The sequence below is a fragment of the Ambystoma mexicanum genome, chromosome 5p (genome assembly GCF_040938575.1).
Source record: "Ambystoma mexicanum isolate Mex_15411 chromosome 5p, UKY_AmexF1_1, whole genome shotgun sequence".
Lineage (NCBI taxonomy): Eukaryota > Metazoa > Chordata > Amphibia > Caudata > Ambystomatidae > Ambystoma > Ambystoma mexicanum.
Window position 1 is genome coordinate 1,369,993,224 of NC_090930.1, and position 144,179 is coordinate 1,370,137,402.

The following is a 144,179-nucleotide window of genomic DNA, read 5'->3' on the forward strand; positions in this document are numbered from 1 at the left end:
AAGCCCTAATGCACCCTAATATTTAAATTGTGTATCTAGTTAACAGTGCCTTAACATTTGAGTCGTTGTATCTAGCCTAACGTGCATGCATCAGAGTCCACATCTAGCCTATTGTACCCTTTATTTGAGCTGTGTATCTAGCTTAATCTGCCCAACGTGAGTCTTGTACCTAGATCACTGCGCCTTCATTTTAGCTCTGCATCCAGTCCATTGTACCCTAACATCTGAGTTACGCTTTTAGCCTATTATGCCTTAACATTTGAAATACGCATTTAACCTGTTGCACTCTAATATTTGATTTTTGCTTACAACCTACTGCGCCGAATATCAGTGAGATGTATACTCAATATATGCGACCTACACTTCAGATCTATTTCTAGCCTATCATGATCTACAACCTGAGCCACAACCTGAGCTATAGCCTATGAAACAGACATTTAGCATGTACTTTTCCCACTGCGCCTCATTTTTTAATGTGCCTACCGCTAGCCACTGAACCTTAGTCTATTGACCACTGTGCCCCACTTTTGAATGTGCTTACCTGCTAGCCACTGTGCCTTAGGCTATTGACCACTGTGCCTCACCTTTGAATGTGCCTACTTGCTAGCCACTGTGCCTTAGTCTATTGACCACTGTGCCTGCCCATTGTACCTTATTCTGATTTTGACTACTTGCTTTCCCGCCTATCGCGACCCAGTCAGCTCCCGCTCCACCTCAAACTATTCTATTGCCATCTAGTCAACCTCACCCAACTACATTCAGGTCTCACTCTGACCACCCATGGCAAACCTCCACTTTGCCACTCTCACCTTAACGGCTACAATCGCCCTGCTCCACCACAACAACACCACCCGCCACAAACCCCGTCCACAATCGCACCCAACCCAACATCCCTCATACACCTCGACTGGGTTTTTTCGAGGCCCAACATATTGACCAGCCTAACGACGCCCTCATCCCCATAGAATGGATCCGCCGATTTGCTGCTCTGCCCACGCCTTGGAACCCATGCACATTGAAGGACAGAAACCTGAGACTCGGCTCTCGGTTCTTAACCCTTAAGACACTTGCCAAAAGACACTCCCCTCATCCCACACACAATCAAGCTAACACCGCTCACATTTTGAACATCACCCAAACAGCCCCCTTGAGCACCTCTGAACAGCCACTGATCAAGGGCGCCCTCATCAATGCCCGATCCCTGGTCGCCCATGAGCTAGATATCGCAGACTTCATCTCTGCCAACAACCTACACTTCCTGGCTATCACTGAAACCTGGCTGCACCAAGCAGCAGGCCCAGCTCTATCCCTCGTTATTCAATACTAAGGAAAGACCGGGACATAGGTAAAGGAGGAGGAGTAGCCTTCATTGCCAAAACATCCCTTGGCCTTAGATTAACCCCTCCGCCCAGCTTCCAGTCTGCGGAACTTCTGTCAGCCAAGCTCCAAATCTCTGCTACACAAACCGTACTATTACACCTCCTCTACAGACCCCCAGGCCCCATCACCACATTTGAGGAAGAGATATCTGACCTCTTGACCACCAACACCGAAACAGGATCTCATATTATCCTACTTGGTGACCTCAACCTCGTTCTCGGCGACCCAAACAATGCCAATGCGCTCTCCTTGGAAAGAAAACACCATCTCCCAACTAGGGTTCAAGCTCAGAATCACAGACCCTACCCACAACAAAGGCAGGACCCTGGACTGGCTAGCAGATCTCAACTGCTCTACGGCCATCACAAAAAACGAGCAAACTCCATGGTCTGACCACCACGCCATTTCCTTTTCCATCCAAGGGAAATCACAACCAAACACTCCAACCCCCATCATCCCTCAAACCCTCAACAGAAATAACCGCAACATTACCTTACAAAACCTCCACCCACTCATAGACAATATCTGTACCCCCACAAACTACGTTAACCTAGATGCGGAGAAACTTGCTGACCTCTACAACAAAACGTTAGAATCAGCAGTAGACACCATCGCTCCACTCAAACTCACCAAAGCCAAACCGGCAGCCCACATGAACAAATGGTTCACACCAGAGCTAAAAATCCTCCGGAACTCCAAACGAGCCGCAGAAGCCACCTGGAGAAAAACGCCCAACCCATCCAACAAAACTCAACTCTTGATAGCAGCCACCACCTACAAAACTGCTATCCTCAAGGCCAAAAAAGAGACATATGACAACAGAATTGAGAACGCCAAATCCAAAACAAAAGAGCTTTTCAATATCCTCAGGGAACTCGAATCCCCCCCTACACTGGCAGAAACCTGCGTGAAAGATGCAGACTGGTCTGAGAGGATTCAAAAAGCCCCAGCAGACAAAATCACCATGTTACAATCCAAAATCGAACAGAAAAAGCTTAGCCTATCCAAAAAAACAAACCATCCACTGTCCACCACCCCAAAAACACCCACTTGCCCCCCCCCTTCTCCTTCTCACCAATATCCACTAAAGAAGTAGAAAGCATCATTAAGGGCCTCAAACCCTCCAGATGCCAAGGGGAGTCATGCCCAGCTCCCATCATCCAGGAAGACGCCAACATTCTGGCCCCCTTCATAACAGCCCTCATCAACGCATCCTTCAAATCAAGCTCAGTGCCTAACAGCCTCAAGGAGGCCTGGGTCATGCCACTACTAAAAAAACCTAATCTAGACCCAAATAACCCAACCAACTACAGGCCAATCACCACCGTTCCCTGCATCCTGAAGATCTTAGACAGAGTGGCCTAACTACAAATACAGTAGCACCTGGAAGACAACAACCTCCTCGGTCTCAGACAATCCAGCTTCAGGCCAAGGCACGGAACAGAGTCAGCCCTACTGGACCTAAAAATCCAGATGGACGAGGCAAAGGACAAGGTTAATCTAGCCATTCTCTTACTGCTAGATCTTTCAGCAGCCTTCGACCTCGTTGACCATCAGATCCTCACAGAACATCTGATGATCTCAGCGGCCTTCTCTAACAAGGCGACTGCCTGGATCCAGTCCTTCCTAGCCAACCGAACCACCCAGGTCTTCTCCCCAGGGGCATCAGCACTCCCTGTCCCCATCACCTGCGACGTCCCTCAAGGCTTGTGCGTCTCGCCGACCCTATACAATATCTTCACTAAGCTATTGTTTGACCGCCTAGATAACCTGGGTGTCACATACACAAACTATGCTGACGATACCCAGGTTCTCATCACCCTATCAGGGTGCTATGATGAGGACTCCACCAGAATCAACAACCTATATTTGGAGATCCAAGTATGGATGGCAGAGCACGGTCTATGCCTCAACGACGAGAAAACTGAGCTCCTTCTTGTCGGCTCCCAACCATGGCTAAACAAACTAGACCCCCCGTTACGCGTCCATCAACATAGACGGTAACCTAATCACTGTAGCCAAAGAAATTAAATCCCTTGGGGTTTATCTAGACTCTCTCGCTCAAAAAACAGGTGAATGCCACAGCCTCATCCACAGCTTATACTAATAAGCTTATCGACGCCTGCAAACCTTTCCTATCTCCTTCCAGCTGCATTACACTAGCCAGAGTGCTAGTGCTCTCAAAAATTGACTACTGCAACACCCTCTTTCTCGGTATGTCAGAACGCAACCTGAACAAACTACAGGTGCTTCAAAATAATGCCCTCAGATCCGCCCTCAGTATCCCACGACACGCCCACATCTCCAGCATCAGGCAAGATGCTCACTGGCTCCCTGTACGAGACAGAATCACTCTCCGATCCCTTGTCACCGTCCATCAATGCCGCTCCAATGACGCACCCAAATACCTGGCAGACAAGTTCCACAATCACACATCAACTAGACAAACTAGAACGCCATACTCACATTGCCTTACCGTTCCCAAATTCTCCCTAAAAGAAGCAGGTAGCACCAGCTTCCCGGTCCTAGCTGCCAAACTATGGAACGCTATGCCACCAAACCTTAGAGCAGAACCCTCCTTTTGGACTTTTGGAGCCAAAACAAAAACATGGCTTTCCAACAAAAACTATGCTTAATGTACTTCTTCTCCGCATGTCTCTGTCGACCATCTTGTAACCCGGTCTACTACACCTATTGTTGTTATATCACAGTCTTTATTGTATATTTTTGCCATGTTGTAACTGTCTCTAAGTCTCCGGCGCCCGGTTACACCAGGGTTCGGCGCGCGGTACAAATAAAGAAACTAAAGTAAACTAAACTAATCACTCATCAGCAGTTCAACTTCACTTGCGCCTCTCTTTGGTAAAAACGCATGTGATGTTCGTTACAGCGCTTGACATACAATGTTGCTGCTTGCAACCTTGGCTTCAACACAGACCAGTCTTGTATTGGTCTCCCCAACTCAGCAGCTGTGTTGATTTCACTGACACGGCGGCTGGTGATTCTTACCATCTTGACCTGGGGGGTGGCCCCGGGTACCCCCGACAAACAATGCAGTATACTTCAGCCTGATTTCCTGGTCTTAGCTTTCTTTCCTCGAGGTTTCACTAAAGTAATGGTTCCCTGTAGAAGGTCAACCCACAAACCTCAACAAGCTACATTGAAAGTGATCAGTGGGGTTCTAGAAGGTGGGATCTGGTGAAGACCCAGTGAATAACGGTTTCATTATGAGGTGTGTGGAAATGGCGCTCACTAAGAATTTTTCAAAATTTCTAAATATTTTTTGCCATGGGGGCAGCCGTGGTGCCTAATTTGGCTAATTTATATGCAAGTCAATTTGTGCAACTTTCCATCTATAGCGATGCCAACCCTAATGAGAACAACATGGTGACATGGCTCCGTTATACTGATGACATTTTTATTATCTGGTCGGCCCTAAGGAATTAGCTTTAGAATGTGTCCATTAGCTTAACTAACAGAATAGATATTTAAAGTTCGCCTCTCAATGAGCTCCATTGAGGTTACCTTTTTGGATATCACAATTTATAGCTGAGAAGGCTGTCTTTTGGTGTGTCCTTATCACAAGACAACTGATAAGAATTTCGTTTTACAATATTGCAGCCATCACGCCTAACACGTCAAAAATAACCTACCGTTTGGGCAATTGTTTTGCCTTTGGCGCAACAGCAGTAGTAGACAGCATCTTAAGAACACATAGTTTAAACTGTCAACTACACAAAGATAAAATGACACCATAAAATAAATTGGATGGCAGTCATCTCCATTCATGAAATGTTGCCATAACATCAACACATTACAGCACTCAACTTGATTATTATAGGATTTAAAAAATGTGGTGCGTAGCACAAGAAGACTTTCACATTCTATCACAAGGTGATAAAGTGACTCAGTGACTTCACAACTACGCAATCGACATTGCCTCATGTCACGACGCAGACCTAGGCATGCACCTTTAGTTTCTAGGGCCTCTGAATTATTAAATGTCATTAAAAGATAAGAACTGGGGTAGGCCTTCACATATTTGGGTACACTCACACGATTAAGATAGTATTGACAGTAATGGCCACTGTGTGTTCGAGTTGCTACCTCAACGATGTGGATCTCTTTACTGTACACTGCTAATTTCTTTTTGAGCCAACCTTTGACCTGGGCGAAAGGTGAACTGTATGGAGGTTGCACATATCCAACCAACCATTTTTCATGCATAATTTTAATGATGCCCTGTGTACCCATCGATCAACACCTTCAATTTTCTGAAAATCATTCATGTGTGATACAACAATGGTACCATTCATTAACTTTGTCAGAGTCTCATAACCAATGAGAGATCTACTTATATACTCTGCTTTTATGCATTTCATGTTGAATTCCAAGTGCAGATATTCGACTGATTTCATTGTGGGGAGACGCATACATTTTCGGAGAATCATCACCTCAAGTTTCAACAGTCGAGATATATTTTTGTGTCCCCATATCGCAACTGCGTATAAGAGCATAGCTCTATTGTTTGCTGTGTACAGCAACAAAATAGCTTCAGCAGAACAGCCAACATCCCTGCCAATAAAGGCGCTAATCGCATTGGCTGATATGAGACATCCGTTTTTCTGATAACTACTGCCTTTCCCAGGTTAACTTATAATAATAATATTTTGGCATTTATATAGCGCTATGAACCCTCAGGTATCTGAGCGCTGCTTATTATTACCCACGGTGTCTGATGCTCATTTAACAACCTTGGAAGGATGAAAGGCTGAGTTTGGCCCCGCCGGGATTCGAACCTGCATTAGCAGGCACTGCACGGATGTCAAAGTGAGCGCTCTACTTGCTGTGCCACTTAACCGACTAGGATACAATTCCCAGGTACTTATAACTGGATACCTGTTCTAAATGTGCCCCATTCATGGACCAAACATATTGTTTCCAAATTGTCTTTAGCGGAAAAAACATTATTTTGCTTTTTTTAATGTTTATATTTAGCCCATTAGCATTTGAGTAGATAGCCAATGCGTCAAGCAACTTCTGCAGGCCAGCCGGAGTGTAATCGAGCAGTAGCAGGTCGTCCGTGTATGCTAACCATCGCACGGATGACAAGCCTACTTTTACTGGATATGTAATAAGATTTTCGAAAGCGTGTTCCATGTCTGCTAAATATCAATTGAACAGGGTTGCTACCACATAACAACCCTGTTTTACTCCACAACTTGTGGGTATGCTAGCAGATAATTTCCCATTGGCATCTAGACGTATCTCCACAAAGGTGTCAAAGTACAGCAGCATTAGCATTTTGAGGAGCCCTTTGAGTATGTTCCAAGCACTAAGCTTGCACCATAAACAATTCCTGAACACTGAATCCAAAGCAGCTGCAAAATCGATTAGTGCACAGTAAATATTCAGCTTTCTTCATTGCCATGCATATACAATGGTCGATGCAAGTACTATTAGATTGTGGGATGTGCTTGAATGCTGGTGAAAACCAATTTGATTAGCAGGCAATATATTGTGGCAATAAAACCTGAGGCGGCGGGCCACTGTTTTTGGGTTACACCAACCAAATATACAGTGTTTTCAGCACCGGGATTTGATTGTTCCTGTGACACTAACACCTATAACATCAGTCAGTGGTCACATGGCAAGGTTACACAACAAGTATACCAGTGCTTCAAGTTCTAAGAGTCCTACAGATTGTAAACAGCGTGAGCGCGAATACAAAATGCGAATACAAACAACTGCTGCAGTCCACCTACAACATGCTAGTGGTATACTGACAGGGCTGCTAATAATCCAGCACCCCAAAACTATACAATCACCAGCATAGACACAATGGTAGTGATAGTAGTAAAGCAGCTCTACAATAATACACTCGAGTGAGTCTGACAATATAACATAAGAGAATACTCCTTACCAGATTTTCCAAATGACCAATTGAACAAAGATTAAAAACAGTTTGGATGATGATACCTTAATTTTCAATAATTGCTTTTTCATGAGCTTGAGACGGCATTTCATTTAATTTCATTACGTCTTATTCGCACTTCAAGTACTAACCAATCAAAGGTACAGAAGCCACAGTCTTAACAATGACTCACTTCACACTGCTGCCGCTGCTTCCCTGCATGGACTGTGAAACCAGCACACCCACACACCACGCAGCCAAACAGCGACTTGTGAAGTGCGTGTGCAGAAGAGTGCAGGCTTTTTTAATATTGACTTCTGGGAAGGAGGGGCCGTTGCTTCACACTCGACCTTAAATATAAAGAAATGTAAGGGTTTTAGTGCTCGTTTCAACTAACAAATATGTCAGTGCTCAGCATCAAGTCCTTGTTATTGTAAAGGCCGTTCCAGGCAGTCTCTTCAAAAAAGTTTGTGAATGATCTTTAAATGCTCTAGGGTCTGCTCCAGCACAACAGCGACTTGTGAAGCGACTTTTCTCCCAGCAATCCTTGCCCTCCAGCCCTCAATTTAATATGACCCCTTTGATTGAAAGGCAAGATGTCGGGACTGTGAACATAATTGAAAAATTGTTTTGCTGTTAATTTAAAAAGGCGCTGTTTGGTAAAGGAGTTCAATGAGAAAAATCGTTCTGAGCATGTTATTTAAAAGGCAAGGTTGGGAAAAAGAACACACTTGAAAAAAAAAGGCAGAACTTGATAGTTTGAGGTCAGAGAAAAATGAAAACAAAATAACATTTTTGTTTTGCACCCCACACGCAGTTGGGATACAATACTTCGTAATTCTGGATTAAAATGAATGGGAAATTTCGTTTTACACCCTCCACACTGACTTGAAAGGTGGTGGTTTATGGATTACTTATTTTTGGGATTATGTACACGCCCCCTCCTCTCTATGTGGAAGTTAAGGATTTCAGAAACAATCAACCAGTCAACCAAGTCTTTAATGGCTATACCAGCTGTAACACACTCGGCATGAGCTATTGCTAGTTTTGAATTCTAACAACCCTCCTCCCGAGATTCTATATGTGGGAATTAATGTATTTACTTTAATCAAATGTGCTTAGAATCAACACAGTTTCCCCCCTCCTCACACTTTTATGGAAATGTTTAAGGATTGCTGCTCCCAACACAATGCAATTTCAACAAAGGGTGGATTTCTAGGGGGTGAGTGAGATTTAATAAATTGTGTGAAGGGCCTACCCAGGTTCACTGCCTCCTTGACCCACCAAGGGAAGGGATTAGGGCAGTTGACCCCGCACACAATTGATGGCTATGGGATATCTACTTACATGGGAGACTTTTGTCAGGGAAAACAACAGGGCCCCTCTGAGGACAGCACAGACAGGTCTAGTCAAGGGCTTTCAGTTAAAGATTTCCTCCTGCACCCAGACTCCTTCTGCTCCTCTGGTGGCGGGTCCCAGCTAGCTTCTTTATTACCAAGCCACTGTCTCCAATGCAAGGATTGAGGCCTCTCTGCTAGTTGTTCCTTGTAAGAGTCCAGCAGCAGCTCTCTCCCCAAATAATTCATAAAAATCCCAGTTCTGAAGCAAACCTGCCCTTTTCTAGGGCAACCTTGTCATGATTCGCGCAGTCAGGATTGGCTACCTTGTTCCCTTCACCTCCCACCAAGATGCCCACTGGCTGCTGATAGGACCAGAAATTGAGAGATATGTATGATGTAGGCTGAGGGAGAGGAGTAGATGGATCATTTCAAATTGACGATTCCTGCATTTTTTGTTCTGAAAAGTATCATACTGTAATAACTCCCTTGGTCTTTCAAATAACGCCATGATGAGAGATATATATATATATATATATATATATATATATATATATATATATATATATATATATGGGTTCTATATTTTACAGCAAATCAGGCCATACTATTTTTTCTTTGATACGCCCTTCCTGAGTGGAGTTACCATTTTTCGTGTTTTTTTGCTGTGCCAAAATAGCTAAAATTGCGACACTTTCCAATTTAGGCCTTATTTTCATGATCTACCATGTGGCCAAATTTCCCATTGTTCAGGTGTTCGAAAATGGCAAAAATCATACTTTTATTACATAACGTAAATTATGCACATCACATAAATTTCGTGTTTGCAAGGTCACAATGGTCAATGTTTGCAGGGTCACAGGGTCACAATGGGCTTTTTCACCTGTTTAATTTGAACCCAGGATGGGCTCTATATGGCATACGCTGCTCCTTTCATGAAGGAAAAGCTGTATTCAAGGTGTAATCCATGGCGGGGCATAACCTGGCCTCAGTAGCTAGGTTTCCATTTTGCTGAAACAATGTGACCAGCCATCTGGTTTATCTGTGTTTATCTGAACATGTCCTTCTGCTGTCCTTCCTTCTGTCCTTTTGCTGGGCTTCAAAGGCCTTGCTCATTGCTTAATGTACAGTTTCATGGGAAGCTTAACCTCACGGTTACTTCTGCAGGACATGTTATTAGCAATGAATTGACAACCAGACATTCTTCTTGGTAGGCCCAGCTCCAACAAGCCTGGAGTTCAGATTTCAAAGGGTCTTTGTTCAGAGTTAAATGTACTTTTTATGGGGAACCTGACCTCAAAGGTCGTGTCTGTTGGTTTTGTTATCTGCATCACCTCAGTTGAAACCTCTCCTCCATCATTTCTTTGTATTTAGTTCTCTTTAAATTGACAACCAGACATATTTCTCCTAGAGAGCCCAAACCAACAGGTCATGGATCACAGTTTCTTTTCAGTGGAAATGCTCCTCTGCATCCATTCTTTTCAAAGTGCAGCTTCGATCAACCAAAAGTTTTTACTTTTGACATTTTGCATGGCATTTTGTTTAACTATTTGCATTGTAAATTACATTTAATTCTGTTGTTCATAACATATAGTTTTTGCTTCCACAATATTAACCCCAAGGTACAGTCAGAATGTTATCAAATAGGCAAGTTAACAGAGAGAGAACACCAGTGTTCACTTCTACCACAAGTAGGCCTCTCTTTTTAAATTATGTCATTTTAATGTTGAAAAGTAATTGTTTTTATTCGTGATGCATAGAAAGTGCTTGGCTTCACATAAGATTTCTGGATCACAGTCTCTCATGTTGTATAAAGGTAATGTACACGCTGCTATCTGTCTTTTTGAGTAGAAAGTGCAGCTTTCCATGTATTTTGCCATGCATTGGGCACATCCAGCATTTTTAAGTTTCCAGGCACATTTACCTTCACTTGAGCCATGAAAATATTTGAGCCATGGACACTGCAAACCCGCAGCATTAATATGAGACGACATGACATCTGCAGCCATGTGCAGGGCGATGGAAGTGTGAGGAAGCCAATTCATTGGTACACCCACAGTAGACTGTAGCGTCATGCAAATGTTACATTAGACTCTGTCCAGGGCGCTGGTTTGCCCACTTCCCAGCTCTGTTTTATTGAAGGTGGCACATGCCGTATGAGAACCAGAGGGAGAGTCACATGGGCAAAAGACCAGAACAGGCTTTATTATGTGTAATTGAAAATATCCTTTAGAGGCGGTGGCTACACCACGTGCACAGGACAATTAAAATTGTACAGGTTTCAAATGGTGAAGTACATCCACGACCTCCAAGGCTAGAGGATGTACTGCTAGGAAATTCATTGTTAATGTAACCGAGTAAATGTATCATAATGACTTTTCCGTATAAGGCTAATTGTGTAAAACCCATGAAAACACAAGCAGGCCGATTCATGGAATTAATGTGCGCTGAAATTTTCAGCGCAAGCATGCGAAAGCGTGCGAATCGCAGTGCCAGTGCGGAAATCGCAGCGAAACCCGCGCACAGCGATTCATTGAAGTCTGTGCGCGTGTAAATCCCAGGATGTGCGCCAAAATTCTGCGTGGCGCACGCTGGCACACACGTCTCCAAACAGCGTGCGCTACGCGCACAGCGAAATCGCACATAGCGCGGTGCTCACAACAAAAGTAGGAGAAACAGGGGGCGTGACACGTGGAATGGGGAACAACACGTGAAAATGTGGGCGTCACGGGGGAAGTACAGGAGGCAAAAGCGCGGAGCGCCCACACGCACGTTCAAAACACGTATTCATGCTATCGAACGGGGCTAATACGTGCGCCAAAATAGATGCGCTAATCCGGAAACACATACGCCAGCAGGAAGCAGGGGTACGTGTACCCGCGCAGCATACAAGTGCACGCAAACAACAAACAAGCTCAGACGCCAGGATGAATATACCGTTCCTAGCAGCAGTGGTCGTGGGATACCGCAGGAGGAGGAGGAGGATAGTCAGGCCCAGAATTTTCATACCCAGAACCAGCCTTTTCGGGATGCCTGATGACCAGGTGTATGGGAGGTACAGGTTTCCACCTCAGATAATACTCAACCTGGTGAGTGAGTGGGAGGATGACCTCACATCACCCACCCTGTGCTCCCAAGCACTCAGCCCCCTGGAGAAGGCCCTCAATGTACTGCACTTCTTGGCCACTGGATCATTTCAGCGGACAAGTGCTATAGTGGGGGGGTTGTCACAGGCCACGCAGTCACGCTGCCTACACCAGGTCTTGGCCATCATGACTGCACACCCATCAGTCCGCAGGCACATATACCTGCCCAGAACACCTGCAGAAAGGCAGGCTGCCGTCCAGGATCTCTACGGGTTGGCACAATTCCCCAAAGTTCTAGGTGCCATTGATTGCACCCATGTGGCTCTACGTCCCCCCAGGGCATCAGAGCACATCTATAGAAACCGCAAGCACTGGCATCCATCAATGTGCAGGTAGTATGTGATGCCAAGGGAATCATCACCACAGTATATGCCAACTATCCAGGGTCCACCCACGACAGTTTTATTTACAGAATGTCAACCCTAAACCGGGACCTAGAAGCTGGGCGGCATGGCGATACGTGGCTGCTCAGTGAGTATAAATGCCACAGCACATGCATGCATGTCAGATACTGAGTAATGTCACAACCCCACTAATGATACCCATCACCACCTCCCCAGGGGACAGTGCCTACCCTCTGAGCACCCACATGATGACGCCAATTCGGAACCCAACCACACCACCCGAGGTAAGATACAACACTGCCCACATTGCAACGCGGGGCATAGTGGAGCGCACATTCGGAGTGCTCAAGTCACGCTTTCTCTCCCTTGACCGTTCTGGCGGGCAGCTGTTATACGCTCCCCCAGTAGTGTGCAGGATCATAGTGGCAGCATGTTTCCTGCACAACGCTGCAAAACGCCGGGGCCTGCCGGTGGACATGGTGGTGCCCCCACATCCCCAACCACATGCACGCCGCTGGGCATGGGAGGGGAAAGGGCACGGGGTGAGGCAGCCCGTTCGCAGCTGGTGGCTAATTACTTCACCTAAAATCACACCCCTGTGGAGTGCACACATCCCTGGCACATACCTGCTGACAATCAATGATGATGACATAAGGGACAGTCAACTGTCACAACCATACCAGCCTGAGATTGGTCACCTGGAAGTGTTGTAACACTTACCACACTTGCATCCCTACCTACACAAACACCACCAATGCTGTGTCATCAAAATACACACTTCTATGCTGTTAAATTCATTACCCCCTTGCAAAATACAACATGACAACAGTGCCATGTCACCCTACCCCTGCCCAGCACCGCCACCCAACACACCATGGCATGTCATGCTATCTGAGAGCAAACAAAGCAATCCCCAAACCCTGACACAAGTGTCACAAAGTACAGTGTCCCTAATGGAAACTGGCCACACACAATATGCTCCCAGTAATGTAGAACTAACAACACACATGACCAAATACTTACCAACAATACAATGCAGCTACACAACCTCAAACATAGAAAAAACATGACAGTGCTAAGTTAAAGTAGTGGTAGTCTTACAACCTGATTATGCCAGCACATCGACCCCTTCCAACTGTACAGTGTTGCTGCCACGCAAATGTGTAAGTGCACTGCTTACAACATGAACTCCATCTCCAAAGTAGACGGCCTTGTGAAGACATGAGGAATGAACCTGCAAATTAGGAGGAAGACATGAATGCACAAGCACATATCAATACACCATGCACTGTACAATACAACAACAATATCCACTAGGAATGTATACACAGTATTGACTACAGACTGCCCACACAGCTCATGGGAGTCCAACGTCACTGTGTAATTCACTGTCACTTGGGCACACTCTTTGCAAGGCCATGGAAACGGGAAGCAGGAGGGGTGTGTGTCTCACGAACCCAAGGATCTAACCCAAACTCAGGACAAGCCTGCATGTGCCCAGCCGGAATACAGTGGATGCCCACGGGAGCCACAAAAGGCAACACACTGTAAAAAAAAAAAAAAATCAAAAATCAAAAATGGCCATGTGGGGGTGAGGGGGGGAGGCCACCCATGAGGTCCGAGGACAGGGTGTGCACCAACATCCACCTGTGTGGATGTTGGGGAAAAAAAACACCTCCATGGGCTCATGGCCTGCACGGCTATGCCATTGTGGGAGAACTGCTGCTGTCGCTCTCATCACCCTCTGCTAATGCATCAGAAGGTGGTGGTGCTATGGGAGGCAGCCCACGCAAAGCCCTGGTATGGGCCTCCATGGCAGCAAGCATGCGGGTGTGGAAGGTCTCGTTCTGGAGGATTATAGTGCAGAGATCCCCATGCAGCACCTGACCTGATGCCCCGATCTCCTCCCGAGTTGCCTGCATCTCAGCTGAGAGCGAACGTGTGAGCCGCTCCAGCTGCTGTTCTGTCCTCAAGTTAGTGGAAGCCTCAAGGTCAACAAGAGTCTCCCTGAGGTGATGGAGTTCTACCCTCAAGGCTTCCCTGTGACCCTGGGACTCTATTGATATCGATTGGCGTAGAGTCTAGTGCCGCCCGTCGGTCCCTGTTGGACGCCAACATGTCTTCCCTGTGTGATTGGCAAATGGAGTCTGTTGCCTGCTGTAGTTGCTCCATCTGCCTTTCAGGGGCGACAATGAAAGTGGCCACCCTCTCCATTGCTTGAGCAATCATCTCAACTGATGCTGCCTGTTGGGTTGCCATACCGTACATGGATTGTTCCCATACGGTATTGCCTGGTGGCATACAGCCACTGCGTCGGCGGGCACCACACCTATTTGGGGCAAGGCGATCTGCGCCTTGCTGTGCCGGCACTGCCTGAGGCTGCAGGACTGCATTCCCCCTTTGATCTGCTGGCCCAGGACCAGGATCAGATGTTGTGGAGTGTGACTCTGCATCCGTAACCGCCAAAGGTGGACTTACCAACACTGACATCCCCATAAAGGATTCTACCCCTGGTGAAGGTGGGTTGGACAGAACAGAATCCCTGCCAGAAACACTTACCTGCGACGGCACATAGGTCTCATCATCTGAATCAGCACCTGAATAGAGGTCTGGGGAGGTGCACCCAGAGAAACCGCTGGACAGAATGGTCTGCAGCAAGATTCGGTTCTCACCCACCACCACACCACGTCCCCCACTGGTGCCCGGTCGTGCCTGAGATTCCTCCTGGGTCTGCACCATCTCTTCAACCTCAACAGCATCAAGTACGTCATCCCCTGCAAAAACATGAAAGACATAAAATGGAAACAGGCATTAGCACCATAGCACACAAATAGGCCTGACAAGCTACAGAACCAGTACATGATTTACACATGTCCCACATGACTATAACCCTCCCATGCATGCACTGTCACTGAGTTGGAAGGGGAGGCAAAAGGCAGACACTGATGACACCAAGATGGAAGAGCAACACATTTGCTGCATGCTGGGTAGCACTGCCATCACACATTGGCCTGTGAGTGGCATGTCCAATACACATACATGACACATGCCATCACACAGATGGCATGTACCATAGCCATGGTACATTCCACAAGTACATCCATATGTCAGTGAATGAGTACTGTCAGCCATCCATGTGAGATGGACATGATGAGATGAAAAATGCTACATAGTGTGACAAAATACGCATGTGCCACACACCGCAACACATCCAGTGTACAAAAATACAGTGATTGCAGGCTGATGTACACATCAATGGTTGTGCATTTCAACATGACAGGAAACAACTATCATGTTCCACATTCAAACAGGCCCCAAAAATGTATGTGATCAGGCCAATACTCAATCAGCCTGAATGGTCAAATCATTCACCTAACAAGGTAACACATGTGGGCCAATGTGGGGTTCATCAATGACAGAAGAATGTCACAAATGTGACAATAGGGCTGAGGAATGCGTAGCAAAAGTGGGAGAATTGAAACAATCAGCCTGAACGAACACTGAAAAATACAAACAATGTTGTTGCAAGATGCCACTTCAAGGGCAACTGCTGTAATGTTGCGCTAAATTACTACTGTGGGCAGAAGGGATACTGTCACACCCAAATCCAAGGCCACTGAATGTTTTGGATGAAGCACATGGGTGACCCATACCACTCAGGCACAAACACCCTCACCTGGCACTCAATCAGAACCCGTCACCAAAACAACATACACATGCATTACACACACATGCATGGGCACTCACCGGACAATGCATCATAATCAGGTAGTTCTCCCACACCTTGAATCTGTTCCTCTGTGACGAAGGCCCCAGCAACAGACTCATGTTCAGTGAGTTCATTGTCCTCTTGTGGAGACCCACCACCAGTCACCAGAGTAGCGGCATGATTTGAGGCTTGTTCTTTGCTCTGCGTTTCAGGCCATTCCACCGCTTGTAGCAATCATCAGCTGTGCGCCTCACAAATCCAAGGACACTTATGCAGTAAGCAATGATCTGCCAGTGTGCCTTACATTGACCAGTTGTGGTCTTGGACCCTGCAGTCACCAGCATTTCGTGGCTATGTGCCGACACATAGGACACAAGTGCATTAAGTTCCGCGTCATTAAAGCAAGGCTTCCTTGACATGCCGGAGTGTGTAGCCGTGTCTGGGGTCTCAGCCTATCGTGCCAGAGCTCCCTTCTTCCTCTTCTTTAAAGGTGGAGCGGAGCCAGAGTGGCTTATGCCGCTCTGGTCGTAGGGGCAGAATCACCGGTGGACTGGGTAGAAGGAGTGTGGGAATGCACAATGACCATAGGTCTTGATGCAGGCATTGGTTGCAGGGTAATGTTGGCAGAGGGAACGTCAGTTTGATGGACCTGGACTGACACTGTCCTGGCTGGGAGAGTCAGAGCTGGGGCGGATGGAGCTGCAGCTGCCCCTGCAGCCTCCCCACCCTGCATACTTGGGGGGGGGCATGGGTGTCCCTGATTGTTCCTCCACACATGGGGGTATAGGTGCACCCTGCAAATCCCGGCCATGTCCCCTACGTCCCCTACCGTGCCCACCAAGCCCACCTTTAGAAAGTTGGCAACCTTTGCCTCCCTTACCGCTTGGTCGCCTCCCAACCATGGCACTGATGTTGTTGTGCGTATGGGAGTCGCAGTAAACTATTGTCCTGGGCAATTGGGGGTCAAAGAGGTAGGATACTAGATGGAATTCATACCCTAGTGCTCTAACAAGGCTGTCTGTGACCCCTGGGGGAAGGTGATGTGTCACGCAACGCACAGGCAGCCCAAAATAAAAAATTAACGTGCACGCAACCCCTCGTAGACCATGTGCGTGTAAAAATGAACCCGCACTACGCTGTGGCACCCAGAAACACAAAAATAAGCGTACGCGTAATACACACAGCCTACAATGACCTCTGAAGGGGAACGCGGCACACGGAGCAAGCACAGTTGCTAAGTACGTGCAGAACTCACTGTCTGCCTGGAAAAAGAACGTGAAAAATACGCGCAACACCCCCGCCAAAAGAAGAATTGTACGCTGTCTGAGGAGACAGGACAAAAGGAGAAGTGAACTCTGTTTGAGGAAACAGGCCCAACCAAAAATCAGAAAAGAGCTGTCAGAGGTAACAGGGAGTACAAACTAGAAACGCTGTGAAGTAATCGCGTGAGAACCGACAAGAAATACAGATTTCACCCACTCGCTCTCCACGAAAAGCATGTACAAGGAAATGGCGTCCTACACATAGCTTTTAAACTGGCCCACACGTACACGTCAGGTACGCATGTACATGGGCCCTTTCCTCCAATTACACGTGATGACACTCGGACGTGCAGTTTTTCCATGTGTGCTCTGTCATCACGTGCTATGAGGGAAACGGCCACGTGCGTAATGTAACCTACGCGCTTAAGCGCTAAGGGCCTTTGGTCCAATGAAATCGCGTGCGTGTGCTGATGCGCTTACGCGCTAAGGCCCTTTCCTCGAATTACACGCTGACGTGCAATTTTTTCACATGCCAAATCACTCCGTATCAAGCTGGCCACGCGAAAACACATGGAAGACCACGCTCCTGCCCAGAAGACCGAATTACTGCCCCCCAGAGCCCCGAGCACGCTCCCACCTGCCATCTGCTGCTGCCTGACTGCCTGCTGCCCACGTGCCCTGCCATTTGCTGCCTGCACGTCAGCCAGGGGTGTAGTTGCTGTGACCACCCCTGCTGGAACCGAAGACTCCAGACTGGGATTCCATCGCACCACAGCACAGCCCCAGGACCCAGTTGCCTACCCACTCCTGCTTCTGGGGTTGCCATGTCCAGCACAACACCATCTGGCAGCACTGGCAACCCTCAGCCAGAGAGGCAGAGGGCCACCAGCTTCACTGCCACCGAAGTTGGTGTCCTGGTGGAGCAAGTCCTGGGGCAGTATGATGCCCTCTTTGGAAGTTTGTGTGCCGACAATGAAGGACGGACCAGGATCTGGATGGACATTGTGACTGCCATCAACGCGGAGGGGGTGGCAGTCCACGACTTACATCATGTCAGAAGCGCTGGGCGGACTTCAGGTCCAGGACCCTCAACAAGACCAGCTGTCGAACCATCAAATGAGGGTCCTGGAACGCATATGCCCAGCGCTCTACGTCCAGATCCTTGAGAAGCAGACCCGTCTGGAGTCGAGCGGTAAGTGTACATGCATGTTGATAGTACGCTGTGCGTGTCGTGGTGTGCCAGTAGTGTGCAGGTTGTACATGTGTTTATGTAGGGCCATGTAGGGATGTGTATGAACATGGGCGTGAGGCTGCCACATTTGAGTCCTCTCAGTTGTGAGACACATTGATGGTGTATGTGTTGGTAAGCATGCTGGGCAAATGCAGGTGTGGGAGCACACATGTTTGAATTTCTGTGTATGTACATTGGCATGGTTGTGGCATGGATGGTGGTTCATATAGCATGTATCTGCACTGTGTACATGTGCATGTATGTGTATCTGACAAGTGTGCAACTGTGATGCAACATGGATGCACATGACACTGATATGTAGAAGGATGAATGGCAGATGTGACATGTATGGCGATCTCATCACTGCAACAGTTGGAGGAGATGTAGACATGCATGTAAGTGTGGTGGCGTGTGTGCATGTCTAGTGCACTCCTTGTGTTTCATGGGATGTCAGGCTCACCTTTGGCTGTTCATGCTGTTGTATGTGTATGGATGATGCTGCCTGGTGCAATATTGCTGTTGAAATGTTCATGTGTGTGAGTTAAAATGGCATGTGTGTCGTGGAGTGTGATGCTGTGTCTGTAGTTAAACAATGCCACTCATGTGCAACTGTCATGTGTGTATCAGTCCATTGTACAGTGCCCTGATGCCTGTGTTTTATCTCTCCCTGTCTGCAGTGTCAACTGAAGAAGAGGGCGGAGAGGGTTCTGTGGAGCACAGCGGCAGGGATCATCCCGCCAACCGGAGACGCAAGGCCCGGCTCCCCTCCCAGGTTGTCATCTTGTCGGGGAGTGAGGAGTCTGGTGCCGCGTCCCAGGCCGCAGCTGCCGATGGAAGGTCCAAGAGGCGGAGGTCGGAGTTGGACTCCTCGGCAGCAGAAGGGGCAGCTGAGACCCCACAGGGTCCGACAGAGGAAGATGGCACGGAGTCATCCAGGTTGGTGGGGGGTTTGGTGGAGGAGGAGGCCATGCAAGGGACAGGCACGGGTCTGGAGGTGGGGATTCCACTGGTGCTAGTGGTGCAGTGCAGGGGCAGGGACAGGAGGCAGCACAGGCCACCGCGGAGGTGCCTGTGTGTAATCCTGTCCCTGATCTTGTGACTGCATCATCCCGTACCAGCAGGGATGCCTACGTCCAGACCCGTTTTCAGGGAGGGGATCCACTTACAACAACTGGCCTTCCTCTCCCTGCGGACGTGGCTATCTGGGACCGGGTTGAGCCTGTCCTGGGTGGGGTGGCGTTGCGTCAACGGGCCATGCGAGGTGACCTGCAGTGTTTTCATGAGGAGACTGCACGACATCTCGAATGGCTCGTTGACCACGTTGACCTACTGGGACAGCTCACCAGGGCCAGATTCCTCCGTTTGCTGGACCTTGTTCCGACCCCCTCCTCAACTGAACCCCCTATGCGCCAGTCGTACTCCATGCCATCTTCCCACCCATGTATCACCTGGGTACCCTGTGGAGCGGCCTCTGACCCTGCGGCCAGGCTGGTGGAGGACACATCCCTGCCACAGTTGGGAGTCGGACGTCAAGCAGGGGTGGCCACATCAACAACTGCACCCCAGCCGGAGGAGGATGTGCAGGCCAGGGCATAGCTGCCCCAGATCCACGTGACTTAGTGACAACAACTTGCACCGCCACACGTAGCCTAGACTTGCTGACCTGGAAGTCAGCCTGGGAGTCATCCTGTGCCAGGTCAGGTGCCACAATGGGCTGGTCCAAGAGGGGCTGAGCTGGGATGATGTCAGCCATGTTTCCCTCAACCATGGGGGGGGCATGGGTGTCCCTGATTGTTCCTCCACACATGGGGGTATAGGTGCACCCTGCAAATCCCGGCCACGTCCCCTACCGTGCCCACCAAGCCCACCTTTAGAAGGTCGGCAACCTTTGCCTCCCTTACCGCTTGGTCGCCTCCCAACCATGGCACTGATGTTGTTGTGCATATGGGAGTCGCAGTAAACTATTGTCCTGGGCAATTGGGGGTCAAAGAGGTAGGATACTAGATGGAATTCATACCCTAGTGCTCTAACAAGGCTGTCTGTGACCCCTGGGGGAAGGTGATGGGTCACGCAACGCACAGGCAGCCCAAAATAAAAAATTAATGTGCACGCAACCCCTCGTAGACCATGTGCGTGTAAAAATGAACCCGCACTACGCTGTGGCACCCAGAAACACAAAAATAAGCGTACGCGTAATACACACAGCCTACAATGACCTCTGAAGGGGAACGCGGCACACGGGGCAAGCACAGTTGCTAAATACGTGCAGAACTCACCGTCTGCCTGGAAAAAGAACGTGAAAAATACGCGCAACACCCCCGCCAAAAGAAGAATTGTACGCTGTCTGAGGAGACAGGACAAAAGGAGAAGTGAACTCTGTTTGAGGAAACAGGCCCAACCAAAAATCAGAAAAGAGCTGTCCGAGGTAACAGGGAGTACAAACTAGAAACGCTGTGAAGTAATCGCGTGAGAACCGACAAGAAATACAGATTTCACCCACTCGCTCTCCACGAAAAGCATGTACAAGGAAATGGCGTCCTACACATAGCTTTTAAACTGGCCCACACGTACACATCAGGTACGCATGTACATGGGCCCTTTCCTCCAATTACACGTGATGACACTCGGACGTGCAGTTTTTCCATGTGTGCTCTGTCATCACGTGCTATGAGGGAAACGGCCACGTGCGTAATGTAACCTACGCGCTTAAGCGCTAAGGGCCTTTGGTCCAATGAAATCGCGTGCGTGTGCTGATGCGCTTACGCGCTAAGGCCCTTTCCTCGAATTACACGCTGACGTGCAATTTTTTCACATGCCAAATCACTCCGTATCAAGCTGGCCACGCGAAAACACATGGAAGACCACGCTCCTGCCCAGAAGACCGAATTACTGCCCCCCAGAGCCCCGAGCACGCTCCCACCTGCCATCTGCTGCTGCCTGACTGCCTGCTGCCCACGTGCCCTGCCATTTGCTGCCTGCACGTCAGCCAGGGGTTTAGTTGCTGTGACCACCCCTGCTGGAACCGAAGACTCCCGACTGGGATTCCATCGCTCCACAGCCCAGCCCCAGGACCCAGTTGCCTACCCACTCCTGCTTCTGGGGTTGCCATGTCCAGCACAACACCATCTGGCAGCACTGGCAACCCTCAGCCAGAGAGGCAGAGGGCCACCAGCTTCACTGCCACCGAAGTTGGTGTCCTGGTGGAGCAAGTCCTGGGGCAGTATGATGCCCTCTTTGGAAGTTTGCGCGCCGACAATGAAGGACGGACCAGGATCTGGATGGACATTGTGACTGCCATCAACGCGGAGGGGGTGGCAGTCCACGACTTACATCATGTCAAGAAGCGCTGGGCGGACTTCAGGTCCAGGACCCTCAACAAGACCAGCTGTCGAACCATCAAATGAGGGTCCTGGAACGCATATGCCCAGCGCTCTACGTCCAGATCCTTGAGAGGCAGACCCGTCTGGAGTCGAGCGGTAAGTGTACATGCATGTTGATAGTACGCTGTGCGTGTCGTGGTGTGCCAGTAGTGTGCAGGTTGTACATGTGTTTATGTAGGGCCATGTAGGGGTGTGTATGAACATGGGCGTGAGGCTGCCACATTTGAGTCCTCTCAGTTGTGAGACACATTGATGGTGTATGTGTTGGTAAGCATGCTGGGCAAATGCAGGTGTGGGAGCACACATGTTTGAATTTCTGTGTATGTACATTGGCATGGTTGTGGCATGGATGGTGGTTCATATAGCATGTATCTGCACTGTGTACATGTGCATGTATGTGTATCTGACAAGTGTGCAACTGTGATGCAACATGGATGCACATGACACTGATATGTAGAAGGATGAATGGCAGATGTGACATGTATGGCGATCTCATCACTGCAACAGTTGGAGGAGATGTAGACATGCATGTAAGTGTGGTGGCGTGTGTGTATGTCTAGTGCACTCCTTGTGTTTCATGGGATGTCAGGCTCACCTTTGACTGTTCATGCTGTTGTATGTGTATGGATGGTGCTGCCTGGTGCAATATTGCTGTTGAAATGTTCATGTGTGTGAGTTAAAATGGCATGTGTGTCGTGGAGTGTGATGCTGTGTCTGTAGTTAAACAATGCCACTCATGTGCAACTGTCATGTGTGTATCAGTCCATTGTACAGTGCCCTGATGCCTGTGTTTCATCTCTCCCTGTCTGCAGTGTCAACTGAAGAAGAGGGCGGAGAGGGTTCTGTGGAGCACAGCGGCAGGGATCATCCCGCCAACCGGAGACGCAAGGCCCGGCTCCCCTCCCAGGTTGTCATCTTGTCGGGGAGTGGCTATCTGGGACCGGGTTGAGTGTCATGATGCCTACCTCTAAGGAGCCAGGCCGGGCCCAGCAACCCCAGAGGCAGACATCATTTTCCCCAGGGAAGTCTCAGCGGGCCCAAGTCGGGGCCCTTTGGACTCAGTCCTGGCGCCTTAGGCGCCAGGCTCATAGCGGACCCCAGTCCTGGCGCCTTAGGCGCCAGGCTCATAGAAGAGGATATGTGTTTAAGTGCTTGGGTGCACACTTACCTGATGCAGACCTTGCTGCTTCATCCAGGCCCTCTTGAGGCCTGAATGGGACTACTTAACCTGTAGGACTACTTCACCACCCGGGTGTGGTCGGGGAAGGATACATACCTGATTGGTGGAAGGATACATACCAGGAACTTCTTCCAAGGCTATTTAAACCCCACCCGAACAGCCACACATGCTTCGCGTTGTTCTGCACCTAGCAGCTGGACGCTCACCGTGTCAGCTCCAGCATCCTGACTTCAGCCACGCCTGCCAGCATCCTGGAACACCTGCAAGAGGAGAAAGGAAGAGAATAGGAGAAGAAAAGCCCTTACCTGCTAAATCTGCATCCCGGAGTCATTTCTCCAACGGCCCTGAAAAGAAAGACATCATTTTAAAGGCATTTCGTTTCGATCGCTGCAGCGCTGCATTTTACTCCCCTTTGCAAGGCGCTTCCATCTTCAGCAGCGATCTTCCGGATTCAGCTACGCCCCGGCGCCTAGAGGAAAAAAGACAAGAACAAAGGTGAGAGGGAGAAAAGGAATAAGGAAAGCTCAGTTTCCTTTTAAGTCTTACCTGCTGGATTATTCCCACTGCATTTCGGGTCCTGCCGCTTCCTGGCATCTCCGGACCCCGGCCCCTATGGGGAAAAAAGACAAAGACATTGAATGAGCGAATGCAAAGACATTACCTGAGCGCTCATCCAGAACTGTTTCACTTCGGGTCGGCGCCATATCTCCGGCACTCCGAACCCCGGCCCCTAAGGGGAAAAAGACATAAGCATTAGCGCTTGCTGCAATTAGACAACGAACATTATTATTAAGCTTGAACTTTTGAACAGACCTTTTACAGCGCCTTACCTGAACAGTCAAGCTTACCTGAACTCCCATCAATCCTCAATCCAGTGAAGTAACTGGGTTTCAACGCGCCCCTGCATCAGAAGCAGGATGGAGAGCTCATCCTTCCAAACCCTAAGGTGAGGCTTCACGGGGAATCGTGGAGGAGGTATCGTGGAGGGTTGGAAGGGAGTGGGAGGCTTGAGCATTGTTCCACAGTTGGTAATACTCCCTTTTCACGCACAGGAGGGTATCCAACGAGCCAGGGGAGCCAGAATAGAGGGGCCCTTCCTGTCCATCTTCAGAGTTCTGCGCCTTCGACGCCGCGCCTCCGTGGGAACCAGGTGAGCGTTACAGAACGCGAAGCCTTACCACAATTTCCCACCTGGGCGCTATGGAGACTTCCGAGACAGATCAGCTGGCCCATCTTTTAGGGGAATTACGGGCAGAAGTGCACTCAGCCCGCCAGGAGACTAATGCTCTCAGAAGGGAACTAATCCTATCCAAGGAAAGAACTGATGATCTGGCCAAAAGGTTATTGCAGGGCCAGGCAGAGCACACTCCTTTACCTGTTTCCGGAGATATTTCTACAACAATGGGTTCGAATAACCCGGTACAAATCAATCTACCTGGACACATGCCTTTGGCCCCGCCGGAACGTTTTGCGGGGGATCCCAAGAAATATGCCGTTTTTATGAACCAATGCCGTTTACACTTTTTATGCTGGCCCGGGGCCTTCCCCAACGACCAGACCAAAGTAGCCTTTGTACTATCTTACCTCAGTGGCTGTGCTGCCGATTGGTCTATTCCATTGGTAAATCAGGATGATCCCATTCTCCGGGATTTCCAGGGCTTCCAGGCCAGCATGGAAAGATTGTTCGCTCGACACTCGCAGGGACAGGCCCTTGACAACGAACTGCTATCCTTACGACAAGGTAATCAGGATCTTTTGTCCTATATCGCCACCTTTAATAGACTAGTTGTGGAAACCGGATGGCCTGAAAATAAAAGGATCACATTGTTTCATCGAGGCCTGCGCGGAGAGCTTAAAGATGTTATAGCTCAGATAGTAGATCCACCCCAGGCCTGCGCAGACTACATAGACTTAGTGGTTCAACTTGATCACAGACTTCAAAATAGAAAAGCAGATCGGCTCAAGTATGAAACCAGAGTACCTATCAAGACCCACGTTAACTCCAAGAGTACTGACGTTTCCGGACCTATGCAAATTGGCAGTGTTAAAGGACCATTAACGCAGAAGGAACGAGAGAGAAGGCGACAAATGCAACTTTGTCTGTATTGCGGAACTTCCGGTCACTTTCTTCAAAGTTGTCCAGTTAAACCACCCAAGAAGGTGGTTGGAGCCACTGATAACGAGTTATTGACACCTGGTTCGGGAAACGACCTAGCCCGACAAGCGTAGGGGTCCGCTTGCCGAGCTTGAAAACAAACTCTTTGACCTCGTATTTTGTCATGCCAATGGTGCTTGTGAACCCAAAACAGCCTCAGCAGTTGCATGCTATAAAAGCATACATAGACAGTGGAGCTATTGGAAATTACATAGACCGTGAATTGGCTTCCAGGATTAAGCTTCCTCTCCGCCCGAAAGTAACCCAAGATGTAATTACTACAGTTGATGGAACCGAAATAGCCTCAGGGCCTGTAACGCATTCCACAGTTGAAATCACTCTGGTGGGTCAGGACGGACATCGGGAAGCAATCGTGTTTGATGTGATCAAGGCCCCACAATTTCAAGTACTTCTTGGAATCCCTTGGTTAGAAACACATAATCCGAGAATAGACTGGCGAGCAAAGAAGATAACTTTTCCTGATTGTGACCCAATCTGTTACCCAAGGAATCCAGCTATGGGTCTAGCCTCTGTAACTTCCACCCCTGTACAGCTACCATCTGAATACCAAGAATTCCAAGATGTTTTTCAGAAAGAGCAGGCTAACACCTTACCTCCCCATCGATCTTACGATTGCCAAATCGACTTGGTACCCAATGCACAACTACCTTGTAGTAGGATTTATGCTCTTACTGAACCTGAGAACCTGCATTTGCGCCAGTATTTGGATCAATACCTGGCCAATGGTTTCATTCGCCCATCAAAGTCACCAGTCTCTTCCGCTTTGTTCTTCGTACCTAAAAAGGAAGGAGACCTTAGGGCCTGTATTGACTACCGCGCCCTAAATCAGATAACGATTAAGAATCGTTACCCTTTGCCCCTGATACCTGAGCTTATCGACCAAGTAAAAGATGCTCGTGTGTACACCAAGCTAGATCTCCGAGGAGCTTACCACCTGGTACGTATAAAAGAGGGCGACGAGTGGAAGACTGCATTCCGCACCAAATTTGGGCTCTTCGAATATCAAGTAATGCCCTTCGGTTTGTGCAACGCACCTGCCGCCTTTCAGTACTTCATGAATGATGTTCTTCGGGAACTTATCGATGTTTGTGTCATCGTTTATATTGACGACATCCTGGTGTATTCCTCCTCAGAATCTGATCACAGAAACCATGTTAGGGCAGTTCTTGAGAAATTGCGCCAGCACAAATTATTTGCCAAGCTCGAAAAATGCGTTTTTCATACCACAGAAGTGGAGTTTCTCGGATTCATCCTGACACCTCAAGGAATCCGAATGGACTCGCGGAAAGTGGACGCCATTCTCAAATGGCCATCTCCTAGCTCTGTGAAGGGAGTGCAAAGCATGCTTGGCTTTGCCAATTTCTATCGAAGGTTCATCCCGGAATTTTCTCGAACTGTTCAACCCATCACAGCTCTCCTAAAGAAAAATAAACGCTTTGAATGGACTCTTGAGGCTGAACAAGCCTTTCAGGACCTGAAAACCAAATTCACCTCTGCACCTGTATTGAAGCACCCGCGCCCAGATCTCCCTTACATCGTGGAAACCGATGCATCCAGTTCGGCCATGGGAGCTGTCCTGTCGCAAAGAGACCCAGAAACTAACCAACTACACCCTGTAGCCTTTTGGTCCAGAAAATTCTCTCCACCTGAACTCAATTACGCAATTACCGACAAAGAACTACTGGCTATTAAATCAGCTTTCAAGGCTTGGCGTCACTATCTTCTCGGTGCAAGACACACCATCACCGTAATTACGGACCACAGAAATTTGCAGTATTTAAAGACGGCCAAAGCTCAATCTTCGCGACAACTCCGATGGGCTTTATTCTTTGCGGAATTTGATTTTGTAATTACCTATCGCCCTGGCTGCAAGAATGGTAAGGCAGATGCCTTATCCCGGATATGCATGGAAGAACCCAATTCGAGTTTAGAACCTGTGCCAATCATACCGGAACAAAGAATTCTGGGCTTGACTTCATTGCAAACCATTGAGGACATCCAAGCTCAAGTAAAACAGCTTTTTGACTCTTCTGCCTTACTGGAATGGAGTCAAAAGGGTCCTCACTACACCGTTAAGGATGATTTACCCTACTTCCAAGAGCGGTTATTTCTGCCAAGTAAAGAATTGCAGGAACTTGTCATTACCCGTCATCATGAATCATTAATGGAAGGACACCCCGGTATCGCGAAAACAGAAGAAAAGATCAAACGCCACTTCTGGTGGCCTTCTTGGAGAAAAGACATAAAGTCATTTGTGTTGTCTTGCGGAATCTGTGCCCAAAATAAGAGTCAAAAGAAAAGGCCAGCCGGCCTACTTCAACCTTTGGACATTCCACCAGCACCTTGGCACACCTTGTCAATGGACTTTATAACTGACCTGCCTCCTTGTGGTGGTTACAACACGATTCTCGTAATAGTGGATCTATTCTCCAAAATGGCCCATTTTATCCCTTTAAAAGGATTGCCGTCAGCTTCCACCTTGGCCAAGGAATTTATGGAAAATATAGTGCGGTTACATGGTTTCCCTTCCATATTAGTCTCAGACCGTGGAAGTCAATTTATCTCCCACTTTTGGAAGAAATGTTGCCAACTAGCACAAATAGACGTGCGGTTATCCACCAGCCACCACCCCCAGACCGACGGACAAACCGAGAGAACCAATCAGACTCTCAAGCAATATCTGCGGTACATGTTACACCAATCCGAGTTGAATTGGAAGGACATCCTTTGGATTGCAGAATATGCATACAACAATTCAGTGCATTCTGGAACCGGACAGACTCCTTTTTATACCCTGTATGGTCACCATCCTCGGACCTCTGACCTAGATCCCTCTCTGACCCTGGAGATGCCTGCAATAAATCACCTACATTCCACAATAACCCAAGCCTTCAAAGAAGCTAGAACCCACTTACAGCAAGCCAAGAAAAAGTATAAAGAAAACGCTGATTTGCACCGAAGTAAAACTCCTCCTTACCAAGTAGGAGATCAGGTATGGCTAGCAACTAAACATCTACCCCTCAAGGGTCAGCAAACTTTTAATCCCAGATTCATTGGGCCTTACCCCATCAAAGCTATTATCAACCCAGTGGCCTTTAAACTCGATTTACCATCCAACATGCGGATTCATCCCGTTTTTCACGCATCTCTTCTAAAACCAGTACAACCTGGAACCAGACTGTCTGAGCCCCCAGGCCCTGTCCAAATTGATGGAGAATTAGAATTCGAAGTGAAAGACATTTTAGATTCCAAGATAGTTAAGTCGAAACTCTTCTATCTTGTTGATTGGAAAGGATATGGACCTCAGGAAAGATCTTGGGAACCCAGTAACTATGTTCACGCACCACGATTAATTCAAAGATTCCATCGAAGATTCCCGCACAAACCAAAACCCCCCGAGGAAAAGACCTTGGGAGGGGCCTTGAGGGGGGGTACTGTCATGATGCCTACCTCTAAGGAGCCAGGCCGGGCCCAGCAACCCCAGAGGCAGACATCATTTTCCCCAGGGAAGTCTCAGCGGGCCCAAGTCGGGGCCCTTTGGACTCAGTCCTGGCGCCTTAGGCGCCAGGCTCATAGCGGACCCCAGTCCTGGCGCCTTAGGCGCCAGGCTCATAGAAGAGGATATGTGTTTAAGTGCTTGGGTGCACACTTACCTGATGCAGACCTTGCTGCTTCATCCAGGCCCTCTTGAGGCCTGAATGGGACTACTTAACCTGTAGGACTACTTCACCACCCGGGTGTGGTCGGGGAAGGATACATACCAGGAACTTCTTCCAAGGCTATTTAAACCCCACCCGAACAGCCACACATGCTTTGCGTTGTTCTGCACCTAGCAGCTGGACGCTCACCGTGTCAGCTCCAGCATCCTGACTTCAGCCACGCCTGCCAGCATCCTGGAACACCTGCAAGAGGAGAAAGGAAGAGAATAGGAGAAGAAAAGCCCTTACCTGCTAAATCTGCATCCCGGAGTCATTTCTCCAACGGCCCTGAAAAGGAAGACATCATTTTAAAGGCATTTCGTTTCGATCGCTGCAGCGCTGCATTTTACTCCCCTTTGCAAGGCGCTTCCATCTTCAGCAGCGATCTTCCGGATTCAGCTACGCCCCGGCGCCTAGAGGAAAAAAGACAAGAACAAAGGTGAGAGGGAGAAAAGGAATAAGGAAAGCTCAGTTTCCTTTTAAGTCTTACCTGCTGGATTATTCCCACTGCATTTCGGGTCCTGCCGCTTCCTGGCATCTCCGGACCCCGGCCCCTATGGGGAAAAAAGACAAAGACATTGAATGAGCGAATGCAAAGACATTACCTGAGCGCTCATCCAGAACTGTTTCACTTCGGGTCGGCGCCATATCTCCGGCACTCCGAACCCCGGCCCCTAAGGGGAAAAAGACATAAGCATTAGCGTTTGCTGCAATTAGACAACGAACATTATTATTAAGCTTGAACTTTTGAACAGACCTTTTGCAGCGCCTTACCTGAACAGTCAAGCTTACCTGAACTCCCATCAATCCTCAATCCAGTGAAGTAACTGGGTTTCAACGCGCCCCTGCATCAGAAGCAGGATGGAGAGCTCATCCTTCCAAACCCTAAGGTGAGGCTTCACGGGGAATCGTGGAGGAGGTATCGTGGAGGGTTGGAAGGGAGTGGGAGGCTTGAGCATTGTTCCACAGTTGGTAATACTCCCTTTTCACGCACAGGAGGGTATCCAACGAGCCAGGGGAGCCAGAACAGAGGGGCCCTTCCTGTCCATCTTCAGAGTTCTGCGCCTTCGACGCCGCGCCTCCGTGGGAACCAGGTGAGCGTTACATTGAGCCTGTCCTGGGTGGGGTGGCGTTGCGTCAACGGGCCATGCGAGGTGACCTGCAGTCTTTTCATGAGGAGACTGCACGACATCTCGAATGGCTCGTTGACCACGTTGACCTACTAGGACAGCTCACCAGGGCCAGATTCCTCTGTTTGCTGGACCTTGTTCCGACCCTCTCCTCAACTGAACCCCCTATGTGCCAGTCGTACTCCATGCCATCTTCCCACCCATGTATCACCTGGGTACCCTGTGGAGCGGCCTCTGACCCTGCGGCCAGGCTGGTGGAGGACACATCCCTGCCACAGTTGGGAGTCGGACGTCCAGCAGGGGTGGCCACATCAACAACTGCACCCCAGCCGGAGGAGGATGTGCAGGCATCAAGAGCCAGGGCACAGGCAGAGGCACAGCAGCAGCAGCAACAAGGTGGGAGCCATGATGGCTCGGGGCCTTCGTCATCGGAGGGGCAGGCATCGGCCAGAGGGCAGGAGGAAACAGGACTGGAAGTGTCTTCCGTGTGGCAGCAGTTAGGCCATACTATAGATGCGGAGCGGCAGCGGGCAGAAGAGGCATGGCTCATGATGGTCAGGGCGGAGAACTCCATGCGGAGGGCCCTGAGGCGGGCCGAGTGCCTCGAGGCAATTCGCAGGGAGTTGGAGGAGAACATGTCGTCGTCCCTGCGAACCCTGTGGGCCATGGAAGAGGACCGCCTCCAGGACATTGAGCAGGAGTTCGATGATGCCCTGGCCTGGGGCATCCAAAAGTGAGCTGTCGGACTAGCCCGCTGCCATTGTAAATAGTTTTTAGAGTTAGGTTTCATTTTCGTTTTCTTTTTATTTGTGGTCAATGGACAATGCCACACACATTTGTATATAGTTATATTTTAGGTAGTTTCTTAGGTAGGTTTCATTTGTTTAGTTGGGCTCATGGACCCTTTACATCGTTGGACAATGGATTGATTTATTTTTGGGATTTTTGCACATGTATTAATGGATTTTTATTTTGGACAATGGATTGTATATAGTTACATCTTGGATTCATTTGGATTTTTTTTTTCATTATGGGCATGGAGTAATGTTTTTTTTTTCAGGACAATGTATTGTAAATAGTTGGACTATGGATTGATTTCGCATTTTTATTTATCATTATGAACATGAAACAATGGATATCTTTTTTTATCTTTTTTTGGATTTGCGTTGGTGGAGGGAGAGTTTGGACTGTTTTTCTTTCAAATTTGTTTGCATTGCTTATCATTTTCATTCACTGATCTTTTTCACATGCTTTTCATTTCATGTTTGATATTTTGGTATGCTTTCATTTCATTTATTTATTTATGTACATAATACATTTTCATATTTTAGTTCCATGTGTGGGATTTGCTCATTGGGTTGATGCATGTGAAATTGCGGGTTTACACAAGCAATGCCAACCAGTGTATGTGTGTGATGGATGTGTGTTGATGTACATAGTTGAGTTTTGGTTTGTGTCTTGAGATAGGCATGTCAGTGTGGGGTGGATTGGGAAATCATTGCGTCTCAAGAATGGGGTGGCGTGATGTGGTATTTTTTGGTGTAGAAGTGGGCCATGACTGTGCATCTTTATTTCGTGTAGGGGGGGACATGAGTGGGACATGAGTGGGACATGAGTGGGGGCCTGCTGGCAGGTGCCCCTGACTGCTGGGGGGTGGGGGTGCAAAGGGACATGAGTGGGGGCCTGATGGCAGGTGCCCCTGACTGCCCCCTGACTGCTGAGGGGTGGGGGTGCAGGGGGACATGAGTGGGGGCCTGTTGGCAGGTGCCCCTGACTGCTGGGGGGTGGGGGTGCAAAGGGACATGTGTGGGGGCCTGATGGCAGGTGTCCCTGACTGCTGGGGGGTGGGGTGCAGGGGGACATGAGTGGGGGCCTGCTGGCAGGTGCCCCTGACTGCTGGGGCGTGGGGTGCAGGGGGACATGAGTGGGTGATCAGTAGTGCAAGCTGACATGTGGCTTGGCTGGGGGGCATGCCCATGGTAGATGGGCTGCCTGCGGGACATGACCAGGGGTGCAGGGTAGTCCGCTGTGGTGTGGGCTTCCTGCAGGGGCCATGGGGGGTTCAGAGGGAACACCTGGGAGGACCCACACTGCCAATTCACGTGTAGGGCTCCCTGTGCAACCCCGTAATTCAGTACACCACTCTGACAGCAAAATTGCATGTGAAACTTCCCGCCTCCCCCTAGAAATACACGTACCCTGCTCAAATCGCGTGTGAAACTTCCCGCGCACCCCAGGAATACACGTACCCCACTCGCACAGGGCCAATCGCGTGTGAAACTTCCCGCGCACCCCCGAAATACACGTACCCTGCTCAAGTTGCGTGTGAAACTTCCCGCGCACCCCAGGAATACACGTACCCCACTCGCACAGGCCCAATCGCGTGTGAAACTTCCTGCGCACCCCTGAAATACACGTACCCTGCTCAAATCGTGTGTGAGACATCCCTCGCACCCCAGGAATACACGTACCCCACCCGCACAGGGCCAATCGCGTGTGAAACTTCCTGTGCACCCCCGAAATACACGTACCCTGCTCAAGTCGCGTGTGAAACTTCCCACGCACCCCAGGAATACACGTACCCCACTCGCACAGGCCCAATCGCGTGTGAAACTTCCCGTGCACACCCGAAATACACGTACCCCACTCGCACAGGCCCAATCGCGTGTGAAACTTCCCGCGCACCCCTGAAATACACGTACCCTGCTCAAATCGCATGTGAGACTTCCCGCCCACCCCAGTTATCCACGTACCCCACTCGCACAGGGCCAATCTTGTGTGAAACTTCCTGCGCACCCCCGAAATACACGTACCCTGCTCTAATCGCGTGTGAGACTTCCCGCGCACCCCAGTTATCCACGTACCCCACTCGCACAGGGCCAATCGCGTGTGAAACTTACCGCGCACCCCTTAAATACACGTAATTGCTCTAATCGCATGTGAGACTTCCCGTCCACCCCAGTTATCCACGTACCCCACTCGCACAGGGCCAATCGTGTGTGAAACTTCCTGCGCACCCCCGAAATACACGTACCCTGCTCTAATCGCGTGTGAGACTTCCCGCGCACCCCAGTTATCCACGTACCCCACTCGCACAGGGCCAATTGCGTGTGAAACTTCCCGCGCACCCCTTAAATACACGTAATTGCTCTAATCGCATGTGAGACTTCACGCGCACCCCAGTTATCCACGTACCCCACTCGCACAGGGCCTATCGCGTGTGAAACTTCACATGAACCCCAGTATTACCCGTTCCCCGCTTGGCGTTTGCTGTTTGGCAACCCTGTAAACTGGACCAGGGTTAGCGCAGCCCTTTGCGCTGGATTGAGGATTTTGATGGCTTTTCCTTGCGCTAGGGGCATTCTTGGGGGCGTAACTGGCGCTGCTGCAGGGTTGCTGTGCCACTCTGCGCCACGGCTGGTTTTGGAGGCTAAAATCCATGAATATGCTGTGCGTGGAAATGGATTTTAGCGCACGCGGCTGGCGCAGACATTCGCACGCGTACGCTGTGCGCCAGCCGCGTGCGACACTTGTGCGCGAAATTCTATGAATTACCCCCATGTTTTCTGTGCTCTTGGCCAGATGTTTGCAGGGGGAGACCATGCCATTTTCTCTGTACGTTTTTGCACAGCTGTACAAGATAGAACCTTGTCTCTACCTTTGCTGCCGGGATTCATATTGGATTATTTGGTGACGTGTTGTGTCATTCTAAAGGGATAAGGGGAAACAGCTACTTGTACTAACAATCACATGCAGATGGCAATACATTTCAAATGGAACACAGGTGAACACTGTGACTCAAATTAGCTGTCAAATTCACTAGACTGTGAGCTGAACCTCCTGTGCAGATGTCCACAGATGGCTCCCTGGTTTTATAGTGCATTTTACAGCCTGCACAAATCAGTAAATATTGTGCACTGCCATTGAATGGGACAGTTCAACGCGGAGGAACTGAAGATGCGATATTTTTAGTTGATACAAACAAGGCGGCTGTGAGAGATATGAATAGAGGTTCCAGCATCTGGATATCGCAGTATTTTAGTGGACCCAGAACAAATGAATGGAATAAGTACACAAATGCACTGTGTTTGATAAATAGGTATACACTATTAAAATGCACAGCTGTATTTTAGGCATGAGGAGATGGCAGAGTGTGAGCCTGTTTGGATTAGTACAGAGATGAATGTGCCAGTGATAAACAACCATATGTATTCCCTGAGTTTGATGCGTTTGACAATTACTTTTCCGTGGAATAAAAGTATCTTCCTCTTTAATCTGTACCTTTGCCCACATGAGAATGAACAGAGACAAACTACTGTGGCTAATGTTGAACAGCTAATTTTCTCAGAAAAAATGAAGTCCAACTCCGAACATAGACATTTTGTAGTATTTGGGGCAGGTGGATACATGTACAGTATGAACCCCTTAGCAAAACAGAAGCTGAAGTTGAGAACATTGTTTGAAAGGGTCGTGTTCATGGGATAATGACCCACAAACAAGTTATGGCCCGAGCCATAACTGATAATGACACCGCCAGATGTCTATAAGGCTTGTAGCACATGGTTGTAGCAGCAATTCATGTTTTTGAGTTTTGGTGGTGAAGGCAAAAGTGTTTGTTAAAGAGTGAGTAAAGTAAATAGACAAAATGAGTTAGTAAGTACAATGTGGTTTTATTTAGTAGTATTTTAATAACATGGTTTTCCTGATAAGTTAAGCATTTTAATTGCAAGTTGGTTCAACTGGAAAATATTTAACAGGAGCATGCATTAGGTGTCATAAACAAGTAAACACATGCTCTATAAGAAAGTAAATGCATTTTCCATTGTTTTAGCTTTCTCTTTCGTGTGTTTAATGGCATGCTGCAGCAAAAAATATCCTCCCAGAAAGGAAATGTCTTGTTGAAAAGAATCTTGCCTGCTTCTAAAAACAGAATGCTCACAATGCAGTCAATGCCAGTAGTTATTGATGGCACTCTGATCGACTGAGAGGAGGTCAATAACGATTGTGCTAATATGATTTATGAAGTTAGTCTTATGTCATGCAATGATCGCCTTTAAGGGGCAATATCTTCCACATTTAGTTACAGCAAAAGTATATCTTGTAGCCACATAGACTTTATTCCTTTAGATGAAGTAGAGTTGCAATGTTTGGTCAGAATGGTGGTGAACTTATGGCTAGTGTGAAGTCATAATCTGCTTTTGACCTTAAACTTGATAATGGGTGCTGTCCGAAAAGGGACTACCGAGACTGTTTTGAAATGTACCTAGCGAACTCCTGGCAAAGGTTTAAGTGGGCCCATGTCGCGGTAGGTACCTGCATCCCCACTCTGTAATCAGGAGTGGCATCATTTACAGAAACTTTCCTTAAAACTGGTTGAGGAAATTGCATTGACATAGAGGATACATATGCAACACTGATCAATATTTTCATTGCATTTGTAACACAACCAAGGATGATTAAGTCTCTCTCCAGGAACTGAAATACTTGGTTTCATAAAGAATATAGGGAGGCCCTAAAGCAGATAATACAGGTGCTATCATCTTTAAGTCAGGAGCCTTCAGGTAAAATAGCTAGGTGCAAAGCACAATATACAATTCTACTAGCCAGTGTGGGGAGACTCTGATTAGATTCATACTGCAGTTAAAGAAAACAAACAGCAGTCCTTGTCTCAAGTAAAGGCGAAAGGTGCCTTGGAATTGGCATCAGCATTACATGAAAATGCCAGGTTCGATTAGTTCACCAATCTTTATACAGCACCCTCTCGGGATCATTATGCCCATACAAGCATTATGTACCCCCTTCCTTTTTTAGTGTTTATGCAGGGAGAGGTGAATAGACCTTTGGTAGCATAGAAAGAGGGTAAGGTCCCTGGGCTAAGTGGGCTGCTGGTCGAGTTATTTAACTCAGAGCCCAGCATCTGGCTGCCCCTTTTAACATGTTTATTTTACATTTTCAATTAACACACTATGTGCTCCTCCTTCATGGCAAATGGCAAAACTAGCCCTATTTTCAAGACAGGTGATAGGCTAGACCAAGGGAACTACCGGCCCACATCTTTAATAGGTGGTCTAGCAGAGGTTTATGGGAAAATCTTGATGAAGCATCAAAGAAAACGGTAGAAGATAACTGTTTTTTTCCCCCTGATCAAGCTCACTTTAGGAGGGGCTATGGAACTAATGGGCAGAACTGTTTGTTGAGTATGATTTTTATTACGTTTTTATTAGATAATAGAAAAGTACTGTATGACCTATTTGCATTGATTGTAAAGCTGCATTCAATAGCATTTCTATGGCTTAGCTATGGGAAGTTCTGTGTGATTTTGTAGAGTCCATCCCATTGCCTACAATGATAGAGAGACAGTACTCACATAGCTCAACTACACGCTGGGGCAGAGAGCTGACATTTCAGCACCTGCACAATTGAAATAGAGACGAGGCAAGGATTTCTGCTGATTTAACTATTTATAAATGAGCTGATAGAGAGCATGTCTGCCCATCAAGCCTAGGCGAAAAAGATGTGTGTGAGGAACATTGGAATACTTCTTTTCGCTGATAATATACCGAGTATTTCAAAGTTACCGGTGGGCCTCAGACACATGCAAATCAGTGGCAATAACCTGCCATCCCACCAAGGTGCCTACAGTTAATATCATGTTAAAATGCGTTCCTACAAGCCAAGTCGAAGAATGTGATCATTTGGGCATAATATCCACCTGCTGAAACTCTTGTGGCCTATAGTTTGTCTGTTTGTTTGTTTTATTATTTATAATGCGCATCATACAAGGGTGTAACAGGGCGCAGCAGTTACTAGTATATGCAAGGCTTAGTTACCAAAAGGTATAAAATGTACATACAGGTCATTAATTACAAGAAGGTAAATACAGATGGTACAGATGCTAACTATTTACAAGCGTAGGATACAAGAGGGGAATATGCAAATGTTACAGACATTTTACAGAAGCAATATATGCATAGTTGAGGTCTTTATAGATATAACCGGGTAGGTAGAGATAAGTACATAAATGCAAGTATACAGGCGGTGAGTGGGGCATTTGTGGTTACCCCAGGGTAGGAGGTCGAGAGAAGGAGGAAGGATACACTCCATACAGGATAGAGGTACCGTAGCAGAGTCCTAGCTACTTGCTGAGCAGGGGTTATCATTTACTGGTCGTTAGATTTCAGCCACATGATGATGTTAGATCTGAAGTTTTGGTAATATTGGTCTATTCTCAGTATGGGAGGCAAGGAGTTCCAAAATGTGGCTGTTTTCACAGGGAAGCTGTTGCCTCCAATAGTGGAGCGTTTGAAGCTGGATATGGAGAGGCGATCTCCATTAGCTGATCTGGGTGGTCTCAGGGAGGTCTGTTTATGGAATCTCTCGGCCAGGTAGATGGGAGCAGCATTGTTGAGAGATTTATGGGTGAGCGACACCGTTTTTAGAAGGATATTATCATTGGTTGGGAGCCACTTGTTCTGACGGCTACTCTCGGAGATGTGACCTCTTCTGGAAATGCCTAGTGCTGCTTTAAGGGCATTGTTTTGTAATGTTTGGATTCTTCTTTTTTTTTTTAACCTTTTCTTTATTGGCATTGCGAGAGAACAGACAATCAACACAATGCACAAGGCAAGGAGAGAAAACGATACATAGCAGATACATGGGTGGTAATGCAATACTTGGGAAATACCAGCAGGGGCAGGCATACAATTTATACATGATCTTGATGTTTGGATTCTTCTGATAGTAGCTTTAGTCAATCCTAAATAGAGGGCATTGCAGTAGTCCAGGCGAGACAGGAAGAGGGTTCTGGCCAGGATGGTGCAGCTGCTGTCAGAGAGAAATGGCTTGCCGGTGCAAATAAGTTTGAATGTGTAAGCCGTGGAGGACGCTAAGGAATTGACCTGTTTGGCAAATGAGAGGTTTGAGTCAAGATAAAAGCCTAGTGTTTTTACCTTGTGTTCTACTTTAATGCTGTTGCCATCAAGGACGCATTGAAAAGTTTTGTTATGAAGGGTGATAGATCTCGGGCCGCATCTTTGATGAGCTGCGCAGGGCAGAGATTGCTCTGACAGTTGGAAGGTTTAAGGGACAGAATAATTCTTTCCACTTCAGGAATAGAAACTTTGGTGAAGTTGAATCGGGTAGATTCATCAACATTGGTATTCCTAGTTATTTTGGATGGAGGGGGGGTCAGTTAGAGAGGCTCTTTTGCAGGAGATTTTGTTTTGCAGGGTGGATATTTTATTAGCTAGAGCGTGTTGGATATCTGAACACCATTTTTTATCTTTAGTGCATGTGTCAGGTGATGCTATAGTGGTCTCTATTTCTTTAAGAATGGTGAATAGTTCCTTCATATTGGACTTGGCTTGGGATATACGTGAGTCGAAGGAGATTCGTTTAGCTAGAATTATTTATTTTTTGTAGAGGGAAGACAGTTTGGTAAGTTTAAGTTTGTTGGCTTCTGATGGAAGTTTTTTCCAGGCAGCCTCACAGTTTCTTTTTTGTTGCCTTAGGTTTTTTAGGAAAGGTGTAAACCATTTATTCAAGTGCGTTTTCAGCTTACTTGGTCTAAGTTTGAGGGGGGCGATCTGGTCCAAAGAGGTGGTCATAATTTTATTGTATTCCTCGACCAGGCTATCGGTATCGGTATTGTCTGGGAGCAGGTTGAGGATGGAAAGTAAGGCCAGGATAAGCCTGTCCACAGTAATATTCTTTTTATTTCTAGTTAGTGTGGATGGGGCTCTAAGGGCGGGTGGAGATGGGGGTCTGTTAGTAGAAAGCATGAATGACACAAGGTGGTGGTCAGTCCAAACTAGTGGTGAGATGGAGAGCTTGTTGGCATGACAGTTATGGTCTGCCACCCAGTCAAGTATTCTACCTTTGTTGTGGGTGGAAGTTGTACTTCTTTGGGTGAATCCAAGTTCTGTGAAGATGTTGGCTGTAGTTAGGGCGAGCTGGTCTGATGGGTCATTAAAACCCATATTAAGGTCTCCAAGTAGAAGTACTTGCGATGAACTTTTGAGATTGCTAGACAGGATAGTGGTGATATCATCCTCAACTGTTCTGGGAGGGCCTGGGGGCGATATATTAGGTGGATATTAAGGGTTTGGGCATTGGTAAGTGGTACTTTGACTGATAGTAGTTCACATGAGTGGACGTCGATCGGCGTGGCTAATCTCATAAAGAGGCTACATTTGTAGATGATAGCGATGCCTCCTACTCTGGATTTTAGTCTGTCTTGTCTCAAAATAGAGTAACCATCAGGGACTGCTAGCATAAGCATAGGACCTGCAGCGGGGTGTAGCCATGTCTCTGTGATGGCGAGGAAATCTAGGTCATCTCTCTTTCCGTGGCATGTTGTCCATGATGGTGCAACCCTACTGTTCAATAAACAATTCGACGGAAGGGCTTGTGGTATATAAGGGCCAAGTGTGCACTGCCATTTTACATGGTGTTGGAATGCTCCAACACTCCTCTATAGATTTGTAAGTACTTCTTTTTGAAGCAAGTGTCCCAGTTATGGAAAAGTATCCCATTTATTCCACTCCATTTAGAACTAGCATTGCCATCAGTTAAATATGATGCTAACCTAAAACCAACATTATTCTGGCTTCATATCCAACTCTAACTCTAACTCAATATACAGATTGGGATATTATTAGTACAATGGTGTCACAAAGTGGAAGTGGCCTATACATTATAAAACCTACAACGTTATCATCCCACTCATCTCTGCTAGAGCAAGAAGCGATTGTGTCAGAAGAAACTATATTACAGAATATTTTTGCAGAGAGCATACTATTAGGTATGCTTTCGGATGCTATAGGACATCCTAAGATGCGAAGCTATTTTTCTGTCAAAGTTCAAATCCCCAAAATGCTTTTTACTTTGATTGAAAATGTTTCCTCGAAAGTATTACATCCAAATATCCTCCCCCTGCAAGATTTCTTATTCAAATGGAAACAGGGAACTCGGACATGTGTGGTGCATTTTGTGACTTAGTGGGTTCTACGAAACATTGTTTTATTCTTTGGTTGATAAATAGAATTCGGCCGGGATCAAATCTCTCGATAATACACTCGTTGACTAATAGGGCACCTTTTTTTTTTTTTGCTATCGAATTATATCCCTAAAGCTAGTGCTAGGATACATACATATTTTATTCTGGCACAGTTATTCATCTTGATTATGTGTCAGGCCAAGAACAGTAGCTCTATATCGTTATTAATCCCTGCTGTGTTACTCAATTAGAATGCAGGATTACCATTTTGCCATTCTTCCTTTTTGGGGCATGCATTACAGATATGTTATTTCACAGTTAGATTGATGATAAGCATTTTTTACTCTTTTCAGTATAGTTTAAAATCTATGCATGATGCGGTTGTAGTTTCCTGCTGATTTTGTATTGAATGTTTTTTGCCCGTTTTAATGCGCTTGATCCAAATTAAAGTAATTATCATCATCATCATTATAGCAAAAGAATATCAACTGGCAAATATTTTGTTTTAACAGAGGGCAGCGAGGGCTTTTTGTGGGCATTGTTCAGAATTATTGTTTGTATGTGGAACATGGAAAAAACGAACATGACAGAGTTCTGCACGTTTCTTATTATTTCTATTTGTATTTTGTATTTGTATTTTTATTGTTTTATATAGCGCCTTAATCCAGTTAACAAGTAACACATAAAACATGGAACAGTAGAAGCAAAACAGTAAACATCAATCAAACCATAAAATCGGTATTTGGAACAATTTGCAAGTAAGAAGGGAGAGGAGAGGAGGGGGGTAGAGCAGTGGTCGAAGTGAGTGGGAGCGGGCGGGGCGGTGCTCCTCTACTTTTTAAAAATATGTTTTACAGCTCCTATCATTTTATTTTAAAAAGAAACCATTCCGGAATGGTTTTGTTTTAAAATAAAAGTGTAGGAAGATGTTGCAGCTTGCATTTTCAGTGCACTGCACTGAACGTTCCCTTAAACAGCAGGTGGAAGTGTTTGGGGTTTGTCTTTTGTGTGGGAGGGGGCATGGTGATGAGGTTTGTGGTGAGTGGGTGCAGGCCAGCAGGGAACATAGTTCCACTACTTCTTTTTGTACACTTCGACCACTGGGGTTGAGAAGGATCGAGAGGGAGAGAGTAATGAGTGAAGTGAGCAACGAAAGAGAAGAGATCATAGGAGAGACGGGGACAGATAAGGTAAGATAAGATAAGGAGAACAGAGAGAGGATAATAGAATGAGGGAGGGGATAGATAGAGGGGGAAGGTATCAGGGAGGGGAGTGAAGAAGATGATCTTTCAGTGAGGAGCGGAAAGAGGAATAGGTGGGGGAGGAACGGATAGAGAGAGGTTGGGAGTTCCAGTGTAAGGGGACAAGAAGCTGAAAGGAGCGGAAACGAGAAGAGGCACATGGTGCTGGGGGAACAGAAAGTAAGAAGAGATCAGCAGAACGAAGGGAGCGAGAGGGGGTATATAATGAGAGGAGAGAAGAGAGGTAAGGAGGAGCAAGGTCATGAAGAGATTTAAAGACACAACAAAGGAAGTGAAATTTAAGCTGGGAGTGGAAAGGAAGCCATCTTAGGTAAGAAAGTGAGTTGGAAATAGAGTCATGAGAAGAGAGTAGACAGAGAGTACGTATGGCAGAGTGATAAAGAGATTTGAGGGGGGCAAGATGGGAAGCGGGAAGACCGAGGAAGAGAGAAGAACAATAGAAAAGGTGAGAGAAGTTGAGGGAGGAAATTAAAAGTTTGGTAGCATGGAAGGTGAGAGAGGGACAGACTTTACGTATGTTGAAGAGAGGATAGTGACATGCCCAAGCAGTGAGGGAGATATGATGAGAGAAGGAGAGGGAAGAGTCAAAGTATATGCCTAGATTACAAGCATGGTTGGAGATTGGAAGATTAGAAGGGGGAAAATGGATGGATGGAGGGGGAGATGGAGAGGGTAGGGAGTTGGAAGGAAAGAACAAGACTTCAGTCTTGTCAGTGTTAAGAGAGAGATAGTGAGATGACATCCAGACTTTAATGGCAGTAAGGCATGAAGAGGTTGAGATGTAAGTCAGAGGTAAAGGTGGAAAAGGAGAGGAACAGCTGGGTGTCATTGGCGTAGAAATGGTGAGAAATCCCGAAGGAAGAGATAATAGGGGCAAGGAGAGAGGTGTAAAGAGAGAATAAGAAGGGCCAGAGGACTGAGCCTTGGGGGACGCCTTAGTTAAGAGGGAAGGTAGTAGAGGTTCGTCCTCCCCAAGAGACTGCGAAGGAGCAGTGGGAGAGGTAAGAGGAGATCCAGTTAAGAACAGATCCTTTGAATCCAAGAGAGGAAAGAGTGTTGAGAAGTAAGGGGTGATCGACAGTGTCAAAGGCAGCAGAGAGATCAAGGAGGGTGAGCATCGAGGAATGTTTAGAATAGCAAGCGTTAAAGAGGGAGTTAAGGACATAGGTAAGTGCGGACTCAATGGAGTGTTTGGGGCAGAAGCCAGATTGAGAGGGCGGAAGGAGAGAGTGGGTAGTGACGAAAGTTGAGAGCTGAGAATAAGCTAAGCGCTCGAGTAATTTAGAGAGAAAATGTAGAAGTGAGATTGGATGAACGTTGGAGGCAAGAAGAGGATTGGCAGAAGTTTATTTTTAGTATAGGGATCATAGTGACATGCTTGAAGGCAGAGGGGAAGGTGGCCGTGGATAAGCAAGTGTTGAAGACGGAGGTTAGGTAGGGAATGAGAGGGGGGTAAATCTTGGGAATAAGTAGGGTAGGAATAGGGTCAGAAGGGGCGGCAGTAGTATGGGATTTAATTAGGAGGAGAGAGACATCAGAGGGAGTGATAGGAGAACATGTAGACATGTGAGCTGAGGGGGAGTGTAAGGAGAGGGGAGGAGGGGAAAAAGAAGGAGTACAGACAATTGTTTGGTGAAGAGAAAATGTTTTTTCAGAGAAGATGTTCGCAAAGTCAGAAGGAGAAAGTAGAAGAGTTGCCTTTATTAGGAGCCAAATAGTGACAATGCATCGTATGAAGATGAAGGTACATTTCTTTTATAAAAAAAATGTGCGTTAGTTTAATTACAAAAAAACTCTAAGAACACTTGTATTTATCAAAAATATAAAACAAAATGAAAGATTATCTTACAATTCTCCATACAATCCTGCAAAGCCATCTTAAAATACATAGGCCCTCATTACGACCCAGGCGGTAAGGGGTTTACGCCGGCGTAAACATCGCCGACCCTTACCGCCTGAGTACGAGTTCCCTTAGCGCCATGGCGGATTTAACACCTGCTTTTAGCAGGTGTTAAAATCCATGGCGCTAAGGGACCTTGTTGTTAATTACGCCACCGTAATTTACGGTGGCGTAATTAACGCCTTCCCCACTCCCATTATGCCCTATGGGGCAAAAATGGGAATGGGGAAGGGTAAATGGGGATTGGGGACTTACCGCCCCGCCAAGGTCGGAATGGGGCGGTAAGTCCGCCAACCACCATGGCAGAGTTGGCAACTTAGCGCCATGGACCATGGTGCTAATAGCGCCATGGTCCTCCGCCAAGGTCCTAATGAGGGCCATAATAAAAACAAACAATCTAATTAATACTCATTGATCACATACACTAAATCCTGCAATCCATTTTAACATTCATTTCATATATAAATCTAATAAATACAAATACAAATCTTGTAAAACTATAAATTCATTGAGTCGATTCCCCGCCTAGTTTTCATTAATAACGAGCTTCCAAATATCCATTGCTGCTGTGTTAATCACGACTAATGTAGACCAAAATTGGTCCTGACTTAAGTTGTCTAAAGAACTGACAAAGCTCCCATACCCCCTCCTATAATGATTGTCCAATGCTGTACAAGAAGTTAGTACATGACGGCTAATCTCAACCTCAAGACCACAACCTTGTAGTGTGAAGGATGGTGAGGAGACGATAAGCAGGTATGTAAAAAGGAATTTATTGTATTACGATATGAGGATATATTAACTTGGGTAAAAGGATTACGAGCCCCAACGGAACTCATCTTCCTCCACGACACTCCAACCGCCGCTCAAAGCTTGCCTTCCCCACGTCACTTGAGCTCCATGGCACGGGTCTCCGGCACCAAGAGCGGAACATCCCACGCGGCAGAACAAGTCCACCACTATAAACATCTACAAAACATATCTTGTGTTGTGGAATTTTTCCAATGACTAGTAAATTCCTTAGTCTGCAGGATATTACAGCGAAGTTGCATTGTGAAACGCCTTAACTCTGGACTAATCAAGTAGCTGTGGGGGAATCCACCGTTAAAGCTTTGGTGCAAATATTCCCTGTATCTTTTATAGTTATGGAGTTTATCGATGTTAGAGGCCAGGTTCCATTGTCTGGTTTTGAGTTTAATTATTCTTTCGTAGTCTGTACGACTTTCAAAAATTTCCAGTTGGAAACCCAAGACGGACAAATGTTTCATAGTAAAGGCTTGGCGTTCCATAATGAAAGAATTTCGGCAATCTAAATGCATCCCTTGACCAAACTATTGTAGCGTGTTTCAGCTACAATCTGTTTTACCCAATTTGGCATATAGTAAAACCACAGTGAATATCGGCATTAGAGAACATATTCAAGCCTCAGAGCTTCCACTGGCACAGCTTTGAGGATGTTGATAATCGATCGCAATAATTTTGCCTCAAGTTTCTCCAACCATTTTACATATACTGATGGTAAACATTTGAAAGCATATAATATTGAGGGAGTAATGCTTGCTTTATAAATCTCAACAAATCCCTCAATATTACACCCCCACAATGTTCGATATAGTTTTTGATAGCCAACCATCGTTTCCAGATGTTCTCATGAGTAAAGGCCTCATAATAGGACAAAGATGATCTAATCGTTAAAGGAAAATCCAAATGTAGTACCTCTTGAGCATTTTCCAATACAGGACCTAATTCACTGAAGCATTTTATAATGACAAAACACCATTGGGAAACCTTCTGTGAAGCAGGCCCACAGTGTTTTCCACCTGCCATTTACATTTACCTACAGCTGTTTGGGACCCACGTAGGCACATCGTTCTGGTCTTTGTTTTATTTATAATCATTTCATTTTCCCTTGCATAATTAGACAATGCCGTCAATGATCTCTGTAGACCAATTTGGGTCCAGTCAAAAGGATAATATTGTCCGTGTATGACATGCTGACGACCATCATGCCATTTATCCTTGGTGGAAAATTACAAATGGACTTAAAAGCAGGTTCCAATCAGCTATATAAGCATTATACAAAATGGGGCCAAGTGCACAGCCCTGATTCAAGCCTTGATTTATTGGTGTCAATTCAGAATGATGACCCTCGCAGCTAAGACGAATAGCAATTGAAGTATTTGAGTATAATGATTGTATGAAGTATAGCAATTGTGGATCTATAGATCCACAAATTATTTTTTCCAATTTGGCCCATAACTTAGGTCTTGAGACCAGATCGAAGACCTTTGTGAAATCCACATAGCAACTGTATAATCTGCTTTCCTTTCCTTTAGCTCTCTTATCCGAGAGAAACTGTAGGGTGGCAATATTAGGGGTGCTGCTACATCTTTTTCTGAAACCCGTTTGGAAAATGCCCAAGATGCTCTTTTCTTCAAACCAGTGAGTGAGTTGCTCCAGAAGTTTATTTGTGAATAGTTTCTCGCTGGAGTCCATCATCGCCAGAAGGTGATCATTCAATGGCTCTAATCTATTTAGATCTCTGCCAGCTATCAGGTATAGTGCCAGTCTGAATTATATGAAAAAATAGTATCTCTAGAACCCTCACACACAATGATGGATTTTCCTTCAAAACTAGGTTGGGGATTCCATCAGGTCTTGGGGCCATTGAAGCTTTAGATTTACCAATCAGTCCTACCAAGTTTCCCTCCTTTACATCAGATTTAAACCTACCCCAGCTCTCTACCGTATTGTTCACAGACTCACTATACCTATCTGGCCATGGTTCCTTGGAATGATTAGATGGCATATAATATAATTGTCGGCTATTTGATAACCAAACCTTCTGTGATAGGGGATGCAGTTCTATCAGTGAGAATGATTTACGAAAATTGTTATAGGTTTGCCAGAATTTGCTTATATTATGCGTTTTTAACCAAAAAAATAAACTCTCTCAATGTGCTCCTCTAATGGATAACTTGGGCTTTTTTTGCCAATTTCTATATTTAGTAGACAAATTTGTTAACATTTTTTGTCTGTGCTGAAAATCTAAATTGAAATTGGTTCTAACAGTAGTACATTCCCAGCGATATAATCTTTTTCTTTCTGCAATAACATGATCAAAGGGGGTAGATTTATTTATAATGTTGTTCGTTATGGTTCTCCACTTCTCATTTAAGAGTGGTTTTATCTTGGCCAGACCCATTTTTCCCAGACCCCACTCAACTGCTATCAAGGCAGTCATCAAACCATGACCCTGTTTGTAATTGTGACATTTTTAGTGGACCATTGTAGCCAGTTTCCCACATTGTTTGTCGTCAGCAAGGAACATTTTCCTGCAGGCGAAAAGGCACTTTTTTATTTAAATTTTCAACTAAGTGCCCCATGATCACTTAGCCTATTGTGAATAATAGTAATATAACTACAACGGGCACTCAGCTCTGGGTTGGTTATCACATAATCAATAAATTATTTCACGATACCATTGGACCAAGCATATTGAAATTTGTGATCTAGAGTAGGTGGCAGATTTAAACGATGTTAGCTTATAGAAATCTGTAATTTTGAGCTAGGAATTATTACCCCTAAATGAAGACCTATCAGTCAAATGCAGGGTCATTTTATTAAAATCACCCACTAGCACGACATGACCAGTTGGTGATCTCTCAAACCAGTAAGAAATAGCGTTAGGTAAAATATTCTGTATGATACTGGTATGAGAGCCACCCGGAAGGTCGTAAATATTGATGATCAAAATGTCCTCTGATTGAGATAAGGCAAATTGCAATATTCCCATTAATATGTAAGGGGATTTCTTCACATTTGGAAAGGGGATACAATTTATGTGTGCTTTTGCAGCTATAGCTATGCCACCACTGGCACGCCCCTTCTTCGGGGGAATTTAGAAACCAACCATGAAAATATTGATATTGATATTGTATTTCTATCACGCTTGTACACAAGTGTTTCATAGCGCGACAAGCAAAGGGAGGGCAACAGGGGAGAACGAAACAGCGATCTTACTAGGCCCAGTGACATTGAGAACGCGCAAGTGCAGGGGAGAGGGGATGGGAAAAGTGCATGGAAGGGGAGAGAAGTGGAAAGTGCGAAGCAGAGCAGAAACAGATAAATAACAATAAATAAATAATAAAGGCAACAAACAGTGGTAGTGCAACCAGCAATTTGCAAGTGCTAGGTTTAAGGCAGCAGACAGGGTAGGTCTGATAAGTGCAGGAAGAAAAAGGGGGGCGCTGTATGGGTACAGATACAGACCGCAGTGCCAGGGGTGGCTCGGAGGCAGTGCAGGGGGGTGGCAGGGTGAGCAGGTACCTGGGCCCGGAGGACAGAGGGTGGCCAGGTGCACGGTGCCAAGAGAGAACAGATCAGCAGGGGAGAGGGGGAGCGAAGGCTGAAGAAAAGAGGAAGGTCTTGAGGTGCTTCTAGAACCGGAGATGGTTCTCCTCATGTTTTAGAGTGGCAGAGAGGCTGTTCCAGAGGAAGGCCCCAGCCGAGGGGTACAGTGCACCATGTTTCTTGTAACATAAATATGTCAGTGTCTTCTACCAATTGTTGTCACTCTGTTTGTAACAAAATAGAATTAAATCCCTGTGTATTTCAGGATAGCCAGCGTAAAAAAGTAGTTTGTTCAATTAGTCAGTTTGTGCCGTTTTGTGGACCCACCGGTGTCCAGTATTTGGTATCCAAGGCCTTTTCCTGTGCTTGATTACTTTTGGTTTGCAGAGCTCTTAACATTGCACACTCTGAGTTTAGCATGATACTTGGGCTAGTCAAAGCAGATACATGTGTTGCTTCAAATTGAAAAGGTCTTTTGATCTTTCTGCATGCAATCAGGGTGCAACCTGCCTGCAATAAAAGCTCTGCATTCGTTTTTAAGAGGGCCACCATTAAGGGGGGTGCAAATTCTACCAAGGTTCATTTTGTGGTACTATTCCATAGATGTAGGTAAATTTTTAATGTCTGTTGTTTGTATTACGTCGAGATATGGCAATTTGTAGAAAAATGGACGGAAGGGCCGTCCTGTTTAAAAAGGAGCTGTTGGAGTATTTTCTTCGAGGATGATCCAAGTTCCCTTATCTTTTAAAGCATTAGGATGAATAGTCAGAGGAATAATCTGTAGGTCAGCAGACTGAGGATTCATTTGTGATGTTTGTGTATTCGTCTGCTCATTCATGTCGGATCTGACAGCGCAAGGGTGCTGATCGAATGGGGAGACATCACCACCCTTTTGTGGTATTACTTTCACTGGTTACTGATTTTCGGACAGCCTTTTCCCCCCAATCTTCAGGGTGCCTTGCAGAAAGGCCTGACGCACGCTGCCATCAAGAGTGCATTTTTGAAATAATGTGCCCTTAAGGCCGCTGTGTCTCTTGGCTAAGGCAACCACATTTTGTTTTGGCTTATATGATTTGTCCACGGGCTTAGAGAAGTCGGAAAGTAAGAGTGGAATCTGTGGTTGGCGTTTATTCTTAAGGGCATTTTTTAACTCCATAGGTTGGGGGATGTGCACGTCCTCAAAATCCCATCCACAGAAGTAATTTTCTTGCTCATCTTAGAGAGTAAAGATGGATTAATTACGTTTTTGCCGTTCTTTTCGGCCAGCCCTACCGCTTGACAATGTGAAGGGCTAATGATGACCCCTTGCGTTCCCAACGTATCTTTAGTGTTTACTTGCCGTTCTATGATATCAGGCACTTTTTTCATACATGAAGTGCAGAGGTCGGGCAACTGCAACATAAGTGCTTTGCCTGCCCGTTGTTCCTCCATGATTATGGCCAATATTCAAGATTGAGCGTCAATCTTAGACTCTATTGTGTCAAGATTGGGTTTGAATCCTACTTGTCCATAAATTAAACCCATCGCTATCACTGATAGAATCTTCTGTGGTAGCAGAATCAGAATGAGAGGCGAAGACCGCCATATCCATTGTATTGGATAGGTTAATATCAATAACATCCTCCAAATTATTGGTTTCAAATAAAATCTGTTCACCGCCCATAGATTCCTGTTTCAAGTTCACAACAAGCTTCAGCAGGGAGTTGTTATTATCAATAGCCTGTGATAATGATTGGTCATGATCGTCATCCAATGTTATAGAAGGGTGACCGGGTTTTGATTAAAGTTTTGCTCAGAAAAGGCTGTGATTTCAGCTTGAGATATTGATGTGTGTGTGGTGCCAGTGGCCATTACCTGTTTAATTTGACTTTTCTTAACTTGACGTTTATTGTGAGCAGCAGCACTACGCAGGGTCGCTTTGCGGGTCATTTCTTGTCACATTAAGGTGAAAGGTAAATATTCTTACCTTGAGTTGCAGATGTATACACAGGATGTGTTGAGGGGAAGAGGGGAGGAAAAGCCCCACTCCCCTCGTCAACCAGGCCACTAGACACAGGACACTCAGCACACACTGGACACACTCGCTGACATCCTCGAGATGTGCTTTTAAAACTGAATGCGTAGAACGTTGCCACCAAGGTCAGCCTCAATGAATAGATTGCTGCAACAAGGATGGCCTCCAGGCCACAGCAGCAGAAGCAGGAGCAGTGCTTCACTCCGAATGTCACAGCCACAAATACTGTCCAAATCAGACGGGCACTCGAAAAGCAGGAAGGCCCAGTTGGACAGGACACTTAGCACACACTCGACACATGTGCTGATGTACTCGAAATGTGCTTTTAAAGTTGAATGCATAGAACGTTGTCACTAAGGCCAGCCTCAATAAGTTTGTTTGTTTGCTTTTTAATTTGTATGGCACACCAAACCCAAAGGTAACTGGGCGCAACAGAGAACAGACTACATGGATACTTAAAAACTTACAAAGTGAGTCACAGGGTACAAATAAGTCATTACAGATAGTAGTCTAAACAAATCTATAGAAATAATATACATATATACAAGCGGGCTAGGTTACATCTTCAGAGATTGGCTATTAAAAGGTTAATCTTGGTGGTCGTTGGAATGTAGTCATGTGAGAATATTCCATCTGAAGCTGAAATACGATTGGTCTATTCTGATGTCAAGCGGAAGAGCATTCCAATACTGGGCTGCCTTAACCAGGAAGCTACAGCCACCTGTTTTTTTTAGCCTAAATGTGGGTATCTGAAGGCAGTAGGAATTGGTAGTTCTGGTGGGGATGGTCGAAGTTCTTCTCACTATTCTTTTCGCGAGGTAAAGGGGAGCTGCGTTGTTAACGCATTTAAAGGTTAGTGAGGCTGTTTTAAGTGAGAGCCTGTTGCAAATTTTTAGCCACTTTTGTTCTCTTCTTATATTGGAGATGTGTTCTCTCGTGGGTAAGTTAAGGGCAGTTCTAAGGGCATTGTTTTGCAATATTTGAATTTTGTCAATGATGTATTTGTTGGCTCCCAGGTACAAGGCATTGCAATAGTCAAGTTTGGATAGTATAAGGGCGTTGGCAAGGATGATACGGCCAGCTTGTGTAAGGAAAGCTTGGCATGCCCTAATGAGCTTGCAAGTATAGGCTGTGGAGGATGCTAGGGAGTTAACTTGTTTCTTCAGCATCAAGGTAGAGTCAAGGTAAAAGCCTAATGTTTTTACTTCCTTAGCTACTGTAATTGTATTGCCATCGATGTTGAATGCGGAGTAGTTGGGGCTACGTTTTTTTAGGTTGGTGGCAGAACCGAGGAGCAGGATTTCAGTTTTGTCATCATTCAGGCATAGGACATGAGCGCCCATCCATGCCTGAATGATGAGATATATTTCATTTACCAAGGCTGTATCGGTGCCAAAATTGCCTGAAAGGGGAATGAGGATCTGATTGTCATCTGTATTGTTAGTTTAGGTTATGTTATGTTATGTTATTTTGCATTTATATAGCGCCTTATATACCATTGGTATGGTCTGAAGGTGCTGGTAGGTTGAACGCCCTTGGGAACCGAAGTTCGGGTCAGTAGAGAGAGTAGAGAGAGTCCAAAAAGTGCGTGTGCGCACCAGGTATGTGTGCAGCTGGTGCGGAATTCAAGTGGTAGCTGCTTCTTAGCGGTAGGTGTGGTGGTTGAGAGATCAGGAGTATGTGTTCGCTTTGGCCGGCTTTATCCAGATCGAGTGTGGCTGCGTTAGGCCTGAGGAGAACGCCTGGCTGGGGGGTGAGAAACCAGCAATGTTTACTTAGAGTGATGGGGAGTGAGCGGGAGATGTTGATATGAGAACAGTTATACCGAATGGTGTCATAGTATCTCTGTGTTCTAGTTGAGTGGTGGTGTAAGGGAGAGAGTAAGCGTGGGGTGTGGTATGAAGTATTCCCTGCATTCCAAAGCATATTAGGTACGTCACGCAATTCCGTCCGGACAGGTCCGTTCTATCCATTTTTGTTCATTTCAAAATCGGGTACACTTCTAAATTCAGCTTTTCTCAGAGAGGCTATTGGCCACAACTTCTAAATGCTATCGGGTGCACTTCTAAATGCAATTGGGTACACTTCTAAATGCAATTGGGTACACTTTTAAATTCAGCTTTTCTCAGAGAGGCTATTGGCCACAACTTCTAAATGCAATTGGGTACACTTCTAAATGCAATTGGGTACACTTCTAAATTCAGCTTTCTCAAAGGCATTTGGGCGTAACTTCTAAATGCAATTGGGTACAGTTCTAAATGCAATTCGGCGCAACTTCTAAATGCAATTGGGAACACATCTAAATGCAATTGGGTACACTTCTAAATTCAACTTTCTCAAATAGGTTATTGGTCACAACTTCTAAATGCAACTGGGTACACTCCTAAATTCAACTTTCTCAGAGAGGCTATTGGTCACAACTTCTAAATCGAAACGGGTACACTTCTAAATTCAACTTTCTCAGAGAGGCTATTGGGCGCAACTTCTAAATGCAATTGGGTACAGTTCTAAATGCAATTCGGCGCAACTTCTAAATGCAATTGGGTACACTTCTAAATTCAGCTTTCTCAAAGAGGCTATTGGTCACAACTTTTAAATGCAATTGGGTACACTTCTAAATTCAACTTTCACAGAGAGGCTATTAGAGATTCCATCTAAGTGTGGCATATGCTAACAATCACTGGTTAACATTAGGCTGCAGGCCATTGAAAGGTAGGTTAGAGTGGCTGGAGCTTTCTGGAGTAGAGTAATTGCTCTACCCCTCACCCAAGCCAACACTTGCGGTTTTGTCGGTGTCTGGTGGCTTCCTTGGCTTCCCCTGCGGACACCTGCTGACACTTCCTGGAGCCGCCTCTGTTGAAGCCGCCCTTGGCCTTGGGGCCCTTAGCCACTGGGGCTGCCGGGCAGGGGGCTGCCCTGGGAGGACCTGTGGTCGATGCGGCACACCGGGACACTATGCGAGAATGTGCAGGGCAACAACGCCACTTACGGTTTTGAGAGGACCAGAGAGAGTCGGCAGGGGTGTCGCTGGAAGAGTAAGGGGCGTGTCCTCTGTCGAACAAGGCATGCAAGATCTCAATATCGCGGAAGAGGAGGAGGAAGATGAAGAAATATTTTCATCTCAAGCATTGCGCAAGGCCCTGGGGACCATCGACAACCCAAATGCACCGTCAACATTAGCGAGATGCCAACTCCGGTCCTCATAGATACTGGGGCGTCCGTCTGCGTACTTGCAACAAAACATTACAATGCTCTTCCTGGCCCACCAAGGCTGATGAATTTCACAACGCGGATCTACGCATTCGGAGGGGACACACCTCTTCCCATCCAAGGAGTGTTTGTGGCCCCGGTCTCTCATGGTCAAAACAGAATAAAGGCGAGGTTTTTCATCACCAGCGTAAGCCCACACTCCCTCCTAAGCTGTGCCGCGTCAGAAGCGCTCAACATTGTACACTTCACCCTTGCTGTGTACTTCACAGATCTGGACCGCCTACTACAGCATTTGGAGAAGATATTCACTGGCATCGGAAAGCTCAAGGCAGAGCCCATACGGTTGCACATAGATGAGTCCGTGAGGCCGACTGCGCTTAAACATCGGCGTATCCCTTTTCATCTCAGGGAACAAGTGGTGAAAGAACTACAGTCACTGGTGGACAAGGACATTATCGAGAGGGTAGATGGACCCACTCCCTGGGTCTCCCCAATTGTGGTGGCCCCGAAGCCGAAACAACCAGGGGCAGTACGCATCTGCGTAGATATGAGGCTGCCCAATGTAGCGATCAAACGAGAACGCCATCTCACACCAACCCTAGATGACATCGTAGGAGAGCTCCAGGGAGCCAGGGTCTTCTCGAAGCTAGACCTGAGGTCAGGCTACCACCAGTTGGAACTCCACCCCGAGTCCAGGTATATTACGACCTTTACGACCCATGAGGGGTTGTATCAATACAAAAGACTTAGCTTCGGGATCTCGTCCGCAGCAGAGGTCTTTCAGAATGCCATCAGGGGGGCACTATCAGGACTAAAAGGGGTCATCAACATGTCAGATGACATCCTAGTGTTTGCAAAATCAGAAGCGGAACACCTGAAGCGCCTCGAGCATACCCTGGAGAGACTGTGCAGTGTCGGTTTAACCCTACATAAGGAGAAATGCGAATTTCTGAAGGACAGGCTTGAATTTTTCGGATTTATATTTCATGCTGGAGGGATCTCCCCGGATCCGGAGAAGGTGAAAGACATCAGAGATGCATCCCCACCAGCGTCCCCAGCCAAAGTAAGAAGTTTCTTAGGGATGATCAATTAATGTGGCCGCTTTATCCGAGATCTAGCCTCCCTATCGGAACCACTGAGGGCGCTCACCAGAAATTATGTGGCGTGGACATGGACAGGGAAGGAACAAAGAGCGTTCACCGCCATTAAAAATGCCCTGTCGGAGCAAGAAACAATGGCATACTTCTACCCCGGTCGCGAGTCGGAGATCGTAGTTGATGCTAGCCCGGTAGGGCTGGGAGCAGTCCTCATGCAAGCAGACCAGCAAGGGACCTGACCGACACGGAGAGGCGTTACTCCCAAATAGAGCGAGAAGCGTTGGCCCCACTGTGGGGGTGTAAACATTTCAGAATCTACATTCTAGGGAAGCCAGTTGTGGTGGTGACTGACAAACCCCTCATCCCCATACTGTCTGGAACATCGTCCAAACCACCTCCGCGCATAGAAAGGTGGATGTTGGCCCTCATGGAATATGGGGTCAAATTGCTTTATCGACCAGGGACACACAACCCGGCGGATTACCTGTCGCGCCATCCGGGCACCGGGAGGCCCAGGGACTCACTGGAGGTGGCGGACTGCGTGGAAGCCGTACATCTAGTTGTGGAGGCAGCACTGCCTGTAGCCCTGACGCGTCAGGAAATTGCAGATGCGTCCAATAACGACGAAGCATTCCGGAAAATAAAAGATGCGGTAGACACAGGGGAATGGCGGGAGGTCCTCCTTGACAACTCCCGAAGGACCGCGGAAGCTCAAAGAGATCTACAAGCACTCTGGAAGGCACGCCACGAATTGTCGGTGGCGGATGATGGAATACTGCTAAGAGGGCACCAGATCGTTATACCAGGAGTGCTGGTTGAGAAAGTCCTACAGCTAGCCCACAAGGGACATCAAGGAATGGCCAAGATGAAAGCTCGGCTCAGATTGAAAGTTTGGTTTCCAGATCTGGAAGGAAGGGTGGAGAAATTTGTGAAGGCCTGTATCCCATGTCAAGCCGCCAGCCCTGTGGAGAAGGCGCCACCCATTCAGGCCATGGAGAGGAGTGACCGCCCATGGGGGACAGTGCACGCGGACTTCGGGTCCACGGGCCGAGGCTTATACTTTCTGGTGGTGACAGACCAGTGGTCACGATACCCAGAGGTGGAATTGGTCGAATCCAATCCAGCGACCACACCATTCTGGCCATGGACAAAATATTCGCCACACATGGGTTCCCTCTCGAAATTTGTTCGGACAACGGGTCACCGTTTCAGGGCCAGCGTTTTGCTCAATACTGTGAGGACAGGGGGATAAAGCATCGCAAAATAACACCTTTATGGCCGAGAGAAAATGGCGAGGTGGAGCGATTTATGCGAACGCTCAACAAAGTGTTCCGCATATCGGTGAATGGGGGAGAAGATCTCAGGCGAAAAATTGGGTAAGTTCCTCAGAGAATATCGCACGACCCCACATCAGTCCACCGGAGTGGCCCCCGCAGAGGCCCTTTTCAAAAGAATACCAAGAGGCCTACTACCCGAAGTGGAAGGGAGGACACCAGGAGAGATCGACAACAGCAAAGTGCGCACAGCGAGGGCCACTCTGAATGAGAAAGAGACAGCACGGCGGAGACTACCCGAGAGGGCGATCGCAATAGGAGACACCGTGCTGGTGCGCAACAGAAAGCCGGAGGGGAAGCTATCACTGCCATATGAACCACAACCATTGGCCGTGACCCACGTCAAAGGGTCGATGGTCACGGCCGCCAATGCAAGAGGGATTGTGACCAGAAATGTTTCGTTCTTCAAGCGCATAGAACCTGAAACCACTGGAGCAGCCGTCAGAGATGATCCCGACCCGAGTACGGGAGTGCCGGTGGAAGAAGATGGGCCGCCAGAGGCTCCGGCGGCACCCGAGGACCCCGACGCTGGAGCACGCAGGTACCCGAGCCGGGCGGGGCGCAAGCCACCGCTTAGGTTTAAAGACTTCTCCATGGACCTTACCTCTTAATTAAGGCAGAGGTATCGTGAACGTTATGATGGGCCCCGTTGGCCCCCATGTTTGAAAATGTTTTGTTTTGGGGGGAAAAGGAGGGATGTTGCGTAGCAATTCCAATTGTATACTGTTAGGAAAGATTTCGTAATTGTAGGGAATTTTCCTTCCATGTGGCAACCCCTAAACTTTTTGCTATTGTTTTTAACCTTGTTCTTGACTTTGCCAGAGAAGTACAGCCTTCTGCCGCACTTCTCTGGGCTTTTGCTCCTTTCTTACGGGGAAACTGACATGCCCTTAAGACAGTCAGTACCGGGGAACGTGGTTTCCCGTAGTTTCTTTTATCGTGTCGCAGCTTTAGTGCAACACGACACAAGAGGGCACTGTAAGCTAAGTTACAGCTCTCTTGGGTCTCTAGCCTTCTACAGGCCCTAGATACTCTTTTAGGATGGTATTTGATCGGTGCAAGTCATTCAGGGACTGGAATGGTGGCAGCGATCGTTTTGTTTATTTTGAGCTCCTTTTGGCGTTCTGAGCACGTTTTTGCACTGAACCCAAAATGGTGGCCTGGCTCCCAAAATGGCCAGGCCGCGAGGCTCCTTTGTCCTGTCCACTGTCCGTCTTGCTCCCTTCACCTTCCCCAGGTCCGGCGACCCGGGGCCTTCCTTATTTGGGCATGTACTTTCCCGCGAAACGTGGTTGCTTTCGCGGGCTTCTACATGTCGTTTGTGTGCCTCCAGGGTGTGGGCTGGGATGTCTGGTCCCAATACACATCCTGGGTGCCAGAGAGTCTAGGGTGGTGTGAATGCCTGGGACCACCGTGGTCCGTGATTGGTCCACGTATGGTATGTGTGTTGATGTGCGGATCTCCCATTGGCTCCCCTCCGTTTTGGCGCGAAGGGAACCGTGGATAAGAGGGGGCTGGAAACACCACTACCATGTCGATCTCCTGAGTTCTCACGAACGAAGGAATACAGGAGCCAAGTATCCTGCAACTACGAGGCTGGACCGAGGAATCGCTGGTGACCCGCTGAAGGAATCCTCCTTTGCAATGCTGTCGTCCGGAGCGCCCCTGTCCTCCTTTGATCGAACCAGAAGGCCTGTACTGGTGCTTCGACCTTTGGAATAGCAGGAACAGCTATTCCCGGCATCTTCAACCATCCCCTGCCAAGTAAGCCTTCGGAAGCGTCTCTGGGCCATCCAGTTGACTGACCAGCTTACAAAGGAGTTTGGCTCTGCAACCGCCGCCAGGTTGTGTTGTATTGCGAGTCCTTGTCCCTCTCCCACGCTTCGTGCACTTGGCGTTCCCAGGTCTGAAGGGAGGAGGGTTCATTTGGCTCGAATACACACGGCCGCTCCGTTGTCCTGTGCGGCAACAAAACTGTGCCAGTTTCGTCGATTGGGACGTCTTTTTGCTCTACACGACTACAAAGCGTTCCCTGCTCTTCTGTACCTGCCAGCTGCTGAAACTATCGTGGAGAAGCCTGGGTCTGCTTGCTTCGGGGACCGGTGAGTAGTATATCTAGGATCTGGTCGCCCTCCTGCAGTATCCCATTGCTTTTCCCTGCTGTGTAAAAACAGCACCCTTTTGCCGCGCTCGCGCTCTGCTTCTGCCCGCTGTGGAGGCTGCGCTTGAGTTGCAGAACCTGTTCTTCTTCTGCTGTGCACTAACGTGAACCGCCTGACTTCCTCTGAAGAGCTTCCCCTTGTGCCCGTCGGCACCGGCGTGGCAGGTACTTTGAGCACAAGGCTCCACTCTTCGCAGGGCTCGGACTTCCATCTAGTTAGGTGCCTATGAAGGCGAACTGAGTCGAAAGCATTATCGCACTGCCTGTTTTCCTTCCCTGGCAGGTGGACTACATATTTCGTGCTTTAAACGCTTGCGACTGTGTATTTGTATATATCTTGTGTTGATATGGTATGTGTTGGTTTAATATTGTGATATTGTGATTTTCTCGCTACGGTCATTATTTTAAAGGCCTTAAAATAAATGTGTATCTATTTTTGATATAACAACTGTTTGGAGTAGTTTGTTAGCGCTCTTGCTTTGTGTGCTCATTGCGGGCCTTCAGTCACCCTCACCCCTCTTGAGACCTAGTCTTGACCGCCGCGATCGCTACCTTGATTGGTCTGGCTCGTCCAGAGGTTACCCTGTTCCAAGTAATTAGGTTGGCCTTCTGAACTTCTGCGCCACCAGGACAGAGTTCAGAAATCCGTCTTAACATATACGCATGCGCGAGCCGCAGCGAGGCTCGCGCATGCGCAGAGAATATTAAAGGCAGTGCGCCGGCAGTTTGCGCCGGCGACCGGAGCAGGCACACGTCTCCGGCGTCCACTCTCTGTATGCCTGCATGCATGCGTGTGTGTGTGTGCGAGCGAGGCCCCGGCACGCCCCAAGGCCCATAACACATATATGCTTCATGATGATATATTGGCACAATGCGAGCTAATCAATGTAGACGTGCAAATGTATTACACAGTAGCTAATTCATATCACAACATAGGTTACATGGAGATGGTGCCGCAAATGATAATAAACGAAACAGTAGAGTGTTTTAGTAGCTGAGCTTGCATAGATATGTTTAGTGAGGAAGGCTCAGTGATACTGAGTGGCAAGTGGATGAAGGCAATATAGTGCATAGGCGGGGATTGTGCGGAATAGCGGTGAGGCGAGGAGGGAATGTTAGATAGTGGACTAGTAGTTCGCTTGTGTGACAGTCGGTTGTCTCTTACCCTGTAGCAGTTGCGGGAGGCAGAGTGGATGGCTCCTCAGTAGACCCCTGCAGGCCGCGGACAGGCTGAAGACAGGCTCTGGCCGTAAGAGGCAGGCCTTTAGCGGATGCGGGCCTGCTAGCGCCTTCCGGTCGCGTCCTGCTGGATAAATCGGTAGTACAGCCCTATCAGAGCTGCGGCTCGGGAAACATGGTTGCTAGGCAGTCTAACAACAAAACAATGCCATTTTGAAAGCCATAATCATGCTTTTTTGGATTGCATTGGGCGAAGACACTCAGAATAGTAATCGGAGCGTAATATACAGCGGATCTGGTTGCACTCAAGGGGAAGCCAAGTAGAGAGGCTGTTACAGCACAGAACAGGGATTTATGGTGATGGTAGTTTACCTTGATGCTGCAGCGTCGCTCGCCGTCTGGGAGGCACAGAGGGCCTGGGGCTGCGTGGCGGTGTAGGATGGGCTCCTGCCCACCCTGTATGTCGGTTGTGGTGAACTGGATTGGCAAAAGACAGGCTCTGGCATTAAGAGGCGGGCCTTTAGCGATGCGGGCTGGCTAGCGCCTTCCGTTCACTTCCTGCTGGATAAATCGGCAGTACAGCCCAATCAGAGCTGCGGCTCGGGAAACATGGTTGCTAGGCAGTCTAACAACAAAACAATGGCAGCAGCCATTTTAAAAGCATAGCATTCGGAGCATAATATACAGCAGATCTGGTTGCACTCAAGGGGAGGCCAAGTAGAGAGGCTCTTACAGCACAGAACATAGATTGCTGCAACAAGTAATGGCCCCCAGGCCAGAGCAGTATAAATAGGAGCAGTGCTTCACTCTGAATGTCACCACCAAAAATACTGTCCAAATCACATGGGCACTTGAAAAGCAAGAAAGCCCAGTTACACAGGACACTCAGTACACACTTGACACGCCTGAAGGGAAATGCATTAATGGGGGCTGGCACAATCTAATTAAAAATATGATTTCAAGGTGGAGTCAGAAAGGAAAAAAAAAACGGACATTGTAATGGGTGGGAGGGAGGTTATTAAATTAATGTGTCTGAGTGCTTAACCACCCTATCAAGTCTAGGAAGGTGTTAAAATACCTAGAGAGACATAAAGTCAACATTGAAATCCTCCAGGAGACTCACTACAGCCCAATGGGATTCCCAAATATTCACCTGAACATAGATATTTGTAATTGTATTCGTCTCATGCTAGGGGAGTAGCAATAGTGATCCATAAATCACAGGGATTTAGATTGTTCCAGATATGGGGAGATGCCGAGCAGAGGAACTTGATAATGAGTGGACACACTGACGGACATACTGTGACAATAGTCAACAACTACACTCCGAATATCGACACTACTGAATACTTCCTTGGACTGTCTGCTAGATGTTGGCTCCTTATGCTGGGTCCCATATCACCTAGGGCGGAGACTTGAACACTGTACTGGATCCTAGTATGCATAGGTCAAGTACTACGGTCAGACCGCTCTCAGGTGCAGCTTGAGCAATTCATCTAATTATGGTACTGTATAATGTAAGGGAGTGTAGAAGAGGTGCCAAATGCCTCTACTGGAAGTCCTGGCAATATTTTGCCTACATGTTGGAAGCCGGAAATTGTGACATGCACAACGCTACTAAAGGTACCTATCCCATGAAGAATTATCGAAACAAGGTATCCATTGAGAAATCCCTATATGATGTACCCGCGGAGAAATGAAAGTCTCTTAAAGGAGGTTGCTGAAGAAGTATGAAGTGGTGAAGGCAAGAGACTGGTGACTGAAGGCTGGCTATACGTAGTGAATAGACTGCAGGCAGTGCCGCCAATGTATATATGTATATAGAATCTGGATGTTCCACGTTGCATTTTATCAAACGAGGACTTCAGTTGCAAAAACATTGAAAGTTTGGCACAGTAGAGAAAGACAGCTGATGATGAAGGAAGAATCAAGGTTGTCTGGCCCAGAGTCAAGGGTTGGGGCAGCCAAGAGACTGGTTATCTATTTGAGAAGATACAATGAACGTGAGAAGCGAGGTGAGCTCCTGTTGAGGTGCAGTGTTCAATACGAAACAAAGAGCTCAAACACTGTCTCCTGTCACATGTTCTAGATGGAAATAGACTTTGGGCAAGCTACATCGAGACAGGAGATTATAACGTGCTCACACTCCCTTCTTCTCATGTGCAGTGATACTTTGCAAGGCCGAGTTCAAAGACAATTCGAATGGCACACAGCAGGATTGATGATGGTTGATGAGCTAATTGGGTGGGGAGGCATGTCAAGTCCACCCGCAAACACCTGGGGTACCAGCTTGCATAATGCCAGTGAGTGGAATATTCCAGAAGGGTACAAGCGTGCCAACCAATTGTAGAGGGCCATGTAGCAAAGAGCCCTATAGTTTGATAGCCAATGAAATGTTGTGTATTTTATTATGCTGAAGATGACTTGCACTAGGGGTGGGCATAGTTGTTCACCTGACTTTAGAGATCCAATCACAATCCTATCTCCCATAGAAAGTAGATCTAGATGTTCCCCATAGACCAACCACAATTCAACTTAGGTTTTCTTATTGTGCCACATAGTATGACATCAATGATGACGAGTTTTTACTATATAACTGTGTTTTTTCATGTAAAACCTTGAGAGACTTGAGTGAACATCTGTTGATGTCCGTTATAGTCCTGTTTTTGATCATTGTTAATAAAAGAGCTTAAGTTTGCCTAATATCTGAGTCTGTCTTTTTATTGGTGTAAGAGTAAATTTGGCATCCTCATCCAGCCCATATAGCGCTACCTCACTTAAAAGGCCTACAGGTTGAGGAGGGAGGAGCATCAAGGGATGAGGAATTATACCTTTTTTTCCCTATGCTTATTGTTCCTCCTCGCAGATAGCTGTCATGCTGGTGTCACACAGACTTATTACTTGGGTTGAGCGATCTGTCATACCCCAGTGGACTCTGTCGGACCATTCCCCAGTGAATAGCCCAATTTGTTTCCCCAGGGCACAGAGGAGTGGTAGAGGTTGGAGGTTTAAATACAGACACTTTCTAGACGCTGCCTTTATGGCTCAGATAGAGGGTGAGGTCATAACCATTTTTAAAGAGAATGTGGGGTCAGTTGAAAACCCATCAACAATATGGGAAACATTGTTTTTATCAGGGGGATGGGTATGTCAAGGGAAGTGGGGGTCCTGAAATACCTGAGAAGATCCGTATACACAGTTGTGAACTTCATAAAGGACCTAGAATCTCAATACAACGCACACATATGCCAGATGTTCTGGTCAGGGTGAGAGAGAAAATGGATGAATTCCAGGACCTAGCCACGAGGGAAATCTGATTTTTGTCAAGGGAAATGAGAGTGAGAGTGTATGGGCAGGGGGACAGACAAAGTAGAGTTTTGGCTTGGGCAGCAAAGCATGACAGGTAAAGTAATTAATAGGTGCCAATCAGGGGGGCGACGGCCATCAAAGGCTCATTGGTGGAGTACTACATAGCACTCTATAGTACGAGGCTCAGGGAACCTGTACCTGACATCTCTCAGTACCTGGGCCAGATTGAGCCATTCTGGGTTGATGGGGCAATAAGGGATGTGCTTAGTGAGCCTATTACAGAGAAAGCCATAAAGGAAGCTCTTGGTGTCCTCCCCAGCGAGAAGGCGCCAGGGCTAGATAGAATCCAGACAAAATGTTATGAAGCCTTCCTTGGCCAGCTGTCCAACCCACCTGGTAGCAATGTACAATGAATCTTTATAGAGGGGTATACTACAGCAAACTTCTAAGGAAGCTCTGATTACTATCCTTCTAAAGCCAGGAAAATAAACTGAGCTGTGCTCATCGTACAGGTCAATTTCCCTCATCAATGTGGACAATACAATTCTGGCCATAGCACTGGCGAACAGCTTAATGCACTAACTCCCTGCCATATCCAGGGCTGACCAGGTGGTATTCATCCCAGGTAGATCTGCGACTTTTAACCTTCAGAGTATATTTGGGCTAATTGACTAACTAACTGCAGGCCATTGCAGTTAACTTGGATGCTGCGAAGGCCTTTGACGCAGTGGAATGGCTGTTTCTATTTGCGGTCCTGCGAAGACTGGTGAGCTGGGTGTTCACTGAAACAGCCCTTTAAGATGAGTAGCTATAACCTGGAGATAGATGGGGATGCAGATTTTATTCATACATCAATAATCAAGATGACTCAATAGTTTGGCAGAGTGAGTCAGTTTTATTAACAAATCTATAAAACGCGGAGCCCAACGAACATCAGCAATCGCTCGATCTTCTCACTCTCAATACTTCATGAAAAACTGGGCTCTTATACCCAAAATTAGTTATCACGGACGTTTTGACCTGCGTCATTACCAACGTCATCCTACATGGCAAACTCCAAAAACCTAATGGAGGGTGTGATTGGGTCTATTTGCATGTCTAAGTAAGAGTTCTATATCTTTATAAAACAGTGGCGGAAGGTGGTATGATAATTAACATCAGGTGGGGCAACTAAGCCCTCCCCTCAAAATGGCCACTTTGAATGTCACTAAATGCACAATGTCCCATTGGCTACACAAACTATAGGACAACTAATTATGTGGTCCTACACAATTGGTTTGTGTGGATCTGGATGTGCTCATCTTAGCACTAGCTTCCTACCAATTACTGTAGCAATCCATCTTCACCTCAATGGTTCAGTGTCAATTAGTACTTTGAAGATTGGCCTTGAGTTTGTACTGTGCTCCGAGAATTTCAGGGAGTGTGGGCACCAGCCGGCCTCCGTGCGTAGGTGTGACCACCTCGACCGTCCAACTTCCTTCTACCACATGACTGGAGACCAAGAAATCTAGCTTTTCGTTTATTTGATTTTATTCTCCAATAGTCCTCTGACGTATTTTGTTTTTGCTTGAATTTTCTGAACAGAAGCATCTGTTCTTTCACACTAATTGTATCCAATGTCAGCCCATTCCAGTTTGATAAGACCAAGGCTTTCTTGGCTCAGTCAACTCCTTAGCTGAGCTTTGATTCTGTTTAATTAATTCAATTGCTTTTCTTAACTGCGACAATGAAATGAGGCCTTCTTGCTTTGTTCAGTACTGCTTCATAACATAGTGGAATCATCCATCCTTTACTGAACCTTTTGTATCTATATATGTATATATTGGCGCTTGCCGCGATATATCTATTTTAAAGCATGTGGCTAGCTTTGTGATTATTTTGCTGCTTGCCTTCCTGTAGCATCTGTACACGTTTAAACTATATTCATCAGGTCTGTGGCATAATCTTCTTCACCTTGATCCCAAGATGTCACTTATCTTTGCTTCACCTTGATATTTTTTAGATTGTCTGCATTCTCTGGTCTGTTTATCTCTTATATGGGTGTCAATTTGGTTTTGTATGACATCACCATTTGCCTTCATCCGTCATCTTCTTTGCTTCTTCAGGGATTTCATTCAAATGGCCATCATATTGTCTTGAATGTAGGTATGGTTTTCTCAATTGGTATCTTGCTTCCCAGATTCTCTTAGGTATGGGTATTATTATGGGTACTGCACAGAGCCCACGCTCTGCTCTTTGCTGGTTCATCTGTTCTGTATACGTCACATACTTCGGTTCCCATTTGACAGGTAATGGAGGCGGGGCAGTTGGAGTGCGGGTACCTGGATCTTCCTCTACACTGGGTCTGGGAGATAGATTTATTTCATAAATAAAACTGTTTTCTGCATCTCCCACAGTGGTATGCACTAATGGTATGGTCTCCTCCAGGTGATGATGGAGAGACGGACCAGGCAGCGCTACCCCCTTTCACCTTTATTGTTTGCTCTAGCAAAAGAACACCTTGCAGAATTGAATAGAACTAAACATTTAGAGAGAGCACTTAAGCTGTACTCCCACCAAATTATAGTTTCTGTGTATACGGATGGCATCATGCTTAAAGAACCGTGAGATTATTCTGGCATGTGCAACAATTTGGGGCCTATCATTTTTATTTATTAACTTGAAGTCAGAGATGGATCCCTAAACAAAGGCCACTGAGTGATGGGCAGGGTTGACATAGTTTAACTGGCGAGAGGATAGTGTCAGATATCTTGGCATCGAGATTGCCTGAGTTGCAGATATTCTGGTGATGCTCAATTATGAACCTGTAATGTGGTTTGAGTCAAGTTGAATAGATGGCGCAGCTTACTTATCCCCTTTGAGGGAAGTTCTCGCTGCTGAAAATGATCATTCTGCCTAACTCTTTGTATCTGTTTGTAAACATCCCTAGTTCGTTGCCCATGGCGTGTCCTTATGATTACAGTCACTGTGTACTAGGTTAGTTTGGGTAGGCAAGACGACTTGGATTCGATGGGAAGGCCTTATTGCCTCGCTCTCAGAGGGTGGTATGGGTGCACCAGACTGACGCTGGTACTACAAAACTGCTCAAACACACCACTTATCGTACTTTTATGCTGGGGCACAATTTGCTCCGGCATTTAAGTGTGGAGAGGGCAATTGCAGCCCCTTGGTTCCTTTTGGCAGTGGTGGTCTCTGTTGTGTCCAACAGAGGGAGAAAAATCCATGTAGTTGCTGCAACACACAGGGCATGGGGTGACGTGATGAGAGATGCAAGACTTGGTAGACCATATTTGCCCCTGTTGCTGTTGCCAGTGAGGCATGTCCCAGGACTACCCATCACTACTGAGAGGAGATACCACAACATTATGATGAAACAGGGGATAAAGTGCTTTGGGCATCTCTTTCCTGATGGAAACTTTATCACATTACAGGACTACTAGGCACAGGGAGGGGACTCACTGCTGGAGGTGTTCACATACTCCCACCTTTCTCACAAACTAAATACCTATTTCCCCTCATTCCTGGAATCCCCACCCCCTCCCGGAGTGTCCACCACTGACAGATGTAGTACTCAGAAAAGAAGTGAGCAGACTAATCTCAGTTCTACATAAATGAGTATGCCAGGAATGGGGTCCACAGCTCTCTGGGGACAGACCGAAATGGGATCGACATTCTGAATGCAACTGACTGAATACCAGTGGATGAACATCAGAGGTCACACTAAAACGATTTCCCTTAATTATAGGCTGAAGCTGATCCACTTTCTTGCACTGAGCCTACCTGACGCCTAGAAAACGACACAACATGTTCCCTGATAGGTCTGACACATGCAAGAGGTGTGGGACACAAGCTGCAAGGTTCATCCATTTGAAATGGGAGCGCAGGTGGGTAGAGTCCTTCTGGGTGGAGGTGTTTGAAACAGCCTCTAAAATGATTGACATCGCTGCTGCTGTGTATGATAGGCCAGCAGGGAGAGGCTCAGAAGAGTCTGCAAAAAATGCTTCAGCCTTTTAATCAGTTTGGCCAAGAGGTGTGTAGCCTGGGTGTGGGTGAAGGGACATGCACCCACTTTTGCTACTTGGTTGAAGGAGATTGTGCAATATATGACACCACATACTCAAAGATGGTTCCCAGAACAAAGGAGAATTGGGGCACTTATGAGGCATAATTACTGGTACGTTGGGAGACGAGAGTGGGCAGGAGTTGTACTGTCCTCCTTAAAACGTGATAACTGCTGAACCCATATGCATGCATACCTTTTGCTGACCCGTACCCTCACCCAGAATAAATTGGCTCACACATTGTTTGTCAAGTGTTGGCAATAAAAGGCCGTAGGTTTTTATTGTACAGATATGGTTATGGAGATAACAATAATCACATATCATGATAGTAACATACTTTTGTGCACAAGGTCTTGGGGTTACCCCCCTCTAGTCCGTGCCCACCATCTCATGTCCCACGACTTGTTGACTTGTTGTGGGCACCGTACAGTGCGATGTACTTCTTTTCCTTTGTTCTTCTCCCTTATTTGTAGGGTGGGAGGGTTTTGTGGTAAAGAAGCAAAGGTTTGGAAGGCACTGAGTAAACAGTGCACCTTCTGTGTGCTTAGGTCCCCGTTCAGGGTCCACAAACTGTGTTTTCTCTGAGCATGCCACTCTGTATTTATAAAACCCAGGGGAGCCATGGGTCTTTGATATGTATAGTAGTGGGGGCTGTTATGTTCCAGCCCCCGGCCGGATAGCCGACTATCTGGCCCCCTAGTGGGGGCAGGTCTTTGAACCTGATCCCTGCCTGCCTGTTGGTTTCCTTAGGTGCTTAGCACCTTGCTGCATGAAGGAAGGGTGAGGTGATTGCTCACACCTCACCCTTCCTCAGTATTGTGTTGTGCAGACTGCGTGTCTCTCCGGCTTGGGGGGAGTAGAGGAGCAGGAAGCGGGGGAGGTTGGGCTGTCCCTTTCCAGGTCTGCTGATGGTAACAGCAGTTACCCTACCTCTCTTTGGGCGGCCCTGCAGCATTGCCCATAACTGCTGAACCCATATGCATGCATACTTTTTGCCGACCTTTACCGTCACCCAGAATAAATTGTCTCACACATTGTTTGTCAAGTGTTGGCAATAAAAGGCTGTAGGTTTTTATTGTACAGATATGGTTATGGAGATAACAATAATCACATATCATGATAGTAAAATACTTTTGGGCACATCTTGGTGTTACCACCCTCTGGCCCATGCGCCACACGTGGTCTGGTTGACAGCTGACCACGTTCCCCCGAAAGTATCTCCTATTCGCAACGCCTGGAGGCTAGAGTTGCTGTAATTTCTCAAAAAAAATGTTCCATGCCCTGGTTTGGTAGATGGGTGCCGTCTTTGTGGAAAAGATCCAGGTCACCCAGTGTAATGGCTGGGTGCTTTATGAAGCCCAGTCCTCTTGCTGTACAAAATATTTCTAGCCCCCTGTTGAGTTTTCTTCTAGAAATGTCTACAGATTTGTAGCATTTGGCCCCTTGCCATTTCTTTCTGGGTAGGATGGCCGAGAAGTATATTTCCGTTCCTTTCCAATTGTGTGAAATGCCTGCCAGGGAGGAGCACATATCCTCAAATAAATGTCTCCTTCCAATGGACACCAGGTCATTGCCCCCCAGATGTCTATCGATCCCGAGGTTTAAACTCCAAAAAGCGGGGGGTTCTAGCTTCCCTGTCTTAGCCTCCAAACTATGGAACTCCCTCCCCGCTACAATCAGAGCCGAAGTTTCATTCAACACATTCAAGGCCAAAACCAAATCCTGGCTTTTTGACCAGCATTAAGACATGTTCTTGCCTCTGGCTTACTTATCCTTGACCGCTGACATTTGGTACGATTTTTTCCTGGCATATCCACTGTTAAGCAGTAGCGGCACTGTAACTTCGGTATTATTGTAAATAGAAACTCTGTTAATATCTCTTTCAATGTAATTTCTGCTCTTTGTCTGTATATATGCTCTTTTCTCCTGTAACCTGCACAAATTGCACCCTGATGCCTCCGGGCCTGCTGGTTTGCGCGTTATAAATAAACAAATACAAATACAAATGTATGACCAGAAATTCTGGCGGGTCTCTGTATGCAACCAGCTCTGCTAATGTTTCGTGGATTTCTGCCCATCGTAGGCCTCTGTATCCCCACCATGAGGAAATGGTGTTTCTGAAAGGTGGCCTTTCTTTGGTCTACTCTGCCCATCGGCCCGTCCTGAAGATAAAAGAGTGGCCGACTATCCATTCTGATTGGAGAGTGGTCCTCCCTTCGCCTGGTGTTTCTGTATGAAGGGGGGAGAAAGAAAATTGAGGGCGGCTGGCTATATTAGCTGTGGTCTGATGTATCTTTTGTAACAATCTGACTTCCAACCCCCTTTGTTTTTTAGTTGTTGAGGGGCTAAACCTCCTTGCCATGCTGAAGTGGCGGCACCTATTCTGAAAGAGAGGGTGCCAAAACCTTTGGGGTCCCACCCTGCAATGCTGATTGCTTTCATCAGCACCCCTTTGAATTGGTAGCAGCTTAGTGCCGAGGTGTCCTTGTGGATTAAAAACCTCCCCCCAACCTTGGGCATTTGCGTGTAATCGAGGTTGGTGATACATACCGGGCAGTTTACTGCCTCATCAATGCTACAAATGTTGATAGTTCTTTTGGCCCCAGTTTTAGATTGTTGGATTTCTATGCTGACGCTCTCCTGTCTGACCCTGACCTCCATGATGCCCAGACCATTGGTGGCCTTGGTGCTGGAAGCAAATTAGCTCTCCCACATGGAAAGCCCTGAAGTATGCCAGGAAAAAAGCTGTTTTGAACAATAAGATCTCGTATAGATGCCAGCATATGGCTTCCAGCTGGTTTGCGATTTGTACCAGTTTGTTGAAATCCAGGGGGCGGCGGGTGTCCAGCTGGGGGCCCTCTATTCTACCCCAACCTTTCAATGCGTAAGAAATGAGAACGCTTTGGGTGGGGTCTGAATCACCCCGTATTTTTGAGAAATATGAGATTGCAACTAGGTGCCTTTTTGCCCAATCTCTCTTGAAGCCCTGGTCATGCGCCCATTTTAGAAATATTTCTATGGGCCTCATTAGGACCCAGGCGATAAGGGGTTTACGGCGGCGTAAACAGCGCCGACCCTTACCGCCTGATTCCGAGGTCCCTTAGCGCCATGGAGGATTTAACACCTGCTTTTAGCAGGTGTTAAAATCCATGGCGCTAAGGGACCATGTTGTTAATTACGCCACCGTAATTTACGGTGGCGTAATTAACGCCTTCCCCACTCCCATTATGCCCTATTGGGCAAAAATGGGAATGGGGAAGGGTAAATGGGTAATGGGGACTTACCGCCCCGCCAACCTCGGAATGGGGCGGTAAGTCCGCCAACCACCATGGCGTAAACGTAGTTTACGCCATGGTGGTAAAGGTACGACCCAGGCGGTAACTTACCGCCTGGGTCTTAATGAGGCCCTATGTCTTTAATCGTTATTAACTCTACATGGTTTACGCCTGTGGCTTTAAATACTGTTTGTAAGCACTTACTGTACAGCCTGCAGTGGTGCTTGCTAGTGCTTTCCCTGCCATCTCCGTGAGGAAGCCTAGGGAGTTGTTGGCACTCGTCTTTGAGGTGCCTGGTTCTTGCTGGACATCCCCGGCCTTGGCTCTCTGGCACCGGCGTTGATGCCGTTATTTTGTTGGCACCCGTTATGAGGTGCCTGTTTCTTGTTGGGCATCCCGGCCTTGGCGCTCTGGCACTGGTGTTGATGCCGTTATTTTGTTGGCACCCGTTATTGAGGTGCCTGTTTCTTGTTGGGCATCCCGGCCTGGGCTCTCTGGAGCTGGCGTTGATGCTGTTATTTTTGGTTTCCCATTATTTCCCAGCATTCCGCCGGTATTGGCCTCATTTGTTCCCGGGCGTGCGGCGCTAGCTCCCGGAATCTTGGCCACTGAAAGCGAGATAAAGCATCTGCAATGTTATTATCCGCCCCAGCGATGTGTTTTGCTTTGACCACAATGTTTTCTTGTAGTGCGACTGCTGTGATGGCTCATAGGACTTTTAGCACTAAAGAGCATTTGGTAGGCCTTTGGTTTATGGAGCCTACTACTGCCATGTTGTCGCACCAGACCAAGAGTCCCGTGTTAGCTAGCTGCCTGCCCCAGATGTGTAATGTTAGCCAGATGGGAAATATTTCTAGGAGGGTGATGTTTTTAGTCCACCCTGCCTGTTGCCATGAGTTGGGCCAGTGTCCTGTCACCCACTCTGTGTCTAGTATGGCTCCAAACCCCTTGCTCCCAGCTGCATCGGTGAAAAGGACCCTTTTTGTCCATGTGTTCAAGGGTGTTTGCCAAAGTGAGGTCCCATTGAAATCTTTGAGGAAATTCCCCCAAATTTCCAGATCTTGTTTCACTTCTGCGTCTAGTCGTATGTGTAGGTGGGGTTTGGTGTAGGATTTGATTTTTAGTTCCAGGCTTCTGGAAAATACCCTCCCTTGAGGGATTATTCTAGCAGCGAAGTTGAGACTGCCTGCTAATGATTGAATTTCTTTAACTGTGCCCTTGTCTTTTGTTGTCAGGGCTTATATTTTCTCCAATAGTTCTGCAATGTTTGTTTTCGGGATCTTGCATAGTCCCTGTACAGAGTCAATTTCAATGCCCAGGAAAATTATGTTGGTGGCTGGTTTGGTTGTTTTTTTCCCTTGCTAGAGGTATGCCCCACTGTGCGGCCATTTCTTCTAATTTCGCCAAGGCCCTGTTGCATTCCTCAGCATTTTCTGGGCCCATTACCATGAAATCATCGAGGTAGTGTACTCCTTTGGTCCCTGGTCTCTGTTTTTGGAAAACCCATTGAAAAAAGGAGCTGAATTGCTCAAATAGGGCGCAGGATACTGCGCACCCCATGGGGAGGCATCTGTCTACATAGAATTTGTTGTTAAAAGTAAAACCTAACCATTGCTGGGAATCTGGATGGACTGGCAATAATCTGAAAGCAGATTTGATGTCTAGTTTGGCCATCAGGGCGTTCCTGCCACATTCCTGTATGAGTCTTACCGCCTCCTGGAAGTGTGTGTAGGATACTGCGGATTCCGTGTGTGGAATGCCATCGTTCAGTGATTGGCCTTTGGGATGGGATAAGTGGTGAATTAGCCTCATTTTTCCAGGTTCCATTTTGGGGACCAATCCTAGTGGTGATATTAAGTAATCTTTGAGGGGCATGTGGTCCCAGGGTCCTGCAATCCTGCCTAAAAGCAGTTCCTTGATTTTGCTCTCCACTATTTGGGGGTTGTCCCTGGCCGACTTTAGGTTCAATGGGATGTTCTGTGACCTTGTGCCCTTAAATGGGATGATAAAGCCCTTGGAAAAACCCTGCCAGATTGCCCCGCTGGTTCCCCTGTCTGGGTAATTCAAGGGTGCTTCTCTAAAATTGGTTGGGTTGATGGGAGTTTTGCCTGGTGCCAGGCCTGGGGTTGAAAAGGCGTGGTTGGTGCTAATCTTTTGAATTTTTGGCTGGCAGTCTGGTGTAGTTGCTTGCTGCATGATCACCGTTGCAGTTTGTGCAAGCGTGTTTGTACCAGCATTCCTTACCCCAGGTGCACTGGTTTTTCCCAGAATTCCTGCATGGAATGTTGGCTTTTGTAGAGTGCTTCTTGTTTTGCCTGTGGGTATTAGACTTAGCCGCCCATGGCTGGTTCTTCCGAAAGGGCTGTACCCCCTTTTTATGTTTCTCATTAACGTTATTTCTGGGACTTTGTGTATTTTTGTTATTTTTGGAGGAGTTCTGTGAGGCCTCTTCCTCCGTTGGGGGCTCAGCATTTAACATGTACAAGTAATTTTGGACCTCATCCCATTCTATGGCTGGTCTCTCTGACATGCTTCTTCTAAATCTGATGTCATATGCTAGCCAGGTCTTCCCTTTCTGAGCGATTTTCACTTCTCTTATTTTATCCATGTAAGCCCATATTATTCTGCCATCATGTGGAAATTTCTCCTTGTATATTGTTGCCACGATGGCAAAAGCCTGAATCCAATTGTCCCAATTCTGTTCTACCTGGGCGTTTCTGGCTATGGATTTCTCTTCTATCTTTTTGGGATCCCTAAAAGCATCTTTCCCTTTGCGTTGGGCTTCTATTAATGAAATGATTTCTATGAACTCTTTGGCCCATATGGCTTCTTTGATTGTGGTGTCAATATTCCATACCAGGCATCTTGTATATCTATTCAGTATTTCAGTCTGAAAGGATTTCATTTTTAAATCTAATTGGGCTTCGCAGATCATTGCTATGTCTGTTGGGTTGCTGTTGCTTTGCCCAGTTTGTCTCACTGGGTCTGTACTGGGGGTTGCCCATGCTTTCAAAGCACCTGTTGAGTCTGCCGTGGTTGCGGTTGGTGCAACTGTGCTGGCAGCTGTTGGCGTTGCTGGAACATGTGGCATTGATGTAGCTGGTGCTGCTAGTGTTTGGATTGTTGTTGGTGCGGGGGGGTCACCAATATGGTAGGTTCTAGGGGTATGTTGTGGTTTGTGGACCCCTGTTCCCCTGTTTGGGATAATTGTTTCCCCCTTATTTCCTGCAATAATTGTTGCATTTCTGACATGTTCTTGCACAATTGCGCCAGACTTTTATTACCTTTTCTAGGGCCATCTGTCACTTTCTGTCTCTTTGACGGTGTTGTGATGTCATCTTGAATGGGTGGCATGGGTATCCCTTCCTTTGGTAGGCCGTAGATATTCTCCCTGACCCCAAGCCCAACCGTAGTGTTCCGCTGCCTCGATGGCTGCCAGCAGGTGGGGTGATTTGGGTTTCTGTGCTGGTATGGTGGGTTCCCGTGATTTCCGTTTGGGACCCATGTATCCTTTCAGCCTGTTTTGATTAAAAGAAAGACATTTTTAAAAAGGCTGTGTTTTGGCTCTGTAGGGGTTTGAACCTGTGTCAGCAGTCTCTGCACAGATGTTAAAATGAGCTCCCTGTTCACTGTGCAATTGCACCAGCTATCATGCACATTTATAATGATTGGTATATTATTTGTGGATTCATTGTGGGCTTAGAAATGCTGTTTCCCATGCTGGGTAACTGTCTAATGTTGTCCCAAAATATTTTGATTTAGCTCAGAAAAAATTGCCATGTAGTGGACTTTGGGAGCAGATTTATTCTTGTGCCCGGTTCGCTTTCTGCGTAGTATGTTATGCCTTTGTTAGCTGTGACTTAATTGCGTGTGCCCGTTGTTAGCATGGCCTTAAAAATGCCCCAGTTGTTGTATGAGGGACAAAATATATGCATTCTGTAAAAAGGACCTGTTTACAAAGTTCGTCGTGCCTTAAAATAATGTTTCCTAGGATGAGGTTTCCCCGCGGTCTCTGTGCTTCGAATTTTGCAAAGCTTCTATGAAAATAGACGCGCAGTGCGCGTTCCGAGTCTGCCGGGGGAGCGGCTGCCTGCGGATGTTTACTTTTGTGTAGGAAAACAGTGTTTCTATTACGTGCTCGGAGCCCGGCGTCGCAACTTACCTTGAAATTGACCGTTCACCTGAAGACTCTGCCTATGCCAGGCTGCACTGTAGGCTCTTCCTTCGTTCGGGTTGGTAAGTGGATTCCTGCTCCCTTCGATACGTCCCGGGAGACTTTCTTTGTTTGTTCAGTGTTCGCTGCTTGCTGTCGTGCAGAGGTTCATGAACAGTGCAATGTTCAAAAGGAAATAAAGACGCTGCGAATGCAACAAACTTCAGTGTTTGCTAAAGAAGCAAAGGTTTGGAAGGCACTGAGTAAACAGTGCACTTCCTGTGTGTTTAGGACCCCGTTCAGGGTCCACACACTGTTTGTGTTTTCTCTGAGCATGCCGCTCTGTATTTATAAGACCCAGGGGAGCCCTGGGTCTTTGATATGTATAGTAGTGGGTGCTGTTATGTTCCAGCCCCCGGCCGGATAGCCGACTATCTGGCCCCCTGGGAGGGCAGGTCTTTGAACATGATCCCTGCCTGCCTGTTGGTTTCCTTAGGTGCTTAGCACCTTGCTGCATGAAGGAAGGGTGAGGTGATTGCTCACACCTCACCCTTCCTCAGTATTGTGCTGTGCAGACTGCGTGTTTCTCCGGCTTGGTGGAAGGAGGGGAGCAGGAAGCGGGGAGGTTGGGCTGCCCGTCTCAGGGCTGCTGATGTTAACAGTAGTTACCCTGCCTCGCTTTTGGCGGCCCTGCAGCATTGCCCATAACGGCTGTTGTGATGAATTCCCCACGTGAAGCTCTATTGTTTGTTTTAAACCAATACAAACATATTTAAAAACTAAAGGAAAAAACTTGGATCGCTTATTCTCTGAGAGTTTATGACTGGTTAAGTACCCTGATTCCTCTCTCTGGCCTGATAGATGCTCATTGTGAGATGCTGTGTTTTGAGGGTTTTGGGAAAGATATAGTGATACAGCATTGGATGCCGTGGTGCCTTTTGAGGAACAGGACCTCTGACGGCACTGGTTTAGGACATGTACAAATTGGAGAAGTGTGTGTTGAGCGGAATGTTCAGTCAGGGCCATCTTACTCACTTTTGGGGCCCTGGGCACGGACATCTTTGCGGCCTCCCCCACCAAACCAAAGAAATGAAGTGATTAAAAATAAGAATGTTTACTCCCTTTAAGTCCCCTTAACCTCTTCATTCTTGCTCTAATCAGAATGATAAACAAGTAGCATTTGAAGGCCAACATTAGCAGTTTACAAAGAGGTTACGTCTGTTCTAGTATAGATATAGGAGACTTTTTATCAATAACATCCAGGAAGGTATGCAGACTGTAGTATTAATGCAGGACCGTATGTAACCCAGAATAGAGAACTCTTATTATCTACCTTACAGAATGCAAACGTGCTCAAGTATTGGGAGACCAATTGGAAGGTGGGAGAAAGCTACACATACCTTAGCATGGATAGTTGATGCAGATTAGAAGCTACCAGGATGGTGTCTGTATCCAGACAGACTGAGATTAGAAGTGGGACAAATAGTGTTGTCATTAGAGATCAAAGGAACATGTGCCTGTAGCGTGCAATTTATCAATACTCACTACTATAATGTAAATAACCCTGTAGCCAGTGAAACCATGAGTGCAGATTTTTTGAAGATCATATCCTGAAAAGGAAATCACTCTGCAGGGCTCACAATTTTGAAAGGTTTAGAGGTTAGGTAATACAAGATTAAATGAGATGCCCAGGATCACACATTGGTTAAGGGGTGAAGCTGTGATGTGCACAATTTTTGCATTTGAACACTTTCTTTTCCAGTACTTACCATGAACTAAAATAATCTAATTTTATAAAACTGGCTTGTAAAGTACACAAATTACATCAGCAAACATGACAATTTTTTAAAAACAAAATATTATAGAAGGGTGTTACGCAAAATGGGAATAATTCTAGCTTCATTCTCTCCATCATCAAGGGAAGTTTATAAGGACCAGCATACCAATTGATGTGATTTAACAGATTCAATCTGGGGTTTGCTCTTTGTATTTTAAAGCACTAAAATCCTTCAAAAACACTGATTTGTGAAATGTATAAAAGTGCAGTAAAATCTTTAACTTTTACAAAAAAGTAAACTGTTTTTGGTGTCAAAAGTGCAGAGCTTTAAAATATGCTTGCCGGAGGCCTGCAACATCTGGTCCGTTCTCTTCTGTCCACTACCGCTTCCACTCAAATGGCCTACATAAGAAAAAAGATCAACTAATGGCCAGTGGTCGAGCGGTTGGGAGCGCTGTTCCTCTACTTTCTTTTAAATTAAGATTTACTGTTCCTATAGTTTTATTTTAAAAAGAAACCATTCCGGAATGGAAGTGTAAGACGAAGTTGAAGCTTGCACTGCAGTGCACTGAACGTTGCCTTAAACAGCAGGTGCATTTGTTTGGGGGGTTATATTGCACGTGGGATGGAGCTTGGCGATGGGATTTGTGGGGTGTGGGGGCAGATCAGCAGGGAACATAGTTCCACTATTTCTTTTCACACATTTCAACCACTTGTAATGGGCTGGTAATGGGCTACTCGATGCCAGCAGCATGCGAGAAGGGAAACATCACAGAAGACAGCACAGTAATGTTAGAGATATTACATGATTTGTCCAGGATCACTGTATCGTCTGCTGGCAAAGCCAGGATATGAGCATGAACGCTTTGGATGAACAGACTTGAATTTGGATACTTATTCTTGCCCTGGTTCTTTTAATATGCCAAACTGCCCTTGTCATGGTGCATTAGTTTTCTAGTGTGTGCCAGTGTTTTAAAAAATTGGGCAAACTTTGCCCTAGTGCTAATAGGGTGCAACTTTGCACTTGCATTGGCGCAAAGTTTCTGTAATCTGGCCCCTGTTGTCTACACCTTATTCCTGCACTTACCAATTGCTGGCCACACTACCTGTTGTTCTATCACATGTTCAGCACTTTCCACTCCCCTCCCGCCCCTTGCACTTTCCCCCTTCCCTCTCCCCTGTACTTGCACTTTCTCAATGTTACTGGGCCTAGTAAGATTATTGTTTTTGTCCTCTCTTGTTTACCCTCCCATGCCTCGTGGTGCTCTGAAACACCTGTGTATGAGCATGATACAAATAAAATATCATATCATATCATAATGCAGAGGAGAAAGAGCACCGTGCCCCACACTTCAGAGATGAAGATGTCGAATTGATTGTCAACTTCATGGAAGAACATGAAGAGATCTTTTTCTGCAAAGGTAAGCAAAGGACCAGCCTTGCAATGGGAAATGCTCTCTGGGCAGAGCTTGCTACAAATGTCAATGCACTGGGGGTCACTGTGAGAACCATTAAGGAGATACTGGGGTTATATGAAACCCTGGACAAAATCAAAAGTGGCAGACATGCACTCCCTCTTTTCTAAAACAGTTGCCATTCCCATGGAGGATGACAAGGCATATACAGAGCAGGAGACCACCACTACAGTGGATATTCCTGTACTCACCCTTCAGGCAGGCCAAGGAAGTAGTGGAGTACAGGCCTCGAGGTCCCTGGAAAGGTGGGAAGAGCATCATCTATTTATTTATGTATTTAGTGTGGATTTGTAAGGCGCTTATACAGCAAGTAAATTGTTTCAAAGTGCCCACAGGGCAACAGGGAGGGAACATGGGAGTGAAATGCAAATATTACAATGAAAGATAGAGGCTGTCCTACTAGGTCTTGTGAGCATTCAGAACTTGCAAATGCAGAGAGAGAGAAGGGAGGGGGGGTAAGTGCTGGGAGTACTATGGGGGAAGTGCTGGGGGTGCAAGCAGCTGTTAAGTGAACTTATGAGAGTGGTAAACTGCCAATATATAAGTAAGTACATGCCTGCGGTAGCACAGGCAAGTGGGTGCCAAGGCAAGTGCTATGGAGTGGGCAGAGACTGAACGCAATTGGGTGTGTGAGGGCAGGACCGGGTGGACACAGAAGGGCCCTGGTCACCAATCTCAGCAACTGTGGGATTTACCAGAGGAAGGAGGAAGGGAAGGAGGAGGTGAAAAGGAAGGTCTTGAGGAGCTTCCAGAATTTGAGGAGATCCGGCTCAAGACGAAGTGGAAGGGGGTGCCTATTCCATAGGAGGGAGCCAGCCGAGGAAAGAGGTCGGCCACCAGCTCACTATTTAGATTCCTTTGAGGAGATGGAGTTGAAAGTGGGTCTTCTTGGCAAGGTTCTGAATGTGAGGGAGGAAGGAAAGAGAGGAGTTGAATATGACTCCACGGTTTCTGGCTTCTGATGAAGGAGAGGGGGAGAGCCCATAGAAGGTGGCAAGAATAAGGGGAGAAAGAGGGAGCAGGAGTCCCAATGGGCATGATCTCAGCCTTGTTGGCATTGAGGCATTGAGGCAGAGATTATTGGATCATTGGAGGCACACCAGTACTGGATGGTAGATAGGCAGTCAGGAATGATGGAGGAAGTAAGGAGAGGATCAGAGGGAAGTTTGAAGAAGAGTTGTGTGTCAAGAGTACCAACAGCAACCCCATTCACGTGTTGGGGTTGCTGTTGGTACTCTTGTTCAGAAGGGAATTGCCAAAGCATTTTGGTGCTGGACTGCTCATGTGGGTGGGACAAAGACTGATATACAAATGGATATTTCCCATCTGTGAAAGGTACAGTGAGCTAAAGTGTGGCTGCAGACTCTTGAGTGGGTACCTTCCCAAAGAACAGGTCAATGGGCTGTGTTTGTTCTTGCAGAAGGGCGCCTATGGACTATTTTCTGTTTATCCCTAGAGGTACAGAATATGAAAACAGAAAATGCTGAGTTACACCAAGCCCTGGCACAGGGGAATCCACCTGTGGACCAGTCACAGTATCGGGGTCCGGCCATTGAAAAATACAGCGGATAACCAAAGAATTTCAGGGAGTTTATGGATACTTGTACAGTGACTTTCACCTTTAAAAAGGCTGCTTACCCCACTGAACGTTCCCGTGTGGGGTTTGTGATCACCCACTTCATTGGGAGTGCCTTGTCCTGGGCTACCTCTCTTGTGGTTTCTGGTAACCCACTTCTGGATGATTTCAAAGGGTTTATCGAAGCCTTTTCGGGTGTCTTTGATTGCCTGGAACTCACCTATACTATCCAAGATTCCCTCCTGGACTTCACTCAAGGTATCTTGGATGTATTAATTTATGTGACTCGATTTAAACAACTTGCCCAGCAGACTGCTTGGCCAGAAGAGGCCTGTGTGACTTTGTTTAGGAGAGATATCTCTGATGAACTAAAGGATGAACTAGCCCGGATACCACGTCATGCTTCATTTGAGGATCTTGTCAAGCTGGTTCTCCAGATTGACTATCGACTACAGGAACGAAAACTAGAAAGACGGCAGGCAAGGAGCTTACCTCCTCATGTCCTTACAGCATCATCTCCCCCGGTACCTAAGACCAAAGAAGAACCCATGCAGATAGGAACTGCACGAAGATCCCTTGTGCAACGAAGAGAGACAGAAATGAAGAGACCACCATTTGTGCATGTACTGTGCATCTAGTGAACACCTGGTCAGAGTTTGCCTGCTGGCTCTCCCTCACAGGTCGAGAAACGACAGCTCCCGCTCGTAGTTGGGACCTAAGTTCAGGAGTCTTTGTCCAGTCCCAGAAGCTCCAATACTGAACGGACTCCAGGAATTGAACTCTTGGTTCTTTGTAGCTACTTGTCCTAACCTGGGCAGGATGAGATATCCACGTTGGCCATCGTGGACTCAGGAGCAGCTGGTCTTTTTATGGGTCAGGATTGGACATATTAAATGAAGATCCCTGCTGAAAGTAAAGAGACCATGGTACCTGTTGAGGGTGTAGGCGGTGCCCACTGTCCAGTGATTGTCCAAACACAACCCCTACATAAACTGGACAGCCAAAACACTCTTTTTGGGTTTGGAGCAATGTATGCAATCTTGTGTATTTACGGTTCAAGTTAACCCTAAAGATGTGCCTCGTAACTCAACCGCATCTGTGTCTTCCATAGCCACTGTGTTACCTGCTAAGTATGAACAGCACCAGGAGTGGTTTGTTTGGAAGAACAGAAGATCTTGCAACCCCACAGAAAATATAATTGCGCCATAGACATCCTCCCGGTCTCCAGTGTTCCTTTTAGCAGGATGTTTCTGCTCTCTCCTGTGGAGAAACAAGCTCTAAGGCAATACCTTGATGAACATTTACAGAACGGACTCATCACGGCATCTAAATTTTCTGGAGAGGCATCCCTATTTTTTGTTCTTAAGAAGAATTCGACTGAATTGAGACAATGCGTCTACTACCGTGGTCTAAATAAGATCATGAAGAAAGACAAATGCCCCTACCACTCATCCCAGATATCCTGGAGGCAGTCCGCAATGCAAAAATCTTTACCAAACTGGATCTCTGCGATGCCTATCATCTGATTCGGATACAAAGAGGGGATGAGTAGAAGACCACCTTTCGAATGCTTTTTGGTCATTTCCAATATAGGGTGATTCCTTTTGGCCTGTCCAACGCCCCTGCTGCCTTTAAGAGATACATGGACCACATACTGGCATATTTACTGATGCATTCAGTCGTGGTTTATTTAAATGATATCCTTGTGTTTACCGAGACCCCAGAACAACATGAATAACATGTTCGTCAGGTTTTGGAGAGACTTCAAACTCAATGGTTAAAGGTGAAGCTTGAGAAGTGCCAGTTTGACATGCCTTCAGTGTCCTACTTTGGGTACATCCTCTCTGGGGATGGTGTATCCATGGATAATAGGAAGGTTACGGCTGTACTGCATATGCCCCCTCCTTGTTCCATCAAGGAGCTTCAGAGGTTTCTTGGCATGTCCAACTTCTATCAGAAATTCATTCAACATTTCTCGAGTACTGTCCTCCCTTTTATTTTCCTGCTAAAGAAGACTACCAAGTTCATCTGATCAACCACTGCCCAAAGGGCCTTTGAGGACTTGAAACTCCTGTTCACATCAGCACCCTTGTTAAAACAACCAGAATCACCAGCGTGCCTTCATACTCGAGTCAGATGCTTCCGACTCAACTGTTGGCATTGTCCTTAAACAAGAATTTGAGGATCACGAAGAACACCCGATAGCCTTTTTCTCCAAAATTCTTTCTGTGGCAGAACACAATTATTCAGTCCTGTAGAAGGAGCTACTCGCCATAAAGCTGGCTTGTTCTGAATGGAGACACCTTCTCCTCTGTGCCCAAGCACCTACCGAGGTGTGGAATGATCACAGAAACCTGATGGCGTTACAGAATTACGAATGCCAGAACAGCAGGCAAGCCGGTGGGCAAATTGTTTCCTGCATTACCCCCTGATGATGACATATATCCCTGGAACCAAAAACCTCATTGCAGACCTGCTATCCCGGAACGGTTGCAACAGTATAGAAAAGGAGCCACACGGAAAGATGTTTCCTACCACTACCTTTGTGTGCTCGGTAGAGACCTGGTTGCAGCAACTTCAAAGAGATACCATCAGTGTACCACCATTGGACGAACTCAAGAAGGTACACACTCTCCGAGACGGCCTGTTCTACCATAATTATGCAATTTACGTGCCGGGATCTACCTTTCGTCACAGGATCCTAGAACTGGGCCACAATTCACAGATAGCATGTCACCAAGGCCACAAGGCAACCTTGGAATTGATACAACGCTTCTTCTGGTGGCCTGCTCTGTCCAAAGATGTTAAGGAATTTGTTAGAACCTGTGTCATCTGTGCTCAGAACAAGACGCCACATCAGTTACCTATTGGACAACTTTGTTCTCCTTCATTACCTGATCGTCCTTGGCAAAAGATATCGACTGATTTCATTGTCGATCTCCTGGAATTCCATTTTTGTACATTAATTATGGTCTCTATAGACATGTACACCAAGCTGGCACATTTTTCTGGATTACAAAAGATTCCTACGGCAGAAGGTATGAGTGCTGAGTTTCTAAGGGATATTTTTCAGTTGCACGGACTCCTGGAATCGGTAATATCTGATTGCGGTGTTCAATACACCTCAAGGTTCTGGGCTGCCATGTGCAAGAAACTTGGAATTTCTATAGCAATGTCATCTCGTTACCATCCAGAAAGTAAAAGCTAAACAGAACAATTAAATCAGACTCTGGAGCAATACCTAAGGTGCTTTACCAACCTTTTCCAGGATAACTGGTTTTTGTTGGTACCCGTAGTAGAGTTTTCTTACAACAATGTGATTCACACCGCCCTTGGCAAGTCGCTTTTTTTTGCTCCATGGCTACCATCCCACCTGGTTCCCGAGGATCACTCTGGTGGTCACCCCAGTTCCTTCCATGGAGCAACATTTGGAACACCTCCGTATGGTACAAGAGACCCTTCAAGCCTTAAAAAATGCATAAAGCAGTTATAAAAGTTTTGCTGACTATAAGAGAAAAGACACAAGCGGGTACCAAGAAGGGGACCTGGTGTGGCTTTCTTCTAAATATCTCCCCAGAATGTTTAAACCCAGGAGGTTTTCTCCAAGATACTGCTCTCCCTTTAAGGTCATCAAAAGTATCCATCTTGTGGCATACAGGTTGAAGCTACCCCCTATGTGGAGTCGAATACATCCTGTGTTCCACATTTCTTTACTAAAGAAATTGGAGGGGAAACTCCAGAAAGACATTGTTCCACCTTGTGAAGACAACGCTGTGGAATATGAATTGAGCATGATTTGTGATTCCAGGTATCATCATGGAACCTTGCAGTATCTGATAAACTGGAAAGGATATTCCAGCTCTGAATGGTCATGGGAACCTTCGGGCAATGTACAAGCCCCACACCTGGTTTACAAGTTCCATCAGCAGAACCCTTGAAAACCGTGAGGAACCAGGTACAGAAGGGGGCATGATATTATGAAACCCCTTTCCTGGTGCTTGTCGGATCAGGATTCCTTCCTGCAGCGGGTTTGTTTCATACCCCGATTCAAGATGACACCCAGACGTTCCCTCCACGCACTGAGTTAATCGCGCATGTGTGCTCCGGAACACTAGTCATCCGGAAATAAATAGAGAACAGTCCGAATGCCCTCCACGTTTCAATTGTATGTGATTGTGGTATGCTAGTGTCTTGCCCTTAACCAGCTTTCTACTTGCCTTGTTTGCCCTATTTCTGGTGCGCTTTCTTGGGTTCCCGGTACTGTCAGGGGTTTTGACCCATGTTCGAGTTATTATGCTGCAACATTTAGGGCTGGGTGCTCAGAAAATCCAAGATGGCCGAAAAAGACCACATTTGCGCCAGAATCCAGGAAAACCGCGCAGTTTTGCGCACACCAAAATGGTTGCCGAACCTGCCACTCACCAGTGCAAGCGTGATGGGCCAGGAGTGCCATGAGTGGAAGGTGTGCCAAAGGAAAAACAGCAGTGCCTGTTAGCTCAAAAACACTTTGAAATCACCTTTGTTTCTCTGAATGCAAGCTCAAAATGCCTATTTTAAACATTGCAAGATATTCAGAATCTCACTGAACACCAGCAGACATTTGGCAGAATGTAGTCTTGTGTGCATACAAAATCTGGGAAAAGAAAGAGCCTAAAATAATGTTCATAATGAAACTGGCTGAGCTGTGGATGTCAGCAGCTTAAGTTAAATTGGACTGAAAGCCACTAAAATCGAAATGTTTAAAATAAATGAGTGACCTACTGTTGAGTGTCACATAGTTTGCAACTGTTAAATGTCATAGTTTTGAACTTAGAATCAGCATTCTAGCTGCATGTGTAAAAATTGTAAGTTTGATTTGGATGAAGAAAAACTGGGAACAAAAGTGACATTTAGCTGAAGCCTGGCTTAAAGAGATTGACTTCTGCCTGATAACTACCCCCGACGGGAGTTGAAACTTGCTCAACAAATGTTACCAGGCCTGGCCTGCATTCTCCTGCCCTCACCAAAGGGAGATGACACCTCTCTGATTGGATTAGGGGAGGAGCAGCTGGGTTCTGCAGGAAACTGAACAATGAGCCTTCCTTGGCTCAGGCAAATGTTAAATTAGGGGGGGTCGTAAATGGCTTCCTCTTGAGAGAAACGTGGAGGGGCAGTGCCTTTGTGAGCAACTTGAGTTGGAGGAAGTGGACAAACCAGAAATTCCACCATGTGCTTTGGGAAACCACACCCCTCTGGGCCAGAGCATAATTTTAAAAAGATGGATAATTCATAGTACGGACTTTAAAATTATGTAATTAATATCATTATTCTTGTGATTTTTCTGTGCACATTTTAAGAGGTGTTAGTACCATGTTCTGAGGCAAATCCCCATGAATTATGGAGATTGCAGACACAGGGTTCATGCTAGAAAAATGAAAATTTACTGGAATATGTGTAGAGAGATGGTGTACATCTCTGTCATTTTTGGTAAAAATCCAATATTGGTAAACCAACTAAAAACGAAAATAAGTTGCCATTTTTGAACCCTGGCTCTTAGAAACATCAGAGTTAGAACAGAGACCTACCCAAAGTAATATATGATATGTACATGTAATGTCAACCACTTGTGTATTTGGGAAATATGTTTAGTTATGAACATGATTTTCTAAGGTAAAAGCAAAGGGGAGTGTTCTTTCTTTGGAGCCATAAACATGACACCTGATGACATAGGATGACTCACTGTTCCCTTCTCAAATCAGGTCAAAGAGAAATCCTTGACCTATCAAATCATGAGTGGGTTGGTCATAGAAAGTTAGCATCCACATCCCATTTTCAAAAGACATAAAAAGAGCCACTGGAAGCCAGACAGGGACATTCATTTTCCAACCTGCAGCTGAATTCCTGCGCAGCACGCTGATGGAGAACTCCTGAATCCAGAACTCCAGAGATCCAGACTGACTCCAGAACAAAACTCCAAAGAACTCTAGAACCCAACAGCTGAACTCCTATCAGCAGGCCTTCAGAACCTAGCAACCAAACCAAACTATTCAACCGCCAAGCTGTGCGGTTTGCTGCTTCAATCCTGTGTATCCAGAACAGAACCAGTACCCAGAAAGCAGTGTGGTATCTAGAATCCACTTGTTCCAGACCAGCAGAACCAAAGACCCAGACCACTGTGAACAGAGCCGGTGCCTGATTGACCCGCCGAGCAGAGAGAACCGCAGCTAAACTTGTTGACCAGATCCGTGACGAGGCCATTCCTTTCAAATTTATAGTGTGAGTACCCAGCTATAACTGTGCAGAACCCATCTCTTAGCTTAAAATAATCTAATTCAAACTATGTTAACCTATTTAGAACTGCATCATAAGAACTCGTGTGGCCATCCTGTTGATTCAAACCTTCCAAAGCGCATCTGTCATTCTGAAACTGTAATTTCATTTCTGAAAAACTACCTTCACAAAAACGTCCGTATCTTTTGAACCGTGCATCCTAGGGACGAAATTGTATTGTAAAGCTAAGATTCCCAGCTTTCCAACAAGCTCTAAACCGACTTGCTACTCCTTATAGCGCCTCCGTAATTGCGCTCGACGCACTCGAAAAAAAGTGCTGCGAGTTGACATTTTGCTTCATTTCAACCACGTGTAGAAAGATCTGTCCTTTGCTTCCATTACTGAAATCCGTTTTCAACCTGATAATCCCTCATTAATCATTGTTAGTGTGGACCTGAACTGATTTAAAGTATCTCTCACTCACCCTGAACCTCTAGAGGGAATTAAAATCAATTTTAGCATATTTCACTCCCTTGCAAATCACCTGAAAGTCTTTCGCCTGTGTTTCAAAATCATCCCTGGTGCTATAAGCTTGCTAGGGGGGTACTGAATTCGTATTGTACTGTGATTGTATTTCTGAAGACTGTGTGTGTTACTTCCATCTCCGTACATTGCATAGGGCAGGGGGGGTGATTTGTCAGAGAAAAAGTCATCATATTATCTTTTGCTGAAATCACATCAAGTTTATTTTTGTACTGCCTTTTATTCATCTTTGCATCTCCTTGAAACCATAAAGCATTCTCAGCTACCTTATCCTCTATACTACTCCTAAGTAATTAAACCAGTGTGCTAGTATAACATCATCCATTGTTGATCACTGTCATATGTCTAAGTGTGATATCAAATATTAATTTATTATGAAAGTGTGATATATATCTATTGTTTAATTTTTCAAATAAACCTTTTTTTTTTGAACTTTTTGTTTATTGACAACATACACAACAGGGAGGGCCATACGGCCTATCCAAGTAGCAAAAAGAAGTAGAACAAGATGAGAGTCATATTGTCAGTAACATTTTCTGAAAAGTTTCCCCCCCCCGCTAACCAAACTCCCAACCCCTCTTACCCCTTCCCGACCCCTCCCCCCCAACAATTAACTTGCCAGGTTCAGAGACGATGCTAATACTTTAAGCTTAAGGGAGAACACTTGCATAGCACACATTAGTATAAAGTGATCCTTGAAACAGTGGGGTAAAACCACGGAGCGGTTAGGCCAGGGTAAGACCAAACCTCTGAGGAGTGTGGGGGCCTATGCAATGCACACATTTATTCAATTGCCCCATTATAATCGCATTGAAATACAGTCATCGTGCAGCAGCACTGTTGTCCAATCTTGGATAAAATCAGACATAGTATCATTTGCTATTGCGGTGAGTTTATCGTAGCTGAAAATCACCCTGAGTTTGCAGAGCCATTCCTCTTTAGAGGGAGCCAGGGCCTCTTCCATTTTTGCGCGAGCGCCAACCTCCCTGCCCGCAACATGGCGCCAATGACCTTGGGGAAGGCATTCACCTCAGACTCGGGCAAGGGGGAGCCCAATAGAATTTCCAGCGGGTGCAATGATGGACCATAACCCTCTATATCTTTGATCCAGCTAAGTAGTTCCGTCCAGTAAACTTGTATGGGCGGGCAGCTCCACCACATATGAAACCAAGTTCCCCGTTGGTGGCACCCTCTAGGGCAGAAAGGGGAGACGTCCCGGAACATTTTAGACAACAAAGCCGGGGGGCGATGCCATGAGTGAAGGATTTTAAAGTTATGTTCCATAGCTGCTGTGTATAGGGAGCCCGTGAAGATGCACCCAAAGACCGCCCTCCAGGTGTGATCATCCAGTGACATTCCCATCCTCTCCTCCCATATGTGCTTGAAGGGTTGTCTGCCCTCCAGGTCCGATGTAATCAGTACATTGTAGAACCTAGACAGCGAGCCCTTACGTGATGTACTTTTGGCCAAAATAAGTTCAAATGGGGTGAGGGGGCGACTGAGCAGCCCGGACCACCGTGGTTGGGTAAGTATCCCTTTCAACCGCAGGAATTCGAAAACTGAGGGGGGCCTATCCACCAGAGCCTCCGCTAGGTTGGCGTGTTCAATGAAGCCCTCTTCTCGTAAAAGCTGGGAGACTCTTTCCAGGCCCATGTCGGACCAGGCCTGGGTGTCCCTTAAGCCCTTCATGTCCAAGTCGATGGGCGGGCCCCAGAGCGATGACAGCGGAGAAGGCCATGTAGATAACATTTTGTTGGCTTTACTGGGTTTCCACAGCGCCCAAAGGACAGCTAAAGTGGGATGTGTTCTGAGCTGTGGGGGGAGAGACCTGGGGGAGGCCCAGAGGTAGTCTCTGACCTTTTTTGGGTGAGCGTGGGTATCTTCGACATACGCCCAGTACGTACGCATGTCGTCCCGCATGTGCTCCAGCAACACCCTAAGCTGGGCTGCTTTGTAGTAAAGTCTAAAATCGGGGAGTCCAAAGCCACCATGGGATTTTGGGAGAGTCAGGGTGGACGCTTTGATCCTGGGTCTTTTGCCATTCCAGATGAAGTGTAGGACACGGGATTGGAGCACCTCAAAAAAGGCCTCGGGAACCACAATGGGGAGTGCAGAAAAGAGATAAAGGAGGCGTGGTAGGATATTCATCTTAACCGTAACCATGCGTCCGAGCCAGGAGAGTGTAAGGAGAGCCCATCTTTTGAGATCGCTACTGACCTGGGCGAGGATTCCGGGGAAATTGCACTGGTATAGTTTTGACAGGTCTCTGGGGATGGTGGTGCCCAAATATCTTGTGGATTCTCGCTCGATTCTAACCCCCTGAATGTCGGGGTTGTTCCCGATATCTTGTTCCCCCGGGCCCATGGGCATGATGCTCGATTTGGATGTGTTTATTCTCAGCCCCGAAAAGGAGCCAAAAGAGTGTATGAGATCAATCAGTCTCGGTAGGGATTGTTGAATGTTGGTCAGGTAACCAAGTATGTCGTCTGCGAATAGGGAGAGCTTAAATTCACACTCACCACACCGTATTCCCATGACTTCCGGGTCGTTCCTAACCGCAATGGCGAGGGGTTCCATGGCCAGGGCATATAAGAGGGGCGACAGGGGACATCCTTGCCGGGTGCCCCTGGAAAGGGAAAAAGGCTCAGATGTACCCCCGTTAACCAGTACTCTCGCCGAGGGCGAGTTGTACAGTGCTGCGACCCACCCGCAAAAATTAACTCCCAATCCCATCTTCCGAAGAACCTTGATCATGTAAGGCCATTCGACGCGATCGAAGGCTTTTTCTGAGTCGAGTGAGAGGAGGTATCCCTCCACTCCCTATTCGGATGCCTCGTGCATAAGGTCGAGGGTTTTTCTTATGTTATCTGACCCTTGACGCCCCGGGATGAAACCCACTTGATCCCCATGTACCAGGGTAGGAAGGAGTTTTGCCAATCTGTTCACCAGAAGTTTGGCCAGTATTTTAACATCAGTTTTTAGGAGCGAAATGGGGCGATATGATTGGCATAGGGCTGGGTCTTTGCCCTCTTTAGGTAAGACCACTATTAGGGCCGACATCATCGTAGGCGGGAGAGACCCGTGGCTAAGTGCAAAGTTGAACATCTTGGCCAGAAAGGGGGCGAGCGTGGATCTATAGGTCTTATAAAATTTAACTGAGAAGCCATCATCTCCCGGGGCAGTGCCGCTCTTTAAGGAGGTGATTGCGTCGATTACTTCTTCCGGGGAAATGGGGGTTTCCAGGGTGTCGGCTGTGTCTGGTAACAGGCCCGGGACAGGGAGGGAATCTAGAAACCTATCAATGTCCAACCCATCTCCCTTGTATTCTGAGCAATATAATTGTTCATAATAAAGCCTAAATTGTTCCGCTATCTTGGAATCCCTTGCAGTAGAATTACCATCCGCGGAGCGGATTGAGTTCACTCTCCTGCTATTCCTAAGTTCGCGGAGTCTCCAGGCCAGAATCTTATCGGCCTTTTCCCCTTTTTCCATATATTTTTGTTTCAAAAATGAGAGCTTCCTTTCCATTTGCCCTACTTGCAGGTCGGCCAGCCTGGTGCGCAGCCTCTGCAGTTCCTCCCACTGCCCGGGAAACATCTGTGTTTTCAGTTTACCACCCGGTTGTATGGCCTCTATCTTGGTTTTCAGATCTTTCTCTTCCCGTTCCCTCTCCCTTTTTTTTCCCGCACCAATGCCAATCAGGGTACCTCTGATAGTTGCCTTAAACGCCTCCCACACTCCCATGGTGCCCACCTCCCCGTTGTCGCTGAGGGAGAAATAGTCTTCTATGGCTGTCAGGAGGGTTTGGCGTGTCTCCTTGTCATGCAGGAGGAGGTCGTTACAACTCCAACGGGAACCGACCGCCGGGGCAGGGGGGAGGCCAATCCTAATCTTAACCATATCATGGTCCGTCCAGGGGACGGTTTCCACCCCTGCACCGGCGACCTCCCCCTGCATGGATGAGTCCACCAGAATGTAATCTATTCGTGAGAAAACATCGTGGGGTTTTGAGTAAAAAGTGAAGCCGGGGTTTAGACCTTCCTTGGGTATACTCGTGTCGCACAACCCCAATTCCTCATTCACTTTCTGAAAGGTTGATGCCATTTTTTTGTGAAGACGGGAGTTAGGGCAAGGGTTCACGGATTTCCTATCCCTCTCGGGGCACAGCACCATATTAAAATCCCCACCCACCAGGAGGGTGCCTTCCGCAAAAGCCACTATTGTCGCCTTCATACTTTCCCAGAAAGTGTCCTGCGACTCGTTTGGGGCGTATATGCAGACCAAGGTGAACAAACGTCCCCGCACGTCCCCCTTTACCATGAGGTACCGGCCCTCAGGGTTAGCCTTAGACGCTTTAAACCCAAAGTGAGCCCCGGGGGACACCAGTAGAGCCACTCCCCTCTTCTTAGTCTGGGTAGAGGCAGAGAACACCTGTTCTATGTTTTTGGCCTTGAGTTTGGGCTCCTTCCCCCAAACCCAGTGGGTCTCCTGCACAAAGAGGAGTTGTAGACTCATCCTCTTAAATTCACGCATAAGTAGCGACCTCTTGGTGGGTGAGTTGAGCCCCCGTACATTTAAAGACCCCACTGACAAGGATTGGAGTGAATCATCCATTGGGACGCGATTTGAAGCTCATAGCTCCAATTTCAAGGATGCAAGTGTCGTAGTTCTCAAATTGTGTGGTCAAGTCCCCGAGCCTTGGCGTACTATAACTATTTCCCCAACTACCCAACTTCTCCTCTTCTCTCCCCCCACCCCCCTCCCCCAGATCGCCTGGTTGTGTCGAGGCATCGTCCCAAAGTCACACAACCGGCCAACCATGTCTCCCTCCTCCGGGCTCGTTACCTCTTCATAAACACCCTTATGAGCCCCCCCCCCTTCTTCGGGAACAATACAACATGTGAATCATAACAACGCCCCCCCTTGCAACGTTCTTGAATGAATTATTCGTCGGACACCAATGGATCGTTTCAGCCATTCTGAAGGTCCGGCGACGTTGGGGCCACTCTCCTGAATTTCCTTTGGCCTCGTACTCTGCGCCTCTCCTTCGGAGCATTGTTCCCTTTTGGGCCCTTCGGGGTGCGCTCCCGATCGTGGTCCCCTGGTTCCAAACCCGAGCCATCTAGGAGTTCACCCTTCACTCTATGGATGTCATCCTCGGTGACCAGGGCATATTTATATCCCTTGAACTCAAAAGAAAGTGAAAAAGGATACCCCCACCTGTATCGAACTCCCTTGGCTTGGAGCATTTTTGTCAGAGGGGAACAAAGGCGGCGTCTCGCCAGGGTGAAGGCCGATAAGTCTTGATATACCGAGATCTGGGCCCCTTCCCATTCCACCGGGCCCTTCTTGCGAGCAAGCTCAAGGATCCTGCTTTTCTCTGAGAAGTAGTGGAAGCGGACTAAGACGGACCTGGGGCCTCTGGAGGCTGCCCCCGCTCTGTGGGCCCTGTCAATAGTGGGCTCGTTGGTATTAGCCCCGTCAAAGAGCACTCTCACAACCGCGTTAACGGCCTTGACAATGTCTGCCTGGGTTTCGCCATCTTGTTCCGGGAAGCCTAAGAAGCGTAGGTTGCAGCGCCGTTCCCTATTTTCCAAATCATCCATTTTTAGAGAACATTTCTCTTCTCTTCTCTCCAGTTCCGATAGGCGCATGTCAAATTGCGTCTCGAAGATGCCATTCGAGGTATTATTATTCTCCAATGCCTGCATCCTGTCATCTAGATTGTCCACCTTTTTGTCTAGGGTGGCCAGCCTATGGGTAATATCTGCGCGGAATCCTCTAATTTCATCAAGAAGGGCCGCCATTCCCTTGGAGACCACGTTTGCATCTGTTGCTTCTTGTTGCGTTTGGGCCGCCATTCCAGGGGCTGTGGGGGACTCTGGGAGCGGGCGCCGGAACCTCTGTAGCGATTCCCTCCAGTTCATAGGCCTTCTTTGGGCTCACTTGCTCCCCGGGGGCCGCCACCGGGAGATCGTGGCCAGCGGGGCCTGGTTAGCCCCTTTGCATCCTGGGGGAGGCGGGGGCCCCTGGTTGGCCTGGGGCCGAGGGCGGGGGTTCGGTTATGGGGGGATCGGCGCCTCTGACAAGTCCCTTAGTGTGGGTGGGAGTCTCCCCTTCTTGGATTTTCCCCTTGTAGTTCGCTGCAGTTGGGGCCGTGGCCTGGGGTGATGTAGCTAGCCGGGGAGGGGGCGGGGAAGGGATCCCGGGCCCCTCGGACCGTCTTTATGCAGCTCTTGCGGGGGGTAGATGCTCTCAGTTGGGCCCAGCGCACCACTCCGACTCGGGGTGCTTCCGGGGCTTATGTGGGCTACGCCTGGTTTCTCTCCTTCTTCCCCCCAGTGAGACTTGATTCCCCCGGCGGGTGCCCAGCCCCGGGTTGGGCCTCCTTACCTCGGGGGGCCTCTCCCACGTCAATCGGCCTGGGGTAGGGTCTTGTTTGTGTGCCCCGCACTGGCTCGTAGGAGTCCGCGCACTCCTGGGGTGCTGTTTCGTTCTTGCCTCCCCGTTGGGAGTGCTCCACGATCTGCTGCAGTGCCTCCTTCTCCGGCTCCTGTGACCTCCTCTCGGGCCGTTGCGCCGCCGCCGACAGTCGTCAGGCCGAGGCGAGTGTCCGCGACCTCGGTCGCCTGGGTCTCTGTAGGCCTTCCCTGGGCCCGGGCTCGACGCTGCGAACCGCGGAGCCACAGAGCCGCAGGGGGGAGGGGCTTCGCGCCCTCTAGATTCGCGGGGCTGTAACTCCGGCTCCGTTGCACCCCCGAGGCTCGGGTTTGAGCTGGGGGTGCTCTGCACCTTCGTACTGGGGGGGGGTGTATGTCCCGCTCCGGGGGTGTCAGGGGGGACTCAGGTCCCTCGATTAGCGCCCTGCTGGGGAGACGAGCGGAGATGCTTTAGAACATCTCAGCGCCCCCTGGTGGATCTCCCAAATAAACCTTTTTAATGTGCAAAACAAACCTACTTCTTGGCTCAGTGGGGCCAGGGGGATTCTAAGAGAGGGGCGTTATACAAGGGCTCATCATCCAGATTATAACTTGTCATAAAAATATATAAATAAGGGCTTCCCTTGAGCAATCCCAGACAAGGCACTGACTTATTGGGAATGCTTGATTGGAGTCATTAACAGATTGGGGGCTCATAGCCAGGGATTCTAGATTAGATATACCGCTTGTGTAGCTTAATACAGTGTACTAACTGATAGGATACATAAATCCTGTTGGATTACCACGTTGTGCTACGCTGTGAAAACACCCCTCAAAAAGGAACGCTCTCAAGAAACGATCTGTTTTGCAAAATAAAAGACTAACTTCGGTAAGTCAAGAAGGAAATCAATTTCCAGAATAACGGCACTGGTAGACATCAAAATAGCGAGAGAGCACCTCTTACATAAACTGTTTGTGAGAAGTGAATGGTCAAACAGGACCAAAATGTATGGTTGCAGGCGATCACATAACAGGTCACTACAACTGGGTCAGATATCTGAAGAGATCAGGGTCCCTTACATGTGGCCCTGAGTGAACTATATATGGCTCCTAAAGCTAAAGATGAACACGACACGATTGTCAGGATAGCGGCATATTTTTATCTCTATATGGGAGCCATGCAGGACAAATGTGCTGAAGGCCAAAATCTGGCAAGTAGACAACTGTTGGCATTAGAGAAGGCCCAATCTGATCTGGACTCTTCTGAGCAGAGGCTGCACAGGAGCCAGGAGTCCGAAAATGGGAGTAGACAGTACATCATTAAAATAAAGGAGTATATGGATATCCTGCAACAGGAAAAGGCTGACCAGGATACCAGAATTCTGGCCTTGCAGAAGGAGCACCAAGACAGTTTGGACTCTTTACTGCAGAGCCAGAAAAAGCTGGAGCAACAGATCAATTTCAACAGGGCGTGCATAGAGCAAGTAGCCACCCTGCAAATCCAACTAGACAGAGAGAAAGAGGAAAACAATAAATTGATTTTGAAAGACCTGGATAACCAGGCAGAGTTTGATGAAGAGCGCCAGAAAGCTGGTGCCCTTCAACGGCAGAGGGACGACTTGGCGGCACAGATGCAGGCACTTACTCAGGAAAGGGATACCTCAGGCCAGGAAGTCTGCCACTTAAAAAGGAAAATGGAAGAAAATCACCTGGCCCTCCAGGGACTGGGTGACCTCCAAAAAGAGCACCACGACTTGTTAGAGCACACCAGGAGGGTGGAAGATACTCTGACAAGAAAGGAGCAGGCCAGTAGGGATAGTACCCAGGAGGTAACCACCCTGCAGCAAAGACTGGCCCAGTATTCCAGGACCAATCAGGAGGCGCAGAGAGAAAATGAGGCTCTCTGTCAGCACAATGATAGGCTCCAGCAACAGGTAGCCATGCAGGAGAGACTGATAGAGTCTAGTAAGGCCTTAACTGAGGAACTGAAAGCGCAGGCTCTTGCATTGCAACAGGGAGCAGGGGCTGACAGAGATGACGTTCGCTGGGAAAGGGAAACACCTGAGCATAACCTCAGGAGCCCTAGTACCAGAGGTCTTCATCTCTCTCAGTCCTTGGACTCTGCCACCCCCATGCCCCCTGGCGCACATGAGCACAGGGCCACAGGGAGGGCAGATTACTATCCAGCCAAAAGTATGGGGTTCATAGGCCAGTACCTCCCAGGAATGGATGGGCGGGCATCCGGGTATGGGCACCCAAGCACAGTGCAATTTAGTGGACAACCCCAGGAAAGTAGACCCACTAAGGGCATCCTAAAAACCCCTGCCCAGTTAGGTGATTGGGGGGGGGGCACCATCAAATCCTGGCAGCAAGGAGGGATATGAAGACTCCTCTGAGCGGCCCAGGACACAGGAGACCAGGTCCCCACATTCTGCCAGCCATTCCCAGGCTCGCAGAATCCGGGAGAGCCTGGAAGATCAGACGGGCACCTCTGCGAGCAGTGCCTCTGAGTCAGAGGATGAGTGGACCAGGGTTACCCGAACCAAAAAGGCCAATAAGGCAAAAAAGGGCCTTGCTTAAGGACCCCTTAAAACAGATTAAGGCAATCAGGAGTGTCATCACGCCTTATCACAAGACATCCAAGTATTCTGTTTGGGAACACTTGGAGCTCTTTGAGCAAATGATGGAGACTTTCCATTTGAAGGACTGCAGTAGCTGCATCCAGTACGTCAAATGGACATTCTCCCCAGAATACTCCAGTTTCTTTGCGGGGCTGGAGGACCAAAATCATTCAAGATGGTCCACCTATAGGGCGGCCATCTTGAAACATTTTTCTGTTCATAGAAATCCTCAAGAGGCTCGCAAGGCAGCCTACAATTTGCAATGTGGGGAGGATCAGGCCCCCCAAGAATTTGTGCAGGAATTAAAGCGTGCTTTTGCGCAGACTACAAAAAGGGTGCGCAGGGACAGTAAAGAATTTGTTAATACGTTTTTCCATGCCTTACCCAAATACATAATGACCCAGCTCGTGAGAGATTTTCACGAGAAAAGATCTTTAGACTATGTCATTGAGCAAACCACCCGCATCTATGAGGTGCAGAAACCGGCGAAAATAAGAATCAGCCCAAAAACCCGAAAAACCAACAACACCCCTGCTGCTGCCAAGGTGGCTGAGGTAAAGGTCGCCCCCATTTTAGATTTGGAGATGGGGGGCCCAAGAACCCGCCTGCACAAACTAATGCTAAGCCCAGAAGGCCCTCGGGCCAGTCACAGACAGGGAGTCAAGGAGGTAGTCTCACAAATGGGGTCCCTCGCTCCCCTGAGTATGTAAGTCCCCGCTACAAGGGAAACAGACCCATCCTGGGTTACATGTGGACTCCTCCAGCCCAATGGGGGGGGGATCCAGCCAAGCACCTGACCCAGGGAACTTCCCTCCTAACTTCCCACAGGAGGGCAGAATTTCACCAAATCCTGGGCAGAACTTTTTCCCCAGATATCCACCCAACTTCCAGCCCCAAAATCATCCATCCTTCTTTACCCACTTCCCTGAGCCCAGACCACCTAATCCGGGAGAGGGGAGGCCAAGGGTGGAGGGGTACCCAAATCTTCCCAACCCGGGGTATTACCAGCGAAGGGATAGCTACCCTTCCCGAGATCAGCCCAGGGGAGAAAACAGAACCCCGTATCAGCCTGAGCGGGTTTCACAGTTAGAGCGCCAGGTCCAAAATATGGCACGAGATCTGGGTCACATACTGAGGGCTCAACAGAACCCTCAGATGAGCATGCCACCGCAGAATGCCCCAAACTCTGGGCCTGGTGCTCCAGAACAATGATGGGGGCAGCACCCCGATAACCCACCGGTTCCCAGGGAGAAGGCACAAGGGGAAGGGGGGTGTAAAGCATTGGAGGAAGCTTCCTTCCCCATTTGTAAACAGCCCCTGGAAACCCAGAAACCGGAAACAAAATCTCCTACCCCTGAAAGTCTGCCACCCAAGGAGCAGAGAGGAGGTAGGAAAAACAAAGGACCCAAACAGACCCACTTTGAGGAGGAGGTACAGATCTTCCAATTTTGAGGGAGAGGGATCCCAAGAGGATCCTGGGGAAAGGAGCTCCTCCTTCAGAGATGGGGGAACTCCTCCCAAGGAAAAATGGGTCCCAAGGGATTCCAACCCATACTGGGTAGATGTGGGGATTGAGCTGTCGCCGCCCATCATTCTATCCCAGAACCAACTATACCGAAAACCCCTGGTTCAAACCCATCCTGGTGACTGCCTCCAAAAAGGGGGGGGCGGCCCAGAACCGGAACCAGGGGAACCCAAAACCGTATCAATAGACTGGGTAGATGTGGGGATTGAGCTGTCGCCGCCCATCATCCTATCCCAGAACCAACAGCATCAAAATCCCCGGGTTCAAACCCATTCTGGTGACTGCCTCCAAAAGGGGGGGGGCGGCCCAGGACCGGAATCAGGGGAACCCGAATATCCTCTTTCAAGTTGCCAACTTTTCCTTGCAGATTCCCATGACTCTCCACAGAATTCTGCCCAAATCTCTTCTCTCGCAATGTCCAAAACCAGAAAATTAGCCCACCAGTTGTCCAAAAATGTGCATTATCTGTGCCCCCTTGAGGAGAAGGAGGGAAGATACTATGCCCCGGTACAAGTACAGGGGCAGGGTACAATTTCGGCACTGGTGGACACTGGATCCCAAGCTACCCTTCTGTCCAAAAAGGCCTTTGATGAACTAAATGCAGGAAGGGGGGAGAATTACCGTATTCCTCTCGCCTCTCGGAAATTCCCGTTGAGGGGACTGCAGATTTGGACATCAAAATTGGATGACACAAGGTGAAACACCCGGTCATAGTAGTGACCCCAGAGGGCACCCCTTGTTTACTAGGGAATGACCTCCTGAGAAGGTTGTCACCCCTAATAGATTGTGTAAACAAGGTCCGCTGGACCCAGACTAGCCGACCAATAAAATTAAAGCAGAGTGTCAACTATGTTAGCTTAAACGGCACCTGCCACATGGTTGAACAAAAATCTGACCAAGTAGAATTTCACTTCCAGAATAACCAAATTCCTGACTTGACAGTAATAGCAGCAGGACAACAGACTGGTGATGGGGGGTCCTCTCTATTTCTGAAAATAAACCTTCCTTCCAGTTTAAGGTGGTATTCCACACTGGAAGGAAACACTCTGAAGTTCTTTACTAATCCACAATTAGACATTCCCACTCCGATGGTCCAGAAAGATGGGAAATCAGCTCAGAGCTTGGCTGATATTCAACAAATTGGAGAGCGGTTGTTCGTCCCTGTTCAGTTAAATGATGGGAAGGACTCTGTTCTCGCCCGAGTGTGTGTGAACAACGGTAAGAGCTTCATCAGCGAAGCCATGTTCCGCCAACTCTCAAAAGATCCAGCCATTCCCACATTCAAACCGATAGACAAATGGGAAATGGATCTGGACACACACAATTCCAAACATCTCCTGCCAAGCAGGTGTATGCTCAAAATCTCCATTGGCAACAAGAGCATAGTCCATAATTTTTGGGTCGTGCGAGACGTCACTGCCGCCTTTTACTTAGGCAGTGACATTCTCAATCGCTTTGCCATTAGTTTGGACCTAATAAACTTCAAAGCTTGGTCCCGATTAGCGGATAATCCCATGGGCTTTGATGATCCAGAAAAAGCATTTAGGCCAGCTCAATCGCTACCTTATGCAGTTGATATTCAGATTAAAGAGGAAGTCACCATCCCAGAAAGGACCCGACAATTCTCCCTGGAAGTGAAAGTTAAAAGAGGACAAAAATTGAAAAACCCTGATGCTTATATTCATCTAAATGCTTCCCTCCAACAGCAAGGGTTAGGCGTAAACCCAACACCATTAGTCAACATAGAACATGACACCATTCCAATAGAGGTGGAGGACCGCGACTTAAAGAGTATTACTCTAGCCGCAGGCACCATTATTGGAATGGCGGTTGATGACCGACATTTCTGCATTGATTTAGGAAATGAACTGTTAGGACCAATCCCCAAGGACTGTTTTGACAGTGACAATGATGACAATAGAACACCAGACAGGATCTTTACCCGGCATGGGGGGAACTTCCTGGTGTACACTTCTTGCCCTTATGGTAAGGAAGATGTGACTTGTGACTTCAGAGGGGATGAGGTGATTTTCCAGGTCCATGAGGGCTGCCTTTCCCACCTGAAGCCTCCGGTCCAAATCATCACTCTGACCAGGGACTTCTCCACCCAGCTGGAGGAGGCCGCTGAGATAGCAAAACCAGAAGTCTTTCCAGGCTTCAGGCAGATGGTGGAAGAGAGAGTCAGCCTAGCTGATGCCTGTGTGACTCTGGAACAGAAGCAAAAGTTGAAACAAGTTTTCTTGGATTTCCAAGATCTCTTTGCGGTAGACTCATATGACTGTGGTCGCACCGACATCCACACAACAACAATTCCCACGGACCCTGGCATGACTCCAGTGTTTGTGAAGCAATATCGCTTGCCTCTCGCATCCATGGAGTCCCTCACTGAAATAATTAAGAATCTTGAGCCCCGGGGAATAATCCGTCCAGTACACAGCACCTTCAATAATCCGGTGCTGGGAATATTGAAGCCAAATGGCCAGTGGAGACTCTGAGCTGACCTTAGGGAGCTGAACAAACGGGTCCATACTTCCCGATGGCCTCTTCCCTAAACTGACCAAAGGCTGGCCCAGATCCAGGGTTCACAGGTATTCACTGCAATAGACCTGACCAATGGATACTGGACCGTGCCTGTCAGTAGGGAGGACCAATACAAACTGGCTTTTACCTTTGGGGGCCAGCAGTACACATGGACCCGGACTCCCTTCGGATACCTCAACTCCGGCAATGAATTCAACATTTTCCTACACAAGGCCATGCCCGACCTGGGTGCGAGGGGTAACCTGGCTTATGTAGAGGATGTCCTCATTAAAAGCTCAACTGTTGAGGAACACATAGCGGAGATCCGTTATGTCCTGACCCATTTGAGGGCCGCCGGAGCAAAACTTTCCTTCCAAAAAGCACAGTGGTGTAGAACATGTGTACATTTCTTGGGGTATGAGATTACTCCTCAGGGTCTCTGTCCCCAGGAAAAGAAGGTGGAAGCTCTACAGAAACTAAAGGATCCCACAACTCTGCGGGAACTAAGGAGCCTCCTTGGACTGACTAATTACAGCAGAAAGTTCATTGAGGGCTAGGCAGAGATCACCAGACGCCTGATTCATCTTTTGAAGGGGGGGGGTCAAGTGGGAATGGGGTCCAGAACAATCTGAGGCAGTAAGACAACTCCAAAGAAGCCTCTCACAAGCGCCTTGCCTAGCTTACCCTGTCAGAAACAAGGAGTTCTTCCTGGAGACAGGGTTGATAAAGTAATCTCTTATGCAAGCAAAACTTTATCCTCTGTGGAGGAAAAATTCAACGATTGTGAGAAGGCACTCCTGGCAACGGTGTGGGCATTGAAGAATTACCTCCCGTTCATCCAGGGGGAACACATCATAGTGGAGACTCCACACCAGCCTCTGCAATATCTCCAAAGTGACAGAATCCAAGCCGGAAATGTGTGCCAGAGAAAACTGTCTCGAGGACAAAAGTCTAAAAATCAAGGACAACATGGAGGCATACCTTAATTCCCCACACAAAGTCTTTGAAGAAGACAAGTGTGAGGGGATGCCCACTGTCTATGTGGATGGATGCTCTTACCATGTTGACAACAACGGGGAGAAAGAACTGGTGGCCGGCGTAGGGAATGCATGGGTGAAGGAGTCCCCAGAACCCTCCGCTGGGTACAAAATTGGTCCCTGAAGTAGTCAGGTGGCAGAATTGATGGCTGTGTATCAAGCCATCTTCACTGCTGTCCAACATCAACTCCACGAACTGGTCATAATCACAGGCTCGGATTATGTACGGAACGGGTTCGTGGAGCACCTGGTTAATTGGAAAACCAGAGGCATGTTATGTGCTAACAACAAACCATTGAAACATGGGAAGTTAATCCAAAATATTGATGATCTGGTCACCTTGAATGGGATGACCATCTATTGGAAAAAGATCAAGGGTTATTCCAAAGTAGAGGGACCAGACAAAACTGGGAATGACTTAGCTGATCAGCTGGCCAAAACCGGGGCCATCCAAAGGGATCTAATAGAAATAGAGTCCCTGTTGGGGGAAATCCAGGTCACTGCTATCACTAGATCCCAGACAAATGCTCACAATGATCTTTCAACTGCACAATGGAGTAAGGAGACCCCAGATGCTGATTAGATTACGGCTCCAAAGGGGGATCCAATAATTGGTAAGTTTTACCAACACATTGATGACCCTGAGAACTTTCCCCTAACGGATACTGATTACATTGGGAAAGAGGACCTTATAGTGTTGATGAAATGTCCAAAGATGTTCCGAATCCAAGACGGTTTGTTGGTATGCATGATCAGTGGGTGGTCCCTACCTCATTCCGAAGCCTGATGTTAAGTCACGCCCATGATGCGGCCACCGCCGGTCATAGGGGGTTTCATACAACACTTGAAATCTTAAGAGAGGTTGCATACTGGTTACACATGGGGCAGGACCTCAACCAATACTTGAAGGGGTGTCTTGTGTGCGCACAATTTCAGCCAACATCCCTCACACACCGGGCGCCTCTCCAAAAGAGGGGGATGACATTGCCATGGTCAGATTTGCAAATCGACTTCATCGGCCCCGTGATTCGCTCGGCTAGGGGAAACAAGTACATGTTGACGGTCACATGCTTGTTTACCAAGTGGGTGGAATGTCTCCCGGCCCCAAACTGAAAGGCAGAAACAGCAGCTGCCCTGATGATCAACCATATCTTTTCACGTTTTGGTCTACCCCAAAGGATTGAGTCAGACAGAGGTAGCCATTTTACCAGCGAAGTAATGACTAAGATGTGGGAGATACTGGGGGTTAAAAGAAAGCTACATATTGCTTTACCGGCCAGCCTCTTCTGGTGCAGTAGAGAGATACAACAGAACCATAGTGAGCATATTAAAAAAGTTTGTGGCAGATTCTGGGCCAAGTTGGGATATCCGATTACCTCTGGTCCTAATGGCCATCAGATCTACCCCTTCATCTGCAACTAAAATGTCACCATTTGAGCTGATGACTGGACGCAAGATGGTGCTTCCCCAGCATTTGCTCTACAGGACCCAAGAGCAGACGTTGATAAATGCCTCCACAACTCATGAGTATGTGGAGAATTTAAGGAAACACCTTCAACATGCTTTTGCCTATGCTCAGTGAAATCTAGAAAGATCAGCTGATAGCATGAAGACCCATTACGATTTGAAAACTTCCAGGTAAGTATATACTGTGGGAGACCGGGTCTATCTATAGAATTTCCAAAGAAACCAGGCCAAACAGTGAAAATGTTTGCCTACATGGAAGGGACCTTTTGAAATTATAGACAAGATCTCCCCAGTCGCTTACAAGATCCGCATCCCCACAGGTAGTTTGGCAGAAGGGGAAGAGAAGTGGGTCCATATTAATCAGCTAAGTGTTGCCATCCCATGCACACTCTGCAGCAACTGGAGGAGTCCTCTGCAATACCAGAGAGGGCCGCTCCAGAGTAATTCAGTTCCAACCTTAAAATATTCCATATATAGCCTATAAAATTCTATGATTCTTGAATGCAAATGTATATGTTCTTGTCTCCTGATTTTAAAAAAAAATGTATATGTTCATGTCTTTTGATTTATAAAATGTATACGCCGCCCCACTATATCAATAGTGGGGGAGAAATGTCTATGAATAGGTATTGCTGCTTTGCTTTGTCATCCTAGGAGAGATGAAACCATGGAGACTGACCACGGAAGACGACCTGGGGAACGGGAGCAAAGATCCGAGGGGCCCAGGCTACCGTCCAATACTCCCATCAGGACCGGCGAGGAGAACCGATCGATCCACCCTGATGGAGGAAAAGATGCTGAACTTTGTCATCTGCGGAATCGGAAGAAGATGATGCGGACATCCCAGCGCGTGGATCAAAACATCCTTTGCACCCGACTCCCCCTCAACTCGAAATCAAAGCGCAGTCGGGCGGTGGGGCGTGTCAGGGGTTTTGACCCATGTTCGAGTTATTATGCTGCAACATTTGGGGCTGTGGGCTCAGAAAATCCAAGATGGCCGAAAAAGCCCACATTTGCGCCAGAATCCAGGAAAACCGCGCAGTTTTGCGCACACCAAAATGGTCGGCGAACCTGCCACCCACCAGTGCGAGTGTGATGGGCCAGGAGTGCCATGAGTGGAATGTGTGCCAAAGGAAAAACAGCAGTGCCTGTTAGCTCAAAAACACTTTAAAATCACCTTTGTTTCTCTGAATGCAAGCTCAAAATGCCTATTTTAAACATTGCAAGATATTCAAAAATCTCACTGAACACCAGCAGACATTTGGCAGAATGTAGTCTTGTGTGCATACAAAATCTGGGAAAAGAAAGAGCCTAAAATAATGTTCATAATGAAACTGGCTGAGCTGTGGATGTCAGCAGCTTAAGTTAAATTGGACTGAAAGCCACTAAAATCGAAATGTTTAAAATAAATGAGTGACCTACTGTTGAGTGTCACATAGTTTGCAACTGTTAAATGTCATAGTTTTGAACTTAGAATCAGCATTCTAGCTGCATGTGTAAAAATTGTTAAGTTTGATTTGGATGAAGAAAAACTGGGAACAAAAGGGAGATTTAGCTGAAGCCTGGCTTAAAGAGATTGAATTCTGCCTGACAACTACCCCCGACGGGAGTTGAAACTTGCTCAACAAATGTTACCAGGCCTGACCTGCATTCTCCTGCCCTCACCAAAGGGAGATGACACCTCTCTGATTGGATTAGGGGAGGAGCAGCTGGGTTCTGCAGGAAACTCAACAATGAGCCTTCCTTGGCTCAGGCAAATGTTAAATTAGGGGGGGTCGTAAATGGCTTCCTCTTGAGAGAAACGTGGAGGGGCAGTGCCTCTGTGAGCAACTTGAGTTGGAGGAAGTGGACAAACCAGAAATTCCACCATGTGCTTTGGGAAACCACAACCCTCTGGGCCAGAGCATAATTTTAAAAAGATGGATAATTCATAGTACGGACTTGTCAAAATGATATTATTAATATCATTATTCTTGTGATTTTTCTGTGCACATTTTAAGAGGTGTTAGGACTCTGTACCATGTTCTGAGGCAAAACCCCATGAATTATGGAGATTGCAGACACGGGGTTCACGCTAGAAAAATGAAAATTTAATGGAATATGTTTAGAGAGATGGTGTACATCTGTGTAATTTTTGGTAAAAATCTAATATTGGTAAACCAACTAAAAACGAAAATGAGTTGCCATTTTTTTTAACCCTGGCTCTTAGAAACATCAGAGTTGGAACAGAGACCTACCCGAAGTAATATATGATATGTACATGTAATGTCAACCACTTGTGTATTTGGGAAATATGTTTAGTTATGAAAATGATTTTCTAAGGTAAAAGCAATGGGAAGTGTTCTTTCTTTGGAGCCATAAACATGACACGTGATGACATAGGATGACTCACTGCTCCCTTCTCAAATCAGGTCAAAGAGAAATCCTTGACCTATCAAATCATGAGTGGGTTGGGCATAGAAAGTTAGCATCCACACCCATTTTCAAAAGACATAAAAAGAGCCACTGGAAGCCAGACAGGGACATTCATTTTCCAACCTGCAGCTGAATTCCTGCGCAGCACGCTGACAGAGAACTCCAGAATCCAGAACTCCAGAGATCCAGACTGACTCCAGAACAAAACTCCAAAGAACTCTAGAACCCAACAGCTGAACTCTTATCAGCAGGCCTTCCGAACCTAGCAACCAAACCAAACTATTCAACCGGTGGGCTGTGCGGTTTGCTGCTTGCTAAGAATCCTGTGTATCCAGAACAGAACCAGTACCCAGAAAGCAGTGTGGTATCTAGAATCCACTTGATTCAGACCAGCAGAACCAGAGACCCAGACCAGACCACTGTGAACAGAACCAGTGCCTGATTGACCCTCCGAGCAGAGTGAACCGCTGCTAAACTTGTTGACCAGATCCGTGACGGGGCCATTCCTTTCAAATTTATAGTGTGAGTACCCTGCTAGAACTGTGCAGAACCCATCTCTTATCTTAAAATAATCTAATTCAAACTATTTTAACCTATTTAGAACTGCATCATAAGAACTTGTGTGGCCATCCTGTTAATTCAAACCATCCAAAGCGCATCTGTCATTCTGAAACTGTAATTTCATTTCTGAAAAAACTACCTTCACAAAATCGTCCGTATCTTTTGAACCGTGCATCCTACTGACGAAAGATCTGTCCTTTGCTTCCATTACTGAAATCCGTTTTCAACCTGATAATCCCTCATTAATCATTGTTAGTGTGGACCTGAACTGATTTGAAGTATCTCTCACTCACCCTGAACCTCTAGAGGGAATTAATATCAATTTTAGCATATTTCACTCCCTTGCAAATCACCTGAAAATCCTTTGCCTGTGTTTCAAAATCATCCCTGGTGCTATAAGCCTGCTAGGGGGGTACTGAATTCGTATTGTACTGTGATTGTATTCCTGAAGACTGTGTGTGTTACTTCCATCTCCTTACATTGCATAGGGTGGGGGGGGTGAATTGTCAGAGAAAAAGTGATCATATTATCTTTTGCTGAAATCATATCAAGTTTATTTCTGTACTGCCTTGTATTCATCTTTGCATCTCCTTGAAACCATAAAGCATTCTCAGCTACCTTATCCTCTATACTAATCCTAAGTATTTAAACCAGTGTGCTAGTATAACATCACCCATTGTTGATCACTGTCATATGTCTAAGTGTGATATCAAATATTAATTTATTATAAAAGTTTGATATATATCTATTGTTTAATTTTTCAAATAAACCTTTTTTAATGTGCAAAACAAACCTACTTCTTGGCTCAGTGGGGTCAGGGGGATTCTAAGAGAGGGGCGTTATACAAGGGTTCATCATGCAGATTATAACTTGTCATAGAAATATATAAATAAGGGCTTCCCTTGAGCAATCCCAGACAAGGCACTGATTTAGTGGGAATGCTTGATTGGAGTCATTAACAGTACCATTGCACTTCGCTCGCGTTGCGATGTCTTCCCCCTTCCCTGCTGCTCTCCCGTCTATCCTGTGGTTTCCGGACTTCTCTCTTGTCCTCGTTACCCTGCCTCTCGTGGATCCTCTGCTCCTTCTTGTTGCTCCTCCTCCTTGGCATGGCTGCTCCAGTCATCTGCCAGGATGACAGAAATGTCCACAGCGGTTCCCACATTGATTGATCTTCTACACGTTCAGTTTCTGAAGCCTTCTTCCAAGCTAATGAAGACTCACTCTCTTGGACATCCGTGCTTATCTGGATATTCTTCTTTTTCCCCCCCTCAAGGTGTTTTTTCCTTTGGAACTGGCTCTCGGGGCAGCCGCAGTGCTTACCTGTTCTCTTGTAACTGGGTTGCATAGTGGCTACCTGGAAGGACAGGCCTTACCTCTTCTCAGCAAAGGACTTCAGAAGCAAAGAGGTAAGGACTGATTTTGACAAGATGTATGGCTGTCTCTATTTCACGCTCCCCACAAAATCGGCAAACTCTCAACGCTCTTGGAATCAAATACCATGCTCCCTCAACTTCTCTGGTTCTTACAATGTTACATTTAATCTTTAGATATTCCCAAATAAGGACATTTCCCAGGTCGTCATGTATGTAAGTTGCAGGTTGAGGCATTTGTTAGATAAAACATACAAACTCAGCCAAACTATTTTTGTCCCTAGATCCACCACTGCTTGTTCAGCGCCATGTATTGTTTTTAAGGTAATCTTGTAGGCTTGCAGTGGTTTTCCCAACACGTCATCTGGGTCCCTGCTATTTTGCATATTCTAGCCATGTTACTCCCCCGCCTATTAGCACTTGGGGGTAGGTATACCTCCCAAGTTAGATTTAATAAGGAGCCTGCTGGAGCATTGACCATCTTCCATTAGGCAATAAGGCACCCCCATACCAACTTTTGTTCCACCGAGAAGAAGTCCAATTACAGTAGTACCATCGCAAAGGTAGTCTGAGTGGGTAGGCGTAACAAGCTATTCACTGGACTGCATGCCAGTCCAGCCAGCTCTCTGATGTTAGGTACAGTCCACGATTCAAGTCCATATGTGATCATCAGAATTATTTTTGCTTGATAGTGGTGAAGGATGGAGCCTATGGAATGACCTTCCCCTCTCTGTGCAAAGGCACGGATCCCCTTATTGTGCTGTAGCTCTGTAATTTCACATGGTTCATCTGGGCCATACCATTCAATCTACAGTCCAGATGAATTCGGAGATATGTGTAAGTCTGGACCACTTCCAATTTTACACCCTCTATCGCCCAGGAGGGTTTAGATTTATACTTTTTCCTACGAGGCTGGGAGATCATAATCTTTGTCTTGGAAATGTTGATTATCAAAGAGTTATCATCTGCAGCTCTTTAATCTTCTCAGGGTTGATTGAAGCCCCCCAGAGTCAGATCTAGGATCGCCAAATCATCCACATAACCCGACCATTGTAGTTAACGCTCACCCAGCTTTTGTGGAATGGCATTCGAGTGATGCGATGCTGCACCCAGCTTTGCCCTTGTCTGGGAATTTAATAGCGCCAACATCTTGAGCAAGCCCAGAGGCATACTTAATTTTAGAAGTTTGCACCACAGTCTATTCTGTTCGACAGTGTCAAAGGTTGCACTTAGATCTATAAATGCAACATAGACTATTGCGTTCCTTACTTTCCACGACTATTGTACAGTGGTGGTTAGGGCCAATAGATTGGTGTTGGTGTTCCACTTCTTATGGAATCCAGTTTGGAATACAAATACTACATTAAGGCTTTCCTCCCATCATGTCAGTTTGTTTAATAGTATTTTGGCAAAGATTTTTCCTGACACGTCTAGCATAGCCAGCATTCAATAATTATTGGGGTCATCATGCTTTCCTTTTTTATGAATGGCCACGATAATGCTGTTTTGCCACGATGTCAGAATGCACTGTAGTTCCTCAATGCTTTTGAAAAGAGTATGCAGTGCAACCGACCAGATTGTGGCGTCTGCCTTGATTCCATTACTGCAGATTCCATCTGATCCCCAGGCCTTGGATGTTTTACAAGCTCTGATTACCATCTTGTCTTCAGTACAGCCAAGTGTGTACTCCCATTTACTCTCTCTCCACTCTTCCTGCATGGCAATTGGCTCAACTACCCGTAGGGTGCAAAGGATATGGTTTACCCATTTTTCTTCAGTGATTCCATTGATGTCTCGAGTTTTGGAGTCTCTGCTCTTGATGATCCTCCAGAAAGCAGCACTCTCCTCATTTTGTGTAGTAAGAAAAAGTCTTGCCATGTCAGTGCCTCTATGATGTATTCATGTTGTTTGAACCTTTTATGATATATTGCCTTTGCGGCTCTGGCCGATGATGTTGCTTGATCCCTCTAGCATTTCTGCCTGCTAATTTAATTTGCCTCAGTACACATTTGCGGATAACATCTCTATTAGCCTCAAATTGAGACATAACCTGCCTTGCATCCATCCCCACAAGGCCGGCCTCCTCCAAGCAAGATATGTTCAAGACTCTTCTTGCAATCCTCATTGCACCTTCTAGGTTATGATCATGCCATGTGATGCGGCTTAGGCTGGGATAAATGTCATCCAGACTCGCTAATCTCAGAGAATGGTGCCTGTAATCCAAGATTGATAGCGTCTGTCTATTAAGCTGAAATCGTTTTTATGGGCGTCGTTTGGGTCCATTAGCCAGGATTGTTGGGCTTGTCATTTCTGGGAATGCCGTTCTAGTAGGTTGGAAGTAATACAAGAATGTGAGTGTCTCACTTTTTGGGATTTGTGATAGGCTAAGGGGGCTATGGTGTTCACAGCATGGGTGAGGATAGACAAGTACATGTCCACTAATGAGTTGGGGTTGCCTTCGAAAGGGGGCTTGAGGGCTGGGAAGTTTAGCATGGTCAGGATGTTTTCTCTAGTGAGATTCCTAGAGCTTCTTGTCATGGCTGGCGGTAGCGGGTTGGACGTGGTTTTCGGTTTGGTTGGTTGTAGGATGGAGAGGTGTACGATGAAGTGGTCAGACCAGGGACACAGAGATGTGGTACTAGCTGTGACCTGCAATTGCAGTCGGTGATCCAGTCTGACATGGGTCCTTTGAAGTGGGTGGGCTTGTTACTATGCTGGCAGAAGCCTAGAGTGTCAAGGGCACTGGATAGAGAAGTGGGTTGCGGGTCGCTTGGGCCAAGTAGGCCTAGATTGAGGTCCCCTAACAGGATGATTTTAGAAGAGGCTTTTAGATTATCCTGAAAGATATGAAGGAGGCTTGATTGAAATTTTGAGAATGGCCAGGTGGGCTGTACAGAATGTGTATGGTGATGGTGGGTGAGGGTGTGAATGTGATTGTTAAGGGGTCAGAATTTGTTAGGGAGGATTCTCAAAATTTGCTAATTTCCCTTACCCTTTGGACCCCCAGCAACTTTGCTGAATTTCTAGGATTTGATTTTTCTACCTGGGAAGAGTGTGAGCCTTTTTCTCCCACTCTTCCTTGTATTTTGTATGTGTTTTACTTTTGTGTTCTTTGGTTATGGAGTTTTTAATCAACTCGAGTGACATCATCTTTTTCTGTGTGTCAAACAGCACCTTCAGTGCAGTGGCACAGGGATGTCTTTTAGACTTCCCAAGGTTTAAACACCGTCTCTGAGACTGGCTTCTGTCTCCGAGAGCCTGTAAAGTTAAATTGACTTTACTAGTCTCTTTAAAGTTACTGACCCAGCACACACTATCTTCCTATAGAGTGCTTGAGGGGTTGCTTAGCTTCCCCTGAGTTAAAACACTCATGTAACAGCAAAATGTTACTCTTCCCTACTTTAAATGGCTGGTGGCAGTGGTTTAGATCAACCTACCATGATTTTTCCCTACCGCTAACAACGTTAGCTAAAAATCAGGTCAGCCATGTTTTTCAATATGGCGCCCAATACCTATCTTTAAAAACAGACTCCGGTCATCTTTTTTGCCATTACTTTTAGGAAAGGTCCTCCTTGTGTTTGTCTCTGCGCGCCAAACCAGGTTTGGTCCCTTTGTTCGTTGGCCTTTGCGGGCTTCAGTGCTGAAGCCCTCCTCTGGCGCCTGAGTGTCTGGGGTGGACAGGATGTGAGGGAGGTGCCTGAAACCCCCTCTGCTTAGTATCTTGGGAGACCTGAATGCACTCTGGCGTGATTGGCCGGCTGGCTGTCCAGCAAGGACAGCCACCCTGCTGTGTGAGTGACGTCCAGGCTGGAATGAATGGGGGAAAACAGTTTAAAAGCAGGTCTCTGGGACTTGGAAAGCAGAGTCGACCGCTGGAACAAAAGAACCGAAAGATGAGCTGAAGGAAGAGGACTGCTGCAACTCCTGGATGACCAGTGAAGCCCTGCTGCAGGTCCAAATTGCCTGAAACTCCATCGACAGAGAAGCCCTTCAAGGTTAACGTCTTCCCTTGAGTTTGGTGGGAACAACCTACTCGCAAGCCACCTGGACACCGTCCCCATCTGGTCGAATTTTCATCAGAGTGCTGTTGAAAACCGGATAGCCAGAGGGAAGGAAACCAGCTCGTGGACTTTAAGGCACTCACACCTTAAACCAACGTCTTGTTACAGCTTTTGGCCTCATCCCTGGGCAGTGCAGGAACCTCCCGACCTCCTCCTTCTTGTCCCCACGACTGAAGCTCAGGAACAGCGAGATCTGCTCCAACTGCCAGGAACAACTGCTTCAGCTACAGCTTTCTTCATTGACAAGGGACTGTGCAAACGTGGTCCAGAAATATTTTAGGCCATCGAGAAAGTGCGTGAAACTTTCCTCAACTACGAAGGCTTGTCCTTCCCTAAACATTCTTCAAACTTTTTGCCTAGCCAAATTCTTATCATCTCTGTGGCAAAGACTTAACCGTTATCTACCAGACTGAGCTATCCTATACAAAAGACTCTGAACCATTGACTTTTGCCCAGGCCTGTTGAGAAGAATTGCAGGTTGTATTTAACTGAAACCCTCTGCCCTGCCTATGAATGTATTTGGGCTGTCTAGTCTTATAACCTTGGGCCTCATTACGACCTCGGCGGTAGCCATGCCCTATTGGCGGCATGGCTGCCGCCGAAATCGCATCCAGGTCCTCAGAATGAGGAATTACCGGGCCATTCCGAGTTCGGAAGGCCCGGTAATTCCCCCCTCCAAGGACCCGGACCCGGTCCTTCCCCATTCCCATTTCAGCCCCCATAGGGCTGAATGGGAATGGGAGAGGGAGCAAACAACGGGCCATTACGAGTTGGCCCGTTGTTTGCTCCCTCTTCCCCTCGCGGGACCGGTAAGCACCCCTAGTTTGACCAGGTGTTGCTTCCTGGCTCCCACGAGGGGACCTCGTAATGAGGCGGTACGGGGTAAACGGCGCCGGCACCTTTTACGGTGCCATTTACCCCGTACCGCCAGGGTCGTTATGAGGCCCCTTGTCTTTTTACCCCTTTATTAAGTCTCTTGAGTGCCATTTTGCTCCCACTTCATTTGGAGCTAAACTTGTTCATTTACTTACAGGTTGGATTTTTGTGGTTTATTAGTGTGTGATATTCAGCTGCTTATGCTAGTGTAATATTTTCTAACTGACTGAGTAAATAAATGTATATTCTTTTACCAAGAAACCTTGAGTAAGTGTTTGTTTGAATCACTGTATTAGTTGGTCCTTTGTATAATTTGTTCTACTGCTCACTTAAACTCTTGAGATAAGTCTGGCTGCTCACCCATCACTACCACTTTACTGTGTAGTACAGGCTTGTACCAAAGGTGAAATTGTGCTTACACTTGTAGTCCTAATTGCCTGTAGTGTTCCCAAAGAGGTGATTCTGCCTAACAGAATTATCTTTGATGGATGTTATGCAGTGTTTTAGGGTTAGTGCATCTCTGGCTATGAGAGCGACACCACCTCCTCTAGATGAGGGTCTATCATTCCAGAAGATAGTATAACCTGTAGGCAAGTCTAGCGACAATGCTGGTCCGCATGTGTCATGAAGATGGCTTAAGTGTCCAAGTCATGATTAGTGATAAGGTCATGCATGTCAAGTGCATGGGCTGACAGTGAGCATACATTGATGATATTTCAAGTCAGGAGGGGGAGAGTGGGTCTACTGTGGGTAGGAGGGCTAGAGCTTATGTTTTGATGGTGAGTGGCTATGTTTGGAGGCGGAACTGAATGTCAGTTGCCCATGTAGAGGATTATTGTACTGACTATAGGCTGGTGGTGGGGCATCCTTTCTTGTGTTTGTCAGTCGATTGGGGTTGATATGGGTGTGAATGAGTTGGGGTAGAAAGGTAGTGAGAGGGAGTGGGGTGGCTTGATACAGTGTAGGGGTGTCCTCTACAGCGCTATTAGCATGCAGATTACGGAATGTATCATATTTAGAGTGTTCACTTGCTGCTTTGTGTGCCGATTGCAGGGTTGCACTGGGACAAACAGAGGATAGAGGAACAATGTCCTGCTCAGTGTTTTGCAGAGTGTATTGAGCTGAATAGGGAAAATCGAAATGTGCCCTTGTCCCGAAAGGTACTCCAACCAGAAGAAGAACCAAAGACAATATGGCCACAGATCGTATGAGATCATACCAACCCACACTGCACCCACGATGGACAAATACCATGAGGAGTACCCTCTTAGTCAGCCTTAAAACCCAGGGCTAGTGCGAACATTACCCAGACTGGACAAAGAAAGCCAAGAAGGAACCAGAGATAACTACATGGACAGAATCAACTAAAAGCGCTGAGAAGCTGTGCCTCAAGTCGTTAGAGACCACACGACCGAGCTGCGTCAGACACGAAGCACACATGCCATCTACACATCGGGATAGAATCATGCACCCAAATATATGAAGAATACATGCGTACAGTTCTATAAGTTAGAGAATGGTAACATGTACATACTGTCTATACATTTATTATTTTGTCATTAGCTTATTGCAGCAATGCAGAACCACAAGAAGCAAGAAGATCTTGTGTACATGCTTGCAGATGCTTACATGCAAATAATCCCATGGAATGGCAGGAGCACTCAAGGGACCTGACAGAGCTATAACGCACTAACTTATGGATACTATGAGAAAGCACATAAGGCATACACCAGACCATGGCTTAGGAAATCATAGTAGGCCACAACCGTCTCAGAAAAGCTGAAGATACGTTGGATATCGTGCAAGCAGAGCTGCCATGCCAGCGTGGAACATGACCCACTGCCAAGGTTGCAATGTAGCAAAGGGACATTCCTTCTCCTGAACTGAAGTAGCAGCAACGACAGAGGTGCACAATTCTTCATAAAAGCAGACTAATTCAGATCTCACAACCATGGTCTCTGAACACGTGATCCAACCAAGCTGAGAGTGAGCAAATAAACTGGTGGCTGGGAAGCGCAGCCGTCTCACGGACCCAGACAGTGACTTGCAACAAAGTTGTTATAGCCAAGCCGAAATTATTCTCTGGGAAAGGGGCGCTCCCATGGCGATAGTAATTCACACACGTTATGGTGAAGACACATGGTTGCACATAATACCTTGAACAGGTATATTCCGACCTGGGAATTGATTCTGTCCCAGGCCTGGGGTTTGCAGCTTGACCAATCACAATTCATGGTCCTAGAGGTGCCATTCCGGTGGCTGCTGCCATCCTTCACTACGCTCTGACCATTATTCGTGCTCTGCAAATAGATGTGTTAAATTCTGCAGCACGGAAAGATGAAGAACGTGTTTGGGGTGCGGTGGGGAAGTACCAAAAGGCAGATTTTAAAATGGTGTGGAACATGACTACGAAACTGTTCGCTATTCAAGGGACTAACAGTATAACATGGTTTAGTGATATAAGAAACGTCATGTGCTCGTTAGGTTGGAAAATGTGCTTCCTGACCCCTGCCAAGGATATTTTGGCCTGAATCTATATTAAGGCAGTTCGTCAGAAATGAGTGAGTTAAAATGCTGAATTAGCTAAAAGAAAACTGTTTCCCAATCATATTACCTGCATTGTGTGATATTACAAAAATATTCTCGCAGTCCAAAGTTGCATGCCATGCACATGGATTCCCCATTTAGACTTTGCAGCCTTATTTGCTACAGCCATCACAAGGAAACAAAGCTGAAATTGACAGGATACCCGTAAAAACGTAATATTTTCTCTCATCACGAGTCAACATATACATTTTGTCATGTTAACCTTCCTTTCCGCAGGTGTCTCTCTTGCATAGCCGACATAGATTCCAACTGTGCTTCAAAATCAAACAGCCTTACTGGAAACATTACTGTGCTGATGTACAGAAGTCCTCATTAAGAGGCAAGGTTGGCAAAGGATAGATTAGTAAAATAATTATACACCTGCCAAATCAGAGTGAGTCAGACTGGCACAAAGACGGAGCATTCGCAAGTTGAAGTCACCTTGCTCTTTGTGTTGTAAATGAGCAAGTACAACGCAGGATTGCTAGCACAATTAGCATGCAGTGTGAACACTGTTCAGGCAGTTGTATTCGGTGAAAAACACATTTTATAAAAGCATAGACTTTTTATTAAAAAAATAAAATAAAAAAGGCAGCACATATTGCTCACACCCCTTTCCTCTTAAAAGTCGGAAAAGAAGGATACATTGCTCATGCCGTGTGAGAAGGGAGTCAGCAAATGATGGACTGATTATAAAGTATTATACAAGATGTGAGAAATTGCAAAAACATTCATGTGCCCATGCGTAAATCCAGGTATTATAATTACGTTTTTACGGTGGACCTCTTCACTTTTGCTTTACTCCACTCTAAGCCTGAGGCTTGAAATGACTACCACCAGCTGCTGCAGTTGCATGTATGGGTAATCCAAATCTTAGGCGCACACTACATTATTACAGTAGGGAGGATGCCTCTGGACAAGGGCAACATCGTTCGTAAGTGGAGACTTATCTAATTAAAAGTGCAGATTGTAATGGTGCTCACAGAACACCCAATAGCTGCGTGCTACTGGCGCATCATATGTGTGGCCTACGCACATATGCACACACAGGCACGCATACAGTAATGCCCTAAGGGTCGCCGCCCTTATACAAAAGGTTCTCCATGCACAGGGGAGGGAGTCTTGAGAGAATACAAATCACTGGCCTTAGTGTATATTATTGGGGCAATGCCACGGGTGGCCACTCTGCACATATAATATGCCCTGCCCTTATAATATGCAGAGAAGGCCTCAGGCACACCAATCTGCCTCCATAGGTAGACGCAACAATTGACAATGATGGCGAGACTGGACTAAGAAAACTTGGGAGCCCCTTTTGTTCCTCTCACAGTTGCAGGGCAGCAGGAAGAACTGTTCCCATCTCAATACCTGTGCAAGAATGTGAATCCATTGGAGCCCCGTTCTCGTTGGGTCCGTGGTGGGCAGTATGGGTAGAACAACTAGAATCATATTTTTGGAACCATTAAAGAAATGGGAGATAATGATAAAAAGGCAGCAATGCTGTTTTATGCGGGATGAATGTGGACAAGATTTTCAAAACCCTCACCCCAGCAGACAATTTGCATGTATCATCAAAAATATCCCTCGCAGACTACTTCAATCGCCAAACAAATGAAGATTTTGAACAATTAAATCTCCGCCAGGCACAGCAAGCTGCATATGAAGCAATAGGTGGAGAGGCGTAGACAGGGTGGTGGATGAGCGGGCAAGAACAAAAAATAAGTTCCCAAGTTAGGAACTTACATCCCCTGCACACTTTCTAATATCTGGATAAACAGACCAACCTTTTTAGAAAAATAAAGTATCTCAATGAATTGTAGTCTAAATGCAAGTCATGTTAATATGAGAAAGACCAATTCTTAATAAAAGACGACATTCAATCGATTGAGGTCACAAGAACCAATCTTCATTTTTTATTCTTGGTGGTGGAGCTGTGGTAGGCCCAATGCGTTTCGAGTGAAACAGACACTCTTCATCAGGGGCAAAACAATGATTCTAGGAAAAGATATACACAATATTTATAGTAGACTAATGTATGAATCCAAACGAAAAAATGGACAAAATATCATTATGACTCAAAGAAAAGGTCCAGCGCTCTTGTACAGAAATTCAATCCTCAAAGCATTAGCATGTATGAGATTCAATGTACTGAGTACAGACCAATACCTCAAAAACAAAAGTATACTCATTCCTATATCTTTTTTGAAATGAGAGAGGAGACAGTTTTTAATTGATTAATTAAATTCCCTATTGAGTGGTATGTGTATCCAAAACAATTGAAGTAAAATCTGATTTACCCAAAAAGTATAAACAACAGAGGAAAAGAATGAGAGAGAAAAATCTAACTTTGTGTGTTTTTTGTAAAGATTGTTCTAAAAATAGAACAAGAGAGCGTCTGGGACAGGAATCCCAGTTGTTCATGTATGCAGGATTCAGGAAGCCCTTTGTCTGCAAAAGTAGAGCATAGAAGTACTCTGTTTAGTCAAGAATTGGTTGGATGTCTAAGGCAAACTCGACCATGGAGATTCACTTACATATTTTAAATGGTCATCCGTATCGGTGATCCCATGAATAGGTAGTAGAGAGGATAAGCAAGCAGGAGGTCTTGGCGCTATGCAGGGCTTAGTCGGTATGAATGAAAATAAAAAAGGGAGAGAAGAAGAGTAAGAAAAAAAGTCAGGGTGAGGAAGTCAAGGTAGACGGGGGTAACGGGTTCAGATGAACCCTAAGGTGGTTGAACTTACCTAATATTATGCAGCGCTGCAAACAGGAGACAGGAGACCGGCTGGTAATCCTGCTTCCCCTGCAACGCCGCCGCCATAATGTACTGTGTGGTGGCATGACGTCATCACGCGCATGCGCGTAATACGTCATTATTGTAGTTGCGGTGGAGGCGGAAAAATATCTGGGCATATTAATAGTAAAAGAACTATCATAATCGGATAATTGAATACTGCATTCTGGGGAGAGGGAGTAGAATCCAGGGAATATTTGGTTAATGATCACAAGTCCGGGTGTACTTACAAAGTGACGTCATCACGCTCACGCGTGCATGACGCCACTTGTAAACATCCCGGGTGCTTGGAAGTGGGAAGAGACCATTCGCTAGTGTAATTAAGGGCGGACAACCGCCCTAAAAAAGCCACCTAGAAATAATAGGTGCAGTTATTGAGAAGGGTAACTTGTCGATGTGCTATACTTAAGGTATAGCTAAGGCAGGTACATCTAATTTTATTTTTAAATATGTTTATTGGCATTTGTTATTCGTTATAAACACAAGAAAATTGTCAAATCTTCCACCAAACAATAAATCAGATTGCGTCTCAGGTTATTAACATTTACAACTTAACATAACTTAACATAGAAACTTTAACTATCTCCAAATGTCTGCTTCTTGAGAAGTCGGTGCCAGGTGGGACACCGGGGGGGATTGGGAGTTTCGGGGGGTGAGGGGAATTCCTTTAGCAGGGCTCGCATGAAGTTATGGTTGGGCTTCCTCGAGGATTCCACTCCTGTCCGTGGGACTTCCTATTGCGGGTTTGTGCTGACTCATGGGGGTTTATCGTCCGAGGGGTAAAACAAGGGGTCTGTGAGTCCTCTCCAGGCATCTAGGGTCACACTCGAGGCATCTGTGGATCTAGCTACACTTTCTTCCCAGGCTTTCGTTTCGGCTTGCACCCATCGTTTCAGTTCTCTGTGCCAGATTTTCTGTTGTGGTCCCGATGGTTTCTTCCAGGACATTGCAATTGTCCTCTTAGCCAGAATACACATAATGTCCATTAATCTACTAAGGTGTTTTAGCTTTGCTGGTCTGGGGTACGTGCCTAGTAGGCACTCCGCAGGGGTCCATTCATATCTGGTCAGCCCCAGAGATTCGCTTATCTGCTGTACAAAAGACCACAGTGATTGTGTCTTAGCACACCGCCAGAACATGTGGAACAGGTCCGCATTGTCCATTTCGCACCAGGTGCAATCAGGGCTTTGAGTGTTATAGAGTTTGGCCAGCCTGGATGGGGTTAGGTATGTTCGATGCAGAAGGTTCAATTGTATTTGTCTAAATCTGTGATTTCTGGACACTGTTTTAGGAAATATGAGGGCCCTTTCCCATTCCCCATCCGTTACTTCTCGGCCTATGTCTGCTTCCCATCTGGATTTTAGCCCAGCACTGCGTGGATTGGGGGTGTCATTTAGGTGGCCGTAGATCTGAGACACCGGTCTCCCTCCTTCTCCTAGTTCATATAGTAGCGTAATCAGGGGGTTCGTGTCTGGTTCCTCCGGCCATGTCGACCATCTGGTGCGTGCCGTGGATCTTAATTTTTGGTACCATAGAAACTGGCCAGCGTGGACATCATTTTGTTCTTGAAGTGTTTCAAATTCCATGAACTCCCCCTCCGTGTATAAGTCCCCCCATGAGTAAATCCCCTTCCGTTCCCAGTGCCTGAGGTGTTGCAGATCTGCGGGGGATTTGCATAGGTCTGAGACAAGCGGTATGTTCGGGGAGTATTGGTGTTTGACGTGTGCAAGGGATTCAGCCCTATGCCAGATTTTGCGTCCAAGGGAGACCAGTAGGGGGGCGTTTCTTGTCAAATGGGTGGGGGCCCAGGGAAGTTCTTTCATATATAACGGGGAGACCAGTGGCTGCAGGAGTGGCGTCTCCGATGTGGCATCGTCTGCTAGCCACTTGGTGACAAAGCCAAGCTGCGCTGCTAGGAAGTACTTTTCAAAGTTTGGGAGTTGGATTCCCCCCTGAGTGTACGGTAGTGACAACGTGGCAAGCGCAATCTTTCGTCTTCCCTTCCCCCATAGGAAGTCTCTCAGCATACTTTCCAGTAGGCGAAAGAAGGGCACTTTGATGTAGAAGTGTACGTTCTGAAATCCATACAAGAATCTGGGAAGGACAATCATTTTAGTTATTGAGGCTCTGCCCATCATGGATAGGGGGAGTTTCGCCCAGAAGGCCATAGATTTCCTCAAGGCCGGGAGAGCAGCTTTAGTGTTGCGCTCATGCATTTGTTCCGGGGAGTGCATTATGTGTATGCCTAAGTATTTGAACGAGGTGTGTTCCCACCTTATTCCCACCGAAGGAAGCTCCGATGCTTCCTTTCCCTTAAGATTTGCCAGGGGGAAGAGGCAGGATTTGGCTCTGCTGAATTTTATTCCAGAGACCTTTGCAAAATTATCTAGGACCTCCAGCATCGTGGGCACATTATAGTATGGGTCCCTGACAAATAATAGGACGTCGTCCGCGTAAAGAGAAATAATGTGGTCAATGTCTCCCAGCCGGATCCCAGCATCAAAAAATTGCTTTCGAAAATAGATAGCAATGGGTTCCAGGCCCAATACGTAGAGCATGGGAGAGAGGGGGCAACCCTGTCTGGTTCCTCTGCATATGTTCCAGACCTCCGATATATGCTTCCCAGTTTTTACTCTGGCTCTAGGTTTGGTGTAAAGTATCTTGATCCACCTAATGAACCTAGGGCCAAAACCAAACCCTTCCAGAACCGCCAGCAGCCATTCCCAAAAGATCGAATCGAACGCCTTGATGGCGTCCAGGGACAGCAGTGCGAACGCTTCTGTGCTATCTACAGTTTGGGCGATGACATGCTGCACTCGGCGCAAATTCATGGTTGTGTTTCAGGCTGGTATGAAGCCGCATTGGTCCTCATGTACTACTTCCCCTATGATTCTGGCCAGTCTATTTGCTAACACTGTTGTCAGGATTTTCGCGTCATAGTTAAGCATTGCTATCGGGCGGTAAGAGTCGCATCTATCAGTGGGTTTATTGGGCTTAATAATCGGGATCAGGAGGGTCTCTCTCATGCTATCAGGTAATATCCCTGTCTCATATGCTTCCCGAAAGACCTCGTGTAGCAGGGGCGTTAATGTAGGCTCATACGTCTTATAAAACTCCGTGGGCAGGCCATCGCTCCCAGGCGTCTTGCAAGTGGCTAGTGAACTAATAGCTTCCGTGATTTCCTCTGTTGTGATATCTGCATCTAGGACCTCTGATTGTTCTGGGGGCATCCTGGGGAGTCCTATCTCTTCAAGGGTGTCCATGATTTTTTCTAGGGGGACCTGGTCGTCATGAGAGTAAAGGTGTTCGTAGAAGCCCTTAAACGTTTCGTTAATAGCTTGTTGTGTCTGTGCTACCCCCCCCTCTTCAGTCTGTACTCCAGTGATTGTGTGTCTGGGATGTTCTTTCTTGCAGAGCCAGGCGAGCATTCTGCCTGGTTTGTCAGCCTCCGCGTGTATTCTATTAGTTTTGGTGTCATAATCAAATTTGGCGAGCCTATTCCATGCCAAGGTAGAGTTAGTTCTAAGTGCTCTGAGGTTGTCCTCCCTTTGTTCTGTGTCGACCGGGGCTGCTTCTAATTGTTCTATTTCCTGCTCCCAGCGGGCCAGGTCGCCCCTAAGTTGTCTCTTAATGCCCCCTGCCTTTGCTATTATTTCTCCTCTCGTCACTACTTTCAGGGCGTCCCACATTGTACTTAAGCGGTCTACGCTTCCAGTGTTTCTTTCTATGAAGTTTTCTATGAATTCGTGTAGGTCCGCCCTAAATGTCGGGTCACCCAGGGCATCTATCGGCATTCTCCACATTGGGATAGGAGGCCTGGGGCCAGTGTGATTCCAGCCCACCAGAAGAGGCGAGTGGTCAGAAATGGTTCTGCCCAGATATTGAGCTTCTTCTATCTGTGAAAGGTGTTCATTACTTATAAAAACATAGTCCAGTCTGGTGTGGAGACCGTGTGGAGAGGAGAAATATGAATACCCCCGAACATCAGGGTGACACTCCCTCCAGGTATCCGCCAAGTGTAACCTATTGACTAATAGAGTGAGGGCTGTAGTAGCTGCTGAGGGCCCTTTCGGGTGCGGGAAGGACCTATCAAGTATTGGATCATGGACACAGTTGAAATCTCCCCCCCAGAAAAGGATTTCATGCCTATTTAGCGCAATCTTAGTGTACATGGAGTTTAGGTGTGATGGGATGTTAGTGTTGGGGAGATAAGAATTCACTATACAAATATCTGATTGTTCTAGCCTGCCCCATATTATTACAAATCTTCCCTCTGGGTCAGACTCGGACTTAGTTACCCGGAAAGGGAGTTGTGGGTGAATCCAAGTATATACCCCTCTCGCATACCTGGAATACGAAGATCCGACCCCCTGGCCTCCCCAGTGTTCACTTAGCCTCGCTAAGGATTCAGCCGTGCAGTGTGTCTCTTGGAGTAACGCTATCTGTACTTTCTTTCTGTTCAAATAGGACTTGACTCTATTTCGGCGTAGGTATGATCCCAAGCCTCTCACATTCCAGGTCAGTATCTTTATATTTATTTTAGCCGCCATTACAGGGTAATTGAGTCACACTCACAGTTGTCCGCCCCCTGTTGTCCTCACATGTCCCGCCATCTCGTCCTGGACTTCTCCCCGCCTGCCCTCTCGTTCCGGCCCCAGGTCTTTCGCAGGTTGGAGATTCTTGAACTTGTGTAGATCCCATTGTGTTATATGGGAAGAAAACCAAACAAAACTTTCCAAACTGACCCTAGCAGCTGCTTTAAACTTGCAGCGCTCAGGGGCTCCTGAGCCTTCCAGGCCACTCCTGGCCTTCCGGATCAGGTTGTGTGTGAGCAAACAGCTTACACCTTTGTTGGTGGGGTGGGTTGTTTGTCCGCCGCTTGTGTGCTCCTCGGGTCTCGCGTCCGATGTAGCGAGATTAGTAGTAGGTCTTTCATGATGGTTCGTTCGTCTACGATTCGTGTAGCATCCCTTCTATTTGCTGCAGGGATTGCCCTTTGCCCGCATGCACCCGGGGGTGGGTAGTCATCCCCGATCCGAATTCGGTGGATCCTCCTTGTCATCCGCCAGGTTGTTATGCTCAAGCCACATATTAGCCGCGGCTGGGGTCTCCAGGAACGTTGCTTTCCCCTTATATAGAATCTTGAGCCGGGACGGGTATACGAGCATATATTTCAAGTTGAGCTTTCTCAGCCGGGCTTTTATTGGAATGTAAGAGTTTCTGGCTCGCTGTACTGCAGGGGTGTAGTCTGGGTAAATGACTATTGTGGAGCCATTTCTTTTTATCTCCCCGCCTTCTCTGGAGAACCGCAGTATGATTTCGCGGTCTCTGAAATTTAAGATCTTTGCTATAATTGGCCGTGGATGCGATCCAGGTGGGGGACGTCTCTGGAGAGACCTGTGGGCCCTTTCGACGGAGAACCCCTGGGAGAGTTTTGCCGCCCCTATTTCTTGCTGTAGCAGCATTTCGATAAAGGTCGTCGGGTCCGGGCCTTCCAGATCTTCAGGGACCCCCAGTATACGAATGTTATTACGGCGCGCTCGACCTTCTGCGTCCTCAGAGCGGGCTTCTAGCCTTGCTACCTTTTGTTCCAAATCTCTAACCGTCATCTCCAAGTCTCGGGTGTTCTCAACATTTTCCTGCAGGGCAGTCTCTGTCACCGTGACCCTTTCTGTTAGGTTGCGGGCGTCCTGCCGCATAAGTTGCATGTCAGATTTCACCTCTTCGAGCCGTCCCTCGAGTGATGTGCGGAGGGCAGCTATTGCTTGGAGGACTTGCGTGTGTTTAAGGTCTTCCTCCTGTTGGGGCGGGTCTTCGGGGGTTTCTCGGTCTTGTTGTGTTGACTGCCGTTGGGGTCTGACCGTCGTGAAGGAGTCCATTGTGACCAGTTTCGGTTTGGTCCTGGGGGGAGACATCTCCTGACTAATGTTCTGTAAGTGCTGCCCCCTGCAGAGTGGGAATCCGTCGGCGACCCCTGTATTGAAATTTTCGTGTGGGCTACTAGGGAGCTTTGGTCCCAGGGACCCAACCTCAGGTATTCGGTTGTTTCTGGCTACTGGTGTTTTCCCGCAATTAGGTTCAGGTTGCATGGGGGGCCCCGCTCTGGGAGTCGTTGTGGTGCAGATAGGCCCGGAGCCACAGGTTGTGTCCAGTATTTTCTGATTCCTGCCGGCTTTCCAATGGGGGTACCGGCATGTAGGTGTCTTCCCACCACTAGTCAGAATATTTGTCACCCTTCTCTCCTTCGGGCCTTAGTGGTGCGAGTGGGTCCAGTCCGCTGGGGTCTTCGTCCCGCGGGTCTTCCCGCGTATCAGGCAGCCTCTAGGGCGATCGGGCCCCCGCAGATTCAGACCAGGCCTCTTTGCAGGAGTCAGTGTTGGGCCTCAGGGCCGGCCGAGCCTCTCTCCCCCAGGCTGCTGAGGCCGTGTGAGGCAATTGCGGGTGGTCCCGTTAGGGAGTGCTGTGGAGGGGACCCGATCCCGCTTCCAGCGTTAGTAAGGGGCCCGCCGCCTTTCGTTCTATTCCCGGCGGCCGGTCTCGCCCTCGCACCGCTGGAATTGCTCCGTGTTCCCTGCTCCGGCGTCCGCGGCAGATGCGACCTCCTCCCGGCCACGCCCGCGCCGCGGTTTCTCCTACCTCCGCAGCAGTCTCCTGCGCCGGCCCCTGCTCTCAGATGTTCGTCGTCGGCAGGCTCCTCCACAGCGGCCGCCCCCAGCCGCAACGGTTCGTGGTATGACCCAGGGGGCCGAGGCTGGCCTTTTCCTATTCCGCGGCGGGCGCCGCCATCTTGGAATCCCAGGGGGCTCGAGTTCGGGCTTTCCGTTCTCCGCCTTTCGGACTCCGATTCCACCCAGAGTTGTTGCCGAGTGCTGGCAATCGGTTCCCCCACAGTATTCTGGCCTCCGTTCGTCTCGTAGACCTGGGTTCAGCGAAAGTTAAGCGATATTCACAGGATCGCGGACGGAGCTCCGTGGAGGTCTGTCCTTACGGCATGCGCGCTGGCCACGCCCCTCTAAGGCAGGTACATCTAAAGCTGGACCAAAGGGAAAGAATAGAACGAGGGAGGCGTAGGAGTGAGGAGTGTCCGCCAAGGTATTAGAGGAGCTGACTAATCAGTATGTGTATAGTAGATGTCCTCAGTAGTATGAAAATGCATAAAGTCAAACAATATCTATACAGGGGATCCCCAAAGCAAAATTACACCTCGTGGGGCAAAATAGAGGGGGTTGATGTTAGATGCTAAAATCGAGATGTATCTCAGATTTGACATAGTCCAGAAATGGAAGAAGCATAAATGAAAAAAGCATGAAAATAGTCACAACAAACGTATTGACTAACAAATGTGTTAGTTATAAGGTACCTTGATACATAGTCCTTTTGGTCACATATTAGCAGTATGTCTTTAGCCGTAAAAGGCAATCTGTATACACAAATGTGCTCTTTTACAACTTTGTGTATCCCCAAAACAGAGGATAACCCACTGCCCACAGATGTGGCTCACATACTCATAATTAGGTTATATACTACTTATCAGAGAATCCTCATCAGAAAAAATGTCACATGTTTCTAAAAGAAATAATTGAGCTTATCGACATTTTTGACAAGTATAACCTCAAGATGGATGATAACCAACTGCCCTTTGAAATGGTTCACAGTCTTATAGTTAGGGTCTGGTATTCCTAACTGTCATTAGTCAGTGGAGCATATGCCTATTATCACCAAGGGGTAATAAAGGCAATGGAAAAAGAAAGACAGTACATTTTTAGATAAATGGGCCTAAGTAGTAGTCTTCATTTAGACCAAGTGGGGCCATTGCATCTAGCCTATGTATCCAGTACAGTTCCTTTTGTGCCAGTAATTTTGGTAAGTCACCACCTCGTTGGAGGGTATGTACCACTTCCAGTACTGCAAATCTCAACTGTGAGATGTTGTGTTTATTGTCTCTAAAATGCCTGAAAACAGGTGACTTGACATTTTTAGTTCTAATCTGAGACTTATGTTCGGTCCACCTTTCCTTAGCTTTTCTACTGGTTTTCCCCTCATAATATTTCCCACAAGGGCATCTGACGTTTTTAGAATCACAAGTTGCAAACATTTTTCAGGGGATCTTGTTGCCATTGTTCGGATGTCTGATGTAATTGCCTTTGATGATGTTTGAGCAATGCTGACAATTTAAGCATGGAAAAGTACAATTTTTTACTTTTGTCAGTACCCTTTGGGTGGATTTCTTAGGTCTTTCTGCTTTAATTAACGTATCTCTAAAGTTCCTTCCTCTTTTACATGCTAACATTGGAGGAGCTGGAAAAAGGCGGTTGAGATTGGGATCTGATTTGATCAGGTCCCAGTTCTTTGTGATGATCTTTTTGACTTGATAACTCTGTGCAGAGTATTTTAATGTATAGATCAGGTTCGATTTCTTTTGTGTGGATTGTTTGTTGAGTAGTTGATCTCGAGGATGTGTTTCCGTCCTGGTATAATAGCTTGTGCCACCACTTCCTCCGGAAAACCTCTTTCAAGGAATCTTGATCGCATGGTATCAAATTCTGTCTGAAGCCTCTCTGTGTTGGAAGTAATCCTTTTAGCACGTAAGAGTTGGCTGTACGGTAGATGTTCTTTTAGATGTCTCGGGTGAAAACTGTTAAAATGTAGGGAGCTATTTACATCAGTTGGTTTTCTGAACATTGATGTTATCAATTCCGTGTCTTGCCATTCTACAGTTACATCCAAAAAGTTCACCCGTGGTGTACCGATTTCCATAGTGAATTTAATCCGAGGGTTGCACTGGTTGATATATTGCCAAAATTCAGTCAGCTCTTGTTTTGAACCTTTCCAGATCCCGAAGACGTCATCAATATATTTTAGCCAGCAGTGTATTCTGTTTTTCCAATGTGGCTGGTCCAGGACATGAGTCTTCTCGAAATGGAACATGAAAATGTTAGCATACGAAGGGGCTAGGGCTGAGCCCATAGAGGTACCTGAAATCTGAAGATAGTACTGATCATTGAATCTGAAGTAATTGTTATAAAGTATCAGATTAATAACCTCAATTGCGAAGTTTTTCTGGATCTGAATTTCGTCATGTCTTAGAATAAACCATTCTAGGGCAGCTATGCCCTCGTCATGGGGAATAGAAGTGTATAGACTACTAACATCCATGGAGAATATTAAGGGATCATCAAAATTGATCTGTAAGTTGTTGATGCTCTGAAGGAAGTGTGTAGTATCTTTCAAGTATGTCAGTATTTTTTGTACTAGTGGTTGTAGAGCCGTGTTAAGGTAGACAGCCAAGGGTTGGAATATACTGTCAGTGACAGCAACAATTGGTCTAAATGGGGGGTCTTTAGAGTTTTTATGAATTTTGGGTAATCCATAGAACACTGGTATTATTGGAGTACTTTTAATTAAGAATTCTTCGGTTTTATCTGAAATCCAATCCATACTGCTAGCTTTCTCAACTGCTTGTTTGATGGTGGTGCTGATGTCATTTGTGGGGTCGTGGTCCAATGGTAAATAGGTCTGTCTGTCTTCCAGACACCCAGCATTGTATAGGTTTGTGTCCATGAGTACAAGGGCTCCCCCTTTGTCGGCTTGTTTAATCGTCAGGGAGGTGTCATCAGCAAACTCCTTGATTATTTTTAGTTGATGTCTCCGAATATTGGTTGGGTAGAGGTGTCATATTTAATCTTCCTCACGTTACGGGTGATTTTAGTTTTGAATAGGTTGATGAGTGGGTTGTTGATTTGAGGATGGAAAGTGCTCTGGTTCTTCATCTCTAGAAAATCATGTTCTTTGGCTGGAGTTAATTGACCTAGGTTATCAAAGAAGATCCTGAGTTCCATTTTGCGTATTAATTTGAACAGATCAACTTCTTCTTCGAACAGATTGGTTGAATTTGTGGGGATGAACGAAATCCCTAAGCTCAGAGTGTCAATTTGAGCTTTAGAAAGCTGTCTAGAGGAAATGTTTATAATCAATGGTGAGTCTACTTGTTTTTTTTGGCGTGGTTTTCTTTTTCCCTCTTCTGGTCGGGCGTCTCCTAAAAATGGCTGAGCAGGAGTTGTTGGAATCGATGTGTCAGTTATCCTTGGAGTTGATATGGCACTTCCTGTTGCTATAGGGGTGGTGGTAGGATTAGATAAACTTGTACTAGGTTGTTCTTCTTGCTCCCCACTTGTAATGTCACTACTGTCGGTATTTGTAACGCTCACCTGATTCCCGCAGAGGCGCCGGTCTTGACTGGGTGAATGCCGTATCTTCAAAGGTGATGTGTAACACACGGTTGGCTCTTTGGGCTGGACCTTTGTGCACTGTATGTCTGAGTTGAAGAGTAAGATGTCTGCAGATAGAAAATATGGGATTAATGAACTGGGGTTATTGGGTGCCTCTCTCCTCTTCCCTTTCTCTTCTCCTGTAGAACCCCAAAGGTTAACGCCCTCACCTTAGGTAAGTGAACGCCGAGCTCTCCATCTGCCTCGGGGCAGGGTGCCGTAACCAGTTTCTTCACTGGATAAGGGTGCAGGCCTCTTGACCTCACAGGACTGCTGTCCGTCGTTAACTGCACGAACGGTAAGTTCTGGGCACTTCAAATGTCTTAAAAATCTTTTGTAATGATATCTCTTGTTTTGCAGGGTTCCGGCGATGGCGGATGGTGGGCTGATGAGAGTTGAGGATCGAACCCGCGTGAGGAATAGAAGCGCCTGGAAGCACGTAAGTAAGCGCTTGTAGCCTGCTTCACGATGCGCACTAACTGTCCCTTTTATCTTGCAGGTACAAGTTCGGAGCTTTAGAGAAGCTGAAGGGTGCTGGAATACCCACTGGATTGGGCGTGGGAAGGAGTAATGGCACGTGAGTAATAAAGTTGCCCAATGTCTTTAAACGCACCTTCTTTTGTCTTTCAGATGCGGGATGCAGCGCCGAAGGCCTCCGGAGCGTGCGAAGAGTAGGTAAGCCTTTGTCTTTCAGATGCCGGAATGCAGCGCGAGGCGTTGGTGACAGCCGATGGACCAGGTAAGAGATGCGCTGCCACTGAAGACCGTAGTGCTAACCTGTTCTTTCTTTGTCTTTACAGGTGCTGCTGAAGACTGGATTCCAGGATGGTAAGCCTTTGTTCCCTTAGGCCCAGGATCAGAAGCAGAAGACACGATGAGCGTTCTGCTGCAGAGAATGCAGAATAACACAAAGCAAGATTCATCCATCGGGTGTGGTTTAAATAGCCTCCTGTAGTGCTTAGGTGTCTCCTTCCACAGCCACGCCTAGGTAAGAAAAGAGTTCCTGCTTTCCAGAAGAGTTCCAGTGTTCTGAACCTAGGGAGTGGCTCCTGCCCCACACAACAGGAAAAGTAGTCCCAAACAGAAGAGGATCAGGGGTTCAACTGGCAGGTAAGTAAGCAGCATGGTCTGCTGCAGGTAAGTCCACCCAAGCATTATGAGCCCGGCGCTTCCAGCGCTGGGACTGGGCATCTTTATGAGCCTGGTGCCACTGGCGCCAGGACAGGGTCCAAAAGGTCCCAATTGGGACTGGCTGGCACTCGGAACCGGGGTTATGGGTCTGCTTCCAAGGGAGTCGGGCAAGTCCTGATCTTTTGGAAGCAGAGATCATGACAGCACCTCCCCTCAAGGCCCCTCCCAAACCGGGCTTCTCTGGGGGTTTGGGCTTGTTAGGAAATGTTCGATGAAATCTTTTGATTAGACGAGGCGCGTGGACATATTCTGCAGGTTCCCAGGATCTTTCTTGGGGACCGTAGCCTTTCCAGTCAATCAGGTAAAATAGTTTAGATTTGGAGCTCTTGGAATCCAGGATGCTTTTGACTTCAAACTCGAGTTCTCCATCAACTAGAATAGGTTTTGGAGATGTAGTTAGTCGGGTTTAAGGTTGCACGGGTTTTAATAGAGAGACGTGGAAGACCGGATGTATCTTCATGTGAGGGGGCAATTCCAACTTGACCGCTACTGGATTTACTATGGTAGTGATGGAATAGGGACCAAGGTATCTTGGGTTAAATGTGCGTGGTCCTTTTAGAGGTAGATATTTGGTGGATAACCAGACTTGATCTCCTACTTGATATTGGGGGGCTTCCTTCCGATGTTGGTCTGCTCCTTTCTTGTATTGTTCTTTAGCCCTTTGAAGGTGAGAAACGGCTTCCTTAAAGGCTTGGGTGATTGTAGAATGCAGGTGGTCTACTGCTGGTGTTCCAAGATCTTGGAGTGGATCCAACTCCGAGGTTCGAGGGTGACTACCGTATAAAAGAAAAAACGGGGTCTTCCCAGTTCCCGAGTGGACAGAGTTATTGTAGGCATATTCGGCTATCCAAAGGATATCTTTCCAAGTTTTTTCAGTTTGTTGTAGCATGCAGCGCAAATACTGTTCCAGAGTTTGATTGGTCCTCTCGGTTTGTCCGTCGGTTTGAGGGTGGTGGCTGGTCGAAAGTCTCACATCAATTTGAGCCGACCGACAGCAACTTCGCCAAAAATGAGAAATAAATTGACTACCTCGATCCGAAATTAGAACTGAAGGAAAACCATGCAGTCGGACGATGTTTTCGAGAAATTCTCGGGCCAGAGTTGCTGCTGTTGGTAAGCCTTTGAGTGGAATGAAATGCGCCATCTTGGAGAATAGGTCCACGATTACTAGGATCGTATTGTATCCGGAGCATGGAGGTATATCGGTGATGAAGTCCATAGAAAGCGTATGCCAAGGGCGAGGCGGGATGTCAATAGGGCGTAAGAGGCCGGCTGGTTTTTCCTTTTGACTCTTGTTTTGGGCACATACTCCACAGGACATTATAAAGTCTCTGATATCTTTTTTCCAAGACGGCCACCAGAAGTAGCGCTTGATCTTTTCCGAGGTCTTGGTCATACCGGGATGTCCTTCCATTAAAGAATCGTGATAACAAGAGATTACCTTTTTCTGTAAATCTGTGCTGGGCAGGTATAACCGTTCTTGGAAATATAATAGGTTGTCCTTCACCGTAAAGTCCTTTCCCTGCAGATGCCAATTCTGTATGTCTGCTGGAGTTACCAGTAGCCTGGCGTTATCCTTAACTTCCTCTATGGATTGTGTGGCGATTACACCTAGAATTCTTTGTTCGGGAATGATAGGTACAGGTTTAGGATTGATCAAATGTTCTTCCACTCCCATCCGAGAAAGGGCATCAGCTTTACCGTTTTTTGTACCAGGTCGATAGGTAATTATGAAGTCAAACTCGGCAAAGAATAGTGCCCAACGGAGTTGCCTAGAGGATTGAGCTTTTGCGGTTTTCAAATATTGCAGGTTTCGGTGATCTGTAATCACAGTAACGGTGTGTCGGGCCCCCAGAAGATAATGCCACCAAGCCTTATAGGCGGACTTGATAGCTAGAAGTTCCTTATCAGTAATAGTGTAATTGATTTCAGGAGGCGAGAATTTGCGGGACCAAAATGCCACGGGATGCAACTGATTGGTTACTGGGTCCTTTTGTGATAGAACTGCCCCCATGGCAAGGCTCGAAGCATCAGTTTCAACGATGTAGGGGAGTTCTGGGCGAGGATGTTTTAAGATCGGTGCAGAGATAAATCTAGTCTTCAAATTCTGGAAAGCTTGTTCCGCCTCGGTAGACCATTCAAAACGTTTGTTTTTCTTTAACAAGGCGGTGATGGGCTGGACTATTCGAGAGAATTCGGGGATAAACCTGCGGTAAAAGTTAGCGAAGCCTAACATGCTTTGAACACCTTTTACGGAGGATGGCGATGGCCATTTGAGAATTGCATCGACCTTCTTTGAATCCATACGCACTCCGCTAGGTGATAATATGAATCCCAAGAATTCAACTTCAGTCACGTTGAAAACACATTTTTCCAACTTAGCGAAAAGTTTGTGTTGACGCAATCTCTCGAGGACCATTTTCACGGGTTTCCGATGTTCAGATTCCGATGAAGAATAAACGAGGATGTCGTCAATGTAAACAACAACACACACATCTATGAGCTCTCTGAGGACATCGTTCATAAAATATTGAAAGGCGGCCGGGGCATTGCAAAGTCCGAAGGGCATGACCTGATATTCAAATAGCCCATACTTGGTGCGGAAGGCCGTCTTCCATTCATCGCCCTCTTTTACTCGTACCAAGTGGTAGGCTCCTCTAAGATCCAGCTTTGTGTATATGCATGCTTTTCTGACTTGGTCCAGGAGTTCAGGGATCAAAGGTAACGGATATCTATTCTTAACGGTGATCTGGTTCAGGGCGCGATAATCTATACAAGTTCTAAGGTCCCCTTCTTTTTTTGGAACGAAGAACAAAGCTGAGGAAGCAGGGGACTTGGAAGGACGAATAAACCCATTCGCTAGGTATTGATCCAGGTATTGTCGGAGGTGAAGATTCTCAGGCTCGGTGAGGGCATAAATTCTACTACAAGGAGGAGTAGATCCAGGTATCAGGTCTATCTGGCAGTCATAAGACCTATGAGGAGGTAGAGAGTTAGCCTGATCCTTCCGGAAAACATCTTGGAATTCTAGGTATTCAGGAGGTAACTGGGGAGCCTCCGAGGAAATTGCTGCCAGTGCAACACCAGGCGAGGGTGACAAGTAGAGACACATTCTGGAAACTGAACCGTTCTTGCTCGCCAATCGCTCTGAGGATTGTGCTTCTCTAACCAAGGAATTCCTAGAATAATCTGGAACTGAGGGGCCTTGATCACATCGAACACGATCTTCTCATGGTGTCCATCTTGACTTACTAGCGTCACTTCTTGGGTGGTATGCGTTACTGGTCCGGAGGCTATCTCCGTACCATCCACCGTAGTAATGACGTCCTTTACAGCCTTTGGACAAAGAGTCAGATTCATCCTCAAAACCATTTCATGATCCACATAATTGCCGATGGCACCGCTGTCGACGTAAGCTTCAATCGCATGTAATCGATCCGGATGTTCAGGGCTAATGAGGACCATAGGTATCACGAAATGCGAGGTCACCGAACTGGTTTTAACGCTCGGCAAGAGGACCTCTATTCTTGTCGGGCGAGGTCGTTTCCCTGCTCAGAGTTTGTGACCCTGGTAACTGCAGCTCCTACTGCCTTCTTGGCTGGTTTCACCGGACAGTCTCGAAGAAAGTGCCCTGAGTTTCCACAATAGAGGCATAATTGCAGCTGTTTTCTCCTTTCCCGCTCCTTTTGTGTTAGTGGTCCTTTCAGGCCCCCTATTTGCATGGGTTCCCCGGAGTCTACTCCTTTGGTAGGAGTTGGTGGTTTGGAAAATACTCGAGCATCAAACTTGGAACGATCGGCCTTCCTGTTCTGTAGTCTGTGGTCAATTTGAACGACTAAGTCAATATAGTCCGAACAGTCTTGCGGGGGATTCACTACTTGGGCTAACACATCTTTGAGCTCTCCACGTAGACCTCTATAAAACAGCGTAATCCTTTTGTCCTCAGGCCATCGAGTTTCCACTACCAGTCTGTTGAAAGACGCAATATAAGCCAAAAGGTCTTGATTACCCTGTCGCAATGAAAGGAGCTCATTGTCCAAGGCCTGCCCCTGTGAATGTCTTGCAAACAGTTTTTCCATACTGAGCTGAAAAGCTTGAAAATCATGGAGAACCGGATCATCTTGATTAACTAGAGGGATCGACCAGTCTGCCGCATTGCCACTAAGGTACGAAAGCACGAAAGCTACCTTAGCTTGATCAGTTGGAAAGGCTGCTGGCCGGCATAAGAAGTGCAACCGGCACTGATTAATAAATACTGCAAACCTCTTTGGATCACCAGAAAATCGTTCGGGCGGAGCCAGAGGTACATTCCCAGGTAGGTTGATCTGCACTGGGTTCGTAGAGGATGTTGAAGGAAGATTTGCCCCTGATGCGGGTAACAGAGTTTGTCCGGCTTGTGACTGTAGCAATTGTCTAGCGAGATCGTCTGTTCGATCCTTGGAAATAATCAGTTCCCTTCTTAGAGCATTCGTTTCCTGACGGGCTGCATGCACTTCTGCTCTTAGTTCCCCAAGTAACTGGGCTAGCTGGTCGGTATCCGAGGTTTCCATAGCGCCTGGGTGGGAGTTTTGCGGTAGGCTTTGTGTTCTGTAACGCTCACCTGATTCCCGCAGAGGCGCCGGTCTTGACTGGGTGAATGCCGTATCTTCAAAGGTGATGTGTAACACACGGTTGGCTCTTTGGGCTGGACCTCTGTGCACTGTATGTCTGACTTGAAGAGTAAGATGTCTGCAGATAGAAAATATGGGATTAATGAACTGGGGTTATTGGGTGCCTCTCTCCTCTTCCCTTTCTCTTCTCCTGTAGAACCCCAAAGGTTAACGCCCTCACCTTAGGTAAGTGAACGCCGAGCTCTCCATCTGCCTCGAGGCAGGGTGCCGTAACCAGTTTCTTCACTGGATAAGGGTGCAGGCCTCTTGACCTCAGAGGACTGCTGTCCGTCGTTAACTGCACGAACGGTAAGTTCTGGGCACTTCAAATGTCTTAAAAGTCTTTTGTAATGATATCTCTTGTTTTGCAGGGTTCCGGCGATGGCGGATGGCGGGCTGATGAGAGTTGAGGATCGAACCCGCGTGAGGAATAGAAGCGCCTGGAAGCACGTAAGTAAGCGCTTGTAGCCTGCTTCACGATGCGCACTAACTGTCCCTTTTATCTTGCAGGTACAAGTTCGGAGCTTTAGAGAAGCTGAAGGGTGCTGGAATACCCACTGGATTCGGCGTGGGAAGGAGTAATGGCACGTGAGTAATAAAGTTGCCCAATGTCTTTAAACGCACCTTCTTTTGTCTTTCAGATGCGGGATGCAGCGCCGAAGGCCTCCGGAGCGTGCGAAGAGTAGGTAAGCCTTTGTCTTTCAGATGCCGGAATGCAGCGCGAGGCGTTGGTGACAGCCGATGGACCAGGTAAGAGATGCGCTGCCACTGAAGACCGTAGTGCTAACCTGTTCTTTCTTTGTCTTTACAGGTGCTGCTGAAGACTGGATTCCAGGATGGTAAGCCTTTGTTCCCTTAGGCCCAGGATCAGAAGCAGAAGACACGATGAGCGTTCTGCTGCAGAGAATGCAGAATAACACAAAGCAAGATTCATCCATCGGGTGTGGTTTAAATAGCCTCCTGTAGTGCTTAGGTGTCTCCTTCCACAGCCACGCCTAGGTAAGAAAAGAGTTCCTGCTTTCCAGAAGAGTTCCAGTGTTCTGAACCTAGGGAGTGGCTCCTGCCCCACCCAACAGGAAAAGTAGTCCCAAACAGAAGAGGATCAGGGGTTCAACTGGCAGGTAAGTAAGCAGCATGGTCTGCTGCAGGTAAGTCCACCCAAGCATTATGAGCCCGGCGCTTCCAGCGCTGGGACTGGGCATCTTTATGAGCCTGGTGCCACTGGCACCAGGACAGGGTCCAAAAGGTCCCAATTGGGACTGGCTGGCACTCGGAACCGGGGTTATGGGTCTGCTTCCAAGGGAGTCGGGCAAGTCCTGATCTTTTGGAAGCAGAGATCATGACAGTATTGTTGTCCGGGGATGGTTTCTTTGGTACTCCAGATGGTCCAGGTCTTGATTTGTAGTTACTGTAATATTCTTGCCACGTATACACTATCTCTCTGGCGTAGTCTAATGTATCTCTACGAAATTTGCGTATCTTCCGTTGCTCAATATCGCGTTTGTAGCTGTCCAACTTGTTGTTGGTGTCTTCTAAGATTGTCTGTAGTTCAGATGCAGATTTAAGTTTTAGAAGTTGCGTGGAAACCTCTTCAATCTCTTGGTTAATTGTATGGAGTGATTTCGCAAGTTCCTCTATGGTTAGTAATATGAGGTCAAGGGAACATTTGTACAAAATCTGTTCCCAACGTTTGACAAATTCTTTATTTTCCTTACAAAGAGTCGGACGGAGATGCACTCTGAGTCCCCTTGGAATTCTTTTGGCCTTATAGTACAGCGTTAGGGTGGTAGTGTGGAGTTTCTGGGAAATCTCCCTACGAATGGGCCCACCCAAAAATCTGTAAATGCCCACTCAGCTGCTCCTCGAAAATTGAGGGAGGTGTGAGGGAAGAGTTCCATGAAATGGGAAAAGTGGATCATCACCCATGGACTGCCAGTGCTACTGCAAATGGAGAATCCTCATTTCAAGGAGAAGAAATAAAGCAATTTTCGGGAGACCTCAACATCTGTCACCTGAAAATCACTCCTGGTTAGTCACAAGCTAATGGTGATGCTCAGACCTTCATGCTAACCATCAACAAGACATTGAGAATAGCAACCACTACCTGAGCGAATATCACAAGAGACTGCACATGTCCACTGGTGTAGCTGCCGCTAGCTTACTCCAATGGAGAGTCCTGAGGACCAACAATTACACAACCACTGTTTGCATACCCAGGGAGTGTAACTCCAAAAAGTGCACAACCACTCATGAAGAGCATAATGGTGCCAAAAGCACAGGCAGAAGAGCCCAAGAACTTACACTTGAAGTCAATGTGGAATGCCTGTAAAGCCTATCTCCAAAAGATTTCTCTGCTTCAGGAAACAGGATGGGACAGGATGGGACAATTTATCATTGTAGATCAAAGGTGGGTTTCATGACCACTGGATAATACCCACCCCCAAGTTATTGTTTGAGGCAAAGAAAACGGCAATAGGTAGGGCATTATCCTTGGAATTCATGACCCTCCCAGGGTCCATAGCAGTATTAGCACATGTATCTTAACCTTTTATTTTATCTTTCACCCAGCATGAGCAAACAAAATAAAGATTACCAGGCTGTGATGTAATTGTGCAATTGAAGCACTAGAAGTCCATCCTTCAATTTTGCTTGACATACAGCCAGGCTGGGATGTCGTTTATGGTTGTGTCTGAGTAGAGCAGACTTGGAATCAGAGCTCAGAAGGAGCAGCTTCACAGATGAGAGTGGCAAAGTAGCACAGAATGCCAAAGATACAAGTTAGGCTTAATCAAAATTCTTGAATTGTGGTCTATTTCATTATATATCTGCTGAATTTTGAGAATTCCTGATTGGCTATGGTGCAGTTTATAACTGCTGTCTTGTGCTAATCAAGCTTTATAGTCCTAGGCCAAGGGCCGTACCCAGAGTTATGGATCCTGAAGACGGCATTAAAGGCCAGAGCACATCAACTGCATTTAAAGAGATCTTTCAGGAACATGATTCCTGGTAGAACCCAAGGGCATGGTCTATAAAGCTATTATAACATCTTAACATCTTGAGCTGAAGGGGTGCAGTAAACAAAAAAGAAATCTGCTTGGAGTGGTTGCTGGCAACTGACTAGCTCCAGGCAACCACATTGTGCGTTAAGGAGAACGGGGCAGGGCTATGATTGCAGCCATACTGATCTGCTAGGTGTGGCCCAGCAAGGTGCGTGTGTGTTGGTGGGGGCCGTGTGAGGGAGACACCGGGCCGAGTCTGCCAGTTGCAGCCCAGCATTCATTCAGTTAGTTTTTCCCCACCTTTATAAGGTAAGGAGGAAGGGGTTGGGGGCAGTTGATTTACTATACATAGGCCATGTCTGTAAGGTGGGGCCGAGGCATACCTAATGGGGCAGACAGAAGGCAAGGCTCTCAGACCGACATTCCCATGATGAGAGGGAGGGTTGTGCTGAGAGTGCAATGGAAGTGGCACACTAAGAACCTTGCAGGCAGCAATGACTGGGGGCGTCACACAGCTCCACTTCTTATTGGCCAATGTCCATGTAACGTTTTTGTGACCCATACTAGCTCACATGGCCCGGAAATTGGCCAATGGGGAATACCACATCACTCCCCAGGGTATAATGGAGCTACTACAAGGTGATAGAAGACTGCTTTGTTTTTAGGCAGGCTAGGACAAACTAGATTGCACACAGACTCAACAGTATGAAGCCCTGCTAGATAGCCACCTTTCACATTATGGAATTTGATCATTACTCTGAGAAGCAGCACTTCTCAGTGAATAGATTCCTCAACCTTCTTGTTTTAGGGCTGTGACAAATACTGTGGCATCCAAGGAGACGAAATGAGGTCACAGTGTGGTAAAGGTAGGATGGGCAGCATTTTAAAATCAATTGTGATGGTCAATATTTTAAAAGCCATGTTGGGTCCTACTTGCATTGACCAGTTTGCATTTTGATTTCCTGTGTCTTCCGTTCTTTGGACTACATGCTGTCAGTTTACCATATTTTGGGAAGCCAGCTCCCCAGTTTATCCCAGGAAACATAGGGATATGAAATTGCTGGAGACCTCACTACCTTGTTAAGAATCTTTATCAGCATTTGGTGTAAGTTTTATGAACCAGAGGATCCAGCACCATTTACAGAATCTCAGAAAAGACTCAGGACACTTCGGCCAGTACTTGTCAAGAGCTAAAGGAGCTGGGGGCATTTATTGGGTACGTTGTCCACTTACAAGTGCCTGGACTTGCCTTGTCCAAGGGCAACTGTGAAACATTCCTGAAAAAAAGCTTGTGTTTGGCTAACCCGAAACCCCCGAGCCTGCTCAAGAAACGTATGACTTTTTTTTATTTCTTCTCCAGCACCCCTCAAAATTGTAAGGTTTTTTTAAATTGTGAACAGAATTGCTGATCGGAAGATAGCATGACAGTTATATAAGATCAAAGAGCCATGGCTAGCTACAGTTTTCAGGCAGAGGGCGATGTGTGCTAAACACCTTCAGAAGCATTGTTTTCGAAGATCCCACAGAGAGAAGATTCTTGATCGATTTGTATTCATCTCATCACTGCCCAACCTTTAAAAGGTGTCATCTCCCATTCCCTTCTGTTTCAATGCTAACTTTTCTTTTTACCAAAGGGACTGGAGAGGCCTATCCAATCTCCCAGATCCCAGACGTACTTTGAACCTAGGAGCCTTCCCACTGGTGAATTGTTTGCTCCATAAAATAGTCAGAGTTAACTGTTCTGGACTGAATGAGAATCTTCCTTGAATCCCACAGCGGGTGTTTCTGGGTAAGGCACATTAATGGCCAGAGTAAGATTTGAAGAATCAAGTCACCAATTAATGTGTTCTAATTTCTTCCATGTTTTCCTATAGTTACTTTGCTCCCAATAGAACAGAATGACAAATGGTCATATTTAGGAAAGATTTCTCTTTAGTCAATGTCCTCCTCATTTCTAAACGTTTTGCTTTCGTTTTTTAACCTGTCCTGACTTTTATACAGGAAAGTGAAGTCTTCAGCTTCACTCCCCTGGCCTTTTGCTCATTTTGTCACTGGGAAACTGATCAGTCCTTCAGACTATCAGTACTGGGAAATTATGTTTACCTTTTGTCTTTTTACCTGTCTACCTTTTTACCTTTTTGATAACCTTTTAACAGTGCACACAGCATCTTACAATGCAGTGCAGTTGGGATACATTTTTATCAGCCTAGTCTGTTACACTTGAGATTTCTGGTAAATTGTATATGTGCCTAAAGACAAGCTGGTGGCAGCAGATACACTTTTACCATGTTTGCATTATTGTTAGTGTGCACATTCGCATTTACCGTGAACTAAATGTGCCACAACAGTGGTGGCTCCAGCTGGTGTCTGAAGGTATCAGCAGGCGAAGCCAGTGGCCAGCCGTCAACCAGCAGCAACTAGTAAGGTAGGAGTGGCCTAGGGAAAGGAATAGAGCCATCACTCTACCCCGAATACCCTGCCACAAAGCAACCTTACCTACACTTGATTAATACTGTGATTATTAGCCTGTGCCATTCTGGAATAGCGCTGCAACATTTGTGAAAGTAGTTAAATTGCATTGTGAAACCTAGTCCTTTTTCCCACTATACAGGACTCTCTGACTTAATCTGTTTTTCTCCGGTACTTTAATTGCATTATGAAAGTAGTTAATTTTGATTGTGAAAATAGTTAAACTGCATTGTTGAACCTGGGCCTTTTTACCACTATACAGGACTCTCTGACTTAATCTGTTTTTCTCCGGTACTTAAATTGCATTACGAAAGTAGTAAAATTGTATTGTGAAAACTGTTGAACTGCATTGTGAAACTGAAGCCTTTTTTCCCTCTATACAGGACTCCCAGACTCGGATGTGCTCTTCTCTGGTGTTTAAACCACATTCTGAAAGTAGTGCTGTTCTTGGGTTTTGCTTCTGAGCAAATCATTCTTCTGGCAAACTGTTCTACTATTGTCTGAGCTCCTGTCGTCTTGCTCAGTTGTCTACTATTGTCTTGTCTCTCTTTGTCTCATCTGCTTGCGCCCCTCCCTGTGTCCTTCTCTATTGTTCCCCCACGCCTGCCACCCCCTTCCTCTTCTCTCCTCTCCCTACCTACTCTATGCTGCTCTCTGTCTCTCCTATCTTTTCTAACTGCTTCTCTATTGACTATCCTGCTCTCCTCACTAAATCTGGTAGGAAGAAGTTTAAAAAGGACATCCTGGTCTCCAACCCAGGCCTCCCTATCGCTGATACCTATACCAGTGCCTCCTCCAGGCAAACCCTCACCGACATCCTCTTTGTCGTACCCTCGCCTGACCTATGGACTCTCCATATGGTCTCTGTACTTTCTGCTTTCTGTTCTTCTCCCAGTAATGGTGGCACCCAGTGGTCATCATTAATGTTTACCTGAATGGTACCGTCTTGGTCCAAGGCCCTCAGGCCAACCTTCTCCTCTTTGATAAACGCTTCCCGCGCCTCAACAATTTCCTTTCTTCTCCTGCAGTCCCCTCTCTTCCCTCCACTGCTTCCTTGCCTCCTCCCCCTGCTGTCTCGTCCTTGGCTACTTTGCCCTCTCCTCTTTCCTCTTCTGCCCCCCCCCTCGGGCTTCTTCTACACCACCACAGGGCATACCTCTAAATTGTACCCCTCCCGGAACTCTTTCATGGATGGCAACATTCTCCATATCGCCACTCTAAACTCTCGCTCAGCCGTCAAACACTCCTCTGACATCTGCCGCCTCCTGGAAGAACTTGACCTCGATGTTCTCGGTCTCACTGAGACATGGTTCTCAGACTTTGTCACCCTTAAACGCAAGTGCAGGGTGGCTGAGATTAAATGGCATGCTTCCTGTGCATCCTTTGACAAACTGGCGTGCCGCCTGCTCCAAAGGTAATACCCACTCTCTGACCACATCAAGAAGAGAGCCCTCATCCAAGCCCACGTCTCTGCGACATCCAACAACTTGGCCGAACTCTTTAAAATCTGCATGGAGCTGTCCAATCCTGCTGCAGTCTCTTTCTCTTCTGTTGTCTCCCAGACCCTCTGCATGACCCTGGCTTCTCATTTCATCACTAAAACTCAGGACATCCTGTCCTCTCTCTCTTCCTCTCCTGCCTCTACTCCCCTCTCTTCCTCTGGCCCTTCTGTGGCCACCTCTCCTCCCTCCTTTTCTGCCTTTCCCCTCTTCTCCCCAGATGAAGTTTCTAGACAAGTCTGATCTATGAAAGGCTTGTCAAAACAGGTTCTCCCCTGTTCCTCTAAAACCATCAAGGACCACATTGACACCCTGGCTCCTGCTTTGACTGACTTCTGCAACCACTCCTTCACCACTCGAATCTTCCCTTCCCCCCTGAAGCACTCCCTTGTGCACCCTCTTCTTAAGAAACCCTCTGCTGCCCCCTCCTATTCTGCTAACTACCACCCAATGGTGGTAGATCTCTCTCTTTGGCTGGTGCCTCCCTCTGGAACAGCCTCCCTGCCTGCCTGAAACTTGAGGAGAACCATCTCCGGTTCTGGAAGCACCTCAAGACCTTCCTCTTTGCTTCTGCTTTCTCTCCTCCTCTCCCTTGCTGAACTCCTGTTTGAAATTGCACTGGTCACCTGGCTACCATCTGATCTCAAGGCCCAGGTCCCCTCCCCTGCCAGCTGCACACCTGCACTGCCTCTCGGGCAACCCCTGCACTTGGGGGCTGTTTCTGTATTCCTACAGTCCCCACCAATTCTTGACACCTGATGTCTGCACTTAGTCCTGCACTTGCCACTAGCTGGCTGCACTTTTACCCACTGTTTTATTTATTTTTATTTATTCTTTACTGCGATCCTTTTGTATTGCACTGCCCCCTCCCTCCGCACTTACCCTTTGCACCCTCCCCTTCACTTGCACGATCTCAATGTCACCTGGCCTAGTAAGATCGTTGTCTTTGTCGTCTCTCTGTTCCCCCTGCCTTGCCTCATCGCGCCTTGAAACACTTGTGTATAGGCACGTTACAAATGCCATATCATATCATAAGATTTCTTTCTTGTCCTTTGACCATATCGTTGTTTGGCCTTCTTCCTGCCTTCTCAGGTCAGGAAATCCCATATAAGTTCAAGCTTTTGCAGGCTAGTGATGCTTTGTGTGTGTGTGTGTGTGTGTGTGTGTGGGTGGCCCTGGAAGTGGGTGGGACTGTCTGGCTCCACTTCACATCTGTGGTGCTAGAGAGTCTGGATGTGGAATATATGAGTGAAACCCGCAGTGGTCTCTGATTGGACCATTGCTGGCTGTTTGAATGGTTCAGATCCCACCATTGGTGGGCTTGAACTTGCTTTCAGCCACGATTTAAGTACTCCTGCAGCCATTTCTGAAGATCTGTGGATGACTCTGAAAGAGGCCGGGCATCCCTTCCTGCCTTTGGCCATATGAAGGTTTGCTGGACTACCAGATCTGTGAAGGCCCTGAGCGGTGCTTCAACTTTTGGACTAGTGGGGCCAACCATTCTCGATGCATTCTCGAGGATCCAGCTGTCCTGAGACTTTGGAAGTGTCCCTGGACTCCCCGGTGGACTGACCAAATCTCATGTGGACTACTTAAGTAGAATAGTTGCTATTCTGCATACATCGCGGTGACCTCACTGGTTGCCAGCTCATGCCGCAAGATACCTTCCTGCCAAGTTTCAGCTTCCCAGCATCAAGGAATTCTGCTCTTAAAGGTCTTCTTCAACTGCAACTGGAAACACAGCCTGCTGTCGCCAATGTGCAGTAGCCATCGCTGGAACTTGCCTTCTCCCGTCTGCTTAAGTGTCCGAAGAGGTCTGCATTGGTACCTTCTGCATTTCTTCTTCGCAAAGGGTTGCACTCTGCTCCTGGAACTGACCGGAAGAATCCTTACTCCTGCAGTGCCTGGGCATCTTCTACTGGACCCACCTCCAGCATCCCCCAGTTGAGATACCTACTGACCTGGGAAAATCGGAGTCAGGGGGGTAGGTAATTGCAACACATTCACCTCCCCTGTCCTCTTTAGAATAAACCTTAGAAGAAACTGTGGTTATTCTATTCCATTGCTTTTTTATAATCATATATAAAATCTTGCAAGATAGGAATAATATTTTACATACCTGTTACTTGTTGAATATCTTCTGGAACATTTTCACCACCACCAGAACTCTTCCTAAATATGTCCCGTCCCCTAAGAAGAATCTTTGTGACTTTTGATCAAGGCCCCAAACATCAAAGGTATTAGACATATAAGGTTTGGGCATACATCCTGTGAATTGGTTTCATTCTATTGCATCATTACATACCTCCTTTTAGTTTTCTATATTATTCTATGCATTCCTACAAACCAAAAGGTTATTGTATATATATATATATATATATATATATATATATATATATGTACGTTTGATCATTGAGTATTGAGTGATATTACTACCTGCTTGATTAATGTTTACATTGTCTGTTTTGGGCATACAATAAATAGAGCATTTTTGTACTTACCTGCCTAATTTCAATTATTATGTGCTTCCTTGTGTGGGGTAAAGTACGCCCCCAAAATGTCAGAGATAGAGAGGCCATGCTAGACACCTGTTGTGAGAGTGAAGTTGGCCCATCTGTAGCATGAGAAGTATGATAATGATGGATTGTCATCAGCCCTATAGGAGATCAGTTTTCAATCTGAGAGGGATCTTTCTATGACTTTTCTACTCTTGGTACCTTTCTTTGGACATTTGATTTTTCCCTTGACGTTCCCTCTCTATTGCTGTGGGTAGTCTGCTTCTGGACTCCTGCAAAGAACTAGCAGTGAGACAGAGAGAGCTAGTAAGGCTTTAAACATTGCAGGGAAGATGGAGACTGGGAAATCTAGAAGCTAGCTGGGCCTGACCTTTGAGGAGCCACACAAAGTCTGGGTGCTGAGGCCTACACTTGACTGAAGCCTGTGACCAGATCTGTGCTGTGTCCATGGATGCCCCATAGCCAAGGCCTCCCATGTAAGTAGATGAATCTAAATGCCAACAAAAGGATGGGGGGGGCAATCAGCCATCCTTAATTTCCATCTCGCATAGAGGTTAGGGGGGTGGAACAGGGAAGACCCTTGGCACATTTTATTGAATCCTATTAAAATTAATTCCACTATAGAAAACCACCCTATGCATTTCAATTGAATTGTGTTGGGAACTGCCTGCCTTAGTCCTTTCCATTCAATTATGTGGAGGGGGGAAGCTGTGTAGATCCTTAGCACATTGAATGGAAGTTAAATCAATTAATTCCCATACAGAAAATCATGGGATGAGATTTGTTAGAGTTCAAAACTAACAAAGTCCATGCCAGTGTGTTAAAGCGGTATAGACAATAAAGAATTTGGGTGACTCTACATTTCTGAAACCCCTGTCTTCTGTACAGAAGTGGGTGTCCACAGGGTAGGACTGGGCCATAAAATTGTCTCGGACACCAATGCAAAAGTGGCCCACCATTGCAAACGGCTATCCATTCCTTTGTGACGCTGTTTGAAGAGTAACCAAGAGGGAGTTGTTTGATAAAGTGTGATGCAAATTGCGCATTTTAAAGAATATTTATTAAGCAAGACTCGTCAAAACTACTAGCTGCAGAGTGAATTAATTCATCAAACTGGCCCAAGTTGGCCAAAAAAAGGGCCCACCCAAGTATTTTGTGTTTTTGGTTCGGCCATGTGCCTATTGCCCTATAAACCCATCCGAGCCTGGGTGTCCATAATACCAAAATAAGGAACCCTAAAACGCTGTGATTCAAGTGAATGTAAAGTGTGCAAAACGAAATTTCCCATTTATTTACTTGCATCCCAAAACAATTTTTCCAAAGCCCTGTATTTCAAGCAAACAAAAAACCCAAAATGATTTTCCCATTGAGTTCCTTTCCTGACTTTGCCTTAAGAATGAAAACCCCAAAACAATGTTCCCATTGAGTTCCTTGCTTGACTTTGCCTTTCAAATAAAAAACCCCAAACAGTTCATTTTCATTTATTTTATTTATTTATTTTATTTATTGCATTTGATTATACGCCCAAACCCTGAGGTATCACGGTGTAGGTTACAAGGTTACAGTAATACTTTCTGGTTACTTGAAAATAGATGTTAGGTTATAACAGAACAAGTCATGCTAGTTACAACGAGTAATCGGTTGACAAACAATAGTACCTATGTTAAAACAGCAGTAAATGTAGTTGTGAAAATATCTAATGGAGCAAGAAAGTTACAGGGTAATTCATAGAATTTCGCAGAAAAGTGTTGCAAGCGGCTGGCGCAGAGTGTCCGCGTGCGATTGTCTGCGCCAGACGCGTGCGCCAAAACCGATTTCCGCGCACAGCGTATTCATGGATTTTAGGCTCCCAAACCAGCCATGGCGCAGAGTATCGCAGCGACCCTGCAGCAGCGCCAGTAACGCCCCCAAGAACGCCCTTGCGCAAGGAAAAGCCATCAAAATCGCTAAATCATCGCAAAGGGCTGCGCTAACCCTGGACCAGTTTACAGGGCTGCCAAACAAGGAACGCAAAGCTGGTAACGTTTATATCAGGGGTACGCGGGAAGTTTTACATGCGATTAGCCAGGGTAAGTGTATTACAGGGGTACGCGGGATGTTTTACACGCTATTAGCCAGGGTACGTGTATTACAGGGGTACGCGTGAAGTTTTACACGCGATAAGCCAGGGTACGTGTATTACAGGGGTCCGCGGGAATTATCACATGCGATTTGGCTGGGTACGTGTATTACAGGGGTACGCGTGAAGTTTTACACGCGATTAGCCAGGGTACGTGTATTACAGGGGTACGCAGGAATTATCACACGCGATTTGGCTGGGTACATATATTACAGGGGTGCGCGGGAATTATCACACGCGATTTGGCTGGGTACGTGTATTACAGGGGTGCGCGGGAATTATCACACGCGATTTGGCTGGGTACGTGTATTACAGGGGTGCGCGGGAATTATCACACGCGATTTGGCTGGGTACGTGTATTACAGGGGTACGCGTGAAGTTTTACACGCGATTAGCCAGGGTACGTGTATTACAGGGGTACGCGTGAAGTTTTAGACGCGATTAGCCAGGGTACGTGTATTACAGGGGTACGCGGGAATCATCACACGCGATTTGGCTGGGTACGTGTATTACAGGGGTGCACAGGAATTATCACACGCGATTTGGCAGGGTACGTGTATTACAGGGGTGCGCGGGAAGTTACACACGCGATTAGGCTGGGTGGGTCCTCACAGGTGTTCCCTGTACACCCTCCACGGCCCCTGCAGGCAGCCCACAAAACAGGGGACTACCCTGCACACCTGCTCATGTCTCCCACCCCCCACCCCCCCCCCCCCCAGCAGTGTGGGGCACCCTCCACCAGGCCCCCACTCATGTCCCCTATCACCCCCACCCCCAGCAGTGCAGGGGCAGCCTCCACCAGGCCCCCACCCATGTCTACCACCACCCCCACCCCCCCAGCACTGTGGGGCACCCTCCACCAGGCTCCCACCCATGTCTACCACCACCCCCACCCCCAGCAGTGCAGGGGCAGCCTCCACCAGGCTCCCACCCATGTCTACCACCACCCCCACCCCCCAGCAGTGCAGGGGCAGCCTCCACCAGGCCCCCACTCATGTCTCCCACCCACCCCACCCCCCAGCACTGTGGGGCACCCTCCACCAGGCTACCACCCATGTCTACCACCACCCCACCCCCCAGCAGTGCAGGGGCAGCCTCCACCAGGCCCCCACTCATGTCTCCCACCCACCCCCACCCCCCAGCAGTGCAGGGGCAGCCTCCACCAGGCCCCCACTCATGTCTCCCACCACCCCCACCCCCCAGCCACCATGGGCAGCCCCCACCAGGCTCCCACCCATGTCTACCACCACCCCCACCCCCCAGCAGTGCAGGGGCAGCCTCCACCAGGCCCCCACTCATGTCTCCCACCCCCCACCCCCCCCCAGCAGTGTGGGGCACCCTCCACCAGGCCACCACTCATGTCCCCTATCACCCCCACCCCCCAGCACTGTGGGGCACCCTC